Genomic DNA, 144,179 nt, shown 5'->3' with positions numbered 1-144,179 from the left:
CTGATATTTTAGTTACATTGCAAATTGATATTTTTTGTTACTGCAAATGCAAATATTTCGCTCTTGAATATGTGCACAGCCCCCAGATACAATGTCTGATTTTAATATCAAACTAGCAAGCTGCCAAAGCATAATTTATAAGTTCTACGTACACCTGAAATAAAAATGCGTAAAAACATTTCAGTATGAATGAAATCTGTTCATTCTTTCCAAGCAGCCACCAGCCCACCAGCGGCCGAGCGGTAAAGTCGTTGAGCACTGGTAGTTCGGTCCGAGGTTCGAATCCCGCGAACGGGCTGGCTGCATGGGTGTTTTCGTGGTTTTCCCCATGTGTAACGTGTATACGAGCCAGTTTCCCTTAAAAAGTCCTCCACGAAGGCATCCCTCCCCTTAGGCAGATAGCCCTAGTGTGCTTTGCCATAATTAAATACACCAACACCAAGCAGCAACCAATCTGTAAATAATTTTTTTGTTGCCAAAACAGGAAAGAAATAGTTTTATTTACATTAGGTTAATCCGTCTACGTATGACGTCGTGATTTAAATTTAATGTAATATAACAACTTTTTCTTAATAAAGAATTAATGTGGCAATAACATACTGTGTCAGTTATCTTAACCTGAAACAAAAAGGTTGCTAACAGCATCTATTTATTTAAAATGCTGACATTAACAAAACATTTTCGAAATACAGTGACGTCACATGCAATCTCGTGCTTTTTTGCAACGTCATAATACGAACTTATAATAATATATTTAATTTTTGACAATGTTATATTTATTTTATATTTTGTCAAACTTACAAATTTTTATTGACAAACTCTACTATTTGAAAGCGAGCAATACTTTTCGAAATAAAGCAGATTTTTATCTCCAGCGTAGACTGTTACCACTCAGAAAAATGAGGGCGAAAATTAGCGTTTTCAAAATTGTTATTGAATATCTCGGCTAATTAAAGTCATACGAAGATGAGAATGTTCGAAATGGCGTCCCGCGAATTTTTGGAATTGGGAATAATATTGGTGCGTGCGTACGGGTTCGTAACAGATTGAATGCACAAGACCGATAAAAAGTTAATAAAGTTTATTCTTATCACAAGAATAAATAATAACAAAACGCAGGATTTTTCCTCAAAGATATTTATATAATATGAGAATATCGCGCAATATAATCAGTACCTATATTATATTTTAAATTATTAAAACATTGATTAGAACGCAATCCAAAGCGCAGAGAAAGCTAATCCGATCTCACTGCGAATTTGCTGCAGTCAATAAACAACAGTTATCTAAAACAACTGAGCTGAGAACTTTTGGAACTTTGGAACTTTGTGGCTGTACTGGCCATCAGCAGGCAAAATTACCCTGCTTTTGCTAGTTCCTGATATAGTTCCGTGTAGGGCCTGGCAGCGAAGAAGCCTGAATGGAAACTGAGTTGAAATGTTCTCTCTGTGGATTTTATAGCTTTTTAAATCGGCTACACGAGAGACTTCTAGCAATTTCTGGAAAGCAAAAAGCGCAGAATTACGGCTACAGTTAATACTATAGTCAATTACATTTATTCAAATTAAATACCAATTACGGAGATAAACTTTTATTAAATGTTAAATGCACATGTGTGTTTTTACTTTACCAGCATAGCTTTCTATTAAATTTCGTCACCTGCTGCATTGCACGGGGGAATAAAACAATCTTAGTTACAATTCTGCTAAAAATAGCCAACTAAATACAAAATCCGTAATAATATATTAACGTTCCGCAATGCTATTTTTATTTCACATTTTGTAAAACTTTTATTAACAAACTGCACCATTTGAAAGCGAGCAGTGGCAATACTTTTCGAAATAAAGTGGCAATACTTTTATCAACAGAGCAAGAGACTGTTAGGAAAAATGAGTGCGAAAATTAGCGTTTTCAGAGTTTTTAATTAATATCTAGGCTGATTAAAATCTTACGAAGATGAGAAGTGTCGAAATGGTTTGCTGCGAATTTTTAGAATCTCTCGAAACTCAACTCCTCGTCGTTCCGGAGGAGATGATGCTACAAACAAACAAACAGACAGACAGACGCGCACAGATTTTAATTGGGAAGCTCTCGAGGTCAATTTTTGTCGCACGGGAATGAAATGTTTTGTATTTGATTTTTTATAACGAGTACAAAATTTTCCTAAACGTAAATAGGGAGAGGAGGAAAATGTTAACTTTCATAATTTCTACAAACTGATTTCTTTAAATTAAAAAATTTAAAAAAACATGAATATTTATTTTCTTTAAAACATTTATATGGCCTACGACCTATTTATATATAGCCTAATAGTATATGCCTACGACCAGAGGTTTCGAGAACAAAGTTGGTATAAGGACATTTGTTGATAGCGTGTATATAGTAAAAAAATATGCTACTTGGATATCACTGTTTGTAAGGATTTGCGGTTCTACTTTCTAGCAAATTAACGTTTATATTTTCTAATTTCACATTCCTTGATATAGAAAAATGAAAATACATGCAACTTAAACAAGTTTATGTGAAGGGTCGACTGACATTACTTGATGTAGTTCTTGTAAAGATGTGTAATATCTATACTAATTGTAATATTTATGTTATCAGTTGAATTTTTAAATGTTTCAAAAACTTTTAAGTAAACAAATTTTTAAGAGTCTTCTTAATTCTCCACTATATGTGTCTCATTGGCCCTTTACTGCCCTTCAATAAAGGACAAACAGGATATTCACAAAGAGAATGATCAAGAGCTCAATGTATTTGGTTTAAAATAGCTGATATCATAAATCAAAAGTCACAAATACTAAAATCTGGCAAGTGGTTTTTTATTGCGTATATTTAATGTCAGATGCATAAGAAACAGCGTTATGATTAATTCTACAGAAATATATGTTTAAATGTTTCAACAACTGTGAATAAGTCGCAAGTAAATTAAAAATTAAAAATTCTCGCACCTAGAGTCGTATAATTCCAGCAAACTATCTCATTTCCGGATACACAGAAGCTATTTTAAAAGAAGGTTTTATTAGGGCTTCGGAGCGTAAAATTTTATCTTACAACTTTCGAGTCCCAGCGCACCCTTTCCTTGATCCCTAAAGAGTGACACTGACGACGCCCCGAACGTAAAATTTTCACCCCCATACTACTATCCCGTTTATGTATATTTTAGTTCTCTTCAAATGGCGTCGCGGTGTGGCAAAGTAAGCAATATCGATTCTAAGTATAGAAGGGAAACTCGATTTTAAAATTCATCGGCTTATTTGGCGATTGTGTGAAAATTAATTAGTTAGAATGTTTTGAGTATTTTGATCGCTAGAATTGTCATTGCTTATGTTATTATTTAATTATGCTAACTTTTCTTCAAGCTGCGTAATTGTTTGTGGTTATTTCAAAAATTTGATAGTTACTCTTTAAAAGTGTTATTTTGTTGATTTGAAATTGTCAAAATTATAATGAAGTATTGCTCTACGATTCATTTCTGAAAGGCTTCACTAATCAAGAATTTAATTTTTCCGGTTTAAAAAGAGTTAATATTTTGTTGTTAATCATATAAAATGTTAAAATTGTATGCCTCCCCCAAAAATATATGTAAGAATTAATAATTTATTTCGGAAAGATTTCATGTATATTTTTAAACTTATTAATAAATTAAGTTAACGAATTCATATGGTATATATAGAGCTAAAAACTTCTATTCGGTTGAAAACGTCCACTACCGCAATTTACAACTGTTCATTGTAAACTAACTGCCTGACTCCCAGCTCTTCATTGATATAGGTATGCCACACGTGCAAGCTATTCTAGAAAGGTTGTAACTCAGACTAATAGATAAAATATATGCTACTCCATAACTATCTTATATCTGGTGCAGTTTTGTGGGAGGAAAAATGGACAAAGTATCAAACTGGCGAGGTGTTTAATAATATATTCGATTTTAAATATCGAATGTGATGAGCTTTGCCTTAATTGATTAAATAAGGAAAGGAGAAATGTTTTCAATATTTGGTTATCCATTGTTTTGAATATTACATTAATATTCATCAACTAATGTATCGTTTGTACTTGGTGTTCCAAAAAGTTCCTCAAATGTGGTCTTACCAATGAAAAACCGATAAGCAAATTATCTGAAGCATTCATCAATTTGTAACATTTTTTTTTTCTATTTTCCTGCACAGAATACTAACAAGTATAAGTATGGAGATGAAAGAGGGGGGAAAGGAAAATTTTTAATGCTTAGAAATTTCTTTCGGAAATATTTCGTCTCTTCTGGTGAACTTACATGGCATGTAAATGTATCATCACAGACCAGCAGGGAAACAGTGCTTTAATGTATTGCAAATTATATAAAATTAAGGAGTATTAAAACGTATATAAGAAATAGGGCTTCAGTAATTGTATTCAGGCATTAATAGAATTTCAATGAATACTGGAAATGATAGGGTAGTAGTGACATATACATGAAAGGTTCTACTTAATTTATTAAAATTTCTTGTCATTTAAAATCATTGTTGTTAGCAATCCCAGGCGTTTATTTTCATTCATACGTGACAAAGTTTTGCAACAGCTAAATGGATTATATCTTACATTTTAGCGGATTTAGCTTGTAAAGACATTAGGATTTTTTTGAAAACAGGAGACTTGAAAAAAAAAAGCAATGCCCTCTCCGGGAATCGAACCACGGACCTCTCAAATACGCGCCGAGTGTACAGACCGCTACACCACTAAAGCACGCTAAGAAGGCGGTAGAAATACCTTATAAACTCCCCCTTTTAAAGGGATACTGGAGTTTCAGGGCACCTAATCGCCAAATCTTGGTGGTGAAGAATCACCATTCACCACCTTTTAGTTCGAGCTCCACTGTAGAGACATTAAGGTATTTCGAAGCTGGAGAAATGAAAAATGACCATTGCCCTCTCTGGGACTCGAACCATAGATCTCTCACTAAGAAGAAGGCGGGAGAAATACTTTATAAACTTATTATGAATTATCTTAAAAATATTCACATGTTTTATTAAGTATTAATCATTCTTTTCTGCCTGTTCATGACCTAAGCACATTTACTTATACCATCATAATGAGCATCAACGAGTTTGGATGCTATGGGGTTATTATTTATAATAGGCAGCTTAGAATTTTTATTAAGATCAGCTTAGGCCCTTTTGACAAAATTATTTCCCTGCGTACTATGTCATCAGTTCCTTGTTGTTTCATATGAGATTTTCAGGTGTACACTTTTCGTATCCCGAGCAGAGCAAAAGGCACTAGAGATCCTTAATTTATTATTAAGGAGCTTTTTGATACACTATCAGCATTTAAACAGATTATTTAAATTACTTTTGTTAGTTTTTAACAGGTTCTGAGGGAATCTTTTATTACATTTGAGGACATTCAAACGAGAAACTTATATAGTACTGTGTGACTTGGATCTTATGCTCGGTTTTTGTGTGCTATATATACCATTGGGAAATATGAGTTAATCAAAACGTATTATTGTATTAAGTTCAGCTTGCAGTTACTATTTGATATTATTACGTCAAACCAGAAAAACTAAAAGGATAGCTCCTTGCACAGCCATCCACCTAATCCGCCTCTTTAGTCAATACAAGGTCATCATTATGATATACAGGGTGGCCCAGAAGTCACTTTACATTTTGAAAATTAAATAACTTTTTTTCTATTAATATATTTCTTTTTCTCTTTTCAGAATTAATTATAATCCCTGGAAATTTTTGGCATGGATACGTTTACAACAGAAATACGAGTGAAGATAATTCAATTTTACTTTGAAAATGGACGGTCAACTGTTGCAACGCAATATATGCGCCATTTTAATGTTCGACATCCCCCTAGTAGGCCTGCAATAAGGAACTTAGTGACGCGTTTTCAAGGTTCAATTAGTGCAAACTTTAAAACCAGCAGACTTTCAGAAACGAGTAAATTATGCTGTCAGGTTTCAGAGAACTGCAAGAAATGACAATGAGTTTATTCACAAGTTGATCATGGGAGATGAAGCTCATTTCCATTTGAATGGACATGTGAATAAGCAAAAAATAAAAAAGAATTAATTAAATACAGTCATTTAAGAAAAAGTTATTTAATTTTCAAAATGTAAAGTGACTTCTGGGCCACCCTGTACATCTTCTCCTACGACGTATCTTGCACTCATGTGGCATTTTATTTTATCTCTGAATATCTTTTTTAATTATTATTGTGTGGTTCATAATGAAAACTCGGGATTTCTAAAACGTTTGCTTTCATTTTTATTTTCCATAAAAATGTCACATTCCCTGGCTTACTTGGAGTTTTTGGCTTTCAAGTCATTTTAATTTTTCTGTCTATAACAGAAAATCGTTAAACTGAATACTTTACCCTGTTTAATTTGTGCTTATGGTAGAATTAAAAACAGCTTTTATATGCATTATTATAACATCATTTTTAGAATCAAATGATAATATTTTTTATCTGCTTGGTTGGCGACATTTTATTAAAACACGCCAAACATCGGCAACCTAGTTATGTGCCGGGATCAAGGCCCATAATTAAACACAATGATGTTCTCCAGCCACAAAGCCGCATAAATCCCCTTTTAACACCCGCAGCCGGAAAAGGCCCTCGGAGCAAATAACCTCTCGTAACATTATCCCTGGCAGAATGATACGACAATTAATATTACGTATTCCATTAAACTGCTAATCAGCTGTGGCTTGACTGCTATGTCTCACTTTTGCAAGAGCACTTTTAAATCTCTTGCACCACTGGCTAAATTGCTTGCGAAAGTGTGCACATTTTTTTTTCCTGCACGGGAGTCTCTTAATATTCTTTTAATTGTCGACGCTTATTGGAAGTGTGGCACGTTTTCCCTGTGATAAGGGGTGTTTTTAATATTGAGCGCAACGATTTTCGAGAATGGAAAGGTGTAATTTGAGAACGCAAGAATATAATTGGCCCTGGTTTACTGAAATTTATTTTCTAACTTTTCGAAAAATGAAATATCTTCATATAAGATTATAGTACTTAGAATATTCTGTGAACTGTCATTGGGTTACGTCTCATCTCAATTACTATTCTCTTATTTCCTAAGATCATGATAATGTACTGCGATAACAGTGAGAAATCTGTTTGATAAAATGATAAATAATAAAGCTACGTAAATGAAGTTAACTTTTCCTGGAACTTTGTGCATTTTCTAGTTAAATTTTGCTAAATATTTTTTGTCCAGTAGAGATATATTATGAAATACAAAACGGAGGAAAGGGCTTTATATAGAGAGACGAAACGGGTAGCTCTTTCAATTCTATCCTCATAAGCATTTGTGATTAATGATACCGAAGTAAATGGCAATTTCAGAAAACCAATACTCAAACAGGTGCAATGGCTTTATTTAAAGAGGAAAATTTGTTCCTACGTTGCTGGAATTAATGGTTTCGAAATTGACTTTTTGATTTTAATAGTGATTTGGTTTGGTTTATTTGATTACGGCAAAACACGTTAGGGTTACCTGGGGAAGGAGATGAGTTCATGGAGGTCTTTATAAGGGTAACTGGTTCGTATAAAGGTTACAAATGAGAAACATTACGAAACCGACCATGCAGCCAGCCTGTTCACTTAGAATCGAACTCAGGTTGAAACTGCGCAGCGTTCAACGATTTTACCGCTTGGCACCTTGTTGGCCGCTGATTTTAGTACTGAGTTTTGGCTTTGTGGACAGCGTGACTACATTGGTGAGCAATTGTGAGTATAAGAAGAACAGAATTCAAATTACTTCCATTGAATAGCTTGAGATAATAAGTATCATTTCAGTTCCATTTCAAAACACTGAAATATATTTTTATAAATATGCTAACAGCTGAAAATGGTAATTCAGTCGAATAAAAGTAACTTCAGGAATAAACCACGCAGCATTTATCTAATTATATGTATTTTGTATTAATACTTCTTTATTAAGTATAATTACGTATTTTGTTACATGTACGATTCTGTACCTTATGTAATTTGCATATTTTGGTTTATTATATATGCATAGTGTGTTATTATATATTTTATTAAGTATTTCATTTTGTATATTTGTTATTATGCATTTTGTATAATCTTTTCCCCCCTCTTTATTTTACGTATATTGTATAGTTCATATGCATGTGTAGGATTCTGAACTGTGTAATTCTTTGTTGGAAGTGAAAAATCTTAAGCGCTTATAAGCGAATAATCACTTGAGTTCGTGTAACAAGAAACAACAAGATAGAAGGGTAAAGTAACCCTTTATTATTCCGATTAAAGTTTAACAAAACTCTGTCTTGGAGTTGTACAATAAAGCCGACACTTGAGCTTGAACTTAAGAGACTAAGAATTAAACTAAACTAATCTTAACTAAAGAGATAAAGCCGAAGCTATCAAAATTCTAATAGAGTTGGCCCCTTAAAGCTAATTGATTGCGAAGCTATCAAGGGCCTAAAGTACGTCCGAGCATAATAACATCTTACGAAAGAGTAGCCTAAAAAGGCGGACGCGTGCAGCCAGCATATCTGGTATCTCTCTCACTAACACTGTAGAACATCGCGCTTATATACCGCTCTTCCTCATTAACATTCAGACGTGATTCTAAAACTGCGTTCTGGCCGGAAGTGGTAAGTTGAAGTAAGAATCGCTAGGAAAGGAAGTTTAACTCAAAATTTAACTCTTAATAAAATTAGCATAATCCTACACATGTTCAAATTTGTTCTTTGGAACCTTTTTATATTAATTTTTAATGCGCATTGATATATATTTATAACTTAATAAATATCTACAACCTGTATGATGATGTTCTAATTAAAAATATGCGTAATTGTATGAGCCGGTATTGTACGTGAAGACAACTGAAATTAATGACATTGGTAACGATGATGATGTTCGACATGTGTAGTAGCGTTGGGAAATACTGCAAAATGTACAATGTTGTTGTGAAACACTGCAAAATCTAAGCATGGAAAAATTTTACGCTCTTTTATGTATTTCTCATATTATTTTCTTTTTTTATTTTTATACCCATTTTACCAATAATTTTTTTTCCACTTGGATGACATGAACCTAGGATGATGTCATGCTGGGCATGTACTGTGTACTGTGAATGCGAGCTTACCCATCACATGCATCAGTCGAAAAAGAGAATTTTTATTCAGCTAATGTGTGTTTTAAAGTAAATCACAGATGTCATATAAATCTTGAAGTAGTTTTCCCATGCCACTTATTATATGTTTATTCTTACGTATTTCTGTTATATTTACATACCTGGTAGAGAGAAAAGATAAAATTCTCTATAATAATAAATTTATTATAAGGAATAGGAGATAAAATCAACTCTACAAAGAAAAAAAACAAGATATTAGAATGCCGTATTTTTAATGCGGAGAAAAAAATAAAATATTTTAATTTTTTACATTGTATCTTCGTATCTCTGTATGCATAACTGATCTGGGAATAATTTTCTCGGTATAACTTTATGTCTCAGAGATAATTTTAAACAAGTTTAAAGTTAAAAAGTGAAGGGAATAGTATTTACGAATACATATTCAGAAGGATAAATGAAGTTAATCAGCCCTAAACCCACTTGTTTCACGTAACTAAATAATGAAAAAATTAATTTTAAGACTTTTGACATTTCTTGTGAGACTTGTCAAACAATTTTGTATTATTTGTAACAGTATTAAAATAGATTTAATTTCTTTAGGGAAGAATATTATTTCTCTCTACACTTTCTGATTATAGAATCTGCAGATTATTCAGACACCGTAGTAATAATAAATTACTTATGGAGTAACTTAGCTTACCATCACGTTGCTTGCTTTTCAAGTAATCAATATTACTTATTATTGATTAGCTAAATTTTATTACCCAGTTCGATGAATCTTCATTTTTATTCAGAATGAGTGCTTAAATACAAGAAACATCATTTTGTGATATAAACGCCCAATTCGAAACGAAATACTTTTTTTCCCACTAAACTCAAATTACAATGTGTTATTAAATTACAAGTTTTTGACTAAGCTACAAATTTGCAACTACATTTTTTATCTTTATTTATAATATAATATATTCAGACTTCGATAGCACATCATTCTAGGGACTGATTAAGATGTTATTGAACTAAGCAATTAATATGCAAAATTAGAAAATTTCTGTTTCAGTCATGGATAAAATATAAGGGCTCAAGATAATAAAAGTGTACATTCTGAACCTTATTCTTTATAGTTTCCATGGGCGCTTTCGCTATTTTTGTTTTGGATTTAAAAATGGCAGAAGTTGTTGGTTTTTGGTAGGCCACACTTTTTTTCGAGTATCTAGCTAGGATGAATTGGCAACAGTGTTTAATTCTCTAGTGAGTGAAGTAAATAGTAACTCATATTCGAACTTTCAATGCTGTAAATAAAAATTTTTATTTCTTTTCTTTTTCACGTATAATTAATTTATAAGGAGTCACTTTTTCCAAAATAACTGACATAGATAAGAAAAACGATATAGAAAAGATGTCCAAGTTTCGAGAAATTGCAAGAAATTCTTTTATTCGGACTGTAAATTCTATTTATGCAGATATTACTAAATAAGACTGATTCTGAAAGTATTCTTGATGCACAAGCAAAGTTTCAGATTTTGAGGTGACGTCTTCAGGAGCTTCAAAACTTAGATAGATAATTATAGGATTTAATGTTAGAAGTACAGTTTGCACATGAGTAAATCGAAATAAAGTCAGTTGAACAATATTTAAATTATTATTTTAAAGTTGAAACAATTTTTGGTAATAAAAATATAGAAACTAATGGCTGCTGATGCTGACAGGGTAAAAGTTCTTCTGAGTTTGTAAATATTTCGCAGAAATAAAATTTTAAGCTTCTGAGACTTGAACTTAAACAAATGTTAAAGAAACATTACAGAATAGTTGCCATTTTAGGCTCTCTTTAATAAGGTGCATAAAAACGAAAATATTGACACCATGCGAATAAATTTCAGTATTTCTTATACAATCAATAGTAATAAATTTTTGCGCTACAAATCTAGTGTATAGTTATCTTATGAACCCAAAACCTTACTCAAAGTAGCAGAAGTCTTAAGAACTAAGGTTTGTTAAGATGATTTATTATTCGAAGTATATATCAAAGCACTTTCGTTATTAATCTTTCAAAATACCACAACAAATTTTACTTCTTATTTATCTGTTTTATAAAACAATCATTTGAAAGCTTTAGAGTCTTTAAGTGTAGCGACCGAAACTAATGCTATTTAGTTTCTATTAATTTAATATTGTATTCGAGAGGAATTATTCTGAGACTGACAGAACAATCAACTGGTGGAACGCTGTATGGAAATTGTGTCTCAGAGTGGAGTTCCGATTGAGAGCTGTGTTTAGATATCTTGTTGCGGCTGATTCCGGCTATGTTGTTAAGCTGCTTTCTGTTACTACAAATAGTCACGCTGTTGTGACTGTATTGCTACTTTTCCAGAAAGCCCAGTACTGGCTTTACTATATGTCACACAGAGCTGCAGACCACACCTTTGTTATGTTACTTTATTGTTAAGTTAAAAAATATACTGTGTATTGTTACAGAGTCTCGTCCTTTGGACTATTTTTTTTAGGTTCAAGCATACGACCAGATGTAGCCCGAGGCAGCTACATGAAATAGGGTTACAGACAAGTTGAAAAATTTTTCATCATTTTTAATTAGTCATTGCATTTACCTTTTGGCATAAAATAGTTAAAGCAAGTGTTAAAAGATACGTGGCCGAGATAATGCACAGTTAACTAGATTTCGTAGTGCATTTAAGGAAAATTTGTTCAAGGATTATCTAGTATTTAATATTCAAATTGATAATGCTTTGACTGAGTTTGAAAACTATGACTGTTTGTTAGATGAAGGCAGTTCTGAGATACAGAAATTTGAAGAAAACTGCTGTGCAGTTAAAGTATTTTAAGAAAGCGCATTAGATGAATTAGCAGGAATTTCTTGTGTTAAATCAAAATGCTGATGTAAAGCTTCTGCGATTAAATATAAATCTTTCAAGGAAATTATCAGGATTTGTCTTTATTTAAGGGTGATTTTCTTTCCGTCATTAATAACAAACAATCATTATTTAAAATTCAAACATTTTGTTAAAGATTTGCAGCTCGAAGTTGCAGTGAAATCAATTAAATATGTTTCTGTTCCAGAAGATACCGATGAAGCTTGGACTAAGTTGTGTAAACAATATGATGAAAAAAAGCAAATAGTCATGTCGTTACTAAAAACTTCACCCATGTCAACCACCCATTATGCATGGCAATTAATTAAGCTTAAGGCGCTTGACAGATATTTTTGACGAAGTAATACATAGTTTCGATTCCTTGCATGCAGACGCTTCAAAAAGAGATACGTGTTAATATTATATTGCTAAAAAATGTATCCCTGTAGAGTCATCAGGGTTTTTTGAAGCAGGAGAAATGTAAAAGGAGTTTTGCCTTCGCCGCCGGGACTCGAAACTGGACCTCACGAATACACACCGACTGTGCCACACTAACCATGCACCTCCCTTTAGTTCGGCGGCCACTGAAGAGTCATAAGGTAGACATTAAAAATGAACAATGCTCTCGACGGGACTCGAATCTGGATCTCTCAAATACGCGCCGAGTGTGCTACCCTTACACTACGAAGACATGAAGAAAGGAGGGAGAAAATATCTTATAGCCTTTTTGTAACTTTGCATGATCTCTTTGTTTGAACATTTGTATGGTCTCAAAAGGTAATTAATAGTGACGTTCCTACGTCTGACAGCATTTTAGAATTTTTGAGTCATAAACATGCTTTACTGGAAATTTGTAATTCTGAATGTGAATGTGAAAAGTTTTTCTAACCCAGTGTAACGAAAGCCAGAGCTAAAACTATTCCTTACCAAATTAAAGAACTCAAGTGAAAATGCTGTTATGTCGTAATTCTTTAGACAAGTTTATTAAATTAAAGAAATTAAACTGAACATCAAGAAACAAATCTAGTAAAACATATAATTTGTGCTTTAGTTTCCCTAGTGACAGTCGTTATATTGGTAGCTGTTTTTCTAAATTTAAGGGTAATATTTGTTCTCAAAAACATATAACACTGCTTCACGGAACTGCTGCTAAAACGTTTTGGCTACGGATAAAGAGGATCCACCTGGTATCTCAAATTCTAATAATTTAAAGTCTAATGTAGCATGCTATTCAACAAGAAAGAATCTGAAAACAGTATTGCTTCTTATATCAATAATTCCTGTACTCAATTCGTTTGGCAAATAAACGTAATAGTTCTTTTAGATAGCGGTAGTGACTTTAGTCTTATTTGGGAGTCTTGTGCACAAATTTTGGTCCTGCGAGAACTAATGCGATTTTTCCTCTTACGGGTTCAGCATCCAGAATAGCTGGTGCTACTAAAGGTCTGGTCAAACTGTCTAGACTTTATAATTGAAATTTAATGTTAATTACGTTGACTGACCTGCCTCTTCCATAGAGCAATAATGAATTTAATATCCTGTTGCGTTAGCTGATCCTGAATTTGATAAGAGTACATTTTATTGGCAATGATTTGACATTATTATTGGCAATGATTATTTCTTTTCACGTTTAGCTAGGCATAATTCTAGATCAGTAACATCTCAAAACACGTATTTTGGATGAATTCTCTCAAAAAATATCGAAAATTCAGTTTCTGGTGGTGAGGCCGCAGTATCACGTTTATTTGCCACGGAACGCAAATTTAAGCAGAATCCGAACTTGGTGAAGGATTATGAAGAATTTATGGCTGAAATCCCAAATCGTTTTTTATAAAAATGCATATTACCGTCTACACCATTCTGTATTTAAGCCGGATAGTGCCACGGAAAAACTGGGTGTGGTTTTCGATGTTTCGTGGACGTCTACTAGCGACTATCCCTACAATCTGTATTATGTGAAAGTCTAACGATCCAGCGTGTTGTAGTATTGGTGGTTAGGAGTTTTAGAACGCATGAGATAACATTTACGATTGATATTGACGAAATGTACCGGGAGATTTATATAGCTAAAAAGAGCAGAAACTTCCAAAGAACTATATAGCAAAATAGCTCGGAAGACAGAAATTCGGGAGTTTCAGCTAAGCACAGTAACTTACGCTATGACTCCTTTCTCATTTTGGGCAACCAGATGTTTGAAAAAAATTACAACGGACTGTGAAAATGACTCGTCGCGTATCTCTGAGGTAATAAGAAATAGTTACTACATGTATTGAACTTTTGTCTGGTTCGGAATGTACTGAAAAAGCTTTTGTAGTTATGTGAGGCATTAGAAACTAGAGGTTTTAAATGAATCAAGTAACCAACCAATTGCTTTTTTTAAGTAAACATTTGTTGAATCTAGAAATTAGGTCACTTAATCTGTAACTTATATCTAATGAATATCCTTAGGATTACATTGAGATACAGTGTAGGATCCTTTTGGGTTTAACACATAGCTTTCGAAGAAAACCTCACAAAGCGCAAAATGTTGTCGCAGTCGACGAAGATCTTTGACCTTCTTACTTTGCTATCACAGATAGTGGTAAGGATCATGCATCAACAATTTTGGATTTATAAATTCTATTGGGATAATACAATACCTAATGCTATTGCTGGAAAACGAATTCACTTTTAGAGGGAATTCACAGCTATTAAAATTCCTAAATATATCCGGGAAGAAAACATGCACTTACACGAAATCTGTTAATGCTTCGAATCGAAACTTTCTTATGTGATAGAGATTTATTCACTGAAAGAACTTTGACAAATGTGAAGTAAATATTTTAGCCGCAAAGGATAGGGTTGCTCCTGTTAAACCATTATCTGTTCTTAGATTGGAATTGAGTGCAGCGCGTTTACTGTCGAAGCTTGCTAATGCTATGAGGAATATTTTGAATAACTGCAAATTTGAAATCTTTGCATAAACCGATACTAAGGCTGTACTAGTAGGGTTATCACTACCTCCTCATAGATGGGAAAATTTTATCCCTACCTTAATCTCGGAAATATTTTATTTCTCGAGATTTCATTGGAATTGTGTTATTCCAGAATTTAAACCGGCAGATTTTGTTTCTATAGGAGATTACCAAAAGATCTTGTAGTAAATCGATTCTGGCAGGGATATAGTTAGTTGAAAAAAGTCCCTTCAACTAGATCGAGTTCTGAACCACTCAACGACACTGAGGAATGGTGACGGGTATGTTGACTAAAGAAAAGATTAATGCTATATTTTAATTTCATCTAGTTTGAAAAACGAAACTTTAGCACTACTGTTTTAAATGTCATATATTTTTTATCACAAATTGTTCGAATTATATGCTATTTTAAAAGATTTATCAAAATATCAAAGTACAAGTGAAATTCCGCTTATAATTCATTTAGAATACAAAGAAGCATGAAGGCATTTAATAGCAAGGGTACAGCAGATGCATTTTAAAGATGACATACATTTATTGAATTCCAAGAAGCCTTTGAAAAGTAGTGCATTGACCGGCATTGAGGCCTTTCTTCGATGATTATGGGTGGGACGTCGCATGTGTTAACTGAGTGAGCTGTTAATTCAAAAATATCATACTACAGGTAGGTTCTACAGTACTGCATCATATTTTAAAGGCAAAATTATTGGATTATTGAAGCAAGGAATCTCATTAAATATTTTATAGCAAAATGCATACTTTGTATTAGACATAAAGCGAATGCTTCTTCTCAAGTAATGAGCAAGTTGCAAGACCATTTTGAACAATCAGAAAAACCATTTTGAACTTATAATATAAAAAATGCGAAACCAATACCTTTGAAATTCTGAAAAGGACATGGTTAAAGGACTACTAAGAGATGTGTAGAATTTTTCATTTGCATGGCAGCAAAGATATACACCTAGAAGCTCTATCAGATTTAACGACCGATTCTTTTACTGCCGTACTGAAGAGGTCTACTGCACGTCGAGGTGTACCGCAATACATTCTCAGTGATAATGCGACTAATTTTATTGTAGCGAGGAGAAAGTTGCGTGTGGTGTAAATAGCTTTAAGAAAGACACAATAACACGCCAAACAAATACTAATTCAGAAGTCAAACAACAAAATTCAGCGTTATATTTTCAAAATATCCACAGGACTAGTTTCGATGGTTTACCGAACCACCATCCTCAGCTGCAAAAACGCAAATGAACAAGATAGGAAATGATGATTAGATCAGATAAGAAAGTCTGGAAGAGAATAAGCAAGTGACGCCATCTGTTGATGAAACCAGAACTAAAACATAATTTCTTTAAAGGCCGAAGGCAAAGATGGATTGGAATTAGGATCGTTAACTAGAAGAGAAAGATTTTTTGAATGTGAAATGCCTCTAGAAAATCCAATTTTCCAATGGAAGATATTTCTTGAATAATTTTGGCAGCAGAAAAATTGAAAGTGTGATATTCGGACCAACAATGTTGAGCAACAGAATACTTCTATGTTTCCTTTTTTCTAACATATGCCTCATGTTCCTTGACGCGAAATTTTAAGGCTCTCTTAGTTTGGCCAATGTAAATTAAACCACACTGGAAAGGAATCCTATAAATACCCCAGGAATTCATATCCGGAATGAGGTCCTTGAGTATGGATCTCGGAATTTTATTGATGGGAGAATAAACGACCCGAAAGTTAAATTTCTGCAAAATATGTGCAATTGATGGAAAGAAGGGAATGACAACAGAATTTTTATAATCGCCTAAAACAAGAGTGTGCCTTTCAGTGTGTTGAGATGAGAATTTTTTAACTACTTGATTAATAATGTTGGGTGAAAAGCCCCTGTCAACAGCTATTGCTTTTAAATAATTTAGTTCTTCATCAAGGGATAGTTTGGAGGAGCAAACTTGAAGAGCACGGAAAATATAGGAATAACTTTTTTTAGTCGGATGACATGATTTAAAGTGTGGTGAAAGGCAAATCGATGGAGCTCTACGGTAAACCGTAGTGCTGTAGTGCTGAAGTTGGCTGTGTTACGTGTGACCAGAATGTCGAGAAACGGAAGAGAATTGCAAGTCTCAAGTTCAAAAGTGAACTGAATAGCAGGATCAATAGAATTCATTGTTGAAAGAACTTTATTTAAATCATCTTTATTACCTTCAAACAGGATAAAAGTATCGTCTACGTAACGGAACCATGCCGGGAAGATTAAAGTTTCAAACAATTTTGATTCATAATAATGCATGTAGATATAAGCCAGGATGGGACTGAGGGGTCTTCCTATGGCTAATTTCTCAGTTTGCTTATAATATTTATTTAGGAAAACAAAATGTGTTTGTTTCAAACAGAGTGAGAGAAATTAGCTCGTCAATTTCGATGCAAGAAAAATGAAATTCGCAAAGTCTGGTTTCTAGACATCTTAATGCACCGTCCACTGGAACATTGGTGAATAATAATTTTACATCAAAAGAAACCATGAGTAAATTTCTAGGAGAAATGTTTTTAACCTTTTTTACAAAGTCTATTGAATTTTTTATGGTGTAAATGTTATTGTCTAATAGAGTTGAAAATCTACAAACTAAATATTTAGCTAATGGATACGAGGCAGTACCTAAATTTGATACAATAGGTCGGAAAGGAATACCAATTTTATGAATTTTGGGAAGAGCATAAAATCTGGCACAATTCGCAACAGATGGGATAAGCGAATGCTTTATGTTGCTTGAAATGCTTTGTGAAGTTTTGATCACAGTTTTTATTTTTGACAGGTCCGAAGGTTAATGATCTTTATTGATCGGATTATATGGTCCTTCGATTAAGAGTTTAGTGACACCATCGATGTAAGTGTTCTTATCCATGACGACTATCTGGCCACCTTTGTCGGCCTTTGAAATGATAATGAATTTCGCGCATTGTAGCTCTTTCTCTCGCAGTTAGATTTGGTTTCAAAGGTTTATTATTGAATTTCATATAATAAGCGATAAGATGCCTAATCATTTCTTTCTGTGAATCTGAAACTTTACTGAACTTTACTGAAACTTTACTGAAAGCTTTTTCGATAGGAGACAAAATCTTTAGAATCGAGGGTTTACAGGTTTGTGAGAAGGTAAAATTATATTTTAGAATTCTCTCTCGTTCTTCTTAAATACTAACATTAGAAATATCAACTATTGGCTTGATGTTTACAATGGGAAGATTTTTTGAACTGCTTGAACTGGAAGACTGTAAAAGAGTTTTTCGAATTTAACTGCAAGGGTGTTTATATGACGGTTAATTGCATTCTCCGTTCTAGACTAAGACTTTTGTTTAAGGGCAGTGAATTTTGGATATGAATTAGCGAGTTCCAGATGAAGCTTATAGAGTACATGTTCAATTTTGGACAATTGTTGACGTGTATCCCTTATGATGGACAAATAAGGCAAGCTTGCAATTTAACAGAATTCTTGAAACGCGACTGATATGAATTCATGGGGTATTTATAGGATTTCTTGCCAGTGTGGTTTAATTTACATTGGCCAAACTAAGAGAGCCTTAAAATTTCGCGTCAAGGAACATGAGGTATATGTTAGAAAAAAGGAAACACAGAAGTCTTCTGTTGCTCAACATTGTTGTTCCGAAAATCACACTTTTAATTTTTCTGCTGCCAAAATTATACAAAAAAACATCTTCCATTGGAGAACTGGATATTCTAGAGGCATTTCACATTCAAAAAAAAAAAAAAACTTTGTGTTCTAGTTAACGATCCTAATTCCAATCCATCTTTGCCTTTGGCCTTTAAAGAAATTATGTTTTAGTTCTGGTTTCATCAACTGATGGCGCCACTTACTTGTTCTTGTCCAGGCTTTTTTATCTGATCTAATCATCATTTCCTATCTTGTTCATTTGAGTTTTTGCAGCTGAAAATGGTGGTTCGGTAAAACCATCGAAACTAATCCTGTGAAAATTTTGAAAATATAACGCTGATTTTTGTTGTTTGACTTCTGAATTAGCTTTAAGAAATTTAAGTAAGCATACAGTTCCTAATGCCTCTCCATATTTCGGAGTTATACGGGAAAACAAAAATCTAGGAATCTCACTCTCATTACTTCAGACAGGTCAAGTTTAGATGTATTATTTCCTTCTCATTCCCTTGTATGAGAAGCTGTTGCAGGTGTTCTGAAATGCACCAGTACAGTATTCAAGATCTTTATTCCAGGAGGAATCTTCTGCAAAAAAAATAACGCACTGTTTCCGGAAGCGATAGCGAACGAATACCTATATAACATACAGTCTAAATTAAAATGGACAAGGGTTCGGCCGACGTTCTGTTAAAAGGTGAAACTTCTCCGGCTACTTAGAAAATTGGGAAAAATAACGGTATATTCAGGACCAGATGGATTTGTCTTATAGGTAAAGTCCGGACTTCTCATGCCGTGCTTCAGCGCTCTGCAAACAGGTTGATCTTCTGCCTAGATGTAAAGAAAATAGTTCTTGAGGGTGAGAGTGATGACGGATCCCCGCATGGAAATTGTACCTGAGACTGGAGTGCGGCTTGGAAGCGGTGTTTGGATTTATTTCGTTGCACTAATTCTGGACTACGTGATAAGCTGCTGCTGGTACTACAAAAAGCCACGATGTTGTGGCCTGTGGCCGTATTTTCGCTGTTCTAGATAGCTAGTACTAGCTTTACTGCAGATCACATGGAGCTGCGGCCTATAACTCGTTTTCTTTTCTTTATTACTTAAGTTAATAAATGTTCTGTTTGTTTTTACAGAGTCTCTTTTCTGGGTTATTTTATTTTTAGGTTCCAACCAATATCATTTTGATGATTTAATGAAATTTATTGCTAATGAAATCGAAACTAAACAACGTGTTTCAGTATTGTTGAAGTTTTTGATTTAGAAAATGAAAAGGTGAATTCGAAAGTAAATAAAGAACTTGATAGTGCTGCTAGTTAATTTGTCGCTAAAGAAAATAATTTAAGTAAAGTATATTTAAATTGTAACGATAAACTTGAGCGTAATGAATGTTTCAAAGTGAAACATGTGTTCATGACACAGAAGAAGGAAACTGTGTTAAGTAAAAGGTGATTTTGTTCTCAGAAATCCGGCCATAATGAAAAGAACTGTAAGGCTTGAGTGAAATGTAATTATGTTTCAAGAGACGTTTTATTATAACTTATCCAGAACAACGTATAAAAAATAATAATGATAACAACAAAGATAAAAGTAGCTCATTTTGCGAAAACAAGCAACGTGAATCAACAAAGGAGAATACAAATTTTATTTAATGCATTCAAGTTCGTTTCCTAATTCTAAGCGTTTTCTTCAGACACTTCTTCTAAAGTTGCAAGGCAATAACATAGCGCGTCATGGCATAATTGATAAGACATCGCTGAAATAGTATATTTTATTTTAAAAGCTTCAGAATTGCGAGCCAATTAAAGAAGAAATTGTGTAGCATTTTTTATTTGGAGGGATAGTAACGAATGAAAGGAAATATATATTTTGTAAGATTTATTTAGGTAAACTTAATGGCAAGTATCTTTTCGATCTGGAATCCATTCTGGATCAAGAAACGATTTAAGTGACATCTCTTGAATTAGCTACGGACCCTGGATTCCATAACTTGGAAAATGTAACGAATGTAAAATGCGGATCGAGCCAGATCCTACGTAAATACTCTTGTAACAGATGTCATGACTCATTCTTCACACAGCGCATCTGTTCTAAGTCACATATGTGACTCACCTAAATATAAAAATAAAGGTTCGAGTCCCGGCGAGGGCATTGCTCATTTCTCATGTCTCTTACTTTGAAATAACCTAATGTCTCTACAACGTGAACAATGTAGCTTCAAATCTCTTAATTTCATATTTGTGTGTGTAGTTCCGATGATAAATTGGTGTTCGTCATACCTTAGAATCCTAACCATTGACCCCGAGATGTTTATTTAAAACTATGATAAAGAAATATGTTATAATATTTGTTATCCCAAATACAGGAACGAAAATCTGAACTATGTAGAACATTTATTAGAAATTCCCCATGTGGATCTCCATAACGAAATGTGACGACAATGACCGATCCATGCATACATACAAGATAAGTAAACTTAAACATTTGATGATTTGTGGTTAAGTAAATTCGAAACTAAAGGAAAAGTTAAGAATTCTGGTCGTCCATTAATATAGCAGTTTAACTTTAGTGAAGACGCCTTCAAACCATCCGAGCTTCTAAAATGTAAAGCGGAATTTAATACTTTTCTGCCAAGGGAAACTGGAACAACAATCTTCCTAGTTCAGTTATCTTTCGACCGTGAGAGGAACTGATTCCCAAAGTCCAATATTACAGCTATGTGGGTAGTAAACCAGCATTAATGTGTGTATGGTGTGTCTCCACCAAAGAAAGAAGTAGTTAGAAATGTCATGAATTTCAATGAATGTTATAATAGTGAATAACTAGTTACTTTGCTAGAGATTAAAAAGAGCACATGAAAACGTATGCAAAACGGGGAAATATATGTAGACAATGTAAAGAAGATGATCGTAAATGTCATGGTTGTGTTAAATAGGCCATATTCCCTTGAGTACCACAAAGCTACGTTTTCCCTACCAATCTGTCAATATAAAGAAGAACTATGAGAGATCTGAACTGTTACTATCTATATATTTGTACGCCCGGGAGAAATTTGGAAATAGCAAAATAAAGACTAAAATTTTAGGAATTTATGAAATCTTTAGAAAGTACAGATTAAGATGACAATTTTGCAAATGGAGTGGTCGAGGTTAAATTATGAACCAGGGTGTTTTACATAATATTCACCTTAGGCACACACAGAAGAAGTCCAGTTCGCAGTCCCTTTCCATGAACCAGAAAGAGTATTAAAACAGCAACATGATGCTTCATCAACGGGACACTACAGAATCGAAGAAACATACTCGTATGATAGAATTGCAAGAGGATAGTACTGGAACATCATGAGTAAATGTGTTGCCGATTATACGAAGAACTGACGTGATTGTAATCTTTACAAATCCAGTAACCAGAAGCCACCTGGACTAATGCAGACACCGATCTATAATCGACAATTTGAGTCAATTGTTTGGCCCTTTCTCGAAGATTAATGAAAAGGGATGGGTTTTTGTCGTAGAGGATTGAGCCACTATGTGCGTGGAAAACATTGCACTAAACTCTGTTACTTTTGATATTTTACTCCCATTGGTGACTTTCATGTATTTTCCCTTTGAACATATAAGGAACAAGAATATACGCAATTTGAGGAAGAGATCGACCAAGAAAAGCCCATGAATTAATAGACATGTTACCTAACATAAAGCAACCACTAAGAGCAAGCTCTAAACTGAGTACAACTTACACAGCTTGAGGGGAAGACTGTAAGAGATAGCGTGTATCAGTCTCCAAACAGAGCATCTGCTCTAGGTCAATGCGTGATTCATCTATATATATATGTTCATTTCAATTTTACAGGTCATGCTATCAAATGTTCTATTTCTTAGACTTGGAAATGGTTTTCGCGAGAGTTACGTAGCTTTGAATCTCTTATTTTTATTTTGTGTGTGTTATTTCCTTAATATATTGGGGTACGTTATATCTTATTATCCTAATTATCGGCAACATATAATGATTTAAACTGTGATAAGGAATTATGTTATATTATTATAATTTGATCAGATGCTAAAGGAAAACGTTTTACAGATGAAAGTAAAGACCTATAAAGATATTAATTTGCCATGAAAAATAAATTATGGATTAGGAAGGGAATGAAGTATGACAAAAAAACATAAATTATGGACATGAAGGGAAAAGTTTCTGAAAGACAGAATGTAAGAAATACTCTCTGTCACAAAAATTATATGCACCCGTAAGAAATCAAGCCACAATCAGGAAACTCGGCAGGAATGTAGTCTGATAAGAGATATGCAAATGATTTAAATTTCGATGCCACTGAGGCAAGGATAAGCGCGCTATGCGCATATGAGATGCGCGATTGCTCGTACTGGGGCTGTTCAAACGAATCTGTCGACTTGGATAGACTGTATTGTAACTAAAGATGCCTTTCAGACGTAACTGCGATTGTCGGACTTGAAAAGGAGTATATAGTAGGCCACAGAGAAGCAGGTTGAGCAAACAGGCCGTATTTCGGCTTGTATAGCTGCCAGAGGGAGCTTTTCTTTTTACTTATTTGTAACTTCTTAATGAAACGATCTCTTGTTATAAATATATCATCATTCTTTTACGTCCTCATACAACTGCATATATATTACGTTTCCTTTAAGTAGTTCGTTTCCTTCTATGTCCATTTATTCTTTTGTGACAGAGTGTATAAACATGATTGTAAGTTCGCTACATGCTACCAATACAGGCATTTCAAATTTGTAAGACTTAAGCACGCATTTTGAACTTATGGGACTATTCGATTTGAGGATCCTACAGAGCAAGGGTTCCCAATCTTTTTCTTGCAACTACCCCATTCAAAGTAATGATTTCTTCATCCGACCCTCTTACATTTTTTCTATAATAAACAGTGTAGATTGCAGAACATAATCATAATATAAATAACTGCACATGAGAAATATATGAAGTACATAATTAAAATTTTGAAAAAAGCAGTTTATCAGATTTATGTTTAATGACCTCTTTGGGATTATTATTGCTTCTATTTTACAAATATATACAGGTTTTTCAAAACAAAAGCGATGATTCTAATTGCCCCAAAGTTCGATTTTATTTAATGGGATGTCTGAGCTTGACGTATTGTCGTAATATTCTTTAATATTTGGTATAAAATTCCTTAATTAAATTTTTAAATCACCTCATTCACCTATTTAGCTTATGTTTAGTTTTGTATGATTTCTTCCTCATCATGTGATTCAGTTTTATATCACTAAACAATCCAATATCAATTTCACTAACGCAATTTTTTTTTTTTTTGTAATGAACGGGATCTTGATTAAGCCGATCAACTTCCGATGTACATTCGACTATTGACATTCATTTAACTCCTTAATATCATTTACCCCCTTTAAAATTTCATTGACCCCAGAGGTCAATACTGACCTCGATGGGAACCTCTAGAGAAAACAATGATGTAAGGATGTGATTAAACTAGCTTTAGTACAGCATTTTCAATGGAAGACATGTAATTCATATGCCATGGAAGGACGTTCATCATTTTCTACACGAGAATACTGGCTTTGAAAAGACTTGATTCCGTACATGGAAGGCTGAGAAAAGACGGTTGTCTTTCATACATCAAAACCTATTTGAAGAATGGCTGAAAAAAGATAAAACTGGAAGAGTTTAAGAAGCTATAAGCCTTCTCTACTTTAAGATTATTTTCGTATCATCATATTTAAGATTATTTTCGTATCAATTAAATTATTTAGTTGAAAACAAATATAACTAAACTAGAAAGCCTGGTGGTCATACGAAATGACCGCTGTTCTAGATATTATAAATTGTAATTAAAATGATTTGTGCAAAGGTGTCTGCTAATTTAAACTGAATTACCCAGGGCAGGCGGCGAGGACGCCCCTTTGCTTGCTGGCCCACGGGGTTTCCCCCTTCTACTTGCTTAATTGCTTAAAGTAGAGTGCAATGAAGGAAACCACTGGCGGTACATTTCTTAAGACCCCATCGCTAGCTCAATCAGTAAAGGTGATTCAAATAATGAAATGTTAATTCACATGTCAAAGATCTCTTTGTACACAGCATTTCTTGTGTAGATGTTTCCATCATTTTTAAGCTCGCCTTGCAAAGAACCATCAATTATTTTTAATTTACGTCCGTTCTTTCACGAACTCTTGAACAGGCAACATAAAGTTGACCGTGTCCAAATGCAGGCTCAAGTAAAAAAATGCCAACACGCAAAGGCAAGTTTTACAGGAAATTGTCTACGTCTCAATTGAAACGGCAACCATGTGCCGTGGCTTGCGTAACTGTACTAGCCACTCTATTGGCTAGTACAGTTACGCAAGCAACCAATAAACTATCGGCGACAAACAAACACTTAAGTCGCATATATATGTATAATGGGGTGAAGTAACATCATCCCCTCCGAAACGGCTGGCTCCCGGCCTTAGCAAAGCACACCGTTGGATTCCGCAGGTCCTAGGCAAGCCATGTTGACCATTCGCGTCTTCATGGGATTTTATTTAGCCGAGATATTAATTAAAAACTAATTTTCCCCTACGTTTTCCCTATATTTTCCACTTTCTTTCTTGTTTTTCCCTGTTAGAGGTATTTGGCTACGGGCCAAATTCTTTTTTCTCGAATATCTACGGAACGTCGGCGAGTAGAAATTCGAGATGTGTATCCTCGGAATCCAAAACATTCTCCAAATCCATTGATACCGTTCTCATCTTCGTACGACTTTAATCGGCCGAGATATTAATTAAAAACTGCGGAAACATTAATTTCCGCGCTCATTTTTCCGAGTGGCAAAAATAAGCTATCGGCAACACACACTTTAGCCGCATATATATATATAGATTAGTCAAATCTGTTTGTAATAGCTCAACGAACATCCCTAAAGACCCTTTATTAAATAACCATTTGGATTGAATTCATATTATCCGTACTGATATTATTTCAATATAAAAATAGATATATCAGACATAAGAAAAACATTTTTGCAAATTTGTGTAAAAAAAGAAGTGAAGTATAACTTCCGCTTTGTATGGTTGCATGTAAAATTAAATTTGCGAATATTTCTAATTCAGGCACTTGCAGTTGATTAGCAAATACTTTTCGATTCATTTCGCACTGATTTGTCCACAAAATTATTATTTTTTTTTTCTGACGACCAGTCCACCAAATTAGATGTTGATAAGTCATTAATATTTATTTATTTTATATATAAAATTTAAACGTTGTTATATAGTATTCATAATACTTTTCTGTTTGACACATTTTACAATAGGTATTACTTTTATTTAATAAAAAAGCGATTCATAATTTTTATTTCTTAAAAGTGTTAAAAATATTTTTCAGTTAAAAATATCTGAAATTTTGCTGCTAAAGTTTTATTTTTAATTGGAAGATTGTCAGTTTGAAATTTCCTTAAATTAATTTTGTGCAAATTCATCATAAAGAACATCATAAGTATAATTTTAAGAATGTTCTATTTTTAACTTGATAACATCTTCAAAACATTTCGAAAAGAGATTCTTAATTTTCAAAATGATTTCAAAAGTGTATAACTGGTCCAAATTTAATTTCTGTGTAAGACAGTTTTATGAAACATTTTGTTTTATTTTTAAACGTTAAGCAACTCCATTTCTCAACAACCACATTTTTCAAAAAATTCTAATTAAATTATCTAGTAAAATAAAAACAAGTAATAATTAAACTAATTTTATCTTTGGAAACAAAAAGAATGGCCAGGGAAAATATATATGAACAAATGAAAAAAAAAAAAAAAAAAAAAAAGACTCTTAGTTGACTACTTTTTTGTAAAAGCGTAAAATGCTGTCTGAGAGGAATATAGAAATTACAGTATGCTTTACCATTTAGACAAATTCAAGGTCATCATTCTGTTAAAAATTACTGAAACAGTTAAAATGTGTTTGTTTACATGAAACAGAAAAATAGGAAATCATATTAAATAATTTTTTAAATGATTTGAAAAAGGATATTTTACTAACTAAAATACAATTATAAATCATAGGTGTAAATTTACCGATTATAGGCTGCATTTATATTATGCATCTATGTTCGAATTTTAGAGTTTCTCAATTATTTTCTGAAACGAGAGAGACTGTGAATTGCGTAAATAGGAATGTTAAGTTCTGTAGCACATGATTTATTCTGAATTGCTATTTAAACTGAAAAACATGACAAAATAACAAACTTTTATATGATTATACGATATTATTTACTTTTATAGCGAAAATAAATAACGACATTTTCAAACAATTTATTCAGTTTCGTAAATTGCAAATAATAACTATTAGAGCTTGAATGACAACCAAAGACTGATTATTTTAAAGAAATAGAATTCAAACTACGTAGAAAATAACAGTATCAGAAATTTTGTATACAGAATAAATTACTTCCCTTCAGAACGAAAGTGCATCAACCTCGCAATACGAGGAAATTAAAAGAATGTTCTCCACCATAGCATGCGCCCCTCAGAGACCGAATTTTGAACTAGTTTTTTTTTTATTTATTTTGTATTCTGTGTGAATTTAATGAATTAAATAATTACTAAACTTTTCTATAAATTTTAATTTATCATGACTTGATGAATTATGAAACCGTAAACTATACGGAAAAATAACGGATCTTTAATTACTAAAAATGCATCATTTCTTTTGCCCTCGACTCTCTGGCAAAATAATCGATACTTAGAAAATTGATTTTAACCTCGGCGGACCTCTTTATTAAGTGGTTTTTGCGCTTTCTGCTTGGAGTTAAGTTTTTCTTAATATGTTTACACGGCTGTAGATGAAAAGTAATTCTTTTATAAGTTTACATGACTGCAGATTAGATTTTAATTTTCTGTTTCAAGATTAAAATGAGAGATTGCATGACAGATTGCGCTGACATATATTAAGTTCCTACCGTACATACATACATAGCACCTTCTAAAACATTAATATTTAAACAGTCCAAGTTCTCATATTGCGGGTCTCAGTTATATAGAAGGTATTTTTCTGGATTATATACTACAATTATATTGAATGTTCGATTGTGGTTTGCAAACAAATTATCTAAAAGCTATAGTTACGTTCTTCCGCATCAGTAAGCCTTAGAGTTTCACGAGACTAAGGATTTCAATGCTCAGAAACATGTAAGCATAGAAAAAAGTGATTATTCTCATAAAAAATTCTGGACAGCACAAAACTCATACTTTATCTAAAGGAATTTAGAAGGATAGACACGTTGTGACATAGTTGTAAGTTCTCATTTCGTTTTTCTTCAACATTTGTTCAACAGATATTTCGTGCATCGTTTTTCATATTTTTCGTATTCATTGTTTAACCTTATATTGACATTATTAATTCGCTTTTATTAAGTTCCCTAAATTATATAATGTTCATACTGTACACACTGTACACTCAGAAATATGTTTGGTAATGACTTTTTTATGACATGTGTTAAGGAAATAAGGCAGTGCATGTTAGATAATTTCTATTATCAAAAGGATTTTAAAGTCTTCTTTGCTATTCTATTTCTGCATTTTGCAGTTCATAGTTTATGCTCATTTCCTTCATGGTCTGATGATTGTTTAATGTCAACCTTATTTAGAATTTTCTGGCAACACTAAAATCTCATATAACTTTACTTATTCATGTTCTTAAGAATCATTTTGATCTAAATTTAGTTTGTGGTTATTTCTTAATTATTTTCATTTAAGTTTTTCCTTCTTTCCACTCTCTCTTTCTAGAGTAGTTTTATAGTCCCAATATATACACGGACTGTGCGTGTGTCGCAGAACGCATATGAATTGCGAAGCTAGAACGTTTAAGGAATCATTGCTGTGAAGCTTTTGGTATTATTTAAGGTTTCTTTTAATCAAGGCATATCCTGGACTTGGGATATATTGTCCACGTATGCAGGCGCATGGAACTGCATTATGGAATCATAAATAGTTTTGCGCGTATGCAAATTTACGTAATAAGTAATAATAACTGAATTTAAACAGATGTGAATAGAATTTTGTCAGCAAGCTTCATGTGATAGTGGCTCCAGTCAGCCGAAGAAGTTATTAAACATTTTAGAGCTGTGTTAGAATTAAATCATTAGACAGGTGACAATACAATAGTTTTTATTAGAGACAGAGGATGCAAGAAATATATGTCAATATCAGAATATAAAACAGAGAACATAAAATATAAAGTATGAATATAAATAACTATAAATATAAGTAAAATGCTCATAAAGTCTATAACATAAAACATAAATTATAAAAAACACATATAAAACACTTCATGAGATACATAAACAGTACTAAGCAATCGCATACGGAAGCTTGTTCATAGTTCAATATAGTTTCTGAATTAAACTGCGGATTATTCAGTGTTTATCATTTGCGCTTAAATGCTGAGTCACGTACGCATATTTCACACGGATCAGGTGACAATAGATGAAAACTGCAGATTTTGTACAGAGAAGTGACTTGCTCAGTGAGCCTGACAAATGCCCTGTCTAAGGCTGATACTAAATCCAGGATCTTGCAAATCTTCGCAGTTGCTGCCCAATTAGTAACCAAGATACTTTTCTATGCCACCGTGTTGTTTAGGTTTCTTGGAGGTGGTCGTAGATATAGAGAGATGGTAAGAAAGCAAGTACATGTAATGGCCAGAGCTTCTCTGCATACATAGACATCAGTATTGCTGATACCATGCGTTTCGAAATAAGTCGGAAGAAGGCCATGGCCGGTGATATAACACGTGAGCTGAGGGACGGAAATGTGCGATCAGTGGAGACGTTTGGAATGAAGGAGTGAGGCGGCGTCCAATGTCGCTGTTATTCCATTCTTGCTGCCAGAGAATTGATGCTTCGCAATGAAGAACACGTCGTAGAGTCATTAAATTTTTTTATGCTGGAGACGTGAAAAATTAGCAGTGTCCTCGCTGGGATTCGAACGTAGACCTCTAGAATACGAGCCGAGTGTGCAATCATTACACCACGAAGACGTGCAGAAAGGAGGAAAAAATGCCTTATAAGATTTAAGGTGAGACGAGGTGCTGAAATGTCGCACTTCCTTGCGTCAATGTCATACGCCGCCTCTTTGCCTAGATGGTCAATCATTCCACAGCCTTCGACTCCATCACATGCTTTAATCCATGCAAGTTGGATGTTGGCATGTCTGCTATTGTATAATTGTTCTTGAATGGCTGTTATGAGAAGAGAGGTGTGGCAAAGATTTAGAATGGCCAAAAAAGATAATTTGCTGTAACAGTAGATAACTACATAGGGATTGTTTTCTTTTGTAGTTGCTCAGTGGCCTTTAAGATGCCCAATTCCTTCGCCTGGAAGCCGCTATTGAATATTTCCAGGTGTCCTTTTCAGATATTTGTAATTGAATACACTTTATATCGTATACAGGCACAGTCAACTCCTTTCTCGGTCTTTGAGCTGTCAGGGTAGAATAATTGTGCATCACTCGGCATGAGGTGGGATCTTATGCTATTTGATGCTGATACGTATTCCTTGGCCCTTGTAGCCTGGGTGCAGTTGATTAAGTTGTTTCTGATGTTCGGAGAAGACTAGGCTATACGTGGCGTTGTAGAAAGCTGCATTTTAACGAGTGATGGTGGCTTCTTGTTCCGCTGTTAGTTTCAATGCGAGCAACCCGCGAGTACCTATTATGGAATTAGTGACTGTAGTACGATACTGCTTGCAGATAGTTAATGCAATGGGTCGTTGAATCATGAGGAGATGCTTCTGTTTGATACCCCGCATTTGAGAGGACCATATGGCGGCTGAATATAGGACCATTGTTTTCAATAACTCTATAATAAACCATCAGACAACGTTCTCAATCATTAGAAGATTCGCTCTTGGGGAGGAATTTAAGTTTCAGGAGGGAGAAATGCTTTCAGCCCTTTATTTAGCTTTAGTTTTAATTCGGGAATATTAAAAACTTAGTTTATTCAAGTTTATCAACATTTGGTGTACGTTTAATTGTTTAAGTAAATACGTTAAAATAATCTAAATCTAAATAAATGTATACGTATTTTGCCAGTTTAAGAAAGAAGGGAGAGAATGATCCAGGAATGGTGAATAGAGTTGATAGGCAAGATGAGAACCACTGCACTAGATTTTAAATACAGAGTAGACATCAAGTTTAGTCCACCTAACTGTAGTATCAATGTAGAAGGATTATTTTATTTCAATTTTATTCCATTCTTCGGTTTATTTACATGAACAACTTTATTTACATGAATTTTAATAATAAGCTTAAAATACATTTTATTCTTTTTTTAAATAAAATAAAACATAATTTGAATTCTTAAAGTAAACGCAAATCACATTACCAATTTAATTTATGAATAATAATTTAATTAATTACTAAAAGTAAATGAAGTTATTTTAAGGATAAAATAAAAAAAATAATGATGAACAAAAGTGTACTCAGAAAAGTAAATGAATTTTGTTTACAAACTTCAGTCTGTCAAATGTTTATACTAACTATCTAAAAGACAGCGAATATTCCATCCCTGATTTAGATACTGAAAATTGTTTTCAAATTCAAACAACAGATTTGCTTTTTTATTTTATCGAAAAATCCTTTTTTTTTTTTTTTACAGTATTTTTGAGAATCTTTATAGACAGTTTTCCCTGAATGCAGATAATTATCTGCATTTGAACATAAAAGAGTTCCAATGGTAAATAAACGACAATAGATCACATCGAAAATTGGTTTCAGTTGCGGTATTTGCAAAGAAGCGATAAAAGTGTGCTAGAATCTTTTATCTTCGCTTTCCGAAAATCGGAAGTCATGTGACGATAGACATAAAGAAAGGGAATAAATCGAGTGGGGAGGGACCTTAATTGAGAAGGGGGAGTGAATTCGCAATCGGAACAGATAAACGAGAGGACGAATCCTGCATGGAAATGCATCACTGAAGATACCCTGGAATTCGATCCGATGTGGCGGATCATTCGAACGGTCACGAGAGGGTTCGTTCTCAAATTAAAAATAAGAGTTTTCATCAATTGAAAACAAATTAGAAAATACGTGTTCTAAATGCGGAATAAGGGGGTGAACTTTCTTTGGATGCGACTAATTATCCATTATAACGTTATTCGCGAAATATTTTACAATCTTTTTTTTTGAAAGCAGTTAACATTATTTTCATTACGCATATTATTTCAGCAATTAGCATGCGCAATATTTTCTATTTTTTTTTTTAATCTAAACTGATTTTCACTAATATTGGGTCTTTTTGCTGGGTGTGCTATTTATTGTCGGGCAGTTATAATATTCGAATTGTAGTCCAACCATGTTTGCTCTAAAATAGGCTTTCCAAAACAGTCTGTATTGATTCATATGGTGTCGATAAAAACTTGGAATAGTCCATTACGATCAAATGATCGGTAAACAAACGTGTATGGAAAGTTAATAAGCATAATGAAAACCCATTGATTGAGTAAAAAATTTTAACATTGTAAAGCAGATAATTAATTAATTCGTGATATAAATCTGTATTATGGAAGTAGTGTCCATGTTGGCGGTAGAAGTAGTAAGGATCTTTATGCTTTAGATAGATATTTTAATAGGTCAAAACGCGCATTGATTACACATATGGCAGACAAAATACAAAAATACAAGATACTAATAGAAAACGACTGACGTCATACATCTAGTTTTGAATTTTAATTCCTTCTTCCATCTCAGAGAAAACATTCCTAATAATTTTAAATATAATCAAACTATGTTGATACTCTGATGTATTGCTAATCTGATTATTTAATCTTTTTGTCAATTTCTCCATATGGTAAAGAAGAAATCATATAAAATATGTATGAAGAATAATACACAAAAATTATTTAATATATTTTAAAAGTCAATAATACTTTATTAAAATGTATGATTTTTATGGAAAAAGTGTAACGTAAAACGTTAAACGCAAGAAAACAAGAAACATCACCAAAGACATAAAAGCACAAAAATTCCTCAGTAGGTATATTTGCAAAATTTTAAAGAAGATTTTTTAATGTTTCCTTACAAGTCACTGAAAATTTGCGCCAGAATGGATAATAAAACCACTGAAGTGCGATTGATGTTGATATATGATGCAAGAAACGTTAATTTCTTTGAAGGAGGATGTTAAAATACAAATCTTATTTAAAGTACACTGTAAGCTAAATTTTGGAATTTAAAAGCCATCCGAGAGAAATATCCCAGAATACGTTTTTACAGGATAACATTGTTGATTTTCCCTTTTCTTACTTAGTTTAAAACAAGCTTTATTCAAATCAATAATTTAGATCATAAAACAAGAAGCAAGTTGAATATTTAAAATAGATGATTTAAATTATGGAATTTTATGTCAAATATTTAAAAAAATACATCAGTATATTTAATATCAGTGTATGTAAGTATATATTTACATCAATATATATTTTTCAAGAGATGATTTAAGTTTTGAAATTTAATGTCAAATATTAAAAAAACAATCCATCTGTATATCAGTCCCAACCATTACATTATTTCTCATCGAACTTGGTGCATTTGGAACGTTACTTTGTTTTCCAAAATGTGTCAATATTTGTAAAACTAAAATTAATGATATTACAGAACTAATAAAACATAAATCTGATAAACCTTTTTTTCAGAACTTTTATTAAACTTCTTAGTCTAACTGTTATTTTTTATTTATTAATGTGCAATTATTTGTATTTTGATCAGGTTGTATGTGGTATATTTTAAAGAAAAGTGCAAGTGCAAGGCGATCGATGGAGGAAAACGCTGAGAACCCCTGCTCTAAAATGTGCTAACTTTAAGCACTGGTTCTGCAGTCGTTCTCGTTTAATCGTCCAGCGGCTGAGTGATAAAGTCCCTGAACACTGATTCTTTGGTCCAGAGTTTGAATTCCGGAGAACGGGGCTGGCTGCATGGGTAAAGTGCATGTAAGCGGTTTCCTTAAAACGTCCTCTATTAAAGCATCCCTCCCGTTTGATAGATAACCTTTGAGCGCTTAGCTGCAATTAAATAAATCCAACCAAATCAAACATGTACTTATTCTCCTGAAGCTCGCATCGTCTGCAATCTGAGTAAATAAAGCTTACACTTTCTAAATCTGTATGAAAAGTCAAAATAAGTATTACCAGGTAATAGTTTGATATACCCCTGCGTTTAGAATTTGAGTAGACCTAAGTTTGGTTATAAATGTTGGGACGAGTCCTCTACATTTCTCTTTTAAGCGTCAGCTTTATATGCTGAACGTATGCGCATTGCCCACCACACAAATATATATATATATATATATATATATATATATATATATATATATGTACATAAGATATAACAAAATACAATAGCTGCTGTAAAAATAATTGGCGATCTCAAAATTAACATTCTAAACTTGGTGCTCTCCCCCTAAATTCATCAGTTCTCCCAAATTCGAGATTTTTCTACGTCATGTAACGCTACTAACTAACCAATAACAGATTAGTTGTATTTGTACATCAAACTTGGTTTAAATAGCCTTTTCATCTAATTACGTCACGTCTTCTACTAGCTTCTGCCTTTCTAATATCTCCTCGCTTTGCTTCCCTGTCTAAAATGCCTGCGCCTTAATCTCAAAAATCAATGTACATGGCAATTTATCATATTCCATTCTGATTGAATAATAGAAATGTGTCGTATTTCATTATGATTGGATAAAAAACTCTGGAGATTATTTTATATGCGTGGAAATAGACTGGAAATTCGTCAAGTTCATGTTTTATTATCTTCACCTGCAAGCCTTCACCACTCAGCTAATACCTGCGAGTCCTTTAAGCCCTCTTCTATGCTTCCGGAATTATTATTTATATATATATATGCATGTGCATATGTATATATACACATATATTTATGTATGTGTATGTGTATATGTATCTATATTATATATATATGTGCATGTGCATATGTTTATATATACACACACACACACACATATATATATATATATGTGTTTGTGTAAGAGAGAGAGAGAGAGAGAAATTTAGATTAAATAAGCTTTGATTTTGCAAATAGACTTTTAACTCTTCTTTTAAATTTGATTTATTCCCCTTTCTATGGTAGAGTCATTAGGTTATTTTAAAGCAGAAGATGTGAAAAGTCAGCAGTGCCCTCGCCGGGACTTGAACCTGGAGCTCTAGAATACGCTCTGAGTGCGCTAACCGTTACACCATGAAGGCATGCAGAAAGGAGGGCGAAAATACCTTATATATCCCTTTTTAAAGGTCGATTGGGGATTAGAGGACGTAGTCGCGCAATCCTGGTGGTAATTCTGGTGAAGAATCATTATCTGCCACCTTTCAGTTATGTAACAACTTTAGACTCAATTAGAATTTTTCGAAATCAGAAAATGTGGGAAATGAGCAATGCCCTTGCCGAGATTCGAACCTGGACCTATCGAATACGCCCGAGTGTGCTACCGTTATATCAAGAAAGTATGCAGAAAGAAGGGGAAAAATAACTTGTAGTATACCAAAAATTATGACTGTTTATAGTAAATCCCTCCCTCTAAATAACGTAGTTTTAAAATTAATCCTTCTTACATGATTCTTAAATAGCATTAGTGATGTAGACAATTACATAACACTTCAGTCAATATATTTTTTATTTTGCTGAATGAACCCAAAACAACCAATCAAAACAAAATACACTATAACTAAGTCAGTCTCAAATAACCTTTCATTTGAAAAGTAAGCATTATATATTTATTTCTCTGACTTCGCTTGCTAGACTGCTGTCGTCGTGTTTCTTACTTAATTGCAAATATATTATAAAAAGGAGAATTTTTTAAAGAATGAGCTCGTGTCGTCAGCCAAGCTATATATGTCAAGATATATAATGTGTGTCTGTTTGTTAAGAAGTAAAATTTATGTACTACTTTTGCATGTAAATCTTCAAATATCGGCTCTTTTTGTTAATATCTAAGACATCATTAACATTTAAATCATCCTATAAACAGAGTTCTGTTTTTATACCTTTCTACGTAATTTTAATTAACTCTTCTTCCACGGATTTTAAAAGGTATGAGCTTCTATAAATTGGTTGAATTGTTCCCATGTTTTCAAAATCGCTTTTAGTCAACAAAATGATTTGATTGCTATATATATTGCATGTGTGATTAATATACGTTATATAACCTAAGTCTATATCAGATCCACGAATTTATCGCGCCTGAAAGGATAATGGTTTCTCTTATCGTAGACCACGGCTTTGAGTATCTTATAGGTGGCCGTAAAACTATCTCAGTTCCCTCCCTATTTTAATCAAAAATCCCCAGGATTCGCATTCAAAGACCTTCTTCTAACGCCAACTTTTCGAGAGGATTTTCAGCTTGATAACATTATAAATATCCTCATGATAGAAAACACTATACATTTATAAACATCCGTAGCGTTCTCCTTGATTCAAATTGGGACTCAGCGATAATACAGAAGATAAGGCTAACCGTCAATCCAAAAAGGACATCATTGACACTTATTACCAGTCCAAAGGGGCTTTGTATTTAAAGGATTATTGTTTTCTTTTTGCGATTTTGCGTTGAATCACGATAAATATCCGTTTCACTTTTCAAACTGTTGCCACCAAATGTTAGAGTCTTGCGTTATATTTGAAGAAATTAAATAATGAAGAACCTGCATAAATGTATGTATATTTCTCGCATTGTGATAAAACAACGGCACATAGAGCTATCGAATTTTGAATTACGTAATCCTCCTACGAATATAGGCATGTGGAAGATCAACTTTGAAATTTAGAATTTGTTTTATTATCGATTTCATATTTTGTAAAACTTTAACAAATTTTTGATTAACAAACTCAAGGGTTTCAAAGCGAGCAACGGCAAAACTCTACGGGGAAAATAAACCTTTTTATCTCCACCGCGCGGAACTGTGTATTGGAAATTCTAAAGATAGACTCATTTTAAAACTAGTTTGTGACATTACTATTGAACTGAATTTTATGGTTTAAGTGCCAAGAACATGATATTTAATAAATAAAGGTTACACACAAAACGTTAAAGAACGTCACTTTGGACGTAATTTAAAATTTGAAAACTTTCAGATTTAAAAAAAAAAAAAAATTTGGTATTTTAAATTTTCTTATAAATATTACATGTTACTTGAAATTCAAGAGAAGCTGTAAAAATCTGTCTTGTGTTTAATACAAATTAACGTTTATTTGCAACTTAGTTACCATTATTTTACGGTTATTTCAAACAGTTCTATATAATTTGTTTCCTGCACGTGAAGCATAGAATTTGTTTACTATTATTTTGCATAGGCAATATGCATTGTGTGTTGTTTAACAAAATATGCATCTTTCTCCTAACTTAACTATCTCTTTGAATTCAACAAAACTATTTTTGTTGCATACTTTTGATTATGATGAAGAACGCATTTATGAGCACTTGTTTTATTTCTTATCTACTGGATGAGATAGATTATTAACTGCTTCAAGAAACATATCTGTAGGAAATTTTATGTGGAAATATAATTTAATCGCCAAAGAGGGCGTAAATTTTTCTTGATGTATACTTCTTGTTCATGGATCTGGCACCGCCAGTTGAATGTGGGTTAGACATGAATAAACTTGGGAGTTTAGAAACCTGATTTGTAGTGTTTATGTATCTTGATGTTATATGTGATTCGAATTAGTGGTTTTTGAACTAAGATATCTTGCAATTCTTGACAGTTAATATAATATTTTATAATATCTTCTTTAATTCCGAAGAAATTTGACTCTCTTTCTTTCAAAATTAGGTATGAATTTTTAAATATATATGCCCATACTAATTCAGAAGTCAAACAACAAAAATCAGCGTTAATTTACAAAACTTTCACAGGACTAGTTTCGATGGTTTTACCGAACCATCATCTTCAGCTGCAAAACCGCAAATGAACAAGATAGGAAATAATGTTTAGATAAGATAAGAAAGCCTGGACAAGAATAAGCAAGTGGTGCCATCTGTTGGCGAAACCAGAACTAAAACATAATTTCTCTAAAAGCCGAAGGCAAATTTGGATTGGAATTAGGATCGTTAACTAGAACAGAAAGATTTTTATGAATGTGAAATGCCTCTAGAAAATCCAGTTCTCCAATGGAAGATGTTTTTTGAATAATTTTGGCAGCAGAAAAATTGAAAGTGTGATTTTCGGACCAACAATGTTGAGCAACAGAAGACTTCTGTGTTTCCTTTTTTCTAACATATGCCTCATGTTCTTTGACGCGAAATTTTAAGGCTCTCTTAGTTTGGCCAATGTAAATTAAACCGCACTGGCAAGGAATCCTATAAATACCCCAGGAATTCATATCCGGAATGGGGTCCTTGAGTATAGAAGTTGGAATTTTATTGATGGGAGAGTAAACAACCCGAAAGTTAAATTTCTGCAAAATATGTGCAACTTTATAGCTAATTGATGGAAAGAAGGGAATGACAACAGAATTTTTATAATCTCCTAAAATAAGAGTGTGGCTTTTAGTGTGTTGAGATGAGAATTTTTTAACTGCTTGATTAATAATGTTGGGTGAAAAGCCCCTGTCAATAGCTATTGCTTTTAAATAATTTAGTTCTTCATCAAGGGCTAGTTTGGAGGAGCAAACTTGAAGAGCACGGAAAACATAGGAATAAAATGAAGCTAACTTTTGTTTAGTCGGATGACATGATTTAAAGTGTGGTGGAAGGCAAACCGATGAAGGTTTACGGTAAACTGTAGTACTGAAGTTGGATGTGTTACGTGTGACCAGAATGTCGAGAAACGGAAGAGAATTGCAAGTCTCAAGTTCAAAAGTGAACTGAATAGCAGGATCAATAGAATTCATTGTTGAAAGAACTCTATTTAAATCATCTTTATTACCTTCAAACAGGGTAAAAGTATCGTCTACGTAGCGGAACCATGCCGGGAAGTTTAAAGTTTCAAACAATTTTGATTCATAATAATGCATGTAGATATCAGCCAGGATGAGACTGAGGGGGCTTCCCATGGCTAATCCCTCAGTTTGCTTGTAATATTTATTTTGGAAAACAAAATGTGTTTGTTTCAAACAGAGTTGGGTGAGAGAAATTAGCTCATCAATTTCGATGCAAGAGAAATGAAATTCGCGAAGTCTGGTTTCTAGACATCTTAATGCACCCTCCACTGGGACATTGGTGAATAATGATTTTACATCAAAAGAAACCATGAGTAAATTACGAGGAGAAATGTTTTTAACCTTTTTTACAAACTCTATTGAATTTTTTATGGTGTAAATGTTATTGTCTAATAGAGTGGAAAATCTAGAAACTAAATATTTAGCTAATGGATACTAAATATTTAGCTCGTATATATATATATATGCCCTAAATATTTAGCCTTTGTTACATTATTTCCCAAATGTATTTTTCCATGATCTTTTCACAACATTGAGGTGTGAAACAATTATTTTCAATTCCTCAAGAGAAGTCTTTGTAGAATAGCAATTAGTCAATTACATTATATTCTGTGGTAAGCTTTGACAATATGTTTTAATCAAATTTTTCACGACATGTATCTTTACAAATTTATGTTCAGACTTCGTTTTACTTTCACACCTTCATACTAATGTGCAGAAACTATTTTAAGCTTCTTTTCTGTGGTACTGATTAAATAACACAAATGAAAACAATTCAGTCTTTTATAGGGGGAGGAGACACTTTCCACTCTAACGTAAAGGGATTTTAAAATAGCTTGTGCAAAAATTTAGATCTCCTGTACATCAAGACAACATTTTTATAACGGAACGTGCATCTAGTAGAAATTTTCCCAGGTTCAAAAGGCTAACCAATGGCAGTTGGATTTAAATCTTTGAATATTAATATTTCAATCCCATCTTGAATGGCTGTTTTCGTGGCTTCACTCATGTGCAAAATAAATACAAGAAACTTTTCCCTCAATGTCCTTCAAGAAGTTATCGCTTCTTTTAGGCTGGTAACCCTCTGGATTCCTCATACTGAAATAAACAGAACAAGATTAAAAAAGTGTGCCCCTCTGCTTATCCATCCTAATCAGGCTGACTTCTTCGCCTGTGGTTACTTCCACGAAACACATTCACAAAATCTCGTATAATCTGACCTTATCGCAATAGTCTTTTATGTAATTAGTGTGCCCAAGAAAAGTTTAGCACATGTTCGCCGATTAAATACATAGGCATTGCACGTTGTATATAGCCTCTGGGAGCATTTTCTGGGAAATTAAACATTTCCTGTGAAGTTGTTTTTACATGTAATCTTCTGTCGTTTTGATTCTGTATCAGATAATCAGATTCTCAGTTAATCCGATAATTCTGGATTATCCTGTATTTCTCGATGTAATATTTTAAAATTTATCTTAACTTAAAAGGTATTTCTCCCGCCTTCTTAGCATGCCTTCGTGGTGTAGTGGTGAGCACACTCAACGCGTATTCGAAAGGTCCGTGGTTCAAATCCCTGGGAGGGCACTGCTCATTTTTCATGTCTCTTGCTTCGAAGTAACCTAATGTCTCAAAAACCTTAGTGCAAAAAGAAGCTTCATATAGTAACTACGTATCATTAATTTATTCTACCTCTCTGCACTTCGAATTATTTTATTTTATTATTATTTTATTTTTTATTTTTTTGCTGTTCGTTCTCTCCGTATGCTCCATATTCTTTCGTTCTCTTGAAATAAAATTTCTCCATTTGCAATGAGGGAAAAGTAGGAAAATGAATTTTGAGCTCACCCCCTTAAAATACCAATACAAAGGAAATAATAGGATAGCTTATGAGCATATGCTGTATTATACCTACAGACAAGATTGTATATATATTTCCATAGATTCCTTAGATATTACGTCCACCCTAACCTTCTCTTCTCCTGTGGCAATCGTAAACTGCTGTGACCCTCAGATATCTCATTTAGAGACCTCATTCCTATTACAGAGTTTCCGACCTGGCGCAGCGTCAGCTATCGTTGGATCATATTATATCACGCTGTGTCATAATTGAACGATAGCGATGAAAACGATTATTATTCCATTGTGTTCATTGATTGGTTGGGCAGATGATTTCTCTGTTTCCGGAAGCTTCCAAGTTTTGCGAGTAACGGAATAAAATTGGATCTGTGAGAAAAGAGTTTTAAATCTGTAGATAAATTTTCCTCTGTACCTGCGTAAAAACAACAATCCATTATTCTTCGGTAACTGCGTGCCTTCTGAAAATAAATGTATGTAAAGCACGCTGAACATCTGTTTTGGTGATCTCCGTAATCCCAGGACAATACAAAAGGCGGAAAACGACACATTTGGGACTATGAATACTCAAAAAGGTGAAATCTTGACTTACGACAGATGTGCCTGCAACCACACAGTCAAGATTTAAGCAAACAATGAAGAGATAAAGCTAAGTCAAAATAGATTACTGAGAAAGAATTTTTCTAACAAAATGTACACAAATTTATATATTTATCCTAAGTTTTTAACAGTTATCTTTTCAGTTAAAGCTACTTTCCTGTCCCCTCTAATTTCATCTTGCAAATTTCCTGCCACAGTGTGTTTTTACAATCGCGGCTAAATGCAATTGAAGGAAGAGCAATACTTAAGTCGAAGTTCCACTGACTTCGTTAAGAGGTTATCACATATGGCTACAGTCCCTGCTAGACGGAAATTTTCTGAGAAATGAGATTCTGGTAGCACTGGTTTAAGTGGGAGGCTTCCTAGAAAAAAGAGCCCCGATGAAAGCGAAGTCCCGCCTAGCTACGGAAAAATGTTGCGGCCACGCGGGATTTTTTTCAAACCTCACCGAAAATGTGCCGGGTAGAGACAACCAATCAGACGAGTTCTGCTTCTGAAGGATCACGTGATCCCAATTTGAGCGATAATCGATTACTGTTTGGCGTTCAAGTCTTTGTAGTAAGTGAGAATGGTAACCTAGCTACGTGTGTTTCCTGGAATTGTGCGGGTTCTGAGAATTGTCCCTTTCAACGTCAAGTCTTATGTAGCCGATATATAATGTGATTGGGACCTTAGAGAGCCAGAGATTCTGACCAGTGCGCGTTCGCCTTTTGACTACACTCTTTCTAAGCTACTACGTTCGGCCGTATTTCAGGCCCTTGATAGCTTCGCCGTTTAGTTAACATTTAAGGGCCAACTCTTGTAGAATTTTGATAGCTTCGGCTTTATCTTCTCAGCTAAGCATTAGTTAAGTTTTATTTCTTAGTTCCTAGTTGAGTTCGAGCCAAAGTGGAGTTGTTGAGTTCGAACCCAAGTGGAGGCTTTTGTGTACATACTGAGAGAGGGCTATCTGTTAAACCTTATTTTGAGAGATAAAGGGTAATTAACCCTCCTTGAGTTTCTGTCTGCTGAACTAAAGCAGTTATTCGCTTACCAGTTCTCAAGGTTCCCAACACTTAGCTGTAAATTCTAGGTAAGCACCTTATATATTATTTAAGAAAAATAATTAAAATATTAAAACAACCTTGAGATCTTGATGTTACAAGATACGTTTCTCAGCAGAAGAAAAATGAAAATAACTGAAAATTTAAATCAATAAAGAAAAGCACCCACAGCCTGCATATGTGGTATGAAATAACTCAATTTAATTACAGCTGATGAAAATTAAGCTTTTTAGTAAGCTGTAAAAACTAAAAAATTACCGCATTTATTTGACTGTTTTTGATTTATGAATTTTGTCTTAAAATTAAACCGTAGTTGGTGCTTGCACCAATTTTTAAATTCCTACTATTAGCTCACACTCTCCCTATATCTTGTTCAAATTTCAATTGTTAATAAAATATTTTTTATTCATCCGCTCAAGTTCAAATACACTTTTTTAAAGTTGTAGTGGATGACACTTGATGTTAATACAGTTTTTTCACTTTATTATTTAATAATTTAATATTTAAATAATATACAAAATAAGTTATTATTTAATAAATTAATATGTTACATATTAAATATGTGATAGTAATATATGCAAGTAGTGATAACGAAAAAATAGTGATAGTAGAAACGAAAAATGTTAATAATGTTAATAAAAAGTTATAACGTTGCGCGCCTCTAACTTGCACGCAACCAAGGGGTGACTGTGGAAACTGTATAAAGATAGAAGCTTGTGAAGCTTTAAGTCCCTTTTTATTCAACGTAATAAATTACAATTGCGTGCTCTTGACGCTTACAGACGGTGCCAACTCGGCAGTCAAATAAAAATAATAACCTGAAAAGAAACTAAAGACAAGATTCTAACTACGAGGCTCTCTAAAATAACTAACTCACCGCGTTTTACAATACCGCTGCTAATTCAGCAGACTTGAAGCTCACTGGAACAATTACCACTACTTCCCGTCAAGCACATAGGCCGAAACGCGGGGTCCTTCAAATTCTCGCTATCTACCTCCGCGCTCGCTAAGTAAGAATATCACACACCGAACTTGTTTCCTCTCTATTTAAATCAGAATACTTCCGCTGATAATTTGAATCCTTGCGCGTTCTACTAAAATTTACATATTCTGGCATTGGCAGTTCCAGGGGAAAGTAAGGCTTTACAGGAAAGATAGTTTAAACTTAAAATAAATGTTAGTTAAAATAAATATAAACCCTACAAAGTAACTAAAATCAAATCTTTCTTTGTTGACCTAAGTAAGAATTGAATTTAAAAAAATTTTTTACATTACTTGTTAATATTTTATTCGTGAAACAGAGCTGTAATTTTCTTGTTAACAAATTAAATATTTTAATAGTGAAAGACAGCTGTAATTTACTTTTTAAAAAATTATTGTAACTTACCAAAATATTTGTATTTATTTATCGGAGTTTTGTCGTAGGTGCTCCTATATCCATTTTTTAATATTTTGTATTTGTTTTTATTTATATACAGTTTTATCAGTGTATTCCTTATATCTGAGCGTTTTAATCTTCAGATTGTGTTTACTTCTATTACCTGAACTTGTTTAATTCATAATTTTACAGAACTTGTAATTATGCATAAACGTTAGATGTTTTTAGCAAACACATCATTTTTATGTTATTTATTTCCATTAACGATTTCTTATATAATTAATCATTTCTTTCATCAGTCTGTCTTCATTTAAAATACAAATTAGTTTGAGTTAAATTGCATGTGAACTTGTTTAAGGAGAAATCGGTGTCAATTCACTAGTAAACTGATTATTTTATGTTTCGTCCGTCTGTGTGCTGATATGGATTCGATACGACTTGCAGGATTATTTTTTTACTTAAAATAATAGTTAAACTCTTTAATAACCACATAATATAACACAGGGCATAAATAAATACATTACAAGCGAGACAGCATAAAATAAAATAAAATTCAAATATTCGCAGATGAAACGTACAAAATAAATTTACAAAAGGAAACGAATCTCATTTTGGGGTAAACATAATATTTAAGAACTTTAATGGGAAATTATTTCTTTTCTTCCGTGTGTAAGCTTTGAACTGTAGAAGAAAAACTGTTTGATATTTTGGAATCTCTGAAGCTACAAGAATGCAAATCTGTTTCAAAATTCCCGAAAAAATTACTTATTATTGAGTCTGTGAAACACAGAAGAGGAAATTAATTTAGACAAAGATGCAATAAAAGAATTTCTATATAATTCATTCCACTTAAGGATTGCTACGTTCCAACTTTGTCTTCTTTTTTTTTTTTTTTTTTTTTTTTTTTTTTTTTTTTTTAAATGACTTAGACAGTGTCATTGTGGTACTAACCTGAAGTTTTGTAATTTGTTCCTCCAACCAATCAGCCCTGTTATTTTCTAGATTGTCAGTGTGGCCATGTACATGACAGAACATGACATTAACCTCTATATTATTCAGATCTTAATCGCATGAAAAATGACTATTGATTTATTGCAGGAGAAGATACTCATGTACTCATCTATTATCGGGACCGGATTGAAAAATTGATACATGTGCGCACGTATATATGCATAATATATATGTGTATACATACAGCTATATACGTACGTGTGTATATGCATGCATACATGAACACATACATTTCTGAATTCGGTCCCGATAACAAAGGTCTGGTTTATTTGATTATGGTAAAGCACTCAAGGGCTATCTCTCTAAGAGGAGCGATGCCTTCGTTGCGCATCTTTTAAGGGAAACTTGTTCATATGCATGTTACACAGAAAACTACAGAAACGCCATGCACCAGCCCGTTAGCCAGGAATACAACTCCGAACAGAACTACTAGTGTTCAGCTACTTTACCACTCGGCCGCTGGTGAGCCCTGATAACAGAAAAATACTAATATTCATAAGAGAGTACAATGATTGAAGGGAATCAGTGCAAATAAGAAAGCTGAACCTTAACAAATAATTATTAAATATTAATTTATACACAAATGCACATTAATTCCGCTTGGCAAACACTACATTCATTGGCAGTCCAGGAGTTTATTTTCCAGCTCAGAACCATGATTAAAAACAAATCGATTATCAATGTCATTTATATAACGTACAACTGGGAAATTATCTTCAACGGAAATTGTCGTAAATTATACTTTGAATTGGCAATCTATTAGCAAAATGAGGAAAACAACACCTGGGTACCCAACGTAAGTTTACTAGTATTATCTCTAAGTTCTGCGTCATGTAAAACATGAACATCAAACGAAGCCCTTTAGATGCCGATATTGCATCAGCATTAGATGGTTTCATAAATGTGGCCTTCAAACTTGGCGTAGAAGCATCACGATACTTAATAGATTGCAATCTTTCAAAATTCTCTATTGCAAGAGATTGTGATTCACCCAGAGCATGTTTCATATCATAATCTTTCAGCTCGCCGTTAATATTAAACTTGGACAGAAGTGCTGCGTTAACAGTAGCATAATGTTTTTCAAGAGACGTGTAAAACGCATCAAGCTCTTCATCGGCCACCTTGACGCCATCCGTAGGTCAAAGGATTAGAAGTCAAAATAGAGAGACATTGAAAATTGACTTCTGTATAATTTATGTTTAAGTATTTGTATTTTTGTTACCACGAAAATTGTGATGGTTAAGTAATGCTAATGTATATTTATATTGCAAGACATAGCATTTAACCTTCCAGCACACGCAGTGGGCAATTTTACATAAGCGCGCGCGTCGCATTTTTTACGACATCCGTTATTTTACCGTTTCTGGCACGAAAAACGACAGAATTGAGTGAATATTGATAATAAATTTGTTAAGAAATAAAATATTAATTTTATTATTCCAAAAAAATTATATCACATTCAAATATAAGTAAATTATTTTAAGCTCTTATGTTAGTGAGATGGAAATACAATGAGGTATTTCATTATAGAAAATTTAAAATTTATTATTTAATAATTATATTTTAAAATCGAAGCTAATTTTAATATTCATCAAAGGCAAGTATAGGCAAATAAGAAAGAAAAACACCTTGGTAGGAAAAAAAGTAAGTTTAGCATTACTTACTCCTGCAAGAAACTTTACTTCTTACTGGTTACAAATACGCACTTTAAATTAACTTTATTTTTTTATTTATTTCTAAAAAATAGAAATAGAAGAAAATAAGTAATGGAAATCGCTATTGTTCTCCCATCCAAAGGTTTTCTTGTCTTACTTTTCTTCATCAGATAACTCTTGCAGAATGCGAGCAAAATCAGCTGGTTGCACATATTGTTTTGCCATGAAAACCGATATAAAATTTACAGAGCCAAATGTATTCAAATTAAAATAATACACGGCAATTAATAACACGAAATTACAAAATATTTGAGAACAAAAATATTTTCCGAATTTTCACCCACGAGCACGCGCGTATAGTAAACTTAACGAAAAAGCTGCCACGTAGCACAAAAGCCCAGTTTTAAAAAAAGTCAAATGACTTTTATTGGCACATTCCATGATGTAGGGAAGGGTAGAAAGGAGGAAAAGAAATGACCTTCAGACGTCTCAGCTTCGATATGCAAAATGTGTGCATGAAAAACTTAATTTGTCGTAAATTTTGTGCATACGCGCGTGCTGGAAGGTTATTAAATCTTTTAGTTAACCTTTACTTGGTATACTATATTTTACTAGAATGTACTATACTTGGTATAGTATATTCTTAGAGTTTTATACTTTTGATTAAGTTCGAATATAAAAATTCGTGGGGTACACAGGAAAATTAAAACGAAAAAGCTTTTAGTTAATTAGGTTTCATCTTACAAACACTGCTGTTGGAATTGTGAAAATAGTCTGATGTATATCCTGTTGATTCTTACTGGATTTGGGATTTGGTAATACAATTTCATCTTTCATCTAGGCTGTGGTCTAAAACAAGAGAATGAATAAGATTGATTTGTATGAGAAGTAGTCTGGGGCTCAGATTAATATGCTACTAAGTTTACTACTTTTTTTTGCAAGCGATTTAATAGTTTGAGATACTCTTTTGTTTTGTTTTGTTTAAAGAAGAATTTGTTGTCATCATTTCAATTTGAAATGAAGGTTCAAGATATCCCTCCTCGTTTGGGATGGCTATTTAAAGAGATCTTGAGAAAGCTTTAATATTTAACACTGCTTTTTTCAATAAAAGATCAGCCTTAAAATAATCGTAGTAAAAATTATTTATAGAATCAAAATGTGTCAAAACTTAGAATTTATATATTACGTGCTTGCAACGATCTCCCTCCAAAATTTACAAAGAAAACTAGACGTTATATAACATGAAAAACCCTATATCGACTCTTGCTTATGAAACCATAAACGAATATCAACGTTATAAAATTGCTAAGTCAACAACCTCTGATTGAAAGGAACAATAAATACTCTCGTGTTTAAAATTAAAAGATTTCGCAAATTATGTCTCTTTTTAAGAAATGCACTGAAACAGATGTACTAATTATGCAAAATTATTGTCCAATATGTAAGCGAACAAGTGCGTGCCTGTGCTTGTGGAGGGAATTTACGGGGGGGGGGATTTTCGGCGATTTGTGTGCTCGTACTTCTTCACGTCATTCACCCTCTTTGTTACAAGATTTGGTTAAATTTTGTAAGGTAACAGGTAAAATGAGTAGCCACGAACATGCGGATGACAGAATGAGATAAGAAATTATCGGTAGATTAAAGGAAAGCTAATCATAAGCACAGGCGGCTACAGGACTCAATCTAGAGCCTAGTGTCGCTTGCAATTCATGGAAACAGTTTCAGAACATTGGATCCATATCGAAAAGACCTGAACAAAGTCGTATAAAGTTTACAACGATAAACAATTATTTTACCTGGCTCTTTCAGCACTGCGAACAGGACTGCTACAGCTTTAAAGCTCTCGCATGAAGTGTATGCTGTAACCCAAGTTTCACGGTCACTGTAACCCAAGTTTCACGGTCATGGTCCACAATTAGCTAAAGGCTCCATGAGATAGGGCTATGTACCAGAAGACTTAGTGTTTACGTCCCACTCACTGCAGCACAAAAGGCAGAGCGTTTAGCATGGTGCAGACAACACGCGTTACAGATGCGCGTTACAGACTTTTTACAGATGAGCCGAGATACAGCTTGAACACTGATTCTCGGCGTACCTGTATCTTGGCAGAGTCTGGAACACGATACCATTCCTCCCTGATCAGAGAATGGTGGAGCTATAATGGTTTGGGTAACTATTACGTTGGACGACCGCACACACCTGCATGTGTTTGACAATAGCTGCCTGACTGCTTGAGGTAAAGAAAGAAGATCTTAGAGCCCTACATTCCACTTTTCAGGGCCCATTTGGTCCTAGGTTCCTTTTAATGGGCGACAATGCTCGTATACATAAAGCTCAGCTGGTCACAATTAACTGGAAAGTGAGGATTTTCGCCACATGAATTGGCCCAACCAGATCTCCTGACCTTAACTCTGTAGATCATAATTGGGACACTCTTGGGAGGGCAATTTCATCTCGCCGTCTCCCTTCTAGAACCATCTGAAAACTGCGCTGACTCAGGAATGGAATCGACTGTCTCAGGGATCCTCATCTGGTTCCTGTCCAGTGTGCAGTCACGCTGCGCGATCTATCTAGGAGTGACAAGCCTATATACCATATTAGACTCATTTTCCGTTCGATATCCCAACGTTGATTTTGGGCATTTCTGCAGTATGATACATATAAAATGATTTTTGAATAGTACATATCTTTCTCTATTATAAATGTATATTCATACCAAATTTCATCAAAATCTGTCTAGTACTTTTTCAGGAATTTGACATAATATGCAAAATCTCTTAAATTTGCACATCACTATATATAAAACTCAATGTTAAATTACTGTAAGTGTATTTCTCTATAAACTTAAACTCATAAAATGAAATACGTCCTATTATAGTTCAAAAGACTTAATACTATTTTCGTTCGATAACTTTTAATCTGATGTAGATTTAACGCTGTGAAGTTCTCTTATAAGATCGTCCTTGGATTTAGCTAAATTTCTGTATAAGCCTTTGATTCCTTTCTGAATAACCATTCTCAACTAAAACCTGCTGCTCCCTGAAAAGCATCAACAGACAATTTTTCGATTCCTTGAATTCTTCTTTAACGACTGTTTTGCTTTATGGCATTATGCCAAGCGGAAAAAAATATTGTTACTTTCACATTTCCGGTTCGGAAGCCAAATATCAAAATCTTCCAACGGAGGTCCGTGATACCTGCAAAGGAAACTACCTCCAAATAATCCCGTCATAGCTTATTCGGTTATTAGGGAGAGCCAGATTCGTTTTCTTTCGCCTTATTAGAGATGAAATGTCTGAACTGTTATTAGGTGCCCTTTCCTTTATTAGACATAATAAATGGTAGAAATAAGGAAGGCTGACATGTCAAAAGGCCTGCGTGTCCATAAGTATTTTATTTCTTTCTGTAATTACTTTGGGAGTCAAAGATAACAACCCAGGTGAGCTTTTCTCGTACGTTGTTAGAGAAGCTGAAGTTTTACGGGAGTTTCTGCTAAAGAAAATACATTTTAATGTGATTCGTGTGCCTTCTGTTTATACGCTCTTTCTTATAAGATAGCCTTCATTTTACGTATGTATGCAACGGTTAAAGAATTAGAATAAGTAATGTGAAAATGGCCCTTTAATATTAAAATCTCAGAAGTAAAGAATGTGAGTGCATTTAAAGGCGTTCCTGTATTTATTATTAAAATGTCATTATTTTCTTTCAAAACTCATTAATGAACTTATAAATCATAGAGATAAGAAGACACAAGAAACCAAACAGTCGTTAAATGATAGCGCATTTACTCTTTATGCGTTATTAGCAGAGATATTCAAACAAATTAATTAACAATTATAATTTAAAATAAAATTTAAGGCTTTCTAATTAAGAACATTGTAGAATTAAAAAACTTTTAATCATGGTTAAGATTTGAAAAAAATTATTTTGAGACTATGTGAATTTGAGTGATGTCGATTGTTCAGTTTCGAATGCTGGAAAAAAGGAATAGTGAGAACCAATGTTTCATTTGTTTCATTGAATCCCCAATGTTAATTTCATGTCTGTTTTGATACAGACTGGTACTATGTTATATTAGCAAAAACAAATTATTTAGATTTATACTTCTACATTTCAGAAAAAAAAATTATTAAATTTTAACTTAAAATGTTTACTAAACTTGTGATTTTAGAACAAATGCTTTAGAAATTTTTATACTCATTCAAAGAAAATAGGATTTGTTTCTTCATTTTGAAAGCAAATTTTTGATACCTTATTAGCATATAGAACAATCCGAGATTTCACTTTTATTAAGACATATAATATATCAGATAATTCTTCTAATACTGCCCAAACTTAAATGCAAATCTGCAACTATTGAGAATTATTATTCGATGTTTGTCGATATAGGTATCGATTATTAATAAAGCATAATGTTAATCTGTCGTGATTTTCATTACATATTTAGTACTTAACAGATAAAACATTCTTATTTTAATTCAATAAAACCTTGTTTCTAATACCAAAGGGTCACAGTTTTGCTTTCTTTTTAAAAGCCTTTAAAAGTATACTTTTATGGTTGCCTGAAACGTCATGACACATTTTTCCATGTTCTTCAAAGGTGCTTTCTTTATATAAAGAACAATGAGCAGTCAGTATTATATTTCCCTTTAGTTCGATAACTGTTTGTTTTCTTTTAATGAGCTTCGTAATTCCTCATGCACAGACGGATCTAGCTTTATCATCGGAAAGCTGAACAAAGTGCTGATTTACGGCATCATCTGAATTGAATGTTATAACACGAAAGAAATTTTGAAGAGAGCGAAAAAGTGAAAATCTTAATGTACTAGATCAGGCGAGTGTGATACACGTGGCAACACTTTTCATCCAAACTCCAATAATTTTTGTCAAGTGATCAAATTTCTGCGTGACCTTGCCTTATCGGAATGGAATGCAGTTCCTATACGGTTAATTAATTCTTAGAAACTGCTTATAGGCAACAGCACACATTTGAACTGATTTATTGGTAGGATTTTGGAAATAAGACCACATACAAGTTTGATCACCTGGCAAAAATTATTGGAGTTTACATCAAAAATGCTGCTATAGATATCATATTCTCTTGATCTTGCGTCCTCAGATTTTCATTTGTCCCGCTGTCTTTAGAATTTCTTTCGTAGTATAACATTCATTTCAGATGAGGCCGTAAATCAACACTTTGTTAACTATTCGCTGATAAAGCTAGAATCTTTTGTGAAAAAGGAATTGAGAAGCTCATTAAAAGAAAGTAAAAACTGATCGAACCAAACAGGCAATACGCTACTGACTGTTGATTATTCTTTATATAAATAAGGGACTTTTAGAGAGCATACAAAAAATGCATCATGGCTTTTCAGGCAACATAATAAAATGAGCAATTTCGCTCGTATTTTATTCAAATTAAGTAAAATTATAAGTTTAACAAAAATATTTTACTTAAAAAACCTGCTTCTCAAAGATAAAAGAAACTTCTGAGATATAGAGGAATTATATTATTACTTGCTTAATTCAAAAATTTACATTTTTAAATTTAATAAAAGTGTTTAATTGCTTAAATGTTCAGGAATCTTATTGCTTCATTCCGATGTTAGATGGCTCAGCTGGGAAAAAGTACTTCAATGATTTATAGAACTTCTCTCACCAATAAAGCAGTTTTGGAATCCGGAAACGAAAGTTATAAAGAATTGGACGATAATAATTGGTTATACGATCTGTATTTTCTCACGGATATAACAGCTAAACTGAACGAAGATCTCCAGAGAAATGGAACCCCTTTTTCAATTGACTGGGACTGTAACTGCTTTTCAGATAAAGTTAAATTTGAGGATAAATCAAACGAAAGAAACAAATTTCACCCATTTTCTGAATTTATCAAGCCATTTTAATAACCGCAAGATAATTGAAACAGAGAAATACTCGAAAAACTTAAATGCATTGAAAACTAATTTTGAACTCCGCTTCTCTGATTTTCATAAAGTTCAACCAATATTATTAGTCATCTCAAACCCATTTGCCGAAATTAATATTTCAGATGTATCATATAAGATTGGAAATATGTTTAACAAAAATGTTGATGTTTTTCAAATGTGCTCGCGATAGGCCAAAATGTGCTCGCGATAGGCTAAAGGTTGGGCACCACTGATATAGGCAAATTAAGACTCTAATACAAGACTAATCGACAAAGTAATTTCATCAATGTTAGCTATTATGGTTATATATGTCAAATCTAAATGTAATATGGTTATATTTGTAGTCTAAAAGTAAATGACTATTGTGTTAATATTTTGAAAACCATTTACTTAAAGCTATGGAAAGTAAAAGCCAATATTTGCTCAAAAAACTGTGTTTCTACCTCAAAACTATGTCCAGGCACATGTTGCTAAAGTTATATTAGCTGTTCGTCTAAAAGCAATCTGTTAACATTAAAGTGTCCCACATATAAACTATGCTTGATATGATTTAGTTTGATTTTAGAGCGAGGCCAGACCCAAATAGCCAAATAAATATTTAACTGTAATGCTGCATTATGACAAAACCGTACAACAACAAACGACGGCCGTCCGCGCTCCTTACACAGAAGGTAGTCTATACGAGTGGCACATAGTTTTTAGCCATTCTCAATATTGCAAAAGCAACTACATAAGAAAGAGTTCTCTTCAAATGAAAAAGTGAAAATCGCTGTGCTTCCACTGCTTAAGAGGATGATACAAATAAGCCCTTTTATGTTTTTAATCGCTTCTCTAAAATGCTATAAAAATATTATTCAATGTGAATAACTCAAGCTTGAAAGAATATATGTAATATATGGATCATAGAGTTATATGATTCTGAATGACAGAAGAGCCTTAACATATTTCAGTAGCCTTCTGTATTAACATATGAACCATTAATCATGAGAAGTGAAGATCGAAATCCTAAATAGCAGCAAAATCATATTTTATTTCCTGTGAAACAGGAATTCATTTCTTTTTAGGATTGCTCAATGTGCATTTTTCATCCGTAATTGCAAAACGTTTCCGTGGATTTGGTTTAAATTTTAGTTTTCCCTGACATTACGTAATTTCAATACAAAATTAGGCTTTCGTATTTTAATAGCCAGATTACGTTCTCCCTTAATTCGCAAGATTACTCATAGAGACGTTGAGAATACATGGAACGAAATAAGTTCAATCCAAACCAGTTTTATTTTTAAAAAAAATCTTCTTGTATCAATTCACTATTTGTGATAACATAAATTACTATCATTTAATACCAAAAAACATATCAAATAATTAACAACGATAGTTATAGTTCTCAATTTCATTGGATTTAGCTTCATCTTAGAACCCAATTATAACATATTCACAAAAAGTCACTTTTCGGAAAGGGAATAAATTTATTTTTTTCTAATTTAATGAAAATATCACTTTAAAAGTTACAAGCCAGTAGAAAATTAAACTCTTGAGTTTTATGTTTTGCTTAATTATTTTTGTTTTCTTTTCAAATTACGTAATTGATTCAAGATTAGATTTTATTAGCTTTGGAGCAAATTTCCTGTTTGTTACTTCGGGTTAAACTACTTGACTTTTTTCTAGAAGCAATTGACTTAATTAGAGGCTCTTTTGATTTTAAATTAAGTCTCAGAACAACTTCTTTTAAACTAGTCTTCCCTATGAAAATTTCTGAACATGCAGAAAATGTAGCGCAGGAATCTTGATTTATTTTACAGTTGTTCCAGAGTTTATGACTGAGGAACAAATTAAAATAAAAACAAATATTTGGAGAAGAATCATTTATTAATAATTAAAGCCAACATTAAATAAAAAATATTCTTTGAGGAATGAAATGTACCTTTATATGCTTAAAATAAATGAGAAAAGAGGGATAAATTTAGTTGCATGTTTTATTGCTTTTGTTAATTTTTATTAAATATTGAAATAATAAAAATTAAGAAGAATTGATGATATGTTGCTATTATATGTAACAATTATTAAAACCATTATTGATTGTATGCAGAGTTGTTTCCTTTAAAGAAAACTTAGACTTATCTTGCCAATCACTAAGTGACCGTACTTAACTCTGTATTTTAGCGCATCAAAGCTAGTTATACTCGAATCTATTATAAAAACAGAAGGTCAGACTTTTAGATAAAAATATCATAAGAGTCGTTCTTAATGCAAAAGTAATCTATCATGAGTTATGGATTAGGGAATAGCCCATAGGATTACAAGGCAGTTAATAGACTGCATTACGATTATGACAAGTGCATATATCATGCTGAGGGAAAATGAAGAGGTCTATACAAAACACATCGTGAATTTATTTTTCTTAAATTTGGTTCCCATCACTTTCATAAGAAATACTTCTGTTTTCATGATCCGTTCTCATGTCTTTCATTGTGATTGGAATGCTTCCTAGAAGACTTTCAACTGAAATCAAACGCTCTCTCTAATTTTATTTTAATATCCTTTATAGATTCAGTGTCTCATATCGTAGTTATTTGCTTGATTCCCAGCTATCGCCCTGAGATAACGCAATAGGACCCTTGATTCAATTTGATCTTATCATAGCAGAAATTTAGAATTTTCTATTTAGAATTTTCTATATATCTCTGTGGCTTTATTAGTTTTATCCGTTTTTAGCACTTCAGGACATAGACGGTGAACGAATAAAATGCTAAAAATGCTAAAATTATAAAATTCTAAAATTCCCCAAAATCAGAAAGGCCAAAGAATGAGTCAAAGAAGATAACGTAATTAATTTATTTACCTATATTAAGACGAAGAATGTCCTGAAAATTATCTCTCTGGATCACACAACCACTGGAACGTTTCATTGTGATCTTTCAAGAAAATCGAGAGAGAGCGAGAGAATATATTCCGCAAAAGGCTGTAGAAGCGGCTATGGAATCGTGTCCACTATCGGCTGTGGAAAATTGAAAACTGGTTTATTCTCAAAACTAACACAGAAATCCATAATACTTTGATTTTGTGACAATTTCAGTAAACTTGTCATGGTCCTTCATTCCCTTCCAACTCAGATTCGTCACCTTTAATTGCTGAGTCGATCCCTTTAATTGCTGAGGCTGAACCCCAGATTATTGTATTGTATGTATTGTTAGCATTTGATTCCACTGAAGACATTCAGACCAAACAGAGGAGGATGTTAAGAGTATTTCAATTAAATGACTTTCAGGGATCATCCCAATCAGATCGGAAGCTCTCATTAGAGCTTTAAGAAGATTCTCTGAAAATTATATGCAGACACTAAATACCATAGTTCTGCAGATTGGTCTACAATTTCAACTGTATTCGTTTATTATATATGATATATTGTGCAATGCACTGTGAAATTCCAAAATTCTAAATTTTGGAATTTCTGTGGAACTGTGAAATTCCAAAATTCTAAATTTTGGAATTTCACAGTGCATTTCACAATATCCTAGATGCATTAATTATGTTGACTTTGATGGTTATTGAAAACTCCTAAATTCAAACAAATAATACTTTAACTATGATTCATTATCGTGTCCTAGCGCCCAATTATGAAGGCTACTTTCAACTCTAATTATGTTGATCGTTTTTAAAGTTCCAGTACTGTATTCCCGTGTTATTCGAGGCTGTGTTGCTATTTTATCGAATTAAACATTTCTTCAAAATTTTTGCTGATAATTTTCATTCAAGTGCTTTGTTACGATACTCTTTTAAGTCTTAGTATTCTTATATTAATGTTTTTATCCTTGAAATGGTCGTACTTGAACTTACAGTCTTCACCTCTACCTGAGAAATGCGGTCAATCATATTAATCTTCTTTGAACATCTGTTGAAAAGTGATAATTTGATCTTATCATAGCAGAAATTTAGAATTTTCTATTTAGAATTTTCTATATATCTCTGTGGCTTTATTAGTTTTATCCGTTTTTAGCACTTCAGGACATAGACGGTGAACGAATATGAGTAAACCTTCTCTATAAAGACTACCGAATTTTTCTTATAAATGATGGCTCATAGATCAGTTAGGACTAATAGATGATGTCAGTTATCGATAGACATAATGCATTCACCTTACTTATAATTTTTTAAGCTTATTGAAGAAAATATTAATGTAGAAGTTTTATACTTAGGTAGATGAAAAATTAAATAGTTGCTTGCTTATTATGTATACTGCTTGCTTATATGAATATTTCTAATTGCTAATTGCTTATGTAATAAGTATATAAACAAGTAGCATATATAAGCAAGCATCTAGTATAAGCAATATAATAATTATATAAGCAATAATAATAACTATGTATGCAACTTGCTTATTATTAGTTTTATGTAATACTAAATATGCATTAGCGTTCATTAAATGCAATAAAAAAAGTCATCTCAAAAGCCCGAAGTATTTAAAGCCAAATGATTATGCAATGGATACAGAATCCATAAAATTAGAAACATCTTTTATTAATTTAAATTTACATGCAAATCAGAATTCCAGATATTAAAAATTATGCATATTTAAATCATTATTAAATTGTTAAGACAAAATTAAATCAAGGGTGGCCATAAAGGATATTAGTAATCAGTTACCTATAATTTGGAGATCACTTGCAGTCGACAATTATGCAAATCACCGGTGTTGGAGCGGTAAACTTAAATAACAGATAAAATGAAAACAAGATACATTAGAGCCTTTTTTCAGGTTTCGGGGGTCACCCCCATATCAATCATATGTGACTGTTATAGGACAGAAAAATACATTTAAATAATTTTATAAGTTCGAATAAAAATTTAAAATTAAACTTTTCATCAGGAATAACCGATGAACTGCCGATAATAATGGATGATCAGTAATCAACATTTAGTCGTCGATGTGCATTTTAGAATTAAACTTAATAACACTGCTATCCGTCCAACTGTTGATCACTGGTGACCTGAAATTTAATAATGATTTCGAGTCAAATCCTATGTAGCCAACGGAAGTCAAGCAATTAATTTAAAGTTTTAGTCAGACTATGGAGCTGTGCAGTACATTTAAACAGGCATTTAAAATATTAATCGAAGTACACAGCAGGTGTCTATAAAAGCTGTTGGTGACCAGTGATTTTAAGATCAACCCATAAGTATAGACAGATACGATAATTATAGATATATGTTTTAATTAAAATTGGTTAAATAGAATTCAATATGTATTCCATTAAACTCATGCAAAATTTCATAGAAATTGTCATAATATTGTTAATAAAGCAATAAATTGTTAAACACCACAAAATCCTAATTCATAGGAGGCCTATGAAATTTCGTTGTTAAACATTTGATCACTAATTATCACAAGTCAATTCGTATTTCATTGAATCTTTACTCTTTTCTTTCCACGAAATGAAAATTTGACAAAGCATAAAGAACATAGCAATGTGCGGTTATATCCAATAAATGCCTTACTTAGAATGAATGAAATTTTTATAGTGGTAACAAAATAATCTTGTGTTACAAAGTGGCAAAACGATAATTCTATTCCTTTTCAGCTAAAGTGTCTTAACATATTTATACAATCGTTCTGTACCAGAAGTGGGCGCAGCCCGACCCACCTAACGAAACAAGTTGGTCTTATAATCATCACAAAATGTAAATTTGGGTCTGTTTTAGTTCTGATCCACTTGGGGATGAAGCAGTCTGCAGCTGGTAATAACACGGTTTCTTTATAATTATTCTGTCGTGAACGTAAAGTGAACTGAAGCTAGGGTAGAGTGTCATCAGCTTCTGGAATGTTTAAGAATCACAGTTAGTATTTAGTTTGGAACGTGAAAGAACGTTTTGGGTGTTATGTCTGTCCTTGTATGTGCTTCATATGCTTCGAAAACGTTTCTACATGTTTTACGGTATTAATTTTGTTTTTATGGATTTTACAAAACATCCTGCATTGTACAGAACTCATGAATTAATTAACGGCTTTTCGTTCTCAATATATGAACGTTGTACCCTCAACGGAACATGTGGCTTTAAATCTAGAACACTGAAGTTTGAATTATTTTCTGGGGATAGATTTAAATGCGTTAAAAGCACAATGGAAGGGATTGATAATATCATTTACTCTAAGTCTGAAGAAAATAATAATGATCTGGTTAAGGAAGTTATAAATATAAATGAAGTTTCCAGTTGATAAGTTCCAGAGATTTGAAGTTTATCAGTCATTAACTGATGAAAGTTTCAATGACTGTTGACGACTTGAAGACTTCAATGATTGACTTATGATGGCAGGAAATTGTATACCGATGATTTTAAAGAAGCCGAAGTCTACAGAGCCAGGCATTTAGAAATTTGTGCTAAACTGGATAACTGATTGCGAGAATCCTTTTCAGCTAGAAATGAAAAATGAAAATATAAATCACCCAAAACTGAGTTGAAGACATTTTCGGCTATTTACTTGTCCTTTTGGAGCTTGTTTCAAGAGATTCATAAAGATGAGTCTATAGCCGATGAAGATGAGATGCAGTCTGTGGAGCCAAAATCGGAAGCTGAGCTTCTCATTCAGAATTTTTTCAGAAACATGGGAGAGTTGCCCAAAGGCCATCAAGCAGTTGAATGAACGATTTGAAAGATATGTTGCTTGTCCTGTTTGCATTCGTGATTTATTAAGCATGGTTATAAGAACACCGTGACTGGACGATTCAAAGCTACTTTATGGGATGAACTAGAAGCTAATTTAGGAAGAATGCAAGAAAAGTTTGGGAATTTTTTAATTCCATTAATGGAAAGTTGCTCCGAGAAAGAAGTTCTGCTTATATGAGAAAGAAGGAGAAACTATGATTCAAGTAATTCCAGGAGCTCTTGTACTGAACAATTAATGAAATTTCTTCGTCAAGAATTTCAAAACGAAGAAATGGTGTAATTAGTAATTCCTGAGTTTGGTTCTCATCTTAATTTTAAAAAGAACAACTGTGTTCCTGAAAAAACACATAGAAAGCTGAATTTGATTGGCGAGCTTTAATAATAATCCACGTAAGCGACTTTATTATATTTTTTGTGATAAATTCCACTTCAGCGAAGATGTTTTAAAGCAAGAAAAATGATTTTAAGTGATAAAATCAGTTAGATTAAAGAAAGCTGCATGTTTTTCATGTCTTAAAACACAGGTCATTGAAGCAGATATTGTAATATTCAAAATCAATTGAATAACAATGCACGTAAAATAGAGAATTTCCCAATTGCCGTAGAAGTAAAACTATTTCCTTGCAAACTCTTTGCGTAGTCATTCAAGCTCAAGGTCAAGAGCGAAAGATTCATACTTTGCGTGATTTGGCTAACCAAAGTACTCATACTTACGTTAAATGAAAGAATTTTGACATGATTGAATGTTCCTTCACTCAGCAACGAAAAACTGCAATACATGCGTTGTTTGGGGGGAATTAAATAAACCGAAGGAACATAAAAAGTTTTTTTGTTGAAATCAGTGATTTAAAAATGCCATATACTTGTAGTTTTGAAGTTGTTTTTGAGAAACAGATATGCGGATTTATTATAAAAATTAATGATTCTAGAATTTAAAAGACTTGAAGCGAAATAAAATAGACTTAACAGGTTCTTTCTGTGAGGAAAGCGAGATTGACCTTTGATTCGACCTGAGTTAGATTCAGGTTTACCAGCCATCAGAACTAAACTTAGGTAGACGGACGGACAGAATTCATTCCCATGAATTTTAATTACTTTGTCTATGCATGTTATGAATATTCCTTTGAACGCATTATGAAAACTTGAAATTTTAAGAATAGCTTCATCAAGCGTTTTTAAGGAAAATAGTTTAACTGATTTGGAAGACAAAATAAAAATTCTTTCCAGTGGGAGATTTATTTTTATTTATTTACTGTGTTCTCTGCTATTAGGCACCACATGTAAAAGGACGGATGCCCTATGGAGGACTTTTTAAGGAAACTGTCTCGCATTCATTTTACACATGGAGAAACCGATGAAAACGCCCATGCAGCCAGCCCGTTCGTTGGGACTCGAATCCTGGTAAAACTTACCAGTATTCATCGGCTTTTATTGCTCAGCCACTGGTGGGTTGACTATGAGAGATACGAACTAGAGTTACCATAGAAAAACAATTCTGTACATTTATCTAATAATAGAGAATGAACTGGAAAGAAAAATGAAAAAATTATTATTTAAGTTAAGATGCGGTAGTTACCAAAGGTGTTCGAGGAACGGACAAAAATTGAATATCATTGAATCCGTACCGGAAATTGAACTGAATAACGAATATCACTATTTTCTCATGGGCTAGTGATTAAAGTATGTAGTAAAACTTCATACTTTCGCCCGGTTTCTGATGCATCTAAGTCTTGGAGAGAAAAACCTTTTTCAAATAACTGTTTATTTAAAGGAATTAATCTCATAGTATAGAAATCTCTGTCATCTCATAGAAATGAAACCCAATATTCTTGATCATTTTAGAATATATCCAATCTGTGTAAGTGCTGATATTGAGAAAGCTTTTTTGATGTTATTTGTTGTCCCGCTTTGGCATCTAAACAACATAACAAATTGTGATACATTTCCTAGAATGCTTGCTTGGTTTTAAGGTTTGTAAGTAATTGTCGGCAAACTCGTGTCAAGTGTAAGAACCTTAAAGTTTCTTTTTCTGAAATTGAAAGTTCCGAAAAATATTTGATTCATTTAGTTCAAATCTATTATTTACCTTGTAAGGTACATTTTAATTTTATAACAGTTAATTTAGAAAAAGTTTATACCACTTTCCTATCTCTTCTAGCTTCAGCTTGCAATTCCTTACAAGAATTAATTTTTAGAATCGCGTTAAATGAAAATGAGAAGTAGAGTATGTAGTATTTAAATCAAGTTCTACTGACTTTACCAGAGAGAGTTAGTATTCCTTAATAGTTTGCCTTTTGGCTACGTCTCTCTAACTGTTACTACGCTCGACCATATTTCGTGCCTTTTGATAGCTTCACTGGCTAAGTTAATATTACGGGACAACTAGTTTAGAATTAAGTTAGCTTCGGCTAAATCTTTTTAATCATAAGTTAGTTCTTACATTTTAAGCCTAAGTGGAGGCTTTCTTGCATGCCCCGAGAAAGGGGAAAACTGTAAATCTTCATTTTGAGCAAATAAAGGGTAATTAACCCTTCTTGAATTTACGTTTCTATTGTTGAACTTAAGCGATTATTCGCTTAGTCGTACACTCGGTTCCTCAACACTTAGTTTAGTAGAATGAAAGGGAGGAACACTACAATCTGATTTAAAAAATTTGCATTTGGTTACGTTTAAAGACAAGGGTAATGGTTTAAGAATAAGATGTAGGTCATTCATCGAGTATGAGGACGAATCCTTCCTATATCCATTATTGTTACCAGAAAATGTAAGTTTACTAAGCTGTTGATGAAGTTTATGCATATGAAAAATTGTCATGCTGGAACTCTAATAATGTGAATCTTATTACGAGAAAGGTTGTGAAAAACTAAAGCTAGGGAAACAATATTTTTTATTAATTGTATGACATGTAAACTTTTTAAAGTTAAATCTATGTCAAGCGACCTACACCTTTGTCACAAGACCGAGCTAATACAAATTGTGTAACATTCGAAGTTGTAGAAACTGATTTGATCGAGACATTGTTTTTTAAAACCAAGGAAAGAAAACGTTTGGATAGCGTTGTTTATTTGCATGTTGTTTCGAGCCATTTATCTGGAACTGGTAAATTCTGTATTGTCGGATGTTTTTTTGTTGACGCTTAGGCGTTTTATCGCTAGACGAGGGAGGCCAAGTACAATTTACTGTGATAATGGAAGGAATTATAGAGGGGCATTTAATGATCTTTCTAAATTAAAACAAAATTTCTAGAGAGCTACACACATAAATAATTTGGAAATTTATATCACCCACCGCAACCTGATGGAAAAGATTGGTTCACATTGTAAAAGAAGTGTTAAAACGTACCTTAGGTAAATCTGCATTGAGTCAGAAACAATTGAATACAGTAATCTGTAACTGTGAATGAATTCTTAATTGTTGACCATAAACATATATATCAAACGATCCATAAGAATCGACTTCTCAGGCACCCGCTGTGTTTTATCGTAAACCACTATTCCATTCTTAGGGGTATTGATGAACTGGATTCCCAAAAATTGAGCAAAATATTAATATACCGAAGAAATCTTTTTAATGATTTAAGAAACCATTTTAGAAAAAAATATTTCAGCGAAATTGTTCGTAAATGTCATAACCGGAAGTTGGTAAGACATATTTTTAATTGGTAATGATAATAAAAAGCTTTTTTGGCCTATAAGAAAGATTATTGAACTAATTCCTAGTTGAGATGGGAAAGTTCATGTCATTAAGCTTTAAACTCAACACGAAAGAGTCTTGCTAGCAGTGCAGTGGGTTTTGCCTTTAGAGTAACAAGTTATTAGAACACTGTAAACTGAAAATAAGAAAACGGAGAAGAGAAGTCTAATTCTTCGAAACATTTTGGATTTAAAACTAGTTTGTCTTCGGATAATGTAATAAGATATACCTGTTCTTGTAGGTACGTACGTAAATGCACCTAAATGCCTGGAATTATTCTTCTATACTTGTTGTAATTGTACGTACATAAACGCACCTAAATGACTGGAATTTTTCAACTATACTTGTTTTGAGTTTGATATTCTCCCCAGGTCTCAGCCCGAGAAAGATGTTGCGAAATAAAGTGAACTGAAGCTGGGGAAGACTGAAGTCATTTTAAAAAATGTGTGAGATTTATTCAAGAATTATTCAAGATATTATTCAAGAATGTATCAGAATCAGTGTCAGTCTTTAGTTTGGAACGTTTTAATCATTGTGTCTGTCCTTGTATGTTTCATGTGCTTCAATACAATGTTTCCATAATTTTCTGAATTACTTTTGTCTTCTTGGATTTTATAAAATGCCCTGCATCGTGTAGACGGGAACGCATGAATTATCTATCGACTTTTCGTTTTTCAAAATATTTTCTACTGTTCGTATGCTTTTAGAGAAAATTTGAGAAACAAATATGTAATCTGCATTACAAATAGAATCACTTACTGGTCAATAGGTATACTTCCTCCAGCACATTTTTACTTAACAATTAGAAACTACGTGGAATGAAAAAATAAGAGTCATTTCACAAATCTACAAATCTTTAAAACGTAAAATGTTGATACAGAGTTTGGGAACGAATAATCTTGAAACATCCGCTGTATCTAAATTCTTGTTTGCTCCGTTATAAGTGATTATAGCATTTTCTCCTTCCAGCTTTCATGTTGTAAGCGATTAGTACATCCATCTATCTATGGAAGATCATGGTTCTAATCCTGAATAATACACAGTTCATTTTCTATGCCTCCTGATACAAAGTATCTAAACAGGTCTCTATATAATTCGCAGTATTACAAGATCACACAGTGAGAAGAAGATATGGAAGTACATCAATTGACCATTACAATTTGATAATGTCCACCATTTTAAAATCGGATGTAATATGTCGAGACACTGGCTGAGTCGGATGTAGTAACAGTTTAAAATAAGCTTACAATCTCAATAAGCACAGAAAACCGAATAGCAGGTTTTCTGTGCTTAGTGAGATTTGAAATGTATTTCCGAATAGCAGGTTTCGTATACTAAATTTTGAACCACAAGAGTATACGAAAAGAATGCTTCGCTTTCTTTCACACAGATCTTATGAAAACTGTTTTTAGAATAATTAATTTTTAATTATCAGACAATGTAGAATGTGTTTTCCATTTCGTTTAAACATTATTTTATGGAAAATATTTTTATTTTTACTGAACATTTCTATAACGTATCAGGGATTCCATGAATAAGCCGACGCTGATTCAGTTCAGATTTCCTGGTCTGCGTCTACATTAAACGTTACAAAAACACTTTTACAACAACATCAGAAACCACAAACCATAAATTATTCAGCATCTTACCCCGTTAAATAAACTGCTGTGTTATCTTTCTCAAACATAATTAATCTCTATTGTAACATAAGTTGCAAATTTAAACCTAAAATTTATTATCTGTATCGATATGCCGCTACAGAAAATTGATCATATTGCATTTTAAAATTCAGACCAAAAAGAAATAATTCATCTTCTGGTAAGTATTTTAGAATAAATTATCATGAATTACTGCAAATTAATTCTCGGCAGATTTCACCACAGACGAGTGAATATACGACGTTCGAGACGTGTTTTCTTGCAAAATTGTTGGATTAAGGAATCCATATTAACCCTTCTTCGAGAATTTTAAGTGATCGGTTTCAATATCTTTACAAATAATACAAACTTTATTGAAGGGAAATTTCGTTTGAAAAGTAAATCTCTGTATTTTCAACTGAAATATGCATTTACCTTTAGGATTAAAAAGAACTAAGAGATTATCTAAAGACGTAATAAGCGAAGGAAGGAATAATGATGCATTTAAAATAATGAGAAATTATTTTTCTAAAGCTAGGAATAAGGTGTGATTTTATGGACATTCTTCTTTCTTTTTATGGTTACCAAACTGGCATTTAGCATTTCAGAAATGGCATAGCAGAATAAAAGTATATATTATTAAATCTTAAAATTATTTCTTTTGAAAATATCAACATCAGTGCTTCGAATTCAATGTAGAAAGCATTAAATACTAAGCTTTAAAAAATATTTATTCCAAGTTATGCAAGAAATGCATTTATGTTGCAAGTTCCCTTAAATAAAAAATTTGTTTTAAACCTCTGTAATTGTTTCAGACACAGTAGTAATTATCTTTACATCTGTTAGAAGTTTGCAACAAGTTTAGAAATACTTTTTGTTTGTACAAATGGCGGGCACTTGCCTCTAACGGCACTGGCCACTGACCATTTTATTGTGGAGGCATCTAATAAGCGACCACCGTCACTCTTATGAAGGAGTACACAATTTTACATTTATGCCTTCTCCGAAATTCGAAACCGGTCCCTTTGGTATCGGAGGCAGGGTTCCCTAACCACTGTACCCACTGGGCGACAGTTTAGAAATACTACATGCATTTTACTAGAAATTTACTAGATACATTTAAATTCAAATTTCAGATTCACCCTGATGATGTTAATAAGCATGCTGCATTTTGGACAGGTAAATCTTACTATATTATTGTTCTGAAAAGAACAATATAACAATATGAAAAGAGCATTTTGTCTCCGTTCTGTGAATAAAAGGAGTTACCATTATCTCTGAAAGTACTGAAATTTCGTAAACTATACCAGGCTTGCTCGACGCATCCCAGACGCATTAAATGATGCAAGACCTTTTTCCATGCAAACTATCACATGATTTTCGGATTAATAGAATTAATATTTTCATGTTCATTCAGCAATAACTTTTCCAATTGAAGTTGCCTGTCTCAATCATGGATTACTTTCTATTTAACCTGATATTTTGGTAATTTGTGGAAAATGATTGGTCTACAGATGGTTGTACAAAAGCACTAACAATTTAAAACAATTATGTTCTTTATAATTAATGCAAAATTAAAAGTCTGTGGGTTTCCGTTTATAATTCCTAATACCTCTATTCAATCCGTATAAAATTCTGCTTAGTTGCTCTTTATATTTTGACAGCCGTAAGTATCAAACGTAATGCCTGAAACAGATGATAGACACGTCAGAAAATATTAAAATGAATACAATGGGATGACCCATCCCTAAGAAATTTTATGGTTTGATTCCCAGGAATTAGATTTGCATACTTTGCTTTAAATTATGGTAATTAAAATAAAACTAGCAGCAGTTAAATGGATGTTTTGGAGGTAACCCTCCCCCTAAGGATATAATGAAATATATACCCTATTTCAATGATTATTCCTGTACAGATGAGTTTAAGCTTCATATCGTTGTACTGATTAAGCCACGTGTTGATTTCCCACTTGACAGAAGCTTGTAGCCTGTATCAACATTAATTAACGTCTAAGAGCTCCAGAACATTCTGTTAATAGATTTCCAAAAGCGTATCTATCATCGTTAATATTTGAATACATTCATCAAACTGAAATTGCATGTAAAAGTTATTTGAAAATACTTTGTATTGTTTCATTAGCCATTCAGATTTAGATAGTTAATTATCAACAAATTATGTACTGAAATTTATTATATAACAAAGCTTACTGGTTAACAATAAAAAGAAAGAGAAAATTCGCGAGGTACACTAAAAGGAAATAAAGATCTTTACCGAACAAAAACAAACCGCCTATCTATATATTTTGCAAACAGAAGAAATTTATCTAAGCTTTCAGAGTGGAGAGAAATCTTGAAAATTCCCCTTTGTATACAAACTGCTACACAGATAACAAACTTAAAATCATCTATACATATACAGATATGCAAGTAACGTGCTGCAAAAAAACAGCGTCAATATCGGACGAATATATTTCTAAAGTTCGAAAGAACTCGCCTCCGGTAGTATCCCTTGATATGAATTTATAAAGATTATAGTTTATTTCAGTTGCTTTTGACCCATATGAAGCATCAGCAATAATGTCCTATGCCTAATGTGAAGGCCAAAACGCCCAAGACGACCTTTCATTCAAACGACCATAACCGCCCGAACATTGCAATGTTTTCTTCCCTCCCTTTAAAGTAAGCAGTAGCAGGAGTAGTTTCTACAAATGCATTGTATCAGATTGTTGCAGATAGCTTTCCAAAAAGGCTAATGTAAGCTTCTTTTTTAAGAAGAAGAAAGGATGCCATTTGAAGTCCTCACACCTCTTTGTGCGTTATTAAACGGAGAGCGGAGGAAACGGAAGGGACGGGTAATAGATGGGGATGGGCGTTTCGGTATTTGTAGCATACAGATTAGCGAAGGATCTGTTTTCTAAGGATTAACATTCCTCACATATTCAAAGCAATTTAAAATACAGCGAAATTTAAATTCTATTAATTTTTATATGAACGAGTACACAGCAAATATTAAGTGAAACTTGGGGAAAATATTGCATTATAATTTTAGAATTATTAACCTATGTTATACTATACTTGTCAAGTGGAAGTTCGTATATTCCAGAATAGTAAAATTCATTTCGTTATGATAAAAAAATTAACTTTAAATTTAACCGAAAGGGGAGTGGCAAAACAGTACGTCATGCCCAGACGTAACAGGACGAATGCTGTTTTTTACTTTAGGTAAGAAGATGTAAAATAAAATTATTATTTAGATTTTTCCTAAAACCATCAGAGTAATTACAACTGGTTAAAAAGCCGAATTAATTACTTGAAACTATCTTGAATTTCAGCCAAACAGAATGGGGAAGTTATTGTTAAGTAATTCAGAAATTAATAAATATTTTTTAAGATTTCAGTCGTTACTTGATATTTCTCTTCAGAGGTTATTCTAGTTTATATATATATATATATATATATATCACGTAAAGTTCCTGAATGTCTACTCAGAGATTCACACGGATAAATGTATGGCAGTGGTACCATTATGCGAGACGAACGTAACGGAATTCTACAAAAAATCATTGATGTCAGTTTAAGAGTTTACTTTGCAAATTTCACTCATTTACTAAATGTAGTGATTAATGATATATCTAAATTTTTGTCATAAAACGCTGTTTCTAGTTTTCTACCTTTCATTACCTGTAATTTTTTTTTTTTTTATAATAAAACATCATGTTAAATTCTAAACTGTTTCTACTACTAGACAGTTGAACTGAAGCAAGCATTTTGCTTAAGGCAGGAGGAATTATAAGACATTTTCATAAATGACAGAAGATTGCGCCAAAGGTATCGATCCTGAAATTTAAAATGACCACTTAATTTAAAAAAAATAATTCATTAAAAATCTGTTATGTTAGTAACATAAATTTATTTACTCTCCCACTTATGATGTAAAACGTGTCGTTAATATTGCAAGCATATAGAGTCATTAGGTTTTTTTGAAGTAGGGAACTTAAATAATGAGCAATGTCCTCACCGGGACTCGAACTTGAACCTCTGGTATATAAGCTGGGTGTGCTGCCGTTACACGGCGAAGGCATGCTGAAAGGAGAGAGAAAAGTAGGGTCATTCATGACTTGAAATATGCGTTATGATGATGTAGAGTGATGACTCTTTATGAATTAAATCGCTCGTGTGCTCATTCCAACGACCTTATAAGCATACTAATGCATATTTCTACATATATACATCTCGTATCTAATTTTTTTTTTTTTTTTTTTTTTTTTTTTTTTTTTTTTTTTTTTTTTTTACAGATGATCAATTTCTAATTTCCCTTCGACTTTAAAGATGAAATCTTTGTATCATTTTGGTATCAAAGCGATTGGTAATTTACCTTATTCTTATTCTTAATGGAAGTTTTAAGAGTGCAGTTCTATTTTCAAGGTTACTTTTTCAAAGCCAAATGGGAATGACAAAGAAGCTCTTTGAGGTGTTTTAATTTATGAGATCAATTAAATTATTATTAATAGGAATATTAACGCAGTTTATGAGGATCGAACAACACGTGTAAGCCATTGTCAACTGAGCTTCCACTAATTCCGAGAGAGTAGTTTCCATCTCTAAAATCATACCTATTAACTACTAGGAGATAATCCTCTTTCTGGAACATCTATAGAACTCGACAAGGATATCCTGCAGACCCTGATGGGATCGCATCGTAACTATTAAAACCTCGCATAGAATGATGAAGAGTATATTTTAGATTAATAATACATCTTTGATTATCTTTATCAAAAAGTTAGATTAATAGCCAATATTGCCGAAGAATTCGGTCTCAATGCAAAAGATCTGAAGAATCTCAGGGTTGTTGAAATGTTCTAAAGTTTTGTTACCTTTTAAAAGAAAGCGTCAAATGATTTCAATACAGATCCTGCTTTTCTCCAGATTTGGAAAAGAACAAAAAACTGTTTAACGAAAACGCACGAGGTAAGTTTATAAAACATATGTAAAAAATTTTAAATCCAGTGTTTGTAAAGTGCCGACATTATTATCGATTGCCGAATATTTTTTGAAGAAATCAGTTTGACTGAATTAACACAATAACAACTTATTCATGACATAAGCAAATTAAAATTGAAGAAACAGAATATTTAATTTAAACACTTGAGACGTATACATCTGCAACTGAGTTACAATAAAATTTCTGGAAAAAGAGATTCTTATAGTGGATTTTTTTTAAAAAAAGAGATTTTCATGCAATTTAAAAATGTTTATAGAAAATTAAATTATCCAACTCATTTCCCAAAACTGCCATAAATTGCGTATTTGCATATGTATATAATGTCACCTGCATCCGCATGCTCTGATGTGGAGTAAGGGGGAATGTTTCAAAATTATATTTAATTTTTTTAATTACATTTTCGATAAAAAATTTCCAAAGTTAAATTGTTCCTGGAACAGTTTACCGATTCATCGGCAACATCGGTTGCTGCTAAAGAGGACAAAAATACAATAGTATGTGGAAACTTATACAGTATATTATCAAAGCCCAAAACATCTGATTGAATTAGTCTGTTTTTATTTAGCTATATTTTACAAAATATTTCTTAACATTTAGATTTACAAGATTTATTTTTATTTAGATTTACAAGATTTATTTTTATTTAGATTTACAAGATAAAGGAATGAAGTACGTGTTTTTCCCAAAAATTATAAATTCCATATGCTCAATAAATTGTTATTCGTATTCTAAAAGACATATACATTTACTACAATGATGTCGTAAAACATTTCCTTGGAATTTTATACTAATACTTTGAGAAAAAGTGCATATCGATAAATTGCAGGCGGTCGAAATGGAAGACTAGGCACATATTTTTACTCTCGGACTTCTTAAATGTACTTTTCTTAATTAGAGCATAATTTAATATGAAGAAATACAACAAATGAATGTATTTTTATCTGGAAAAAATTTACTGCATTTGAAAAACGTTTTCAAAAGACTTTTGTATTTTATCTGATAATCAGGATAAATAAAGCTAATTATATCTTACTTCCAATTTTATTCTCAACAAAATTCAGAATTGTTCCCTTGAATTTTACTAAAGAGGAATTCTGCAATTCCCAAGAGATATTTCAATAGTCTCAAAATGCCACTGACTGTGTTTTTGAATAAATTTATTCCATGTCCGCAGGGAAAATGTAAAGATAAATCGCACTTTAATTACATCGAAAAATAATATACGTTGGTTACATGTATAAGTTAAATGTAATTGCATGGTAAATGTAAAGATAAATTAAACTCTAATTAATACGAATGATAATATACGTTGATTATGGGTATATTGAAAAATGAATATTAAAAAATGAAATTAAAGTGAAATCATTTTAGCCAGTAAAATATAAGAAAGGCCTCAATCTCATGTATTTGTGACATTTTATTCAAAATGTATGGACGAATTATCTATATCTGTGTTACTCTAATCATCTATTGTCTTATCACTATTTCGTCTTTAATAGTCATTAGATATTTTCAGAAGTTTTCTCATTTGCACTGACTGCAAAACGAAATATAAAATATGTAATTAAATAATTAACTTTTTTGGGTTGACACAAAAAATTTTAATCAATAAAAACTCATATATGTTTCTTGTAGGCTCCACTTCACGAGGAAACGGACATCAAATAAGCCACTAAACAGAATTTCTAAAATAAAGTACATTATTTTTAGATTACAGTGCAACTTCAAGTCATAGAGAAGAATTTTAATGTTAATCGGACGATTATTTGTAAACTTACAGATATACCCTCTACAGAAGTTTAATCCAAACTTTATCGATAGGTTTCTTTCAATAAATACCACTTTTATCAGATAAGGTAATAAATGCTGCAAACAAAAAAATTTAAAACCAGCTTTTGAAGATTTATTTTTCACATGTAAATAACATGTATTAACATTATTATAACATTTCTCACATGTAAGTACTCAGGGTTTAGTTTTAATAACTGGATTAAGAATCAATCAATGGAAGGAAATCAGGTATTTATAATTTTTTTAATTTAACCTTAAAACTTTAAATTTGATAATTTCACTTATTAAAACTTTTAAGAGACATTTTCATTAATTACTTAGAATATTACCTGCAACCGGTGAAAGTTTTGTGACCACAGCCCATCTAGGTTTCCACTGAAAGAAAATAGAATATTTAAGGAGACTGTTTAGCATTAAAATTCAATTACCTTGAGTAAAACTAAAATTAATGCTCTTAAAATAACTTAGTGTGAAAACTAAATTAACTTTCTCAGTGCGACATGTAAATATTTTATTTTCTTTCGAGTAAATTTTATTAAATGAACACTAGAACACCTTCTTCTCAGTAAATTAAGAATTTATGTTAAACAGAACTCAATTTAGACGCTTCTGAATTTATATATTATTTTACTTAAGCAATATGGTTATGCTGTTCTTTTGCAGCAAATTAAGAATTTATGTTAAACAGAACACAGTTCAAGCATTTCTGAAATTGGATATTATTTTGCTTAACGTAAACGTAACGTAATTATACTATAATCATTATAATTAAAAACTAGAGAGCAATTTTATACATTTTTACTCATTAGTTGTAACTTTTAATTGTAACTTTTGAATGACTACGGAGAGTTTACTGATGAAAAAATTAGTAAAATCTTTTAGAAATATGTAGATGTAGTGCTATTTCTCTATTAATAATAAACAACTTTCTAAGAAAACATTATGCCAATAAAAGATGGTCTTTGACTTCAGCAGCGTTAGCTAAAATTGATCAAGATTTGAAAAAAGAAGTAAATTATTATTCTTCAGTTTTTTTATCACACAGGGTGGAAAGAGAACAGTTTATTTCAATTGCAATAAATAAATTTATTGTCTGAATATTTCTAAGCTATATCAATAGATATTTTCTTCAAAACTGCCTTGTCTATTTAAATTGCATTCAGGAAAAATACCTGTCCATTTTGAATATAATAGATCTCTAATTACCTGGATTAACTAAATCTCAGCCAATCAGCGTATGAATTCGATGAGGTGTTTATAAATCGTCTGTGAAATCTGAGACTATGCTTGAGCAGCGCTTTTGCAACAGCGTGGCAATAGATGCTTATGGATCTAGATGTCTGATTGCTCTTTCAATTTCATCTTGCAAATATTCAGCGGGATTGAAATATGGGGATTGTCGAGGGCACCAAAAGCAAAGTAAACTGTTCTTCATGTTCCTCAAACAATCCTATATAATACCAGCATTATGGTAGAACGCAGTATCTTGTTGAATGTAGTCTAGTGGTCGCCACTAGGATAAAGATTCAACATGATGTACTTCGATAGCAATATTTAGGTATGATGACTTTTTTATTCAGATGACCATGGATAAAAATTAAAGGGCCCAAAGCATGTCTTGAAAACATTCCCAAATTATCACAAAGTCTCCACCAGCTTGAAATATAGCAAAACATTCCATTTTTAATGCGATTTCCACCACATTCTGCCTCCACCGCCTACTTGGTGTAACTGAAAACGTGATTTATCTGAACACAAAACTTGGTTTCCAATTATGTATAGTCCATTTCTTGCGCTGAGCGAATCTGAAATGTTTTATCTTTTTGGCTGAAGACATTAGTAGTGTTCAAACTGGCTGCCTTCGGCTTCCATTTTGCATATGATGTTTTGTACAGCGAAAGGTAAATTTGAAGACCCTTTAAGATGATCCTTAATTAAGATTTGCTGCACGTTTTCCGTTTTGTTATCTTTTACAAGTTTGGAGGCTCTTCTTTCCGCCGATCATTCATCAGTGGATGACGACTTCAAATTGCGCGTTCAAACCCAGATTTTTGGTTGAACAGCCAGTATGTCAACACTTCAACCAAAACTAAAACCGCTCGTCCCAAACTCAGCGGTTTCACTGATACTCGCTCATCAGTGAAACCGCTACATCTCATGTTCAAAGCCTGTCAAATCATTTTTATTCCCCAAATATTCACAAGTTATTACCATATGCAACTGTATCAGGAACTAAGCTTTCCGGCTTTTTACTAGCCTAGTTCTTTAGCAGCAACAATGTGATACAAGCTAATTTGCTTAAATCTGTCATGCAATCATAATAAATTAGCCATTGAGTATATAATGAAAAGGCTAACACAAAATACTACACTTTAAATATTAGTTATACTACAGAAATAAAGTGAGATCTTGCTGTCAAGAATAAAGAAATCATATTTACGAGACAATGCAGTGTTCGTTGAAAAGTTAACCAAAAATGCAGTTATATTGCATATTGCAGTTATATTGCATATTGAGAAACAAAACATATTCAGGTTGGAGGAATTGCTCTAGTACAACCACGTTTATTTTATCTATTTTTAGATATTGAGCTTTTCTTCTGTTAAGCAGTGACTCGCAGAGTAAACAAAACAAAAAAAAAAAAAAAAAAAAAAAAAAAAGCAGGTATGCCTAAATCTTCCTCATTTGGTAGCAGAAAGTTACTTGTATCTTCATATCCTGAACAAATTTGATTTAAATTTAAAGCTGATTAAAACTTAAAATCTAGAGCAAACTTGATTTCCTTATTGAATTTAAAATAGACTGTTTCTTCCCTTTCCCCGCGTGCGTAGAAACACTTCAAGTATAATAATTTACTTCCTTCTTCAAATCCTGAACAATTTTAACAAACACCATTGAATTCAAAGACCATCCATTGTTGACGTAATGTTCTCCTTAGAAAGTTGGTTATGTGCGAATATGCAAAATATACAAGTCTTTTTGGTCTTATAACTCTTAAATATTTGTGCAGTAAAATACGGCTCAATTAAACTTCTCTCAGCTTAGTCAGCTTAAGGATGAAACAAACTAAAGATAAATTAGATGAACTAAATTAAGATTGAATCCATAAGCCTAAAAGCCAGAGATTAAAAGTATCTTTCAAATTAACTTTTTTCGTTTTATCATTATTCAGCAGCAAACACACATTTTAAATCGTAAGCAAAGAACTGTAGTACAATATTATGCCAAAATAATAGATTTAAATTTCTGTTTTTGAAGCCATCCTCTAAATACATTGCCCAACTGCTGGATTATGTTAATTAAATGAGAATGGAACAAGATTTCACTGGTATTTAATAAAATATCGAAATTAGAAGCTTTAAACATTTCAGTACATTTGTGAGAATATCTTGCAGAATAATCTAAGTAAACTTTTACCATTCTGCAAAGAATAGTGCTTTTTTGTCAAGATGAAGAAATAATATAAGAAGAAAAGTCGTCAAATGTCGATTTGTTGCATTCGTTATAAAAATTTAATACTCTTGTAATTACCGATGAATATATAAACAACTTACGTTTATTCTAAATTCATACAAGATATAACACTGTTATTAAAATTATGTGCTCAAAAATAAATTATTTACCTTGAAAACAAACAATATCGTGAATTAACCAGATATAATTTAGAAATATGGTTTTATTGAAGATTTTTCTGACTTCTCTATGAAATTTAGTAAATAATTTTCAACTTCTTATAATATTATTTTTATGATATTTAAATATTTTGTTCTTTTTTAATTGTAATTTGTACTCCTCCTGGTAGCTTTTTAGCCTCTAAATTTTTGATTCAGTTATTATATCTTAATCATATATATTCTGATTTTGATTTTAAGTTCTGTCTTAAAAGTATGGGAAATGGAAAAACAGTCAGTAATTAGGTTCTTCATGCTTATTGGCTGTGTAGTGTGTAGATTTCTTGAGAAAAGAAAATAGCCTGATTAGTAAAAGAAACATTGCCAGAATCATATTACATATTTTACAAATATACATTACATTTTACACATTAAAAATAGTATTTTCCACACCTCTATAGAGACATTAGGTATATTTTTGGAAATAGGAAAGATAAAAAATAGCAACCGCCTTCGCCGGAAATCGAACCACGGACCTCTGAATACCGGCCCAGCGTGCAGAACCACTACACCACGAAGGCACACTAGGAAAGTGGGAGAAATGCCTTATACCTCTATTCTCCTGGCAGTTTAAACAGAGATTCATACTGTAATTAATATTAAAAGGTTACTCATTAAAAGAAAAATTGCTAAATTAAAGGTAGTACTAATTTTCTTTCAGGCCTTATATCTTATGTATTTCAGCCACAGTGTTACACAAGTCACATTCCTTTAGCCATAATTTTAGCACCAGTTACTACCTCCGACACACACACTACACACGTTTAATTTTTTTAATATTATTATAGTAGAGTAATGCAAAATTTTTATTCACTAAATTTGTAAGACCTAACTTAAAAATAGAACCACACTTCACGTAACTTACCTGCTTTGAATATTCTAAATGAATCCAAACTGAAAAGTTGGTGTACGATGATTCATCATTACCAGGATTTGGAGACTGGACACCTAATGCCAGTCGCCTTTAAAAAAGAGAAGTATGTAAGATATTTTCTCTCTCCTTTCCGCTTCCCTTAGTGGTGTTCATGGGAAACACGTATTCAGAAGGTCCAGAATTCAATTCTCGGCGAAGGCATTGCAATTTTTTCATGTCCTTACATGGATATAGCCTACTGACTCCCCAAAGTTTATTTTATAATTGTACTTTTTTACATGTTTTTTATGTCTAAAATTCATTTTACGTTGTTTTAAACAGTAAAAAATAGCGATTGTCAAAATACTTTCAAGACAAGGAATATTAAAATTATATTAATGTTATTCAAGCAAAGATTTTGAAGAAAGTTGAATTTTACAATTATTTCTCGAAAACATTAGAATTTCAAATGTAAGGTATTTTTTATAATATTTGGAGAGAGCATTTCTAAAACTTAAAGGAGTTACCTTTTTAACGAAAACGAAGTTATAGACTTTCAGAAATTGGACTCATTTGGATTTTTCATTTGAAGATGAGCAACGTTCTGGCTAAACTTTTGAAATGATGATGTCAGAATTAAAGCTATAACTGAATCGGATCGTGATGTATGCGTGAGATTGCAAAAAGGTAAATGTATCTCACAAAACAATGAAATGTCTCGGATACCTTAAGAAACTCGATATTTGTATTCCGCATGAAACTAAAGAAATTTACTTAAAACAATGAATCACTATTTGCGATACTCATTTTGAAACCCAATGCAATGGATCCTTTTTGAAACGAATTATTATTGGTGACGAAAAATGAATCGTCTACTATAGCGTTAATTAAAGTAGATCAAGGTCCAAGCACGATGAATCAGCACAAATCATATCGAAAGTTAAATTGCATCAGAAATGAGCACGCTGTCAATTTAGTGAAATTACAGAGGGGTTGTTTCCAAGTAACCAAATGATCACCTTTGACATACATTTGCTGCCGAGAACTTATGAAACTGAAGAAAGCAAAGAGAAAAAGCAAGACTTGCCAAATATCAAAAGAATCATGTTCCTCCATGAAAATGTGAGACCACTCACATCTTTAGCAACAACATTGTTGGAGCTTAGTTGAAAAGTGATATCTCATCCCTCAAATAGCCCCGACCTTGTACCATCTGATTATCTTTTACTTTGCAGTTTATAAAATTTCTTAAATAGTTAACATTTCAGTAATAACGATGACCTCCAATCGCACTTGGTTGAGCTTTTTGCTAATAAAAGCTAGAAATCCTAAGAGTGCGGAATCATGAAGTTAATAGAAAGATGGAAAAAAATCATCCAACACAATGGAAGATATTTGACCATTTGAACTTAATTTTTCGTACAGAAAAAAAATGAGTTTTATTTATTACTGAAATTACTTTCATGTCAACCCAATACATATTTGGTAATTTCAAAGAATCCAATAATTTTATGCGTTTACTATTAATAATCTATCATCAGTATAAAATACAACTTAAAGTTATTTCTGCAGTTTATTTTTTCAAGTTGTATTTATGATTATATATTTGGATTTTCTTAATTAATAGCATCTTCGCTATTATGTTTCAAACTTATATAATTTTTTAAATATGATGAAGAACTTTAACATAAAACAATTACTTCTTTATTGGAGTATAAACAGTTACTTTTTCTTTATTTAATTATTTTCTTTGAAGCCCTTATTAAGGTATCGAATAAATTATTTTGCATTGATTCATACTTTTTTAATTTTAGTTAATTTTGCAGCAAATGAATGAAATATTTAGTAAGGTTTAAGTAACGAACAAATGTTCTCACCTTTCTACCGTCGCGATGCTTCACACTTCCTTCTATAACAGGTCTTGTATTGGCCATTTTGGTGTATCCACAGTTCAAGCAAGTTAGCGATTATTGACAACTTTTAAATTTTGTTCAAACACAATCCACATAATGTAGTTTTACTTTCAGTAGCTACTTCATTTATCCTATTAATCCATTTGTTCGAAGTGAAACAGAGCAGATAATAAAATGTTCAATGTTTTTAAAGAATGTATTATTAAACACGGATAACTTATATTTAATTCTGAAAGTTAGTATAATTAAAATATAAAATTACAATGCGATATATGTTTTAGTTACGTCCTATGTGTCCAGATTCAATTTATATAAAAGATATTCTTTATATGTGTGACATATTAATTTCCTGACGGATCAAAGAGAGAAAACCAATAAAATAGATTAATTGACAAAATTTAGTTCAGGGTTTTATGATTTCCGAGAAAATTAAATTTAAAAGTATGCAGTGCTTACGAATTTATGCAGAATTAAAACATTCATTTTTAAATGCAAATATTTATTAAAATGAGTTTAAATGCTTAAAAAGTTATTTTAATTTTTAATCTATTTCTCTAAACTTTTTAAAAACTTTTCTTATTATCTCAATAAAATCTCTTTTCTACCGCATGCCTGCAATTCGGAAACATACAACAACTTATATCGTCTTTCATTTTGTCAGACAGAAAGGAGAAACATCGATGTTCACATGCCTATTTTTTTTTCACGTGGTAGAAAAAATAAGCGCCTGGGCGATCAACTCTCCCTCCACTTTCGGGATACTAGAAGAGAAGGCTCTGTTACTGCTATTCTCGGGATTCCGAACATGGTTGCTTAGCAACCGGATGTTCAAGGCAGCGCCCTCTATTAGTGAAAATATTCCTCGCTAAGCAAACTTTTGTTTTATAAGAATTATTTTGCTTTGGTAATTCAAAATTTGCTACATATCTTGCTTTGTGCTATTATTTTCCTCAGTTTTGCTTCGAGGTATATATAAGAGATCATTCAGAAATAAAATGTATACCTGCACTCAGATAAAATTATAAAAGATCAGAATGAACTACCTGCTATACAAAACAGAAAAAGTTTTAAGTAAATTATTTTCTACGCTCACTTAAACTTGATTAACATATTTAACAGTGGATCTTACCGGATAAAAATATACAAAAACCAATGCCAAAACTTAAATTTAGAATATATGAATCTAATACATGCAAGATATCAAATAATTGCACTTTTTTTAATACATAGCATTTATTATTTAAATGAACCAGTTATTTGTAATTTTCAGTCTTTACTTTTCATTAGTCATTAATTTAGCTATGCATTTTCCTTTCTGTTTCCTCGCCAGAAATGCATATGATTAGACAGTATTTAAGCTGACATTTTTGGATTGTAACGGAGAGCGTGTTTCTGCCTCTCGAAGCCACATTACTTTAATTTTGCGATCTCTGTTACGCTTGTAATTATTCGGCTTTGCGTTATTTGCAGCCGAAATTTAAACCATTACACTGGTTAAAGTTTAGTTTTCTGAGTCATCTTAGATTTAAACATGAGTGTGTTGTCTTTGACTACTAGCCTAAACTTTAGTTTTAATTTGACTGTTATTTTATTTACATCGCCACTAGTGATGGTGCATATTCTTAGTACAAGAAGTGCTTTTATGTTTAAAATAGTTTATTTTAAAACTTTTCCAAGACTTTGTGGTTAATATCAGACCTAGTGATAATTCGCTTAGCGTCTATTAAGATTTGGAACTGGTCAAGAATTGAAATTAAGTCAAACTCTATAAATTATCACCTGACGACCGTTCAGTTACCAAAATAATAATCTAGATCTTGTCATATATCTTGGTACAAATCCACATCTAAGGTTTTTGTGGTTTGACTGAGTACTCTATTATAATCTTGATGGATGCTGAAGCAAGAGTGGATCTTAAATATACTTCTATAGAATATTTTGATATAATCCGATTAAAAAAAATCTTCCTTGACAGAAAAAGAAGTTAAGCCTTATAATATCGTGATCCTAGTAGCTAATTGCGAAGTATCACATCATTTAGCAGCACCAAGATCATTTGGTACTGTATAGTGTAATATTTTTTAACAGTCGTAAGTTCGAGAAAGCTATATTTGCCACACTTATTTCAAAATCTGCTATAATTAACACACTTTATTCAGAGTAATATCGAAATTATCAGCATGCACTTGCAACAATAGCTGTGACTACAAATTACGGTCTGAATAAATGCCGCAATAAAAAAAGTTTCAAGAATAAGAAATCCATAATTCTTTTTTTTTCCTCAATTTACTATGTATTTCAGGCCTATTCGTACACTAGATTCGTGTATTAAAAGTATACATAATCACGTAGTGGTGTAGGACAAAGGAAAATCTCATATGGAAGAAAGTGATATCATGCCTGGATACCCAAAAATTTTCCCTCTCTCTCTTTTCAGAAGACAAAGGATGTCTCATGGACAGATTTATTTCCAAATGGCCATTTTCTTCCTAATTTATAACAGAAGCTAAGTCTAGATCTTGCACTCTCCATACATCTCCACAAGACAGGCATAGGAAGTTTCTAGCATTTCCTAAATAACTTCCTTTCTCTTTTATCAGTTTTACATCTCCATATAACTGTAAAGTTTATTCAGTGAAATTAAGTAAAAAATGTTTGCAATCGTACATCATAGACTGGGTATATTACGTTTATATTAACATATTGAATTACTGAATTTCTTATTAAGAGTTAATGAATAATCCTTTATTAAGAATAAAGAAGGGTGCATTTCCAAGCATTATTTTTTAACTGAAATTGTGATTATATGTGCAGTATAGCTGCAACAAAACATCACGACGCCTTTACACTTTGTAAATTGATTGCCAACCTTGAAGAGTTTGACAGCTATCGCCTAAGAGTTTGGAATTGATAAAAGGGACATTTTACAAGCTTAGAAGGCCTTTCAGACGACAGGTACAGCTGTAAGAGAGGTTGTTGCTTGTCGACCAAAGAAATCAACGGTGCCTAATGACCATAATATTACCTTGCAGTCGAAAAGAGATTGAAACAAGACAATGGTAACGTCCCTCAGCAGTTGTGCAAGGCAACCGGTTGACTGGTATCCCAGTTTATTCTGGCCAGACGACTTCATGAAGGTGACCTATTCGGCCGCTGCATGCAACTGAGAGCAGCCCATCGACGGCACATATAAAGAGAGGTAGAGAACGCTTGTATCGCCCTAACATCAGGAAAATAGACCATTGGGATGATCCTGGTGTACGTGTATGAGGAGGCATTCTCATGAGCGGACGGAAGGAGCTCTACATTTTCGACAGAGACTTACTTACCGGAGATCGTTACTGTGCTGAAGTTATCCTCTTCCACATGCGTCCTTTTCGGGGTCCCATTAATCCAGACTTTGTTTCTATGGATGACAATGCACGGCCACATAGGATTTATACTGCAGAGGAGCTTCTGCAAAGCTAAGACGTTCACAGAGCGGAATGGCCTGCGTGCTTCCCTGGTTTAAATCTCACTGAACATGTGTGAGATATTTTAAGCGGATGCCTGGATCAATGATCTTATCTTCCGGAGAATACTAGATGCTTCTTGAAGAATGGGAAATCCTTGCTCAAAAACTGATAGATAATCTTGTTTTGATTATCGATAGACAAAGCACTGCAACCATTACAGTTAGGGAGGTCATGCCAATTACTAAGACTCTTTGGTTTGTTTTCCTTTTTGGCCAGAGAGTTTTTTTTTTTCCACCAACGCCATACTGTTAATGAAGCCTTTTTCTCTTCGTTCAGTATTGTATGCATGTAATTCTTTTTTTTTTTTTTTTTTTTTTTTTTTTTTTTTTTGCTACTATATTTTCCTCATCTCTTAAGTACTGCATTGTGCTTTTGTAATATGAATTTCATGTATCCCAGTTGACTCCGTTTTCAAAGTGGTACTCGTAGCTTTTCTATGTTGAGCAACGAAATGTTTGCATGTCCAAATTAAAAATTTTAAGATATTTTCTTTCATTGCTTAAACATCTGGTACCTATGTAATTTGAACTTTAAAAATTATAGGCCTTCAAAACCTGGAGGAATCAATCGCAAAAATATTTTACGTATGAAAATAATCAATAATGCTTTATAACATCGTTATTACAAATACTTTTTAAAATAAAAATGATACTGGCACCTATTAAACAAAAGTTTGATTTTTTTAAACTTAAAAACTAGAAAAATAAAGATTTGAGAAATTGTTTATTTACTGAAAATTATATTCCTTGATCTGTGTTTATAAAAATTAGATAATGTCACGCTTGTTAATTATGGTATTATTTAATGAAATAGTAAGAAAGGTAATGATTTTGAACGGATAAGATGAGAAGAGCTTGAGAAGATGTTAAAAATACAATCATTAGCCATTAATATGGTATCATTGATAACTGTATTAGTGTGGTAAATACAACATTGTTAGATGTAAGAGATGAATAATAAGTAAGATCGTTTGTTACCAAAGCTAGTAAAAATGTTCATTTTTTGTCCCAAGTCTGAGGTTTTTATATCTCGAAGAATGTGTGCTATTTAACTTAATGTATAAAATCCTATCCTGGTAAAAATCACAGATGATATGAAAGGAAAAAATCGAGATACAGTCCTTGCAAAATTTTGCCATTGAAAAAGGCATGAAATTGTTATCTTTCATGCATAGGGAATTCTTCGAATGCTGATGTTCAACAAAGCTTACTTTTTTTAATTTACCTTTTAAATTTTACTACTAGCATATTCTCAGCATTGCATGAAAACTGACCAAAACAAAAAACTTTGATTTCCTTCCGCGCGCCTCCACAAGTTGCCGGATGTCAGTGAGTTGCCAGATAGCAAGACGTATGTTCTTTAATCTGTCTTTCAAATTTAATCAGGCTGTTCTTGATAAATAAGCTGAAAGATTTGAAATTAATAAGCAGATAACGAATTATAACGAATAATAACGAATTTAAACTTTTACTTAATTTTTTGTGAATTATATATATGTAATATTAAAAGCGCAAGGAAAACCCGGAGCAGTGTCGATGCGTGATGAGATAAAAGCACAAGGAAAGACGGAACACTGTAGATGCGTGATTAGACCCATATTGAAGAAGAATTTTGATTGCGTAGTATTTAAAGAACTTGGCAGTCGAGGCAGTTTTAATTCCATTTTTATTTCCAATTGATATTTGTGGCCACAATCACTTGGCACTCTAATTGTGCCTTTCCACAGAAGATTTACATTTTTGATATTGCTGAGATAGAAAGCAAGTCAGCGAAATTACATCTTAGCAAAGTAGAGAGCAAAAGCAGAAGTGCGTAGTTATGAAAGATGGAAGCACGCAAAGAGAAAAGTTTTGGTTTACAATTCGGTGATTGGTCGTCAAGAGGCATCTGGTATTAACGGTTACGTAAGATCGCATGATTAATTTGAATGACGCAATGCAGATAAGTTATTACGATTTTAGAATAGAGAGGAAGAATTAATGTTTATAATTATATTATAATCTGATTCATACATTTTTATCTTACCTGTTTTCCAAGCTGATACACTTCATAATTATGAAAATTCAATTGTAATTTAAATAATGAAACACATGGTGATGAAAGCAATAAATAATTCAAATTTGAATCTACTACATAAAATATCACATTATTTTCTATTTTACCTACTTTACACTTTACTTTGATTATTTTCTCTATATGAACTTGACTAGATATTGAAAATATTTTATCATGAGATTTCAATGAAATTTCTCTAAATTTATCACCAATTTTATTAAAATATTTTAACGGTAAAACGTTAATTTGCGATCCCGTATCAATAATACTGGGAATTTTTTCCTGTCCAATTTGGACATTCACTTTAAAGTAATATCATTTTTAAACTTTTCTTTTAGGAACCGTGTTATAATTAATAGCAAGTAATTGTGTATATCGAATTGGCCGATACGCATACTGTAGAGGTCGGTATTGCACTTGTTGATAATTAAAAGGTCTCACACTACGAAAACTTTGATAAGGAGTGGCTTGCATTGGTTTGGGATAATAGCACCTCGGAACAGTTTGCCTTGGAGAAACAAATTGATAATTATTATTTCCTAGACCATCCAACGGCATCTGAACTGGAAACAGTTTCCTAGCAAGAGTAATCCAGTCTTTCGGTGTGTCTATGTTTTGCACTGTTAACAGCATTCTTTGAGACTCAGGAAGTCCTTCCGTAAGCGCTTCCACCATTGTGGAATCTGTTAGTTTCAAGCTGGCTCCTAATTTCAACTTATTACGAAAATAAACATCAATATTATTAAATTTCTCGTATTTTAAAGACACAAAATCACTAAAAGTAACAGATTCCGATGTTGTGAAGTATGTCTCGAAAATAGCCTTTATGTTGTCCCAGTCTTTATCTAAACAATCACGTAAATAGAGGGCTAAAGCCTCTCCTCTAATACACTCTGAGAAAACAAATTTCTTTTCCTTTTCTGGAATGTTCTTTGCGGCACATTTCTCTTCAAACAATAGAAGATATTTGTCTATTGGAAAATTTGTACTTGTGCCATCAAAAATAGGGAATTGGAATTTCATTGTATCCACAATAGCTACGGATTCTTTCTTATCAGTTGACATTTTTGCCGTTTTTGAGCGTGTTAACATTCCAATCACAAAATCTTGAATTTAAGAGTTCGCATACACATCAATTTGAACACTAAAATCAATAACTTTAGAAGCACTTGATAAAACGCATAACTTTGGAGACGAGGGAAAGTACTTAAGAATCGCCGGAAAAGAAGCACAAGCATCAGACGGTCACACACTGTCCTTGACCCACTGTTGAATTTAGAAGCGCGTTATAAATAAATCCAGGAGCCTTTTTTCCCACGTAGAGGATAAATCCTACCGGTTAATTAATAACTGTAATGTTTTCAGTTATTCCAACAATCGTGGGCGAATGGTGAGGCTATTCCATTATACGTTCTGGCAGATGGTTAACGAAGCTGGGGTGATTGAAACACGGAGAAAAATGACGACTCAGGACTTTTCACTTTTAACAGCAAGCATATCTTTATTTTAATTTATAGGAGATGACTTTTTCCAGTTGAAGTTAATCAAATAACTTATTCAGTAATTGAACTATTAGATACGACTGACTTTAAACTTTAATACATAATAACGTTCTAACAAATAAAGAGGAGCATAGCGGAAGCGTTAGCAGGACGAAGGCGAGAATGCATTTGTCTAGGAGAACTTATGACGCAGCATTTATATGAAAGGTTATGTAACAGAGTAGCTTCTAGAAAAATGTAGAAAAACTTATGACGCAGCATTTATATGAGGAGGTTATGTAATAGGTGCGAATGTTCTAGAAGGTAATGGTCTAAGGGGAGATGCTGAATTGCAGAAAATTAATTAAAGGATGCTGGTTCGCAAAGAGCAAAGCCATCGTATTTTTTTTTTATTTTACATATATATCTAACAGATATAAATTAAAGAACATTTGATTTATAACATATTAAAATTAATACTTTTTGAAAACATATTTGTTGTATTTTAAAAATATACATCTGAGTTTCATATTACATAACTAGTAGATACTTATATAGTTTTATATAACTAGTAATCTTTTTCAATTGATTTTTAATTTCACCAAAACCTGGTGAGGAGAATTATCATCCACCTCCCTTTTAGTTCGGGCGTCACTGTAGATACGTTAGGTTATTTTTGAAAGCTGAAGAGATGAAAAATAAGCAACGCTTTCTCCGGGACTCGAACCGCGCGCCTCTAAAATACGCGCCGAGCGTGCTGACCACTACACTGTGAAGGCATGTTAAGAAGGAGGGATAAATACCTTATAAGTCTCTCCTGGCTGGATTACAATCTTTAAATAATAACTTAAACGAAATCTTCTGGTACAAAATTTACACTTTTAGGCAATTTGCCTTAAACTTACATTATGATTTATTACAACAGGAGCTTAAACCTCAAACCTAAACAACTAAATCAGATCTGATGCAAATAAGATCTTGACTAACTTACCAAGCACAGCCAATACCTCTTAGCTTTTTACAATTATTTCAGAAAACTTACTCAAGCAAAGCGACAGCAACGCGATCATACTTCAACAGGTTCCACGACTAAGATTAACATTCTACTTTTTTTAAGATATTCTGCTTGTCATTCAGTTTGTTTGACTTTTCTGGTTTGAGTTCACATCATAAAGAGCCAAGAAGAATATGAGAGAACTTAACCAAAAACTAATGTTAAACTATCTTAGAAATAATTGTCGCAAGATCTCTAGAAATTTCAGTAAAATCACTAAATATACATACTCTTTTCTTTATTCTTTTCATTTGATCCTTCATATCTTCATCTTTATTTTCTATTGGGCACACATAGCAAAGGGACTTAATAAGACAGTAAACAAAAAAAATTGCTTAACAATGTCTTAAAATTTAATTTTTAATACTTGTTGCAGATTTCAAAAATTATAAAATTTAAACAAATCGGGAAAATAGCCGGAGATTTTATATTAATCACAAGGAGGGGGATATTTTTGATAATAGGGAATACACTGAAGTGACAAAAGTCATGGGATACCTCCTAATATTTCGTCGGTCCGCCTTCTGCCGGCGAAGGGCAGCAACTCGACATGGCATGGACTCAACAAGTCGTTGGAAGTCCCCTGCAGGAATATTGAACTATGCTGCCTCTATAGACGGTGCAGGGTTTTGGGCACGAACTGACCTCTCGATGATGTACCATAAATGTTCGATGGGATTTATGTCGGGCGATCTAGGTGGCCAGATCATTCGCTGGAATTGTCCAGAATGTTCTTCTAACCAATCGCGAACAATTGTGGCCCGGTGACATGGCGCATTGTCATCCATAAAAATCCCATCGTTGTTTGAGTACGTGAAGTCCATGAATGGCTGTAAGTGATCTCCAAGTAGCTGAAGGTATCCATTTCCAATCAATTATCGGTTCAACTGCACCAGGGGACCGAGTCCATGCCATGTAAAAACAGCCCAGACCATTATGGAACCACCACCAGCTTGAACAGTGCCTTGTTGACAACTTGGGTCCATGGCTTCGTGGGGTCTGCGCCACACTCGAACCCTACCATCAGCTCTTACCAACTGAAATCGTGACTCATCTGACCAAGTCACGGTTTTCCATTCGTTTAGGGACCAAACGATATGCTCGAGCTTGGAGCAAGCAACGAGGAAGGCCGCCATCACGCCGAGCTCTTGGTTTTTGCCCAATTTTCAGTGGAAGATTTTGAGTGCGATGTGTGTATTATATATCAAAATGTGCGTGAATATCTCCTGCATCCTTGGATACATCGTTTAAGTGTGTGTGAGTGATATTTCTCCAGATTTTTGTGTTTTAGTGCTTCTAACAAAAGAAAATAAGCAGTCGCAATTTACCGTGTTTTTGTTCACCACTTCTGCCGCTACAGCAACGGAAGGGTCCCGCCTAGCTACCACGTGGTGCCCCTGGTAGGCCTAGGAAGTCGGCCAAATATTCCATATCCAGAAATTAGTTTTTAATTAAAATATATGTATATATCTTCGAATCCATTGCAATCAAGAATTTCAAGAACTGGTAGTTTTTTTTCCCTCAAAATTATTAACATTTTTACAGGACTTGCATAGTGATTTTAATTCCATCGTTTTCATCTTCAGTTTCGACATTATAGCTCTCGTCATCGAATATTTTTTCGATAACTTTGAACACTGTTCGACAAACTCTAAAAATTTAGTTTTAAAGCTCTAGTTGCGTGCTTTTGATGTGTTTTACATGAGAACTGATCTTTATGCACTCTGTATTTTACCTTTAATTACTTGCAATGTTTATTTAATCTTTTAATTACTGTATTAATTGCTGTATTTTAATTACTTGTATTTTTATGTTTCTACTTGCACTTAAAAATCAGTCAGTTTGATTGTATTTAGAGAATTTTTAGTCATAGTTCATCTGTTAATTATGTTTAGTATCTTACTTATTCTACTACATATTTTAATTACTGTAATTTCTTGTTACTGGGCGTGAAAGGGACCTATTGTTACCAAATTTTATCATATATTGGTTGTTATACAGCAATAAGCAATAGCTGTTTTACGTTAAGTATTTGATAAAGTGTTACACTACGAGTGTGATAATTTGCAACTCTGAGAAAGTTCTTGGACAGCATGTCCCGTCAATCAGTGATTCCAATTGACGGTGATTCCGCGCATTCACAAAGTGACGTAGACGCCACTAATTTATTGACCTCTGATTTGCCTTACGCAGAGAAAGTAGCTATTTTGTGTGAGGATATTAGACAGGTAGCGGCCACCACCAGAAGTACTAAATATCTTTTACCTACAGTTCTCCGCACCAGACTATTAGACTCCCTGGTTGCGTTGCAGACGCTGGCCTTACAAGGTGCAGAATTAGCAGCCAAGCCAACAAAGATAGACACAGGTGTTAATACATCAACAGTGCTTTGCTGTGAATTGGCTCACTCTTAGCCTCTACCGATAGCACAACAACCACCTGATTTACAGGCACCTCCACCTTTGCCAACAGCTTCTCGACCAACTTTTGCAGAGCTTATAAAGAAACATAAGAATCCAAGTCTATACATACGTCCCAAAGCGGACGTCACAGAGGCTGAGCTAAAGGCGCAGCTAAACGCTAAAGTACCACTTTCCAAGCTACAGGCAGGTATAGAAAGAATTTCTAAGCTCAACAAAGGAGGTTTCGAGGTTGTCTGTAAATCCATTGAAGATGTCGAAGTCCTCGAACAACAGCTTCAACAACAAGATATCCCAGCGGAAGTCACCCGTCCATGGAAACGTAAGCCAAGATGCATCGTCCATGACTTGCCGGTATCCACACAATCAGAAGAAGTACTCGCAGAACTCAGCGGCGTCACTGAAATGCCTAGCACCAACTTTAAACCCCTATTCCGATTACAAGAACGTCGTAAAGGCAAAATCAAGTGGATTTTTGAGTGTGAGCCGACAGGCTTTGCAGCCATCATGCAGCACAGAAAAATCTTCCTCGGCTGGCAGGCTCATAGAGTCTCAGAGCATATTGGCCTCCAGCGATGTTTTAGATGCTAGCAATATGGGCATAAGCAAGCTGACTGTAGAAGTAGAAAACAATATTGCTCCTACTGTGCAGAAGAACATGGGAACCGTGATTGCACAGCCCAACAACCACAGTGTATCAACTGTGGTGAGGCCAACTCCCGCTATGGCACCAAATACAGCTACTTCCATCCAGCCTATGCTCCAGAATGCCCACAATACCAGCGCAAGGTACAGTCAATCCGAGATAATACAGAATACTGCTAATCTTGATTTATCAAACGTCATAAATAAAGATACAATATGGAGTACATTATCTATCAAATGTATACAAATCAATTTACAGCGAGCAAAAGCAGCAGTTGCTCAACTAGCACAATTTGCAGCAGAATTTGGTGCTGACCTGATAATGGCTCAGGAACCTTACACGCGAGACGGAATTGCAGTGGGATTTCCATTGCAATGGACAATTTATCAACAAGGAAATGTAGAATATCCTCCTAGGGCCATTATTATTAACTGCAACAAAAAATGGTCTCCGGCTATCGTAGCAATTGAACGCGATAATGTTGCAATCATTATAGAAGCACAAGAAGCATCTTTACTGTTTATCTCACAATACTCTCCTCCTTCTGCAGATATTTTGGCTACTACACAGTTTCTTACAGATACCCTGCAAAAGATTAAAATTCCTCTTAAAATAAGTACAGGCGATTATAATGCCCACAACACGGTTTGGGGGTATGCTTCTACGAATGACAAAGGAAGCCTTCTGGAGGATTTTCTGTCTGCTAATCATCTTGTTTTACATAACACAGCAGACGCGCCTCCGACATATGACAGAATCTACGCACAAGGCTGGCCTGATTTGACGGTCAGTTCAGCCTCAGCTGCGCCATTAATACAAAATTGGAAGGTTAATGATGAAACTAGCTTAAGCGACCATCGTTACATTACTTTCTCAATAGAGCAACCAACGAAAATTAATATTATTCGTCGTTACAACCTACCTGGTAGGCGTAAACGTGCTTTTACTACTAGAGTCAAGAATTTGATTGAAAGTATTGAACAACAGCTAACTCAAGCGAACTCTAGAGACGAATTGGAGAATTTCACAGTGAGTCTACAAAAGTGTATACAGGAAGCGTGTGATGACATATTGCCACAGCGTAGTACTAAAAAACTGACTACGATCAATTGGTGGAGTAGTGAACTTCGTATTCAGCAGAGGCAATGTCGCGCATTACGTCGAAGGTTAAAGACTGAGCGTAGACTAAACCTTCCAGCTAATACCCTCCCAATTTATCAACAGGCAAGAGCGAAGTACAAACGTTCAATTTTGCAGGCTAAAATCAATTCATGGCATGCTTTTTGTACAGAATCAGAAAACATCAATGGTATTCATCATAAGATTATGACTGGAAAGCTGTTTAGGCCTGCCCAGTTAAACATCCCTACACGAATAAATGTTACTCAGGACTACACAAGGGAAACATTAATAAAGATCCTGGATTCCGTCTTCAGTCAGGATGACCCAACCGAAGATTCTAAGCAACAAGCAACTATACGTACAGAACAGATGTCTACCAACGTGCCACCGGATAGGGATATTACATTGAAAGAACTAAAACATATATTAGCGCATTTGCCGAAGAAAAAGGCCCCTGGCCCTGATGGCATTGATTATGCAATCGTTAAAACTGTCGTTTTGGCCAAGCCAACAATCTTTGTTAGATTTTTCAATAAATTACTAGCTACGGGTACATTCCCGAAATCGTTTAAAATCGGACAAGTGGTGTTGTTTTTGAAAAAAGATCGCAATCCAGCGGAACCCACATCTTTCCGACCAATCTGTTTACTTCCGGCTCTTGGTAAACTGTTTTAAAAACTCCTTATGACTAGACTACGCTATTATCTACACGTTAATAATATCCTCAGTCCCAGGCAATATGGATTTAGGCCAGGAACTTCCACTTTACACGCTTTGCATGATATCAAAGAGGCTATCATGGACAACAAATATCACGGTCTCCATACAGCACTCATCAGCTTAGACCTGAAGAGTGCATTTGACAACTTATGGTGGCTAGCGATCTTGCAGGCTCTAAGAAGTTCTGGCTGCCCAAGCAATATCTTTAATACTATAAATCATTATCTACAGGATCGAAGAATAATGATTATTCATTCAGCGGGAATTATTGAAAAGTCACAGACAAGAGGATGCCCGCAGGGTTCCTGCGCGGGTCCTCAACTCTGGAATTTAACCTTCAATAAGCTACTCAATGCTTCCTGGCCTGCGCATACGAACATTTTTGCCTATGCCGATGACGCGGCTTTGGTTGTCAAGGGACATTCTCGTGAAGAATTGCAAAAGAACTGCAATGAGGCCTGTCAAATTTTCCAGCGAAATTGTGACGAACTGAAATTAGTCATAGCAGAAAATAAGTGTCAAATTTTACTGGTGCCTAAGAAGGGAGGCTCTTTGGCAAGGAGACCGCGTATTGTACTCAATGGTCAGAGGCTCAAAATTGTAAAAGAATTAAAATATCTTGGTGTTACCTTTGATGAAAAACTTACGTGGATTCCTCATATTCTCTCTATTAAAAAGCGTACCCTGGCCATCGCCAAACAACTAAGACAATTTTATGGATACAAGTGGGGTTTGAACCATCACATTCAAAAGATCTTATATACAACGGTTGTAGAAAAGTTAGTAACTTATGCTGCAGCAATTTGGACTCTCCCTATGCAGAGGAGAAAAATCAAGCATCTCTCTACTATTCAGCGCCCTTTTGCCTTAGGCATAACTCGGGCGTATATTACTACTTCCACTGATGCAATAAATGTCTTGGCTGGTTTGCTCCCACTGCATATTAGAACTGAGGAGGAAGCAGCACGACAAATGTTAATACAGCTACACAAGCCAATAGCATTTGCTGAAGAAAATTTTACTTCGGAGGAATATGAAACCAAACTAACATCTGACAGCGTTCACCCTGCGGATTATGGTGTTGGCATTAGACTACATGTTCCGCCTACAGAATACCGTAGTCCCTCGAGTATAGTAATTTATACGGATGGTTCTAAAATTGAAGGAAATGTGGGGAGCGCATTTGCTGTTTTACAAGAAAATAGTGTCATTGCACAATGGAAGGGCCATTTGGCTAACAATAACAGTGTCTTTCAAGGGGGAGCAGTAGCAATAGCGCAAACTATTCGCTACTTGCTAACCCACCAAATCCTAAAGGCTACTATAAAATCTGATAGCCTTTCAGCTATTTATGCGATTAGTAATCCAGAACACCCATCCAAAATCATTAGAGATATTCAACAAGATCTTAGAAAACATCAACGTCATGACATCCACTTAGCTTGGATAAAGGCACATATGGGTGAATATGGAAACGAAGTTGCAGATACTCTCGCCAAGGAGGCCGCTTTTGGAATTGCTGATGAACAAATTCACATACCTTGGCCGCATTCACATTTGAAATCTGCACTACGTCTCAAAGCAATCAGTAAGTGGCAAGAAGAATGGGATTATAGTACCACTGGTCGTCGTACTTATTACCATATTTCTTACGTTACACAAGATAGATGCTGTGGAAATCCCCATCTGACACGTTATATTTCAGGCATGGCCCTTTTCCTCTTTATTTTGAGAGATTTAAAATAAGCGATTCCAGTTTTTGCACATGCGGAGAGTTAGGCTCTCCGGAGCATTACCTTGAAACATGCCCTCTTACAGAAGGCTTACATATCAAATTCCCTTCGCAAAATCGTCAAGCCTTTTGCAAATTTCTAATCAAGCAGAGATACTTGATTAATAAAATTAACAAGGTTATGGAAAAGGTTAAAGGTCTTGGAATAGACCTGTGCCAGGTGTAGCATTCATAGGCATAATGTATTGATGCAAAGTACATAATCTTCGTGGTAAACTCTGGTTTAATGCTACATTTATAGATTTTAGTGATATTCTTATAACGGACTGATCTAATGAAATGATCATTGTACTGTATCTTATGCACCCCCTATGAAAAACAATATGTTTACTTTGCTTGTTAGTTACCACAGTCTTAACGTACCCTTTCAAATAGTCACTCAGTACAAATTCTATCAAATTTTGTGTCTCTGAAATGTAAAAGTAAAATATTTCACAAGAAATTACTGTACCAGTGTAGTGTATTGTAGCAAATATGAGGGTACACCATAATTGGTTTTTGTTGTTCCAGAATGCTTACGTTTGAATGATACTTATGGCTGAATTTGTGAAGCACATTAAGTATGTACTTTTCAATGATCCTCACGACTTAATCCTGTATTTGTATGATCCTATATTCCACATTCTGCTCCTAATGTGTATGTGTATTATTTTGTATGGCATATTCTATGTATATAGATATATACAGCGCATTATTTATTTACTTATTTTTATTTATTTATTTTATTTATTTATTTATTTTTTTGAAGGTGTTTATGTACGAATAATATAATAATATTTAATCATATAATTAATTTATACTTAGTATTTTTCATTTTAACCTTTTGCATTTTAGCTGTATAAGCACCAGCATTATGATTTAATAATCCTGTTTGATTATATACTGTATCATGCATATGTAGGATATTGTATTTTTTTTCTTTTCTTTTTTTTTTTTTTAAATTTTATTTATTTATTTTTTATTTTATTTTTTTAAGGTTTTTATGCATGAATAATATAATATTATTTAGTCATATAACTTAAATCGATACTTAGTATTTTACATCTTACCTTTTGCATTTTAACTGTATACGCACCAGCATTATGCTTTAATAATCCTGTTTGATTATATACTGTATCATGCATATGTAGGAAATTGTATGGTTTATTTATATTGTACGATATCGTAAGTACTGTAATGTATGACCTGTAGTCCCACTAGTCTCTAGATAAGGGTGGACGTGGTGCTATTACCAATTAACCATAACGGTAAAGGGATGGTGCCCACGTCCTCCGTCACTAAACTAAACTAAACCGATATGCTCACGAGCTCACGAGAGTCGCTGCAGGCGATGTCGTGCTGTCAGTAAATGCACTCGAGTCGGTCTTCTGCTGGCATAGCCCAAGGAAGACAAATTTCGCCGCACTGTCCTATCGGACACGTCCCTCGTACGTCCCACATTGATTTCTGTGGTTATTTGACGCAGTGTTGCTTGTCTGTGAACATTGACAACTCTACGCAGACGTCGCTTGTCTCGGTCGTTAAGTGCAGGTGTTCGGCCACTGCGCTGTCCATGGTGGGATGTTGTGCCTGAAATTAGATACTCTCGGCAAACTCTTGACACTGTGGATCTCGGAATGTTGAATTCCCTAACGATATCCGAAATGGAATGACCCATGCGTCTAGCTCCAACTACCATTCCGCGTTCAAAGTCTTTTAATTCTCATCGTGCGGCCATATAATCACGTCAAAGTCTCTTCACATGAATAACTTGAACACAAATGAAAGCCTTGCCAAAGCACTTCGCATTTATACATTTTCTACGCGATACTACTGCCATCTGTATATTTGTATATTGCTGTCCCATAACTTTTGTCACTTCAGTGTATTTAGTTCAAATGTTCACTGAGGAAAAATTATGTACACCAGGAAAGAAAGGCATATATTTTCAACCATCATCAAAAAGAGCATTTTTATAGTGCATCATGCAGGTTGGCCCGTCGTAAGGTGCGTAGATGCTTGTATGACAATCTTTTGAGATGCTCCTGTTCTTTGCCAGAATGAAATAGACAGGCACTCATCCACGATAGAAACTGTTAAAAAATTGCAACTTAAAATTCAAAATAGCACTTATACAATTTAAGTTCGTAATTTTACTAGAGCCGCACGTGATAATTAAGCCGCACATGATAAACGCGGGGTCACAATGCCTTGTATTTGTGTCAACAAATAAAGTATGAAGTTAGAATTTGTGTCATAAATAAAATATAGTATGTATGAGCATATATACATATATATGCCCATACATACTATAACAATAATTCAACTTCGTGCAGTTGATTCTGGTAGCTTGCGTACAAAAATCGGGTAGGAAAGAGACTATAATATCGTTTTGCACAGAATTTCATAACAGGCATGCAATTAAAAGCAATTCAGCAATTAACCACCTCTGTTATACACCAATGCCAATAATCATAATAATCAGATATTTAAAATATTATAGAATATTTTATTTAACTAATGGATACATTGAATAATAATCACCTTCCAGATAGGTGCAGGATTCTTGCATGTAAATGAATGATTTCCAACACATCGCTAACTGTGTCGATGAGAGTCACTACGGCTCAGCGTTCTCTATAATTGTAAAGTTGATTTCAGTATTCCTTTTCATTTTTTAAAGAAATATTGCTTCTCCTTGTGATTTATTTTCTTGTAAACAGACATTTAATTAAACTCGTCTAACTAATTTTTATAAATTTTTAAACCTCTGTGGACCTTTGCATCATTCATTATTTTTCGTAATTATTTTCAACCTATGTAACTCAAAACACATATCCATTCATTGATGAAAGCAATTTTATAATATGAAAGTGTTGGGAAAGTTACTCTCTCTCTTATAAGGTATTTCTCCTGTCTTCTTATCGAACCTTCGTGGTGTAGTGGTCTGCAAGCTCAGCGCGTAATTGAGAGATCTGCAGTTCGATTCTCGGCTAAGGTGTTGCATCCAAAAAATCCTAATATCTCTACACACCTAAGTTTGAAGAGCTCGGAGGTATATATCGAATCCAAGAAGTGTGTAAAAAACTGTGTGCCATTCCAATGCGGGACGTTTATCTTTCTGGTTATCAAACTGGCCATATTTGTGGTGCTCTCCATCACAGGCTTCAGCGATGTGATGCAGGGAATCCTGAAATGGAATACAGCTGTAAAAGACTAGAACAGGAATAGGAATCTAGCACAATGTCGCGGACAGCATTTATATGAAGTATCGCATGGAATAGTTGCAGACAAATACCTGCTGACCAACAAACCAGTCGAGTTAATCGCATTTTACTCAAACATGTGTTTTTTCTCACATGTCATAGGTTGACCTGCCCTGCTCATCTGTTTTGCATTACACAAATACTTTCAACCTCACCAAAAACTAAACAACATTACGTAAAGCTTTATTAATAAAATTCATCAAGAACTTTTGATGTAGCATTTGGAAATTCCACGAGCTGTAAAACTGAATAATCAACGAAATTAAGATTTAAATTAATTTTCCAACGCTGTAGTATTCGTTATATAAAAACCTTCATTCCTATGCAAATTCAACTCTCCCGTGATATTCAGTTGGTTGATGTCTTTGTGAATGATTAAAAGAATTAACGATTCTCCGTTTCCTTTAGAAAATCCCAAACGAACAAAAACTAGAGTAGTTTTGCATAACATTTATGCTAGGAAAAGTTCTTCCGCAGCGAATAGAAAAACAACCTGCTAAAAAAAATTAGAAAAGCCGAACTAATTTAAGGCTTTTGGACTTCTTTCTAATCCGGGAGCCTCGTTAAGTTAGTGTATTCTGGATTGGTCAACTTATAAATATTTAACATTTTCTGCTTTCATCTAAGCACTTAACTTCTCTTCTAATTTGTTGAGATCACAATGTATGGACTAAGCTTTTGTTTTCTACGAAGCTTCGATAAATTAAATCTGCTTTGCAAGAAAAAAGCGTATCTTAGAGAAAAAAAGTTAAAAAGCAAAAAAGCTCAGGTAAAAAGGTTTTTGCTCTACTTTTCGCTTAGCCATCCGCAGAATGACTTTGCGTAGTGAATGAAATAAGATGAGTTAATTATATTCTTTTCTTCCCAAAAGTTAATTATGTTTTTCAGTTGTGCTTAGGTCAGCAGAGTTTGCCTGGAGAGGTGAAAACAGAATTAAATTATTTGATGCAGAATAAATGTTTTAAGACTAATATTTGTTAACCCTAGACTGTAAACTATACTTTTAACACTGAATTGTAAATATCATTGTAACTAACGTTTCTGCATTTACAATGTTTAAAAGCAGAAGCAAATAACTAAATTGGTAATCAAACTCTTACAATATGGTCTTGATTTTCAAAAAATGTATATCAATCAATATACTAAGTATTCAATTAATAACTTTATACACGCTTCATATATTCATTTTCATTAAATTCTAAATTACTCAGTCACAAATAAATGCACAGTCACAAATACTTAAAAATATGCAGCTGGTGATAAAACTTGCTTTGTTTCTATGATTGGCAGAATGAATTATTCTACCCTCAACCGCCCAACTAGGATACTGGGTGGCGACATTAACTGCCGTTGGGCCCGGGTTCAGATCCTGGAAAAGTCATGGATTTTTGTAAATATATAATGTCTGCAGGGAATAGGGACATTCTAAATATGCGGTGAGCCGGAAGTTCTTACGAGTGGTTGGCGGTAGGGGAAGAGGGAGGGCAATTGGGGGCGGAACCGTGCAAAGACGTACTGTCACCTGTATAATGCTCAACACTCTTGCCAAAACACGCCACTTCTTGCCCACTCCTTGCCACGATGAATTTCGTGGACGTGTTCTGATGTTACTGCCAGACAAGTGAGATAAGGCACAACAACAACAATACTATTCTACTCTCTGATATTCTAAGATATAATGACATCTAAGAATAGGTTAAGTGTGTTTATTATAGAACCACAGAACAGTTGCTATGAGAAAGCGTCAATGCAAAACTAAACTGCTTATACAAAATTAAAAAGGAAAATGAAAGATAACGTTAGTGATAGCAGATGATGTCATGGCATTTGGGAGTTGTTTTATCTGCAAGAATGCGTATTTTAATTTTATATAACCCACAATATGTAAAATTGTTAAATCATTTTTTAAAAATAAATTGCTCATTTGTAAAAAGAAATAAGATGTATAGTTATCTAATATTCTTTTTTCTTTTTACTTTATCTTTTTGTTAATTATTATACGAGTTATTCTTTTTGTTTCCTTAATTGTCGTCAGATTAATTTGCTTTTGAATTAACCGTGGATGTCTTCCTCAGTTGAACTTGACTTTTTTTCTTTGCTATTTCCCTTGCGATATTAACTTTTCACTTCATTGAACAAGGAAGACATCTTCTAATCCTTAAGATAAGCAACATTGTGTTTGACATCCCTCCCACTACTGCAATAAATATCCGTCGCTTTATTTTTCATTTGTGAAATAAATTACATATACCACTACATTCTATTACTTTAAAATAGGCACTTCAAGGTGTTACGACCCTCTCCTCATTTACTATCGTAATGTGTGTTGTCATCACCCTCAGTGGGAATTTTACTTTTTCCCCATCTGTCTTTACCAAGGTTATCAATCATCGTTTTAGGAGAAGAAACGACCTTGAAATTTTTGGTTCGTGTGATTATGGCAAAGCCTGCCTAAGGGGAGGGACGCCTTCGTGGAGGACTTTCTAATGTAGACTGAGACTTCGTTTCTAATGGAGACTGAGACTTTGTGGACTTTCTAATGGAGACATCGTGGAGCACCACGTTACATATAGGTAAACGAAGAAAACGCCCATGCAGCCAGCCCGTTCACGGAATTCGAACCTCAGACCGAACTATCAGTGTTCAGCGATTTTACGGGTCGGCGGCTGGTAGGCCTCACCTTCAAATGTCTATTTAAAATTATCAGAAGAAAGAAAGAAGAAAGTATTATAAAATGTCTAGGCGGTCATAGCAAAGGAATGTCTTTTTTAATTGCTTTTCAATGCAATGAACAATTAACGGTGTCCCATATTTCGATGTGCAACAGGACAGGGAGAAACGTGTGCAGTTTAGAAAGAGTGCTTGACCATGTAGTAATTAGGTGCCTCCAGATAGATTATCGCATGAACAAATGTTCATTTCAGGCTTTAATTATTTGCTATCGATTATTTCATAGCATAGCTACTAAATTCTAGAACGGCATTATCTGTATTAATAATTATAAGGTATTGCTCCCAACTTCTTAGCATGTCCTCGCGATGTAATGGTCAGCACTCTCGGCTCGCATTCGAGAGGTCCATGGTTCGAGTCCCTGCGAAGGCATTGCTCATTTTTCATCTCTCCTGCTTTCAAAAACTACATAATGTCTCAACAGAGTATTAGTCAAATATTTTGTTCAATAAATATAGATATACTTTATAAAATAAGGATACATTTTTTTACAGTAGCGTATCAACACAAACATAGAAAACTTCCTTCTAGTTTATGTTATTGAATTTGTTAAAACTGCGTTAACAAAACACACAGTAATAAATAAAATAACGCGTAAAATATTAAAAGAGTTATATAACAAGCATTGAATCAAAAATAACATTGTGATTATAGTATGGATGAAAATTAAATAACAGTATTAACTCTTAACAATAAATAGTAATCAAAAACTATAAAGGAGAACCGAAGGAAATTACTATCACCCCGATCTCTCTTATAATCAACAAAGAGATATTAAATAGATGACAAATATTAACCCAGAACTAAAAACGATGTTTGCAAATGCCGAAATAAATTAAGTGGAGTAGAAAGGTGTATTATTATTAATTTTTGAAGCAACAATGCTAAAAATTTCTTAAAGTGAACATATTAAGATTTATATCCAATCTCCTTCTTATTTTTAAAATTAGTTTATTTACATTTTTACTGTTATAATTATTTTTTCGTCTTTGTTTTACTATAGAATTCTAAACTAATTAAAACGTTACTAGAAATTTTTTCTTGCTTAGTGTTTCTTATATGATGGTGATTTTGAAACTATAATTAACAATTCATATCAACCAGTATTTCGAAAATAGAACTGAAATGGAATTTACAAATATATATATGTATTGTGTACATTATCTGATTGGCTGATTTCAAGAATTTGGACTGCCAGCAGTTCTAAATTTTACCCGACATTCGATCTGCATGTTCAAATGTAAATCTTAGAATACTGTTCTACTTGTTATTCTGAAATGTATCAATTGCAAGTTAAATAAACTTGATCTTATTTAACTATGAAGTGAAGACTTAAGCACTAATCAAGTTTATAAAATAATCATTCAACACTTTCTTATTTATTTAAACTCTAGCAAATAGAAGTGTACAATATCTATACAGCTAATAACAAATTATACAAATTCTTCTTAATCACGTAAACTCCAAAAAAGAATAATTATTTTCCTTTTATGCATTTATTATTATTATTATTATTATTATTTTATCATTATTATTATTTTTTATCATTATTATATTATTATTTGCGTTAACCTTTCTTCGTAGCAGAGAATGATAGCAAGAATTATTTTTATTTTTGTATGAAATATATTGTTACGAATTTTGTACACAGATATATGATTTTAGTGTAATTCTATGTAAAATTGCTGTATTTCTTTCGTATAATGTAACATGAAAAAAGAGACGAGCTTTGCAGGAAAAGTAAGAATACAGGGGCAAGTCCATTTAACATTGAGTAAATGGGTATCTCGGTAATTTGGCAAGATATCGCGAAGCTGACAACGGTTTTAGCGACTTATTTCGGGGCCAAATTTGGCGAGAAATCGCCAAAATCGCAAAACTTGGCCATATTTTTGCCAGGTTCCTATATCACTATAATTAATATCGTAATTATATAATTGTAATTGATCATTTTATTAACTGTAACCGCAGTTCGACCCTAATATTGCTTTCCAGAAATTTTGAGAAGCAGAAAGTACTAGAAATATCTCGTTGACCATGTGAAAGCTATATAAGGCCGTTGACAGAGCATCTGCTCTCCAGTTAGTTAGTTGTTGTTGCTGGTATTGTTGCGATCTTATTTGTTCTAAGTGAGATCGGAGATATTTCTGGGTTAGTTTTCTCTTTAGATGTGCTTTGCATTGAGTTGTGTTTAACGTTGTTAGTAGTTTGAAGCGTAACTATTGATTACACTCTGGGCTACTGTGCACACCTGTACGAGTATGTCTGTGGAAAATTCCAGAACTTTGGAGTGTTTCTGTTGATAAAATAAATTTTATTAACCTATCATCGAACCTGTGTGCATTCAATCTATTACGAACCCGTACGCACGCAACAATATGTTAGAGCATGTTTGTAGGGAGAATGCATTAGATGCTGACGAACATAATTTCAAATATTCTTCAAACTGACACTTGTACTGAAGAGCTCAAAAAACTAATGAAATTTATTGTATGTAGATTATGCATATAAGTTAATTATTAACTTAAAAACCTAATACATATACAGAGAAGAGAGAAAATGAGAGAGAACATTATATATATATATATATATATATATATATATATATATATATATATTTATCATTTAGTCCTGTTGTATTATGTTCATTATGAATCTGTTTTAACTTGTACATATATTCATATTATATACTTATGCTATGTAGCTCTGTTGTATTAGTATAGCAATGTTTAAAACTGCGTAGTGACTAGTTACTACTGATTGGTTACTATCAAGTAGTAACTTTGATGATTGAGTTTTTGGCGTGTAGTGCTTTTAATTTAAGCTGAGGTTGCAAATACAAGATGATTTACTGATTTAATTGATATTAATTGATAAGATGCGTTCATCTTTTAATCATCAAACTTACCAAATTTAATTCTCTCTTATGGCCTTTTATTATTTTCAAATTAACTCTCCGGTATTGGACTATTTATATCCATTAAAACTGCAACTCAAGACAATAATGATTGCTTACGGAAATGAACTATTAGTAATACTGCATTTCATCATAATGTGACCTACAGTAGTAAGAACATTCCACTGTATGACAGAAGCAAAGGAATCTTACACTTAATAACAAGAAAGCCAAGTGGAACATCTAGTGATCCATCGCAGCCAACCAAGCATCGGTAGTCAATCACATTTGTCCCGCCAGCCAACTGAATGGAATTGAGTGAACGCAGCTGTCGCTTGTCCGAAAGAAATTGGATCCGTTCAGCTGAGAACTACCTCTTGTCCAAATCTTCGAAGGAAAAAAGTATCAGTAGACACAAGAAAAATTCTTCCCGAAGTTCAACATTTTTTTTTCATTCTTGTACTTCTGATTTTAAAGTTTCGATCCTTAAGGCACTTCTACTGAGATTAGGTTCTCCTTTCGATGCCGATTGAATATCGATACAGAGCCTCTTGAAACATCGATTTTATATTTCTTGTCTTCCTACTAGGACACAGCTATCAGAAAATCGATTTTAAAAAAAAATTCAGAGATGTTTTTAAGCGTTATTTGTAAAATAATGAATACCATGTATTAGAATTAGATTTTTCACAAAAGCTTCACATTTAATTACATCCTTTGACAGTAGACTCTTTAAATAAAAAGAGTTTTAGTTAGATTTTTATCATGAAATACAACAGTTCTATTATTTATACATCTTAAAATTTAAGTTCTTCAAATACAGATAATTGTACTTTACTTTCTAAGTAAGTATATGTCGTATGTTAATATAGATGAGTAATTTAAAATCAACTGCAGTGTTTTTAACCAGCAACCGCGCCTGTCCGCTGAAAAATTTCAGCTCTGATAATCAACCAAAACCCAAGTCATAATAAGAATCTTTAAGGAATTCTTTGTAAGGCATTTCAATCATGATGTTTGTTCTATTTATGTGATTACTAAAAAGGTGACGGACCAGCCAGTAGTTGAGTGAGTAGAGCTACTAATTACTGGCACTTTAATCTAATTTCTAAAAGTGACGACTGAACTGACAAGTTACATGTAGTTATCAGGATTATTCCATACTTAATGCAGTTGCAAACTAGTTACCTTTAAAATCTCCTAAATAAATAAAACGTATGCGTTGCCAGAGTCAGCTAACTAACTAGACATTATGTTAAATTATGAATTAAATAAAATATGCAACATTGACTTAGCACTGAGTCTTAAAAAGGAACATTTTTTGGATAAGAAAGTTCTTTCTTTAAATGTTCTTCTTGAGTGGCATTTTGCTTAGATACTGACTAATGCCATAATTCAATAATTGCTCGCCAGGGATTCTATGAAACGCGAATATGAATCAAATTGCAAAGTCCTCCACAAACGCATTTTTAGACAAATAGTCTCGTGTTCTTTGCCATGACCCATTAAACGTAGCAAATGTATTTATTCCTGTCAGCATTTTCAGCGTAATTTCACGAGTAAGTCGTGAAGTAATTACTTTGTGCCATTTTTGAGAACCATCTGCGATTAAATAAAAAATTATAATGAGAGTTGTAATATATATACATTTGTTACGAATTTTGTATTTAGATAGCTAATTTTAGTAGAATTATAATTAAAACTATTGTATTTCCCCGTGCAATGCAGAGCGGGACTTATTTTAAGAGAAGCTATGCCGGAAAAATAATACACGTGGATTTAAGATTGAGTAAATGGATATCTCGGTTATTTGTATTGAAATTGAATAAATGTAGTTGAGCACTATGTTAGCTGTAACCGTAAGGCCATCCTCTTATTGCTTTCCAGTAATTTCGAGAAACAGAAAGTACTAGAAATATTTCGCGACCGGTTGATAGCTGTAAAAGGCTGGAGAGACAGCGTCTGAGTTCACCACGTGATCACTAATTTTGTAAATTGCCCTTACACACAGAGTCAATACAGCACAGCTCTATGCTTAATAAAGCACAGAGTCCAGTAGTAAACTGCAACCCTAAACTGCAGTTTACTACTGGACTCTGTGCTGTATATATGTATATTTTGTGCTTTTTATTGTATGGTTCCATATTTTTGTTACTTTTACGAAATGCTATGAACTTATATTTAGACTCATTTAGAACCGTAAGTTCGTTCTTATGCTTTTTTTTTTTTTTTTGCTTCACTACTGAGTGACTGCCCTCAAGTATCATGTGACTACTTCATCTCAACTACTGTGACTTGTTCTGTCATTTACACTGGACTTAGAATATTGAATTTTAATATTAATGTATTAAGACTTAATTTGTACTATGTAAAATTAACATTTCTGATATTTTTAATCTCTCAAATGCATAAAAATTTTATTTACAGCATCAAACTTTGAAATGCTATCCAGCCGATGCATAATGTCATAGCCATGTCCAAGTGACAAACTGGTCACGCCCCTTCGCCATCTCCTATCCTGTCCTCCTGGACATACTATGCTCCACTCATTCTACTTAAAGCGCCCTTTTATGGCACACGAAAATCTGACAGCCGGAACACAGCATGAACGTTTCATTCTATAAAGATAAAACATAGCAATTCATTGTATTTTGAATTGCTATGTTTTAGCCTTTACTCTTGCAAATATTTATTTAAAACTGTTGCCGATAAAGGAGTTTTCTGATCTGCGATTGAGCACAATTATTCCACGATACTTAATAAAAACCACTGCTCTTCTCCAATTTCCTTTTCAGCTTCGTAGCTAGGATTGCAGTAAAAAAGCTGCAAAATAATCTCACTCCTTAAAAACTCACTACCATCTGTTTGAGATATGATTTTATCCTGATGATATAAATCTTAATATAAATCCGTTAGAAGATTCATCTAACTTTTGGCGAGATTTCTGCTTTCAACTGAGCGTTATTGCAGGAAATGAATCTCAGTTAAGTGCATCTTCTTTGCAACATTTGCTCCCAAATTTTAGTACTATTCTATCTAAGATAATCTTCGTTCATTTCATTTCTTCCAAGTATTACAAAATTAAGAAAAAGGCAAAATTGCCGATACAAATTTCTCTTGCTTAAATTTCATGGATGAATTTAATATTATAGATGTATATAATAATACAAATTACGTTCCCAACGTTTATCAAATTATTTTATTTAAGAAAGTTCCCCCATTCAAAACACTTAACTGTATATAAATTACACGATTTTCCCTTTAGGTTTAAAATATTTATTCAGAGAAGAACCTTCTTAGAATAAAAAAGGAAAATAATAGTTCTTGAAAATTACATGGACTTTACTCTATTTCCTAAAAAGGGAACAAAACACTGGTAAAGAAAACAATCTAGGAGAAATAAGATGTATCTTCATTTTCCGCATCACCTGGGGGATAATAAGAGGGTGCTCTGAAGAACCATCCAAAATGTCATTCTGCTTTCCTCTATGCGTTACGTAACAATTTCACTCCCTTCGAACACTCCTCATCCCTTGAGCGATCACGAGACCCATGCGATATGTGATCAATAAGCCAAACGATGCCTGTGTACTCACCTGTGTAACACTCATGGAATTGGAAAGGAATTCCTAGTTGGAGAGAATTTTTACATGGATAGGCTGAGGATTTTCCATTAAATCGTATGAAATTTTAAAACCTACCGCGCAACTGTACATCTGGATCAAGCACGTTCTGAGTTCATGATATACACAAACGTCGACAACATAAAAGCATTTAATGTATAAAATTATGAAAAATGTATGCACTTTAATATTGACACTTAGTACACTCTATTTATTTGCACTCTAACTATTTGCATAAATTAAAAATTAAGAAATTTTAATTTAGTAATTTTATAGGATTATTAAATTATGATTCTAAAGAAATGATACCTTAGAATATTCATAGGTATTTTCCGTATTTGAAAAATTTTAAATATTTTCTCTGAAAATATATGTAAAAGGCGATCATTTTTTAAAGCCGAAAAATGTGCCCAAAATTCCAAATTTTGGAATTAATATGTCGGTAAATTTTGTTGTGAAGGATTCAAAAGTTATGTGTTTTATTTTTGTAACAAGTATAATAAGCTTTTATTAAACAGAAGTATAGGAGCCGGAGAAAAATATTAAAATTTAGATTCCGTAATTTTTACAGTATTGACTTTCTAAATTTAAAAATACAAAAACATGACTATTAGCATCATTTAAAGCAATTTATAGCTGAAGTAACAGTTATCTCAAGTAGTTCAGCAAACTGTTCAGTAAATATAGTAAAGTTAGTAAAATAAGTAAACTTTAAATTTACTTGTAGTATCTTAGCTAAATTAAAGTTCCTTAAGAGCTAAAATATTGAAGAACTGTGTAGTGACTATTCACTGAGTTTTTGTAAGTAACAAGGTCCAAAGAAGGGTTAAATTTACCTTTTATTCCAGCTCAAATTAAGTTAACAGAGAGACTCTTTCTGGGATTACAATAAGCCTCCAATTGGGAGTTAACTCAAGATAAAAATTAGAAAACTAATCTAAGGCTAAACAAAATTAACCAGCCGAAGCTGCACAAAATTACCTAAGAGTTGGTTCCTTATTTAAGATCACCAGTGTATACTAGTTGGCACGTAACAATACGGCCTTATAATACTAAGACTAGCAGCAACAAGTTCTCCTACTGAAGCGACATAGACTTCAGCTTAAATCATCGTTCCTACGTCATTAACTTAAATCGTAATCATGGAAACTCCTTCTGGCAGGAAAACATAAGTGGTAATTGATGAGAATGTAAAGGAAAGGCTTGTACCAAAACATATTCGTATGTTACTGGTGACCAACTGTTGTGACTGGCCCTGGATTTCTTCAACGTATTTTTATTTTATAAAAATTAGTTAAATGTGTTTTACAGATTCAGACTCGTGATCAATGGGTTGACCTTCCGTAACATCAGCCCTCACAAAACTGATGACGTATAGGTCTGATGAGCAACGGCGGGATACATTTTTAATTGAATAATTGTTTTTAACTGTTGGTGTTAGATTACAGTCAACCTATAGGGCACTAGACAATGAAAGTCGATCTGTAGATTATTCGGTGACCTAATAATCTGCAGGTCATAGTCTACAGGCTACAGGTTACCTGAATAATCTACAGGCTGTTGGTCAGCCTTTACGGGCACTGAGATGTTTCTATTTAATTTTGATTTTTACGTTTCTTCCTCCAGACTTCTTCCTCCACAGTTCGATATTGTGACGAAGCGATGGTTCTTTACAAAATTTCGTGCGAAAATACCTTTAATAAATTAAGATAAACAATGATGGTTTGTCTTATTCCAAAACGCAATACGCTTTCTCCTGCATGTGTGACACCATTTTGATTAACAGTGCCTCTAGAGGCGATTTCATAACCGGAAGATTTTTCACTGTTGCCAGATAAAACTTCTATAATTGTAGTTTTAGAATCTATTTGTTTCGGTTTAATAAATCAGTTACATATTTTGCATATTATGCTAATAATTTTGTCACATTCAGTATGAAAAGCCCTGTATTTCATTACGACGCAGTAGCATCATAAACTATGTTTTCCAGCAGTACCAAAAGAAAAATCCCTTCCATTTCGCATTGTAGCATATGTTTTAAAAAATGTAAAACAATATTGCTCTATTAATATTTTTAAACACTGAGAATAAATGAATGAGAGTGGAAAGTTTGTTTTCTAATCCATAAACAGTTCAAAATTTGTTAACCTATACGTATTTAGATGTTGAAATTTTAAAACCATAAACATCAAATAGTAACGTAAAAGGCTCTGGTAAGCTTTCTGCTGTCGTTTTAGCTTTATTATTAAGCATAGTTTTCGTTGCACTTATGCTATATGTAATTCAATAGCAAAATCGAAAATTTTTTTAAAGTATCATAGGATTTGTTAAGAATTCCCGATCTACTGTTAAATGTTGGCATAAATTTTTCTATTTGTTTTCAGTCTTTTCTCGTCATTTCAATGTTCATTTTTCTTTGTAAAATGGCTCATAAAAGCTTTTTTTCCCGTCTTTATAGTCGAAAATAGCGTAAACCCAAATAGGATGTTAATTTCGAACGAGATTTTGAGTTGTCCACTATAAACGGCTGCATCACTTTCCAAATTATTGCTGGCAAATATTATCGCCCTGTATTATTTTTAAAGATTATTAAATAATGAAGAATCAGCATGCCAGTATGAATGTTCCTCGCATTGTGCAAAAATGACGGCACTTAGAACCATCAAATTTTAAATAACGTAATCCTCCACTCGAGTATGTGCACCTGGCAGCCCTAACTTTTTAATATCAAATTTTATATGTTCATTTTCTGTAAAACTTTAATGAATTTTCGATTAACAAACTAAACGATCTGAAAGCGAACAGTGGCAACGTTGTACAGAATAAAAAGTTCTTATCTTCAGCATGCAACACTGTATATCGTAAGTTCTAAAGATATGCTGTTTTTAAATATTTTGTGATTTTGCTATTGAATTGAATTATATGTGGCGTAAGTGTGAGGAATGTGATATTTAATAAACCCATTTAGTAGTGATTCAAATTCAGTTGATCCCCTAGGGTTTTCCAGAGTAGTGTTAGCCTCCTCCCGTAAGAGGAGAAGCCACCACACCACGAGAAGGTCTCAAATATATGAAGTTTTAAACGTTGAACAATGTTACTCAATTCGATCCAAACTAATAAATACTTCAATCACCTTCAACAGGCTTATATGTAAAGTCAATTCCTGATTTTAACTGGCAATAGCCTCTTTGGCTGTCTTTTATATTTTTGGTATTTCCCCTGTCTGTCCTAAAAACAGTAGCTATTTATAATATATATCGATTTAAGACTGCGCTATGTCAAATTAATTCGCATCATATGATGTTATGGAATTGCAAAATGCTGAGTTCTTTAAAATATTAAATAATTTTAATTGCTGAGAAAACATCCCTTTTTTCCGCTTCTAAATAATTTTCTAAATAATGACTAAATAATTTCCATATTTCTAAATAAGGAAATTATAACTATAAACTGAAGTAAAAATGTCACTTTTAATTTCATGGCTGTTGGAACTTTTGAATTTGAAGATAAATTAACATACTTATTTGAATTTTGTAGATAAAACCTTTCGACCAAACAGGGATCATTTCCATCAGGTAAGCTTGACTTTCAGGAAAGTACGGATTAATTTGAAATTACGCCCTTTCGATTCATATACTATAATTAGTTACTACTTTAAGGTCAAAAAGGGGAAATACCCAAAATTAAAATTAAAGATTAAAGGATGTAAATCAAAATTCTAACTGGAATTTTCATTAGTCCTTTAGATCTTCATTTTAATTTGGTTATTTCCTCTTTCATTTTTAAAAATAGTCACTGCTACTAAGAAATTGCTTTAAACTGCGTCATTTTAAAATTAACATTCCTGGCATGATTCTTACGTAATGTTTATGATGCAGATATATATACATAATGCTTAAATATTGATTTTAAATTTGGGAACCAAACTTTCAGTTAATCAGTATTAAAAAAACCGAATTAAAACTAAATCATTCTGCACTAACATTCATCTTCGATACGTCGCAATTTCATTATCGCTTCACTACTGCCTACTTGCTAACGCCTTCTGGTCATTCTTACTTCAGATATAGAAGGTGCTGTTGAAATTCCTCGAGAATAGAAGTGTTTACTACGTCAGTTTATCTGTGGCTGCGCATGTCGACAATAAAAGAAATATGTTCAACCGACATCATTGATGCAGCTATTTCTTTATGCAATATATATATATATATAGAGAGAGAGAGAGAGAGAAAGAGAGGTAAATAGATAGATATAGATATGTATATATTATTAAAAGAAAGAAGAAGCATACTAGCTTAATATTAAAATTGTGTTTAATGCTATAAACATATTCGAATATGAGTTACTTTATTATTTCGGTATTCGAATCCTTGCTGAAAATTACGAGTTTAATTCTTTTCCTTTACAATCCATTTTAATCAGTTTTACTCATACCTCAGAGGAGAAACAACATTGACGTTCATTAATTTCAATGATCTAGTAATAAGAGCTATCCTCCTAAGGCTTTAAACTCCCATTTAACACCCTACATTGATTAACTCTGTGGTAAACACAACTTCAATTAAGCGTTCACAATGAAAATCAGAGAAAGAAAAAGATTCCATCGGAATGCTAGGCCTTGACAAGAAATACTAGGACAGACACCTGGCTTTCCCTTCCCCCTACTTTTAGGATGCGATCAATAGGTACCAAATTGTCTTTTCGACGTCATTCTTCACTGTCTGTCTAGGAACCCGGAGGGGATTATCTCCTTCCCCGACCCTGATGTACTTGTGAGACGAGTGAAGTACTTGGAGCTCTCACCAGCTCACCAAAGTGCTCTGATTTTTGAGAGCTACCGAAACCCTTAAATTGCATTTACTCTAATGAAGCTAGGTGGCAGTTTTTATTTGAGCTGGGAAGGTTTGAAACTTGGCAAGTTTATTTAAATAAGGGAAGATCTTTCTGTTTGGCTAACCTGTTATTTCAATCCACCTAAGAAAAGAAGACTATGGAACTCAAGCATCAAAAATTAAACTCGGCATAAAAATGTAAAACTCTTATTATGAAAGTTGTTCTCCATTTTATCAAGAAACTTTTCTAAAAGTTTATTTGTTTAAAAATATTAATTGTGCTTACAAACTTGATTTTAGCTTATTCTTGACATATAAGTAAATGATAACATCAAACGTAATTAAAAAATTATTAACTAAGAGATTTGTTTGGAAGCGTAATAAACTTTATCAAAAAAGGTTTGAAGCAAGCATGCCATCTGAATGGAGCGAAGTGCGATAAGATGAAGTAAGCTTTTATATACAGTGAATTACACATTTTACAAACTCTGTTTTCCTGCCTCTTAAGCATATTATCCGCTCTGCCTAAACCTTTTTTTTTTTTTTTTTTTTTTGCGAAACTATAGAAAAATTACTATTACCAGCCATCAACGTGAAATCTCTACAGAAATTTAAAAAAAATATATTTAGAGATGGCAGATGATGTCATCAGTACAGTCAGCTCAACCGTATTTTTTACACTTCATAGTATCTGCGTGTTGTTGTATTCACAACAGTAGGTAATTTGATTGAGCATAATACAGAATATATGAGCATTATTAAATCCTCCTTAGAAAATAAATGCTTGATCTAAACGATAAACCAAGTGTCCAGTCATCAGTCTTATATCTCACAAAAATTATTGATTTTCATATGAAAATGCAAGGATAATGTGGCAGCTGCTGGCTATTTTAAACAAAAATAACCAGCAGCTGCACAAGAAGTCAGGGAGAAACATCTATAAAAAGAGGATGCGCGCGTTCGAGGGAGGAGAAGAAGTTCGAATGTTGTTTTGCATTTAAGCAACCAAATGTGTTCCCTTCCAAGATTTGACTAACTACGCATTTTTAAACCCTTAAGATTTTAGACACAGAACTTCTGTGTCAAATGGATCAAGGATAATGGGACAGCAGCCTCAAGGTACTTTATTTGTTCTGATTCTCTTTCTTCTCTTCACCTTTTGAACAGTTTTACCAGCTACGACAAATTAGATATCGAAACTCTATTAACTGTCCGTTCTCTTAGAAATAGAGAAATTGATATCCTCTTTGCTTATGTGAGTGCTCATCACGGTTTCTATGAAAACGAAAGAGCTGATTTTTTTAGCTAAAGATGCCTTAAATTTACCTATTGATATCGACATTAGTATTCCAAAGAGCTATTGGAAGTCCTTTCATTATAAGAAGCTTTTAGCTAAGTGGAATGAGGAATATATTTCATCTTGTACTGCTGATGTCACCAAAACGTTCTTTCTGTTTACCATAGACTGAATTCTGAGTCTTTTCTTTCTATTAATTTTAAAGTTTCTCAATTTTTATCTGGTCACGGTAAATTTGCAAGTTTCCTGTTTCGTTTTAATCTAAGATCAAACAATTTATGCGAATGTTCAAAAAGAGTACCTCAGGATGTGGAACATTTGATTTTTTCATGCCATACATTTGATGGTCCTAGATTATGCTTGAAGAACGATTTGAAAATGTTTGGAGTGAGTTTGCCAGTGAACTTATCTGTTTTCGTGAAGTCCAGACTGCTGGTCCGCTGCTTTTGTTCGTTTTATTTATTCATGCAATTTTTAATATTTTAGTTAACTTACTTCTGTAAACCCCGTGTTGTACATCTGCGGTGCACGGGCTTCCCAAAAAAATCCTTCAACATACAGTCATTACAGCTTTCATATTCGAAACTGTATACCCTAGCATAATATATCATACGTAGTCATGTTTCCACAAGCCCTCTACCTTTTATTTCATTTTTAAATATTTCTAGGAATCCCTTTGCAATGTATTATAATCATTTCATTGTATCACTATGCCTGAGAACAATCAGAAATTCTTGAGAAGTTTAAAATAACATTTTTATTTAAACAGAATTTAGAACATATGGGCACACTCTTGTGCTATAAATAACCACAACTCTTAATGATGCAAATAAATCGAAGAGCCCAATTTAAATCAAACTTTGAAGAGTAGTCTACTATTACTGTTCTATTAATGCTACTACTGCTAAGGTCTTACACATTTAAATACTATACTAAGCTCTTTCGCTAACTCTACCGAAGCGTAAGGATTATGTTGGCAGGAGAATCCGCCGAAGTCGAATATTTAGATTTGTTAGAGCTGACAAGAAACTAACCAAGTATCGCGCATGCGATGCCATTGACACTGTCTCAAATCCAAAAACCTTATTTTAAATATTCACTACTAATTTGTGAATTCACTACTAACTTATTCGTGTGAGGAGTACGAAAAGAAGTTATAGTAAAGACTGAAATTATAATAGCTGGTTAATTAACATAAAATTCCCGACATATTGTCTGGTATATAAGGCGTCAATGTAAAATTGTTTGCCATAGTTTTTAATTGCCAATCTTGCATGCGATTAAAGGTACGAATGTCTCATTCAGAAATCTTCTCAGGTGGTTTATCTCCGAAATTTTACCTGAAGTGATTTGATTTAAATATCCCAAATATACTTTAATTTCATGATATGAATAATTAATTCTTTATCACTTCTTTTCCACTTACTGAAATATAGCCCAGTGACAGAAAATGCATAATCTACTTCATTTTTTGTTATATAGTAAGATGCCGCTTAATTCTGGCCCGTTTAGTGCTGTTTCGGTTTAACGTGTTTTCATTGAAATAGTGCGATTCCCTAAAAATTGCGAGCAGCATTGGGCTTCCACGAAATCGAAAGTAATTTATCTGCGTTACTTCTTCTCTTTAATGTTACACAAACGTATTTTTATTATTTCAAACATTTGTTATTGTTATTATAAGTATACATTTATGTGATGTAATGGTTGATATCGTGATAAATATTATAAATTTTAATTTTTAATATGGATGATAGTAAGAAACGCGAAAATAAAGCGATAAGAAAAAGCAAAATGCAAGTGCTTAGAATATTAGGTAGGGTTGAACATCAGTGTCAAATTGGTGTAGCATTGAACTTGTCAACTTCAACAATAAGGACAATTCTCAAGGAGTAAAGAAAAAACTAGTGCCATTAGCAACTACAACTACAAAATGATCTGCTGCTACAATAACTCGTTCTAAAAATAATACGATATAGGAAATAGAAAAATGTTTTTCTACATGGATTGACGACAAAATTGAACGCAATATGCCACTAAACCAAGCTATTATAATGGAAAAAGCGAGAAGAATTTTTAATCACATTAAGACTGAAACAGCTGACACAACTGAAACTTTCATTGCAAGGAAAGGATGGTTTAACAGATTTAAACATCGAAATAATATTCATAACATTACAGATTTCAGAAGAAACAGCAGACTGTCGAAACAGAATAAAAGTTATTTATAATCGGTTTCTCAACCAGAAACTGTATTCCCTTGAAATAATACTTTTCTAATATTTTCTGAGTACCTCTCTCGTTTTTCCTAGAAAATAATGAAAAGATTTGGTCAATGAAATGCTCTTTTCATAATGTATTATAGTTTTAATAATGTCTAAAACAGACATTTTTAAATAAAGTGGAGTGACTGAGCAGTTTGCATTCTATGAGTATTTTGTGAAAATTTTCTCAGTGGCCATTGGGAAACTTGCTGTGCTTGGATGATCAGATTGGATGGTGCAAAGATAAAGATCTCTAGAATGACTTCTACACAGAAAAGTAGCTATTATCCTATTTTTATCTTACTATTCTTGAAATTCATAAATAGTTGCCTTATATATATGTCTAAATAAAAGATTTTTAATTTATTAAGATCTAACTGATTCTACTTTACGGCAATAGTAAATTCACAAACTTTCTAAGAAAACTTAAAAAGCAAGCTCTCATCCAAAAAGGGTAATTTAACTCTGTGTAACACGATCCATACTTCCAACTACCTCAGCAAACCTGAAGATTAGCTCTTCCTCTTCTCTCGAAATCAATAGCACCTAAATTGGGTAACCCAAACTCACGAAAGTTAGCTTTCACAACTTTTATTCCTAGGGCATTTCTGTCCAATATATCCTTGGATCCCTAATCCTAAGGGATGGGAGGCAGGGGAAGAGTCGAGGGGAGATCCCTGTTTCACTCCCCAAAGGTACGGTTAGAGAAGTGGTAGAAGGAACGATGCCAACTCCAGGGTTCTTAACAACTTCTTGTTTTTGCTTCTGTATTACAGAGGACGATAGCAGGAAAGAAGTTTTTAAATGAGACAGCTGCTTTTTCTTCTTTTCTTCGGTTTGATGTCACAACTGGTTATGATAAGTCTTTCCAGATTCTAAAAGATATATAGTTGCTTAAATTTAAGCGTATTCTGACGCCAAAGTATATGTTATAATCCGATTGCAAAATCTACAGTTTTTAAATGCCTATACCATAGATACATAAAGTTTCTTTTGATTTTATACAAAATTATCTGTAATCCCATATAATAATCCAAGTAAAGCTTAATAGCCACTTCAGGATTTTCTACGAGTAACCTGGTTTTCTTATAAAATAAACAGCATATACTTCTGAAATATGAAACAACACAAGAAATGCTTTGTGTGGGTGAGAAAGTTTATATTGTTTCAATATACTTTAAACTTCGACTATCCGAAGTTTACGTTAGCTGCAAATATCATGTTTCAAATCAAAATCCGGGAGATTGCCATAGATATTTGAGTCCTTGTATGCTTGCATACTACCAATAAACAGACTTTACTCTTACCCTTGATATTCGTAATGAGAATATCTGTACACTTCTCTTACTAATTAGAATTGAGTATGTAACCACATTTCTCAGTCTTTCCAAATATTTTTGAGTAGTAAAACTCTATATAATCTGTCAAAAATTGTATATAAAAAACCGCAATATCTAAAAATCTCCTTAGGTGTTGAAAGCATTTTAGACGATTCTGAGAATCACATAACTGTAATAATATAGATAAGAACTTACCACACTTCAGTTATAAACTATGATAAGGTGCCACAGGTTTCTACAGTAGAGTGGCAGCATCATCTGTGAATAAGCATGTCTTGAATTCCAATTTTAGACAGACTAAAATTTTGCATAGAAAGAACATCTCAGATATGCAGTATAGCATACTCATGTGTACCGATGCTTCAGATTATCTCACGATAACGCAAAATATATGTAGATATTGAAAAATATTAATTTTTCATCAAACACCACCTTAAAATGCAGAAACTATTGTTCAATATTTCTCAACGGCAAACATATTCCGCCGCTTAATGTTTATCACAAATATTTTCAAAATACAGGAAATTTCTTCTCTTAATTTACTCCTCTCTCTTAATTCGACTGAAAACTATATTTTTTCTCCCCCCCCCCTGTTTTATTAATCTAATATTAAGGCTAAATACACTCGTATGCAAAATTAAGAGAATTTGCAAATGATGCCTGTTTTTAAGAAAAGTATTTAACCGAAGGTACTAATTATGCCGCCGAAAAATTTTGGAAAACCTCAGAGTCGAATATGCAAGAGTACAGTGCGTGTCTGCGAAGCTGTGCTTGTGGAAAGAACCTAAGCTCATGTAGGGTTGCCTATGGTTTGTGTGCCCCTACTCCTTCATGACATTCATTGTGTTTCTGCCAAGAGTTAGGTAAAATTAATTAGTAGCTATCAACATATGGATGATGAAATGAGATGAAGAATTGCAGCAAATTAGAGGAAAGCCAATCACAAGCGTAAATGATTACAGAGCGCAATGTATTGCCCAGTGTCGTCTGCAGTTTGTGCAATTTTTTTCCTGACACAGAATCCTATCGAGATGACCTGGACAAAGTCTACCAATATCGACAACGGTGAATGAGGATCGTTATTTGGTACTTTGAGCGCGGTTACACAACACTGTTACAGCTTCACAGCTCTCACGTGAGCTATATGCGGTCACTGGAACCCGAGTTTCAGAACCCAAAGTTACCCGAAGACTTCTTGAGTTAATGCTATATGCCAGAAGACCGCTCTTTGCGTTATCTTACTGCAGCACACAGAATAGAGCGTTTGGCATGTTGCAGACAACATATGCTTTGAAAGAGATTTCGGTTGAACACCGTGGTTTTTGCATATGAGACGAGATTCAGCCTGGACATTGATTTACGGCGTATCTGTATCTGGAGAGAGTCTAGAACACGATACCCTCCCTGCTTAATCAGGGGAAAGAATCATTACTATGGTGGAGGTTTGATGACTTGGGCAGGCATTATATTGGACGGCAGCACTCCCCTGCTTGTGTTTCATAAAGACTACCTGATTGCTATAAGTTACACAAAGGAAAGCCCTGAGTCTGACTTTCCAGGGGCACAGTTGTTCTTGTGTTCCTCTTAATGAACGACAACGTTTGTCTATATGCAGTTCAGCTGGTCAACAATTACCTGCAAAGTGAGGATATTCGCCACATGAATTGGCTAATTAGATCTCCTGAACTTAATCTTATAGAGCATGTTTGGGACGCTCTTAGATGTCAATTTCTTCTCGTCATCCCTCTCCTAGAACAACCCAGAAATTGAAAACTGCTTTTCTGCTTGAGTGGAATCGACTGCCACAGGAATTTCTAAACTGCCTACTTTCCAGTATGCCATCACGCTGCACGACCTGTCGGGTTCTGAGACAGGATCAAACTCATATTAGACTCATTTTCACTTTGATATTCACAGTGTAGATTTTGGACATAGAGAACTCTGCGAAGCTACTGGCTAGGATCTGTACCTACACAGTCTCGGCCACGCGGGTATAAAATTTATGAACCTAGTGGTTTTAGAGGCTCGGGAAAGGTCACGCATTGGCCGGCCCAGAAGTCTGGCGAGAGCTGTGTGGCACTAGTAGCCCGGCAATTAGCACCTTCGGGTTCGCTACGTAATATCCCCCTGCGGCGGGCAGCCCGAGCGACTGGCAGGTAGCACATCTGACGACCATTGTCGTCTTAGGCGATGCGTTCTTCTCTCCAAGGTGCGAGGGCGGAGGTTGAACATCTGTGCCTGGTTCTAAGGGGCGAAGGAACTCATGATGCGGTTCAGTCTCGCGGAGTGAGGAAGCCCTTATCTTGGACATCCTTGCACTAGGAGATTCACTGATAATCATACATACATAAAATAACTCTTAAACGATACAGTTCTTTCTTTGCTTTAAATGTATATTCGTGCCAAATTTTCTTTAAGAATCTGCCTATTAGTTTCTCAGAAATTCGACAAAATGGATAAATTCTCTTAATTTTGCACAGGAGTGCATAAATAACAATCTGACTGCATTTGTTTAACTATCCTTGATCCTGTGAATTATCGTTGTCACAAATAAAGAAACAAGTGTTCGGTAATACGCGCAACAGATAAATTTTAACTGAAAGGTTTGTTAAAATTACGGCTGATACGGCAATAGTCTAAAACTGGCGGGTTGCATTAAGCACTCGAAGCAATTTTATGCGACCCGTGATGCTCGCATAAATTTGCCGAAGTAAAAGCTGCATAAGACGTCATTGTAAATTTTATGCGAATTTATGCGGTTTGCGGTGGTCATGGTGTTGCAGAGGTTTTATGATTTTAGTTATTTGAAAACCCGAACTTATATTATTTTCATTACCATTGCAGACAGACACGAATAACTACGAGAAAATCTATAAATGACACTAGTAAATGAACAGTGGGATATAAATCTGATTCAAAGGTTTGAAGATACAGATTTGATTAACTTTCATTCGCAATTGTCAAAAAATAAATCAGTTACGAATTTTGGGCGAAGAAAACCGCTTTGTTTGGGGATATGTTTATATGTGAACAGCTATTTTTTTCACAGCAGTAAATTAACAAGAAACAGATTGACCGATGAGATCTACAATTCGTGATGAAAATCATTTCTAGGAATTTCTCACCAAGGTTACAAACATTATCGGAATCAAAACGTTATCAAGCCTCCAGATGTAGTGAGAAATATAGAAATTTTTAATGATTTACATATAAGTACGTGTTTTTATTTTTGTCTCTATTTTATTTTGTCTAAGAAAAATTTAATAAATAAGAGAAGGAGAATAGGTTATTATTTATTCTCAAATTTTGTCCCATTTGGTAAATTTTCTCAGAAAACTTAGAAACTGTTTTTTGCTTATAAGCAAGCATGTTAAAATTATTTGAAAAACATGTGAGGCTAAGAATTTTATATTTAGCTGCCAGTGTATTGTAATTACAAAGTATAACTAACAAAAATGTCTTATACTACCAAATTTCCTATTTTAGTTAAAAAATAAAAATATATATGAATTTTTTCACTTTGCGATATTGTCACTATTACCTACGTGTGTTTCATGACCACTAGTAAATGAAATTTAAATTTGTTTAAAACATTTTTTATTTTATAAATACAATTTTTGTTTAAAAAAATGAAATGTTCTAGCCAGTCAGCTGCTTTCAGATCATGCATTCGTCCCGAATACAGTTTGAACAGCGTATCTGTATCTGAGACACTGTCATATAGTACTATCACATTTCAATAAATTAGCTACAGCTAGTTCAGGGGCTTTAGTGATTCAAATATTTAAATAAATGCAGCAAAAAAAATAATTTTAAGTGCTAAATAACTCGGGATTAACTAATAGTTAATTCAATCCTGTTGGTAATAGATGAAAATCCATAAGTTAATCAAGTGGTTGGCTGATCGTGTTAGGTTATCTCAGTATTTTACCTAAACTATAAATGCGCTCGTGATTTAAATTCAGACTTATTTGCATTCTGACAAGGGCTAACAGAAGAAATAGAAGTAATACAAAAGAACTAATATAAAATACATGTTTAAAACAACCCTACGATGTGTCTAGAAGTAAACGCACCATCTACTCGTAGTAGTATTAAGTGTTTGTAGTAGTATTAAGTAAGTGGTTAAACTAACTCTTTCCTAATAACGAAAGACTGCTTGACAATGGATTTAGTATGTTCTTCGCTAAAGCGCAATCTGATTTCCACAGCAGACATTAAATCATGCAAACTAGAAACAAAGTAAGAAACAACCAAAGAATCAAAGAAAAAACATCGTTTACTACATTCATTTTCCTAATAAACTGAAATCCACACATCGCTCTTGTGTAATAAAAGTTTTAGAGATGTTGCAGTTATTTTTCCTTTGTGTATTAAACAGAATGATATTATCCTATCTTATCTGTCGGAAATTTTTTTTTCAATATGAATTAGAGCAGTAACAGGCAGATCCAATATTCTCAATTCACTTGCTAAATGCCCTTTTCTATATTGATTCAGTACAATTACACTTATGTTTTTCCCTGGCAACACTCCATCTCCACTTTAGTTAGTTGGGAAAAAATCCGACCACGATGCAATTATACCAACAATGATGTCATTCCCAAGGGCTATCATTCTTTATGCTACTGTCTAGAGTGTCATTCTTTGGAGAACTGTCATCCTTCTTACCTCGTGTATTTTCTAGTAAAGCACCTTCTTAACAATGTGGCCACTGTTTTTGAGTCATCAGAAAATTGCAATAAAATGTTTACTTCCAACTTTTAGTTGTGAGAAAAATACATAATGTAACAAATATTTATCAAATGACCTTTCCTGCATTTTTAACTTCTAAAATTTAAGAATTAACAATAATCATCAAGATTTTTTTCACAAATCTTGAATGGTTTAATATACGTATATAGATACAGACACACCGTGTCCATGTATGTCCTTGTGCAACCTTCCGGAATAGAAAGTCGTAAACATATAATTACAGTTGCAAGAGCACTTTAAATAAGGAAAGTATTCATGTTACTACCTTTTCAATTTAAAAAATCAATTTTGTAAAAATTAAAAGACTAAACTCAGTTGCGCAACAGACGTTAGTGAGCCATGGCGTGACCTGATATCTGTTTCTTGACGGTGGACCGGATGGTGCATGAGCATATACCTTGAATAAGTAGTCAGCCTGTCGCACGACTCCCGGTGTTTAGTCCCTAAGCGAATTTAAGATTCATTTTATCCACCCACTCGAAGGAATGAAAGGCTGAGTCAACTTACCTAGCCCGGAGATGGAATCCTGGACCTGTGGTGCTGCTGATGCGCAATGAGCTAGCCACTGAGCCACCGGGCCTTTTATGAAAATTACAAAATATAATATATCATACGATATTAACATCCATATAGTTACATTAAATAAATGTTTATATTTATTCTAAAATAAATGATGTTGCCAGCACATGACCTCCCTCCAATCCCATGTTAAGACGCTATCTCGCGGAATTTCTTTATGCAGATTCCGCACGTAGGAGCAATAAAATAGATGAAATTCAATATCCAGCTACTCATCTGTTTGGTATGGGAACCATGGAGGAAATAATGTTTCATTTGGATATGTACAAGAAGGAGGTCGGTGCGTATATCTGTTGTAAGCATAGCCAACAATAATTGCTATTACTGTCCAAGTATTATCATCTAACACTAAGAAATAGGTACTATACTATCAAAAGCGATGAAATTATGTCTATATTTCACTCTGCAAATGCTGGGCTATATCGTAAAAAATATCCTGCAAACCCCAGACATTCGGATAAATGAATTATTCTACTTTAAAATATGTTTCTGTTATTCTAAGACTGAGCATAAAGCTAGTGAGAAAAAAACGTGATGTTAACAAACGAAAAAATTATAAGAAACGTGATATACATCCTACATCACAGGCATATAATCAAATATAACAGAAATTCGTTTGCTATTCATTCTAATATCAAAGGCATGCATACTGTAATCGATCATTTCCGAGGACCAATAATTGATAATCATTTAAAGTTAATGCATCTCTTAATGTCCATTCATAACAATTAGATGATGTTGTGCAAATTTGTAATTTCTGTTTCCTTCTGTCTTGCTTCTTTGTAAACTAAAATTTGGTAAATTCTTTAATATTATTTTATATTAAGATACACATTACATTAGTTTAAAATTAAGAAAGCTCTAGCTTAAATTAGGATGCTTATGACAGAAAAACATCAAACAAAACAACATTTCTTCTGAAACCAATCTTATACAAAGTAAAACCTTGTGAATCACATCCTGCAATAGATTTATATCCGTTAAATTGATACTTACTACATATTAGTTTATCTGTGGATGCCGATTCATCATAATTATATGATGTTGTAAACATTTATAACTGGTTATGACCTTTTGTCTTCGTTTGTTTCAGAATCAGATTTCATACTTCTTTAATTTTGAAACAGATGGCAATGTAATCCCATTAATTCAGTTAGAGCATGTCCTCTTTTCTACAATTAACATGTCTAATTTTGAGAATTTTCTTTGCAAATATAAGGGTTATATATTAACATTTCTATGGAGCAGTTTATATTTTAAAAGAGACTTAATGCAATCGTGTGACAGAATATGTTTATATTTTAAGAAGAGCATGTTTATATTTTGTTTATGTTAACAAAGGTTTGTGGGATTAAACATAAAAAAGAAAATTATCCTTTCAGTTGATATGCCAAACACTACAACTAACAAAAAATAATCTTCATTTTTATTTATGTATGAATTTTCATTTTATTCATGATGAACAGTCAAGAAATAAAATACAATACCCGAGAATAATTAATGTCTTGCTTTTCAATGTGTGATTGTACAAAGCATGCGCAAAAAGCCACTAAAACTACAAGACTAAAGGAAAGCAACCAGTAGACTCAAAATCTGTGTCATAATCTTGGAAAACCACGAAATGATCACCATAGAACTGAATATACAGATCTGATCTGATAACAAGCAAAACTCAGTAGAAGCATTAAAAGAGAGAACAAGGAACCGCTATTATGTATCGTGAATGTGGTGTTGCTCGTAGCTCTTGTGCGTTGATGATTAATGTATGTTTCACCGAAGAAGCTAACAACCATTGGTTACAAGTTCCTAATTTTGATCACTGAAATAAATTGACATTTAGAGACTATGATTGATCCTTTCGATAACAGATGCTCAAGTTGATCCGATTGCAGCCACAGTAATGCGAATCTGATGCTCCTGTATAGGGCAGTACGAAGTGCCCATATGCTGAAACCTGATCTTATCCCTTATATGGTCAAACCTCGCTTAACGAGCACATTCCATAACACGTTATTTGTATAACAAGCAAACTGAAATGCAAAAGAATGACTCCTTTACGGGGCGATGCTAGCATGTCACTAACGTCCAGCTAGCATCTCACTGTCACTTGTGAAAGTTGTATTCGGACTTATTATTGTGCCCATGGACCAAACTGTGTACCCACGACTAGAGGTCTTTTCAAATTTTTAAATGTTTCACACTAAAGTGTTCTTCGACCGTTGCTTTGAGGTAACTGAAGAAACTACTCTTTCAGGAAGTTTGCAAAGACCACTTTCCTCATAAACTGTTAGTTACCTGCCTCAAGATGATCAACAAGGCATGGGAGAAGTTCACCAAGAAAACCCTTATTTCTGCATGGAAGAAGCTTTGGCCAGATATTTGTATCAAATGCAACTCCAAGGATTTTCAGCAAGGTCCTGTGGTGCTTGTGATCGACGAGATTGTATGTCTGATAAAGATTAAGGGACTAGGGGTGGATAGTAACCACATCGATGAGCTAATGGAACAACATAGTCAGGAACTGACCACCAAAGAGATATAGTTCTGCATTCTGTGCCACAGTAGGAAGTTATGGTGAAAATTTTATCACGAGAGGAGGACATAACAGCCTCAGAAAACCAACAACCTACCAGTGAAACAAGAGAGGTGCTGAAAGCGTAGAAAATTGTTGCATCGTGTGATGAGATGCGTCACCCTAATAAGTAGTTATACCCACTACAAATTAAGGATAATTAACATTTAAGGACACAACATTTAACACACAAAACACATTTAACACATTAACATTTTAACACACAACATTTAAGGATAATGTTGTCTCTCGGTTTCGCTGCATTTTGAAGCATAGACAAAAAAAAAAAAAAAAGTCTTCAGAAAACTTTCTTATAAAAAAGGATGCATATTAAATAAAAAATTACATTTTTATGCATTTTTAGCATATTTTTAGGAATGGAATACATCATCTTGTTTTCTATTGATTCCTTTTGAAAACATTGTTTTGCTTAAGGAATGTTTCGCAGTGCAGGTAAGATATTCGTGAACAAATTAAGCTCATTAAGATAGTTTCTACTCTGGTCAAGGCCTGCCTGGAGTCAGGTGTATGGCAAGCGTATTTGCTAATATAGGACAATACTCGAATGCCATACCAATGAACTTATGTGGCTAAACACACATAATAGTCAATGGCTTTAACCCTACATTGCATAATTTTGATTTTAGCCCGAAAAATACATGCTGATAAAGGCTTGTCAGAGGAGAAGAGTAAATATTTTTGCAAGTGTATTTCTTATTTTACTGTGTTCAAAAGTAATTTATCCCTTTTCTATTTGGCAACAATATATATTCAGCAATAATTCATCTCTCACTATCACAACTTACCTAGTAGGAGATATGCAAGAAAATGTGTCAATAAATAAGTTTTATTCGCATAAAATTTTATCAAGAATAAGTAATTTCTTTGACCAGTGTCTCATCAAATAGACCTTTTCTATCAAAAAAACGTTTGATCCACATATTTCATCTTGTCTTTCTTCCATACATTCTGTATTTTCTTCGAAACCTTCTTCTGTAGGCACAGTGCTGGAACACTTTCAATAACATTTTCATTTGAAGTTTCTACTCTTGATATTTTGCCCGCGTATTCTGATACAGCAGAGTCAGTTTCACTGGAAAAACCTTTTAGGATAACAGCATTTACTTCACATACAGCAAAATTTACTGTGTCACCATTTGTTTTTGTGAATTTTTACCAACATCATAAATTTCGTCATTGTCCAGACTTTTATTTTCACTGTCATTAGACACTGGTATTTTGAAGACTATATTTCATCAGTTGGTTCCACAAACTGAACATCTTCCCCAGTAGAAACTTTTCATAACTCTTTTAATGATATTCTATTGTATAAAACTCATAAAAATACAGAAATAGCGTGAAATGCTTGAGCAATAAGCAGTCAGCTGATTTATAATGGCCTACCAACTGACGTTGATTTAAAGCATGACTTTCCTAAATGACAGTACAGAATTTTACATACCCAGGGAGCTAATCATTGACAGACACGTCTTTTTTTCATGTTTATCTGCCTCTTCTGCACATACATAATACTAAAGTAATTTTTAAAACATATGTCAATGCAATATATTACGAATATAATCTAAGAAATTTCGTAAGACTGGCTACCATCGATTATATTTCTATACAAATAAGTCATCTATAAATCCATAAATCATCTATAAATGTAATCGATAAAACATTTGTAAATTTAATCTATAAATGTAATGCGATATCTGTATAGTTAAGTAAGAATTACATGGTGAGAAAACATGTGCACGCTAATAAGATATGTGATATTTTGAACTGGAAACAAGATAGCCTGTAAAACGTAATCTCAAATTGCATTTAAAATGGAATCATGCACTGTAATATTAATACTTTTTGTTTCTTTTTTTTTCTATTATTCTATGTTTTTTGTTGTGTCCATGCTTTTATTCTAATGCAATAAATCCATGCTGTTGTGTGTGTATGGGTTCGGAATAGAGTGAATGCACACAAAACCGATGATAGCTTGATAAAATTTATTTTACCAAAACGAACACTTCACGCTTTGGAACTTCCCCAAAACTACTCCCGTAGCTCTTCTCGGTATCACAGAGAACAATCAGTAGTTACACTTCAAACTACTAAGAACGATTAAACAAAAACCGCAGTGCAAAGCTAACACGTAGATATCTCCAAACACTAAACTCACTCTAAACTAAATAACTACTATTCCGAAACTAGATATTTGAATATTCATATTTAGGCTGGTGTCAGCACGAACTTTATCGCACTATTTCCGGCACCTCAGCTAATCCCCGAGTGTGGGAATCTCGCATGCAAAACTTCAATGGGTACGTAACTGATACTTTCACCGGTCTTATATAGTACCCCCGGCCGCCGAGAAACCGCTAGTACCTTCCACTTTTTGATACTATCGGAAAGAATATGAAGGCCGGATACGGTTATAGCTACATATAGGATCAGTTACATCTCGTTGATCTATAGTTACTTGTTGATTACAGTTGTTCAATCATAATACCAATTAAAGTTTTACAGGAGCCGGACCAAAATGTCGCCAAATGGTCACCAGATTTGGCGACTAAAATTAGTCTCCAAATTCAAGGAGTCATTCAAGAGGGTATCCATTTACTCAGTGTTAAATAGACTTGTCCCTGTATTCTTACTTTTCCATCAGAGCTTCGCTTCTTTAGATTTTCATGTTACATTATACGAAAAAAAAATATTTCAATTTCACATACAATTTCACTAAAATTATTTGCATATGTATAAAATTCGTAACAATATTAATAAAAATTGTGGTTGCAATATTTTGAACACGTGTAAATTACTAAAATAATTCTGTGTGTGAAATCAATTCAATTTATATTCCAGTCTTTTTTACGCTCACACCACAGATACAAGACTTAAATTTAAATATAATTTGCAATTCTGCATGCACGCGTTGCTAAGGAATTTAGACATATTTCTGCTAAATTAAACAGAATAAATCATTGGGTGACTTTTACAAAGATTTAAACCATTTCCTTAATGAAGCAAACATTAATTAAAATGCTTCAAAATTAAGCTATTATATTTATTGTTTGTTTTGGATACGCATGTTTGTTGCCAAAGTATGATAATGAGTGGAAAACAAAGCCCGCTGTTCAGATCGCATGATAATGTATGTTGATGAATGGCTGAAATGCATGGAAACAAAGCCAGCATTTTGAATGCTTATGACAACAAGCTGATTTAAATCAATAACAAGACCTCTTGTAACCCATGGTGACTAAATTAAGCTTAATAAACTAATTTAGACAAAAGTTTTCTTAAATCATCAACAAAATAATGACTTTAAAGTGGTTTGCTTTTACATTTCCAAATATCAGCGGCCGTTCACAATTGCCTTTTTTTTAAAAAAAAATTCAAGCAGTTATACAGCCTTTTCTATTTAAATTGTTTTATCTTTCTCAAGACAAAATTAAGAATGAAATATCATTTTTAAGCAAGTTATACAAAATTTTCGTCTTTTTCCCATGCCGTTTCACGTAGTGTAACTTGTAGCACGTACGGCTGGCACTCGAAAGATCAGTAGTTTGAATCCTGTCAAGTGAATAACTTATTTTCTCCGTTTTGCACTTTGAATAAAACGGTTTTTTACAGTTGTGCTCGAACTAAAATGTAGTGGATGTAATTTATCACTACTTGAACTCAGTCAATTAGATCTTATCGTCTCTCCAATTGTCATCTGAGTGGAGAAAACTATAAGAAATTAGTGCATCCCTTCATATCTGCTCTTGTAACATAACTATAGCAATCGGAAGATCCGTGGATTGTATCCAGTTGAAGATTTAATTGAAGGTTTAATTGATTTCCTCGGTTTCTTGGTTTCTAAAAATTCTAAAAGCTTTGTATATTCTAAAATCACTTTCTCGACTTAAAGTGTGGTGGACGGTAACTTGTCCCCATCTGATTTGCCCAACTGGATTAATAAGTAGGACATATAAGTGGGACAGATCGCCAATTTTAGTACTTGCTTTCATGGTGTAAGTAGTTACACGTTCGGCTAGTAGCTGAAAGATGAGTGGCTTGAATGCCGGTGAAGGCACAGCTGATTTTTCACATTTGTTATCCCGAGGAAAAAAATAACAGCCCTATAAAATTATTTTCATAAATTTTATGTAATCATATAAATTTTCATTTAATCCTACGTATTCAGTTATGCAAATATATTAAAATTCTTAGATATTGACATGTTAGAGATAATATGATATAAATAATTCTTTTTTCATGCTTCTATTAAATGCTGAATAATTTTAATAAGTATTTCTAAAGAAGGAAAAAGGTTATCTCATGTCATGAGAAACTGCAGTTGCCTCATATCAAAAACACGGATGTTACAAGCATAATACTATACGCAGTTAAGTGTATTACAAACTTTATCCTATTTCCCCATTTATTGGTTAAGAGCTTTCATTAAAGCCAATACCGTTTATAATAGCTGTTTTCGCGAAATATAAGACAATATGAGATATAACATGAGATACTATTGTCTTAAGGATGATAAGTAGATTACATTCATAATACTTTGCTTATTACATTCATAATACTTTACTTAAATCATTTCTAGAATGAATTATTATGAAATGAAAATTTTCTGCCTAAATGATTATGATGCAATCAAATCGAGAACACGTTAGTTTTTCTTCCATGTTAAACTCACAATAGCCTATCTTAGCTACTCTTACTTGTTTGTGTCATCTTAGTTATATAAGTAATTAGAACCAGTTAAATATAAGAGAACGGTTTGCAGTATATTTATTAGTCTGTATGTATTATCTTAGCTTTCTTAAACCATTAACATCATATCACTGACATCATGCTAAGCTTTATTTTTAGTGTATGAAATTAGTTCACATGGCTTGCATTGCTGCATTGTGCTTAAAATATCAACAAAAGTTAAAGAAAAGCTTTTGACTGAAAATGACAATGACAAAATATTGCCATTAGAAATAAGCATCTGTATTACCAAGGCTTCAAATTATTACTTGAAACGAAGCTTCTCTAGAAGCATTAAAAATTTGTAAGTGCTAGTAACGCTTTCAGAATAGTTTGAGTGAAGAATTTAAAAATTTAAGTGTTTGCAGTTAAAGTGAAATTAAACTCACATCGAAAAATATCTGAATTTGAAGTATAAAATTAAGAGTTCTATCAAAAACGCACATTTTTCTCGATTGGCATAATGAGCAGAAAAGCCAACATAATGCCTGTAGGGCGTCCAAAGAGAAACTAGCACTGCTATTGATAAGTTCAGTCATCTAAAATTTGAGTCACGGTAATGCCTTTATTTTCGAGTCAAAATCACTTTATTTGACTCCACCGACAGAGTAGATGATTCCTTTAGGGATGATGCTTATCACACTGTTTAAGCTCTGCTGTGATTCTCATTTCGATCATACATCCTGAGACATGTCTTCCGGTAGCCGTCTTTGTCGAAAAGGGCAACTGATATCATGACTTATCGTACATTATTATCAGTCAAAAACACTAAGTCGTAATTTTTAACGTTTTAAACAAACAGTTTTTACTGGGTTAAAGAAAGGTTACATCTCTCCTTTAGGTGGCCCTTTGTCGACGCGATCCTCACGTAAGGAGTTAACAAAAAGTAGTCTGACATCACTACATAAAAGTCAACTTCTGGCCTCTTTCTATCAGTTCTAATTTCGCGCAAAAAGCAGCAGTTACACTCTTCTGTAAAGCTGCGTAAATTCTATCTAAATGGATATGGCAAATTAATTTAATCACAGGTATATGATGTTGAGTAATGTACAAAGTATTTTTAAAAATTTCGTGTGTCTAGTTTATACTTAGCCTTCCTTGTAGAGACATTAGGTATTTTTTGGAAGCAGGCAAGATGGAAAATCAGCAAACGCCTTCGTCTGGAATCGAACCACGGGCCTCAGTGTGCTGACCACTACACCACGAAGGCACGCTAGGAAGGCGGGAGAAATACCCTATATACTCCCCCTTTTAAAGGGCGACTGGGGTTTTTAGGGGACCCAATAGCCAAATGCTGGGTGAGGAGAATCATCATCCTACATCCTTTTAGTTTACACGTCACTGTAGAGACATTAGGTATTTTTTTGAAAGCAGGAAAGATGAAAAATTAGCAACGCCTTCGCCAGGAATCGAGCCATGGACCTCTGGAATACCAGCCCAGCGTGCAAAAACACTACACCACGAAGGCATGCCAAGCAGGGGGGAGAAATACCTTATATCCTTTTTAATTTTGTATTGTAAAGTATCGTTTGTGTAGTATATCTTCTTACACTACCGCAACGTGAAGTAAAACTCATATAAATAAGAGAGCATAGGATACTGTTTTTCATGCTTTCTCAAAGAGCAATTTATTTTTGACGAAACGGTGGATGCATAAATGTCGAAGTGAATTTGTGAAGAACCCAAGAATTTGCAGCGAGCATTTTCTGTGTAGTGATTACGAAGATGATATGTAAGCTTACTGGTCTGGATTATCGCAAAGGTAACTCTTAAAATTCAATACTGATTCCGAAGCAGAAATCTTCTAGAATATCACGAAATTGGCAGAAACCCATGAAATGATGCCAACCTGGTGACAAAAGTTGTTTCTAAGGTCCGGTAGGATGGTTTGTGCCTATCTTTGGTTCTAAATGAGCCATCTTTATAATTCGAACATCAATAATACGTGAAATATAAATCACAAAAAATTTAAAAAAATTAATTTCCAGTAGTATTATTTATTTATATATATATGAATACCGAATAAATATTAATATACGTTAGCAGTATAAATAAACGCAATGATTTGATGTATCTCTCTGGCGCCTTTCTATGGAAGTGTTTTAAATGAGAAAGTAATTATAATGCTACCAAAATAGTTAGAAATACCTTAGTAAGGAAACTTTTATAATAAAACGGAACATGATATAAATTTCATAATTTCCATAAAACCTTCTTATTTTCTTTAACTATTTTAGCATAAAATCTTTAAACGTCAAAATTTCAGCCATTGCGAAATTAATTATCAATTCAATTAGATTATTTAATTCACATTATTTACATTCATTTTAAGTACTAAAATTTGTAGCCAGATCAAGAATCGGCATAGATGCTGATAATTAAATTATCTTCCTTTATTCATTACATTCTTTCATTCTAAAAGTGGTGAGCGAATTAGACTTGCAAATGGTGGTCTCTCATAAAGGTATTTCATTTCCCCATCGGCTATGAATTTGGTATTGACTATAGTCCTTACCTGTTGTTATTAAATTAGTTTCGTGGCTATCTCATCTGCCGTCTTTCCACTTGGTTTAAGCTCGTGGTAATTTTGATCTTTAGAATTGATGATTGAAGTGTATGAGCGCTGCCGAAGAGCACCTTTGAGATTCGCTCATTATTGAAATTTGTCTACACAGAGTTTATCCAGGGCTATTTATTCAATTAGCCAACACTAATTAATACGCCGAGTATATTCCGACCATAAATGGATTACAAACAATAATCAATGCAGTGGTAGTAAGTTGCCTGAGTCGTGATTAATTTCCAAGATATAAAATTGTGTTTAATTCGAAGAGTCGATTAATACCATTATATTTCACGTGCGTTTAAATTTTCCTTTTCTAAACTCTACAAATGAACTGTCATTGTTTTAAAATATTTTAATTCCTGAGCTCAAAACATGAGAAGTTATGGAATATTTTCAAATGTAATTAGGGTTTCTGTGATCTATTCTGCGATACATATATATTTATGTTTGTACACAAGACGCAACATGTTTCGGCTATAAAGTTAGTATGTTTTTATGGCAGAACTTAAAGGAACCTTGAAGAAGGTGGCATTATTTTCTCCAAGCGAATACCATGTTCTGGTAAAACTTAAAATACTTCTGCTTCACTTACAAAAGATGTTTGTTAAATGTCTTGTGCGCTGGCAATCCATTGAAGCAAAATTGCACTTCTACTCGCTGAACTATTTAAGCATTTTTTCATAAATAAATGCTACATAAGACTCCACGCAGCGTTAAAATGGAGTAATACAATAGTATGTTTTTTAAATCTATTGTTTTTCATGGCTATTTCGAAGAACTTGTTTTAAATGAATGATTCTATATCCAGCAACTTGGATTTTGAGGTATTAGTTCTTGTATTAGTAGGCATATATTAACTATTAAACTAGCAAATTTCAGGTGCGAAATCAGAATCTGAATATGAAGTTGAAATTGCAGTTGGTTTTATTTTTGTAAATTGTTTTTCATGTCTTTAGCTTACAACATTCTTTTAAATTGCGGTGTGGAATACATATCAGGTGCCGCAATGTGACGATTTAAGATTACTATTCCTTTCCCTTTATTTTTCTCTTTTAAGCGTCTCTCAAATTTTTAGCCGGACAAAAAAGGTATTAATAAAATTAACAACAGAATATTCAACTGAAAATTACAAGTGACCTCCAGCTTGTCTGAATAGCAAGCTGGAGGTCACTTGTAATTTTTATGTTCGATATTTTTTATGTTCGACTTGCTGTGCTTTGTTTATTTGTTATTTTTTATTAAGTTATAGCAAAACATCGTCTGCTTAAAAGATGTCTATTTTCTTGAAGGTCTTCCTGGGAATAATTAGCTCGTATTCATGTTATAAGGTATTTTCTCATTCTAAGATATTCATGTTATAAGGATCCTTTCAGAACGCCTTTGTGTTGAAACGGTAGCACACTTGGCTCGTGTTCGAGAGGTCAAGGATCCAATCTCGCAAGGACAATACATATTTTTCACACCTATCGCTTCAAAAAAAAACAAAAAAAGGCCTAATGACTCTACAATGGCACCCGAACTAAAGGACGGAGGACAATAATTCTTCACCACCAGGTTTTTGCGACTGCATCTCCTAATCTCCAGTTGCCCTTAAAAGGGGGAATATATAAGGTATTTTCTTCTTCCTTTCAGAATGCCTTCGCGGTGCAAAGGTACACTCGACGTATATTCGAGAGGTCCGTGTTCGAGTCCCGGCGAGGGCATTGCTCATTTTGCACATTTACTGCATCAAAGAAACCTAATGACTCTACAAAGTATAGGAAAAAATAACGGAAATCCTGATTCACTTCCAGCGGAATCCAAAACTGGATCGAGCTAGGAGTGCTCAGCTATTTTGTTCACTCATTGAAGAGGGAGAGGACGGAATATCTGGAAACTGGATAACTAGAGTTCTACTGCGAACTCATGCCTAAAAATGATTGCTTTATTTTATTGTTATTTCTAATTTAAAGTAAGCATAATTGCAAACTTAATTACAGAATATCACTTAATCATACTCGCTTTTAAAATATCTATGGAAAAAATGTTTGAAACTATTTTTGAAAAACTAACCATTACATTAAATTATGGGACCAACGTTGAATATATGAACTGTATATATTATGAAGTGTCAGCCGAACATAACATATTGACTATTTCACTAAGAAAAAATTTCTGTTCTTTCAGGGTCAGACTAAAAGGAGTCTTGGATGCCTAAACTTTTATATTTATGTATTGAATGCTTTATGTTTGAATAAGCTTTAAATGCGAAGAGAAAAATAAATTAACTCTACTTAAATCGTTTACTGAAACTAGATAATGCAACTATTTATTGACCTATTTATAAATTGTACACACAAGCTAGGCATATAATTTCTCTTTTATATATTTTACAATAAAATTATTTGAATACATAATTTTCACAAAAGAACAGTTCTTAATGAAATTTTGTGAATTTCGTACTTATTTATTGTAAATGTATTTTCAAAGTATACATCATTACACGTGGATATAAAACACCTCACAAAGATAATATAACTTATAAACTGAATAAAAACTTTATGCTTTACTTCAAAATAATAAAATAGACTGAAAAATGCACTCATTCATTAAAGTTTTAACCACTTTCTAATGGTTAATTATTTATATCAATTACCTTCAGCTGAAAAAAAAAACTCGACTTTTGCGCATACTTTAAAATGAAATATGTAAATTCGATGTTTGACAACATGTTGCGCAATGGATGAATGTTGCTAGAATTCAGTTGTATATTTTTGTTTGAAGTTAACATGATGTCTGAGGGTGATACTCATTAGTTATGAGTAAAAAGCGCCATAAATGAAGAGCAAAATTTACAATTAATTTGTCGACTCGAGTGCACTGTGAACACAAATGGACATCGCTCAAAATAGAAAGCAAAACTAGCAATTAATTATAGACTCCAGTGCAGTATGGACACAAATGGACATCGCCCAAGACGTGAATATCCTTTAAAGTGTCACATTAGGAATTTAGAAGCACGTTTTTTAAGCGATAAATTCTTTAACGGATAGCCTCTTCAAGAGCAACAACTGTATCCGAAGACTATTTTCTGTCATTTTCTTGAACAAACCGTGAAGCGATTACACTAGCGTTGATTTTAGACCTTCGAATTGCGGCAGGAACTGGAGTCAGTTGATTTGTTGCTAAACGTATGTTTCAAGAAAGAGAATTCTGTGAGAGAAAACCAACGGTTCGTGTCCCACTTACTTCATCTTCCAATTAAGGTGGTGTCAAGTTCAAAGGAGCCAGGAGGATGGTACCGCATACTAATTACTGATGAGTCCAAATATAGCCTGAGCAGTTTGCAAATATAACCGTATTTGAGCAAGATAGAGCGATGAACACGCAACTTGCCTTTCCTTGTTCATAAAAGATTCCGTTTTCACCGTGTTTGGAAGATGTCTTCGAACCCCATGTAAGAATACTGGGGGATGCTGTTCATCCACATCTAGCATCTGTGGTGTCATAATATCTGAAAACAGAAATATCACCCGAATGGATGGGCTAGCTTACTCACTAGACTTTGAATCCTATCGTGAATGCTTGGACTGACTTAGCTTGGAATCTCATGTGATGCCTCGAATAAGAGGAAAAAAGTTTATCAGCAAGTTTCGAAATTTGATTGAGGCTGGATCGTTGCCTGCCTCAATCAGTGATATCGCCGGTCGCACTGGTCGACATCCAACCACTGCCATGCGAATATGGAATCAATACTAAGGATTGCTGAAAATTTCTGAGGGTCATACTGAACGGCAGGGAGGATCTAAACGCTCTTTCATGAATAACGCCAGAGAGGACATACCTATTCTGAAGTCAGTCCTACAAAACCGTACGACCATATCACGGACCATTAGTCAGGAAATGTGTATGCTTGCAACACGTCCAGTATCAGCTCGTAACGTGCATCGACGTTTGAGCAGCGTGGACTAACAGCAGGGGTGACCATTATTTCGGGTCTTGCTTCTACGCGCAGTATTCTGATGGCCGTATACGCGTTTGGAATACCCAAGGAGACCGCACGTCATCTATTTGCATTTGATATTGGCATAGGGGCCCTTCACCTGGTGTGATGGTTTGGGCAGCCATTGGGTGAACTAAATGCACATCTCTAATTGGGATCAACGGTAATTTGAACACAGCTGGGCACGTTTCAGACATCTTATGTCCAGCGGGTGTGCCCTAACTTCGAGGCCCCCAAACGCCATCTTCCAACAAGACAATGCAAGACCACATTCTGTACGTCGTTTTCTGACCTTCCTCAATGCATACTGTTTTCGATTGCTGTCCTACACCTTCCCCAAAATCTGTCACCCACTGAAGACATCTGGTCATGGATTGCTGAGAGATTGGCCCGCTACGTTTCTCCAGCTAATACAGTTTGTGAAGTATGGTATAGGCTTGAAGCAGCATGGAATGGGTTGCCCATTTCTGACATCCAAGCCCAGTTTGACTCCATGCCTAGTGGGATAAGGGTCGTGTTAGCTGTCAGGGATGTCAGCTGTTTCTACTAATTTCGCACCCCTCTAAACCTCCAAAATGCTTACAAATTTAATCATTTTGTGCAATTTGCGCATTTTGTTCATTTACGTGCAATAAATATCTTTTTGTATATGCTTTCCTTAATGGTGTTGCAATTTTAATGGGCAGCAGTGTAGATTTCATAAATTTAATTTGAATTCAATATTTTGAGTCTGTTTCAAGTAGCAAGCATAATAATTTATGCTAAATGATGCTACTGGAAAAATTGTTTTTAAGATATTTTCAGTAATAAACATTTAAGTTTTGTTTCTGTCTGTCAATATAGTTTTGAAGATCAGTGTAAATTTATATTACAGTTTCAAAACAGACAAAAGTAAAATAGTTTTAAAATTTCAAGACAAAGTTTAACCTGGTTAAAAATAAAGTTGTCCATTGTTGTAAAGAATATTTTATATGGAAATTAATTTCAAATTTCAGACAGCTATCTCCAGAAAGGATGTATCTTTGAATGAAATTATATTGCATAGATTATTAAATTTTAGGATACAGTCAACTTGTTTCAATGTGACTTATTTATATATATATGTTACCGTTAAAGTATGAAATCCGTTATTTTATAGAATACCTAGTTATTCCATGAAATAACTGATCGTGTCCGTTAAAGTGTAAAAATCTCTTGTATTTCATGGTTTAACTAGTTATTTCATAGAATAACGATCTGCAGCCCGTTAAAGTGTGAAATAATCTATATCATATATCTCGCTTTTTAGTATAAGGTACATTTACGTTTCGTTTAACAATATGGAAAGTAGCGGGGGGAAAAAACGTTAATTTCGAATTCAAATAAAAATAATTTTTGAAGGACGGCAAAAAAACCAAAGCATAAAACAACGAGTATACGTTTTCGCCATACTCTCAAAATGTCAACGACAAATACATTTACCTTCCACCCCTACTGTATTTATGAACTATTCCAAGCCATAAGAGAAATTGTTTAGCGTGTTGGCGCCAGTTTATTCCCGTTAATTGATTGCTTGCACGTACAGTGCCGGCTGCTGTTCGTCAAATACTGTTTCCACGTATCAGGTATTGAGATGCATTTATTTTTTTAAGTTTTATAATTTAGTCATTTGTTATTACGTTAATTTAGTTTGCTTACGTTAAAGTGCAACTATTTTTAAGACCTTAAATTGCCTTGAACAATGAATTTTTTAAGTGATAACGAAAAAAAAGCTGCAATGAAAGAAAAGTTTGAATCTTCACTAAATAAGCGTGATGTGAAAGAGAACAGTTCTTTGCTCGCCCGTGAAAAATTATTAAGTTTGATAGCTGATGTAAAGAATTCTAAAACATCAGATAAGAAAGTGCCACGTGATTAATGGTTACTTTAACATTACGATGTCCTTGAAGTTCAAGGAGTAGAAAAATTAATAGTCCCAGTATCAAATGCAACACCATATTTAATGTCTTATTGCTCAAGTGATTCTTTGTTTGACATTTTGTATGAAACTCTTTTATCTATTAGGCACGGTGGTAGAGACCGAATGATAAAAGAACAGTTCCTTGCTCGTTAATCGTCGTTACAAAAATATTACGCAAAATGATATTAAGATATCCTTGAATTTTTGTGAATCTTGTCAACAAAAACGCAAAGCGGACAGAAAAGGTGTAGTTATTAAGCCCATGATTTTTTCACATATGAATTCAAGATGTCAGGTTGACCTCATAGATTTTCAATCACAACCTGATGGAAACTATATATTTATTTTAGTTTATCAAGATCACCTTACAAAGTTTGTGGTTTTCAAACAAAGAGAGCAGAAGAAGTTGCAGGACAATTGCTTGATGCATTCCTGTTGTTTGGAGCCCCATGTATATTGCAGTCGGGCAATGGAAGAGAATTTTGTAACAAACTTATTGATGACTTAAAAGTAAGTTGGCCAGAACTTAAGATCGTGTATGGCAAATCAAGACATAGCCAAGGCAGTGTTGAAAGAGCCAATCAGGACATAGAAAATATGTTGACGACTTGGATGCAAGACATCCAGTCAACTTCGTGGAGTAACAGGTAAATATTTATCCAGTTTATGAAGAACAAAGCGGTTCATTCTGGTATTAAAAGGTCCCTCTACGAGGCTATGTTTGGTTGCGCAGCTAGAGTTGGACTGTCAACAACTGCCATTCCGAAGGAAGCACTTAATTCGTTGGTCGACGAAGATCAATTACAAAATACTTTGACTGCAATGAATGTTTCTTCTCAACCTGATAATGAAAAAATAGTTGAACAAACAGTATTAAATATTCCCATTACGAAAATATGTGTTGTCTGTTTAAAAGAATGCAGTGAAGATATAGTTTGCTTCAAATGTATGGAGCCTGTCCATATATCATGTTCGGAAGATTATGTTTCAGAAGATGAAGTTGAGCAGAAAATCTGAAAATTGTGTTTTAATGAACTTAACGTTCAAAGAAAAATCTAAAAAATGTTTAGAAATTCAAACGAAAAAGATGAAATTAATGTCGTATAAATCTCATTGTGAAGCCTCTGTGGGGCTTACCGTCCGTATCCCAGTGCCTGAAGTTGACAGAGGAAAAGGTGATGCCAAATCTATTCTATCTATCATCATAAAAATAACCGAAGAAGGGTTTTTCCAATTGAGCACAAGAAACGGCGGCATAAAAAAATTATATTCCCGATCCCAGTTCAGTGTCTGCGAACAAAAATTAATTAAAATCGAAGAAGTACCGAATGTAGAAATATCGCTCCGGTCGGTTGCTACAGCTCAAAGTTTAGGTACTGGTCAGGGATTTAAAAAATGTTCGTGTAAAACACAGTGTGTCAAGAAAAAATGTTTTCGTTTTAGAAATAATGTTCTTTGTAATTCCAAGTGTCATTTTAGTAATCCTTGTTGTAACACATGATTTTATGGTACGTTTCCATAAATACCATTTATACGCTGCATAAATTAGATAAATTTCTTCTTTTTCATTTTAATTGTCTATCATTAGTTTATTTATAGAATATCTAGTTATTTCATTTTAGATAAATTGTTTATTTTACACTTTAACTGTCTCTTATTAGTTAATTTATAGAATACCTAGGTATTTCATAGAATAACTAGTTAAAGTGTCAAATTATTAACATATTACACACTTTAACGGACACGATCAGTTATTTCATGGAATAACTAGGTATTCTATGAAATAACTGCATTATATACTTTAACGGTAACATATATACATATATATATATATATATATATAGCAAAAGAAAATATGCAAAGATTTTCTACTTTCACTACGGCATGGCATAAAAACCATAAGCACATAATTAGTTGTTTAAGATTAAGAATTTTGTCATTCTATGATTAATTTCATTTTAAATAAAGCCTTTTTTCAGAAGGTAAGTAACATTTTAAAAAATATTCGTCAGTTCGGTTTGGTTCAAATAAAATAACAGAAAAGTTGTGATAATGGGCTAAACCTTCAAAAGTTTCCAGAAATAGTTTCTTCCACCCGAACCCTCATCCTGTCTCACATAATGTCTAAAGACTGAGTGTTTGACATTAATGGGTTTTGGGAGCAGCTGGATCCGAACTAAAAGATTAAATGAAATTAATCTTCGGGTAAGAGTAAAAAAAAGAAAGGAAGAAAAAGAAAATAGAAAAAATTCTTTTATATCACATTTCGTTATCTCCTGAAATTTATCTTTAAATTTTCGTAATTTCATTAAAAAAACACCCATCCTCAAGAGGTTAAGCTACGTATCATTTATTTGCGAATGTTGATAGATTTCAAAAGAGTATTCTTATATTCCTTTAACAGGCCTACCTATGGCTAAAATCTCAAAACACTAACTTTCAGGTCACAAAGAACTCTTCTAATTGATTCGTAATCGGTGACATGGTTTTTGGCCTTAACATGTAATACCACTAGTTAGCGTTTCCTACACTATCAGGTTCAATGTTCCGTCTTACTTTCTTCGGGAACATGCAAGGACCTGACTCGGAACAGAGAGCTTACTAAAGCTATGTTCAATAACTGTGGGAAGTAGACAGGATACACAAGAAGGGTATACAAAACCCTTTATTTTTCTCTATTTACAATAACTTCCGTACTTCGGAATACAAAGACCCACTACTTGTGGTCTAAACGTAAAAATATAAAAATAAAACTAAACTGTAATTTAAATTTAAACTAATAAACGTGGAATATTGGCCTTATATTAACAGGAAGCCGTATGTAGTACAGAGAACTGTGAACGCTACAATACGTTTAAAATTTATCAAGAGGATTAAACCTCTGGCTGGAAGGCAACCAGCAACTGAGTAAAACTTCTAAGGTAAGCGGCCTGCTTCGACTAACTGCTTCCTCTCTCTCGCTTGGCAAAAGCCACAACTTAAATACTTGGCGTTCGCCAGACAAACTTTGCATAAATACGTTAACGCTTATAATTCTGGCCGGAAGTAGAAAATAAGAAGTGATAGTAAAGATTTAAAATAAAATAAACATTAGTAAAACTTAAGATCCTTACATACTTCCCGCCATAGTTAAATAGTTTGAAACTGAGGTCTAAAACGACCTTGTTGAAAACTTTTAGCTCTAGAATCTAACGCGAGGCCAATCTTTTACAAAGAGTTTTCGCTAGAAACTAGAAATTTAAAAGAAAGAAATTTGTTTTTACAATAGCAGCTCCCAGGACACGCAATTTTTTCATCTGTACTGCATCTAAACAGGAGCTTTTATTCAAATCTGGTTCCTTCCAGAGATCTGGAAGGAAAACTAGTTTAATGAAATGTTACACAATGAAATGGCAAGTAACATGAATAATTATATTTCTCTTAACATTCTTATTTCATTCATGACTATTTAACCCAGTTCGGTTATTACAGTTTCTCGGGAATTTATTGTACATGCTGTGAGCATTGCCACCTTTCCAGTATTACCTTCTTCATCTATTTTAATTCTGGATAGGGCATCTGCTACCATATTTTCCTTTCCGGGGGGTATGCTTGATTACCAGATTATATTCTTGTAGCTTGAGTGCCCATCTTATTAACCTTGGGGATAAGTTTTTCCCTGAGTACAATCTAGTTACCGCCGCATGATCAGAGTACACTGTTATTGGCGCCTTTCCAAAATAGACTCGGAACTTTAGCACTGCTAACAGAACTGCAAGTGCCTCTCTCTCGGTCGCGGAATAGTTTCTTTGTGTTTGATTTAAAGTTCGGCTAAAAAATGCCACGGGCTGCTGATTTTGCGAAAGTACCGCTCCTACCGCATAATCCGAAGCATCCGCTGAAATTTCTAAATTCTCATCATTTTCAGGAAATTTCAAAACAGGGGCTTGCGTTAATGCTTGTTTTAATTTTTCGAAAGCACTATTGGCTTCGGCCGTCCACGAGAATCTTGCCTTTTTCCTTTTTAATTTTAACAATGGTTCAGCAATAGCTGCAAAATTTTTTATAAAGGACCTATAATATGAACAAAGTCCTAGAAAAGAAGAGAGCTTCTTCGCCGTGTTTGGAGTCGGATACTTTTGTACAGCGATTATTTTTGATTCGTCTGTCTCGATTCCTTTCTGAGATATTTTGTAACCTAAATATTTTAATTCAGGGGCTGCAAATATGCACTTTTCGACATTAACTTTTAGACCGGCCTCATTTAATAAAGAAAACACCTGTCTTAAATCCTGTACATGTTGGTCGAGATTATCACTAGTAATAATGATATCGTCTAAATAGATAAATGTGGACTTTCCAAAAACAGGTCTTAACACAATGTCCATACATCGCTGAAATGTTGCCGGCGCCCCTGAAAGGCCAAACGGCATACGCAAAAATGCATAAGTGCCAGACTTGGTTATAAAACCAGTCTTAGGCTGGCCTAACCCCTATTTGAAAATAACCAGTCGTTAAGTCTAAAGTCGTCATATATTTGGTGGATGTTATGTTCCTTAGAATTTCTTCAATAATAGGTAACGGATATACCGGATATTTAGTTATGGAGTTTAATTTACGGTAGTCAGTTGCGAATCTCCACCTTTTTGGATGTGTCAAAGGATAGTCATTATTTTTCTTATATAAAACCACCGGGCTGGCATAACTACTTGAGATGGGCGTTATGATCTTTTAACGTAGTATATCGGTGATATGCCATTCTATAATTTTTTCCTTATTCTTATCATACCGGTATGCTTTGTGGCGAAATGGCATTGAATCTCCGGTGTCAATACTATGGTTAGTAACCTGAGTAAATCCTGGAATATCACTAAATAACGAAGCAAATTCACTTACCACTTGTCGGATTCTTCCTTGCTCGTCATTAGGCAGGTGGTCAAGATTTAACATCGGCGGTTCAGCCTTTTCTCCACGAACTGGTTTCATTGTCAGCTTAAGGGACGCTTCATTAAAATCTAGCGTTGCTTGTGCCTCTGAAAGAAAGTCTATTCCTAAGATAATATGTGCTTGCAGATTCTTTACTATGAAAAACATCACCTTTACTTGTTCGTCCTTGATACGGACATACAGCGATAATTTACCTATACACTTACATTTTTCTCCTTGCGCCGCTAACACTGTCGTATTATCCGAATTATATATGCGGTATTTCCGAAAATACTTCCTAAAAAAATCTTCTGCCACACAGGAACACTGCGCGCCTGTATCCAGGAGTGCGGTGGCTGGGATATTATTCACCAACACTTCAATCTTCGGAAGAGTCAAATTTTTCACCATTACTGTATTTAACTTGAAGGATGAGGGGTTTTCTTGGCCTTCGGATTTCCGCACCCTCCCGTCAGCAGAAATCCGTTTTAGTTTAAATTATTTTTCATTTCCGTGCTTTCCTTCTTTTTCCACTGGCCTTCAGACTTTTTTCCTGGTTTGCTATTGAACTGTCGACGTTCGCCGGCTGTTTTTGAATGCTTGGGTTTCCTTGCCCACTGATTCGCTTTCCTTCCGTAGCCGTGTGCTTGAGTTTGCTGTAGTCTTGGCGCACTAAATTGGTTTCGCTGTTGATATTGGCGTCTTCTTTCAATGTCCGCCGTTCTTCTACTTTCAAACTGGATTGCTAGCTCAAATAACTTTTCCAGTGTAGTCGGATTTCTTAATTCAATAAAGTCTTGCACTTGGGGCAGTAACCTCGGCAAAATCACTTGAATTATCTCAGGATCCGAACGGTTTCCATACAAGAGTTTGAAGACGTGAATTTTTCTTAAAATAAAGCTTGAGAGATTTTCGATTCTTTGCTGATATACACTAAAAAGTTTCGTTTCTAATTTCGCACGATCCCTTACAACAGGGAAGGCTTTTAGTAGGGCAGTCTTGAAATTTTCGTAAGTATAGGTGGGACTTCCTGCTTGACCCAAGAGACTTCTGCCGATACATTTGAACCAATTAAGCGCTTGGCCCCTCAAAGCGCTGGTAGCTAAGGTAACTTTTTGAAATTCGTGCACGGGGTAGAGCATGAAGTGGTCATCCAATTTTTCCAAAAAACTGGTTACCGGTGAGTTTCCATTAAATGTTGCTTCTGGTTTCATCGAAGCGCGCATGGTCTGACGATGTAACCAAATCCTTCCAGGGCGGCAGCTGGCATTTCTGGATTCTTAGCCGCTTCTGCAGGCAGCACAGGTTCTTCTTAAAACTCGGCCATGGTTATTCTTCTTAGTTGGGGGCCACTATCAGGTTCAATGTTCCGTCTTACTTTCTTCGGGAACATGCAAGGACCTGACTCGGAACAGAGAGCTTACTAAAGCTATGTTCAATGACTGTGGGAAGTAGACAGGATACACAAGAAGGGTATACAAAACCCTTTATTTTTCTCTATTTACAATAACTTCCGTACTTCGGAATACAAAGACCCACTACTTGTGGTCTAAACGTAAAAATATAAAAATAAAACTAAACTCTAATTTAACTTTAAACTAATAAACGTGGAAGATTGGCCTTATATTAACAGGAAGCCGTATGTAGTACAGAGAACTGTGAACGCTACAATACGTTTAAAATTTATCAAGAGGATTAAACCTCTGGCCTGGAAGGCAACCAGCAACTGAGAAAAACTTCTAAGTTAAGCGGATTGCTTCGACTATCTGCTTCCTCTCTCTCGCTTGGCAAAAGCCACAACTTAAATACTTGGCGTTCGCCAGACAAACTTTGCATAAATACGTTAACGCTTATAATTCTGGCCGGAAGTAGAAAATATGATGTGATAGTAAAGATTTAAAATAAAATAAACGTTAGTAAAACTTAAGATCCTTACAACACGATCAATTTCTAATGTGACTAGCTGAGACTTCTGAAAGTTATGACACATACATACAATTTTTTTTACTTTTTAAATAAATTTTGTAAAATTCATTGGCATTGTATCTCTCATTTTGGCAGTTGCGAGAGGCTTTAGTAAAATGACACTAGGCATTTCAAGTAAATTATTCATGATAATAATTTTAGTAATAATGGTTTGTCTCATAATAACAAGTTTTATTAACTTTTAGTTGATTATAGAACTCATATTTCATAGCCATCTAAATATTTCGCAGTCATCTAAATTCTAAAAGATGACTATGAAAATTTCCATAAAAACTATTATGAAAAGCTTTATTAAGATTTAAGAAGTGTTCTCTTCGTCTAATATCGCATTACGATTTTACACAGTTATCAAAAGAGATGAAATAAAGTTGAATAATTAAAAATTACTACTTCAGTGAAATTTTAAGACTGTTGGGAAATATACCTGGCGTTACTTGAAATTTAAAATCTTAACACTTACACTACCCCCAAAAATATTCTCTCTATTTTTTCAGCTTTTAAATATTTGAACCAGCACTAACAACTTCTTTAACCTCAAATACTGTCACACCCAAGTGCATAAGATGAAGAACTTCATCAAAAATAATCCTTTGGAATATCCAACCGGAATGCAACACGATCCTTAAGCCTCTAAATTCCACTTCCCCGTCGCGGTCGCTCTATTAAAAACCCGTAACGTATTTGGAACCGCAACATCTTGTACCTCAGAGTGCATTGCTATGATGCCTTCCCGTGTAATAATATGCTAATCCACGTCGACACGCAGTTTCTACGTCATTTGATCGAGCATGCGATGTCGAAGACGCATTTAACGAAGGATAGTGGGGGTACTTTAGAAATGCCTTTGCTCTCATAGATGAACACGTGATAATGACCGTATAAAACTTGTCTTTTATGCGTGTTTGAGAAAAATAGATGGCTCTAAAGGAATATAAAGAGATTTTGATCTTATGAGTTTGTTATATGTTCTTCGGTCTTAGCTTGGTACGATCTGTTTATCTCTGGTAGAAAGCATCTGAGGAGATTTCTTCGCCATTTCCTTCTACAATAATAGCGTCTTATTCGTTTTAATGATGTGGTTTCTAGAAAGCAAAAATACAATTCTGATTGTATAAAATATGGATATTAAGTATTTAAATATTTGACTTAATATTCTGATATTCTATGAGGTGATTTTTTCTTAAACTTGATATTTTACAAGAATCCAGCATTGAAGATATTTATTGAAATATTTTTATGTGTTTACACTTTTCTAGCCATATGAAATGAGGTTTTTCTTAATGTTTTTAATCCTTATGTGACAGTTCAGTTCAACAACAGTTTTCCTTCTGCTGTTAATAAACGTAAAAAAAATATATTTCACTACTAAATGCCAATGGGTTTGAAATTTCGTTCAAAAGCAGTGATTTCATCACCTTTTTTAGTAGTCATAAATTAGTATGCACTCAACGAACTTCTTTCAAAATAAAAATTTAGTAAATGCATTGCTAAATGGCTAATAGTTTTAAAGAATGCGTAAAATGTATGACCTTTAAAAAAATAAGTTAATGACTTTTTTAATTAAATACATTACAACCTTAGTTTAAATTTATAATTATTTTTAGTAGGCATGAAACACTATGATGTTCAGAAAGTATGAGATACTATGAACGGCATTCATCATTAAATCTCATGTATATGCAATTCTCGCCTTTCAGTTTACGTGGAGCTCCCGCTACATTTCAGTGAACGCTGGAGATAATTTTGCGCTTCAGATTAGAAAAATCAACATTCATCTATTTAAATGACATAATTGTAACTAACAGTAGAATCGTTAAGTACATTGAGAAACTTTAGAAAGTTTTTACACTGTTATAATAAACAGGTCCGAAAGTAAATGCATCAAAATGTAATTCTGCTACTAAAGACCTTTTTTTATTTAGTTTAAAA

This window comes from Stegodyphus dumicola, chromosome 1 (genome assembly GCF_044657685.1).
Source record: "Stegodyphus dumicola isolate Sdum_Otavi_A_Nest chromosome 1, ASM4465768v1".
NCBI classification, from domain to species: Eukaryota; Metazoa; Arthropoda; class Arachnida; order Araneae; family Eresidae; genus Stegodyphus; species Stegodyphus dumicola.
This window is presented reverse-complemented; position numbering follows the sequence as displayed.